This window comes from Astatotilapia calliptera, chromosome 6 (assembly GCF_900246225.1).
Source record: "Astatotilapia calliptera chromosome 6, fAstCal1.2, whole genome shotgun sequence".
NCBI lineage: Eukaryota > Metazoa > Chordata > Actinopteri > Cichliformes > Cichlidae > Astatotilapia > Astatotilapia calliptera.
Genome location: NC_039307.1, coordinates 13,739,969 through 13,884,147, shown reverse-complemented (window position 1 = coordinate 13,884,147; position 144,179 = coordinate 13,739,969). Strand labels below are relative to the sequence as shown.

Below are 144,179 nucleotides of genomic sequence, written 5' to 3'. Positions count from 1 at the left end.
CACACAAGTTTAACAGTGGCAGTCTTATTAACCTACCTTGAAATCAAACCGTTTACAGTTTGTCATAGTCTAACACTTTTTAGAGTTAATCACTGTTTTGTCCCATGCTACACCCACAGAGCCTCACATTGGTCTTAAATGTTGTAACAGAGACTGTAAAGAAATTTTCAGTTGCTGAACTCATGACATTTTGTATCAGTGTGCATTAACCATAAAATGTTTTATTGAATATGGTGTCATCAGCTTAAAAGCTGATAAAACACTGAAGTTCGATACAGAAATTTGATATCAAATTTGAAATCCTTTCCCGTTGCGTTGCTGTAATGAGAACAAACTTGTCTTGCATTTGGAGCCATTATTAGTTAAATCAGTTTTTGTTTTGGGGGTTTTGTTTTTACTGTTTTTACAGATTTGATCTCACTCTCATACCGTATTTTTCCATTATAGCAGAATAATATTTTAATGTACTTAAAACTGGTGTGTATCTCATCTGTAAATAATTGCAAGTTCTTTAAAAAGAAAAGAAAGTATAGCAAGTTACAGTTTTATACCAACACCTGAATGTGCTTTTATTACATCAGTTAGATAAGCCAATATTTGTATGTTAAAAGCCCAGTACAGATCAGCACTGTAACAGTTTCTTTAACAGAGTCCACATTTAGAAAGTTGTGAAACATTTGTTCTACTCTTTGTCTGAATTATATAAAATTCTTCTTTTAAAAAAATAATAATTTTTGAGCGATTTTGACTGCAAATATTGTGTGTTGATTGGATACACGTCTGGCTGTTGACCGTCCCTTCGTATCTGCATGCTGTTGGTAGGCATCATTCATGCACGTGATACATTACGGTAAATGCTGCATGCTAAAAAAGTACGAAACTCCAAAGAATAACAATGTCACAGTAATCAAAATCATGGTTTACAGTAAGTACAGATCCACTTTAATGTTTTTACTGGTTTCTTAAAGAATGGTGACCGTGATTAGCTTAACTACATGCTGGCTAAAAAAAATCCTACTGATAGCACTTCACTCTTAATGGAACAAGTTGTCAAAATGTTAGTAGTAATGTCTCAAACTGCTCCTGCTTGCTCTGATTCTGTATGTGCTGTTTAGTACAAACTGTATTTTTCTTTTTTTTTTTCTTTTTTTACAAAAATGCACTATTTCCATCTCAATTCGCCCACACAGCTCCAAACAAACCCACATTCAGCTTGTTTGTAGGTCTTGCCTTGTGAGTGTTAAACAGTCAAAAGATTAGATAGTAAAAACAACGCGCTCCTTTCTCCTCTCTTACACCTTTTCCTTTACCTCAATCGAAAATGTCATGAAGTCAGGAAAAAAGGTTAAGGATAATCTGTAGGGACTTAGAGAAACAACAGTGGTGCTAGGAGAATGTGACCTCCACTAGCAGTTCATCTTAGAGAGACCACATCTGAAGTATGTAGGCTGTATAAATGTGGATCAACCAGTAAAAGGTGTTACTTCATTACCAAGGTTGGATTTGTTCAATCTTACGAGTTTAACATATTGCTGAAATTTCAAAACACATAATTGTATTAGGAGGTTTATGGACAACACAGCAATGATTTGCAAGTGGTCTGCATCCCTTAGCAGCAATGTTGATTGTTAGCTTTCGAGATTTCTTTAGTAAAGGATTCTCTAGTGTATGATATGCCAAAGTAGAAAAGAAAGGAAGCAAGGAGGCACTGAAAAACCTTTCCTTTGCAGTCAGAGAATTCGACCATCTGTTATCGTGGTTGCTGTTTAAATAACTGGTCAAAAGACAATTTCACCAAAAACCAGATTTAAGGTGGGCCGTTACACATCCCTGCAGATTATTATCACTGCTTAACTGAGAAAACTAGTCAGCTGTCTCAGTCATTCAGTGCAGATAGATTGGTGATTGTGAAAACAAGCTACAAGATCAACAGTGATTTGCCAAAAGAATGCAGATCACAGGATTTGAATGCTATCGAATAGACATTTATTATAGCATAAATGTAAATACATCTAGTAATAGCAGATAGACTTAAATTGCTTTTTAAATTCTTTCATGAGACCTAGTCGCTGTCACAGGGCTTAGATCAGTGCTGTCTTCTGTAGAAGCTTGATATACTGCATATATATTGTATAGATATATATATGCACGCGTATACACTCTATGTCCCCGTGCTCCTTTTGCCTTTACCTAAGAGAATTTGGAACACAGAGTCCAGATCTTTGGTGAGTTTTGGCTTAGACACTCTGATAATTGGTAGATCAGTGGGGGGACCACACGCTCTCTAGTGTCTCATGAATGTTTATTATAATCTTAATGTTGTGTTGTTGTTGCTTTTTTTCCCTTTTTGGTTGTTTCTTTTTTTTTTTTGCTCTCATTTTTTTGTTGTCAGTTTTATTTCTCTAGCATCTGCACAATTCAGGAATGTTTCAAAGGATATATCTCAGTATCATACTGCAAAGCTTATATCTAACTGACATAGATAGGATGGATATTGTTTGAATGTAATTGAACTTAATATTTTGTCAGTATTTTTGTCCGATCTCTCCTAGTTTGTTTCCCATCTTATACGGACATTTGCATGTGCCAAACCTGGAAAACACCGGAATTTGAAAATTGCAGCGTCGCACTAGCTGCGGTCACCAAAACAACTTTGTTTGGCAGCTTCTAAAGGCATACGCTGCTGTACAGTCAGTTGGCCACATTACAGTAGCATGCTAACACGAGTATACAGTGCACATTGTGTCAGTACACTTAACAATGCCAGTCGGTTTGATAATCAACTTATCCTGCACGTTGTTCCCTTTGGGCAGAACATTTCATTTGGTAGAGCATTTGATATTCACAGTGAATTTCAGAGAAATGAGAGAAAATATTCCTTGTACATACTCAGAGTTTGCTCAGCAGCAGTCTTGCCCTTGTCTAAACCTAACTTGCACCTCTGTATGTGACAAGTGCTGACTTAATAGCCTAGCTTCATCCCTTTAATAGAATCTCTGTTGACTTGCTGTGTTTTCAAAATGTCAAGTCACAGTCGGTGTGGGCATAAAGATTATTCCTCCCTTGTGTGCCTTTCCCAGCTTGTACACCTATACTGTACATATTCTTTTTACTCTTTGTCTACCGTGTTCTAACCTGAAGTCTCTTTTCCATTTTTACTTCATATCACAACTCAGCGTCTCAGATCTTAATGTTAAATGTGTTTTCAAACTAGGTAATTAATAAAAATAATAATAATAATTCACACGAATGTAATTTTAAAGTTTTTTTTTGTCACTGTCACAATAACCTTTAACTGTCTAAAGATTTTAAACTGGATTGATTCTTGCGTGTCTCCTACCTTTACCTCCCTGTGCCTATTTATGACTGTACAACATGGCGAATTAATTAATATTCTGTTTCAAAAATATCAAAAGATTACGCTTGTTGATGGATGAGTGAAGAATGAACAGGTGATGAATTGGGTTAAGCCGAAATGAATGACAGGAGAGATGATAATTGCTCGTTTTGAAGAACAACCCCCGTGCCTCATCATATTGAACCGTCCCTCCTTTGTCCTCTCTGAATCAATCTGTAGTTCCTTCCTCAGTGCCTGGGCCATGTAAATCCATTCCTCATTGATAGTGTCCCCCACCTTTTAGATCCTAGGGTAGTGGTTATTGTCTCACTTTGTGAGTCTGCACGTGTCATCAAGACTAAATGTGGTCCTGGGGACACCTACTCTAGTGGGAACTGCCACAAAAGCAGGTGAACACAGTAACATCACAACTTTACAGGTGTGTAGTTGGGATCAAACGCAGTTGTGGTCTAAACCATAAGTTCCCAAAAAAAGATTAGAAGTAGGGGGGCAAGAGGCCCAGTGGCCCTGTCTGTTATCACGCCCCTATCAGTCTTTTGTATTGTATATGTATTTGTAAATCACCATACGAAGAGTCATATTTGGTGTATAAACTCACTACTTTCCTCTATGGGGCTAGTCCTACAACTCCTTGGTGCTGCAGCTGGTTTGATCCCATCACAAGTTGGTCTCTAGTTTCTAGTTCACGCAATTCACTCAACAGACACGACATCAGCCCAAGACTTTTCAGTTCTCTCTGGGTTTGACTAATGCACCGCAGGAAAGAAATTAGCCAAAAGTATTTGTTCTTTTACATTTTTTACATGTCCTCAACTTTTTTAAATTTAGTTAGGGTTAGGTTTAAAGCTATGGTCATACAGCTGTTTCAAGATTTTATTTTAATTTATAGATTTTAATTAGTACTTCTGTCAGTCCTTTTCTGTGGATGAATCTGGTATGACGTCTTCTTTGTAGTTAGTCATCACTCTGCTGTTTCCTGCTCGATTTGAATTAAGAGAGTTTTAAGTAAACTATCCTCTTGGCCAATCAGAGCATAAGATCATGTGCAAGAATGCCTTATATCTTAATCCACAGTGTAACCAGTTCTCCCACTTTCCTCTGTTCAGTTATAATCTCTGCACCCCTGTCCTGTACATAAATGACTTAAATTAGATATCTACATAGACTGTAAAAGAAAGAACATATTGTATTTTGCAAATGGTGTATGTTTGTTATTTTTTTTCCCTTGTCAGCCTGAAACCTTTAAAATGAGTCTGAGCTACTTACCTTGTAATTGATTGTGTCATTTGTACCTAATGTATGATAATGCAAATAAAAAAAGAAAAATGAGGTCCATACTTACACAAGTGAATGTTTTTGTTACTGGCTTCTTTCAGACTTTGCATGAACTGTGTATTATTTCAAAATGCATTGTATTGTTGGGGTTTAGTTTATGTTTCTCCTCAGATGGAACACAAGCATGTTGGTCTATTTTGAGCAATGTGTCATTGGTGTCACATGATGTGTCTCTCTCTCTCTCACACACACACACACACACACACACACACACACACACACACGCATGCACGCACAAAATTGATACTGACCAATTTAGACAAAGTTTGAACTGAGTGTTGTTAGTGAGTCTGTGGCTTAATTTTATTTTTATATTTCCATCTTCTTTGTGTGTGTGTGTGTGAGTTTGTGTGTGTCAACTTCTGCAATGAAAAGCTGTGATTAATTTAATTACAATCTTAATTAATTTAATTTAAATATATATTAAATACATTTATATATTTTATATATATATATATATATATATATATATACACATATACATACACATAAATACACACACACATATACATATATATATATACATATACATATATATATATATATATATATACACACACATATACATATATATATATACATATATATATAAACACCCAGCACGCCCCTGCGGGCGGTTTATCCTTCAAGCTCGGGTCCTCTACCAGAGGCCTGGGAGCTTGAGGGTCCTGCGCAGTATCTTAGCATTAGATGTTGGACTGATTATATATATATATATATACATATATATATATATATATATACATATATATAATCAGTCCAACATCTAATGTGCTGCAATACATATTTCTGAATTTTTACCTGCATTCATCCATTTAGCTTGAAATGTATTAGGATGATTTTATTCTGCACAGATGGAGGACATGTGAATTTATTGAGCTGAAGTCCAGATGAAGGAAGAGGGTTGTTATTGATGGAAGACATAGTGTGGTAGTCACTGCTGTCACGAGTAATCAGTGTTGACTTAGACTGAAGAGCATTACAGACGTGCCACAGCTGAGGGACACCGCACGATCTTTAGATGTGGTGCAGATTAGGTTTTTGGTGCACCTGGGGCTTTACTTTTCTACCAGAAAGGGATTAATGTAGAGCCCATTAGCATGTTTGAGCACTACGCTGACATTTCAGAAGCATAGCATGATTGCCACCTAATCAAATACCTGTCAGAATATCAGATTTTTGTTTTCATGAAACACACCAGCATCCATAGTGCTTACTGTTATAGATTGTGATGTCATATTTGTTGTTTCTCACACACTAGCATATTTTCTCTTTGACATGACAGTATAAGCTTGACATGCCTCTTTAGTGTAGTCTAAACAAAATGTAACATTTGACATGTACCTTGTGCCAATTTAAAGAAGGCAGCAAAACAAAAGACAGTACCATCTCAGTGGTCATTGTGAGCTAATCTTATTAGTCTTAGAAAGAAACAAAGACAAGTGAAAACAGGTTGCAAGCATTTCTTACTGCTGCCTCCATTATAGTATTGATTCCCAAACAGTTTTCCACTAATTTCTTTCAACCTTGACCAAGACAGAGGAGAATCTGTTATCTTGTTAGTCGCAAAACTTGAGCTCATATTATTCTCAACCCACTTGATAGCTTTCATCTATCTTACTGAAATTTTCTTAAATGAGAGCCCATAATTACTATAGCTCGTTGCTGGCAGGCAGCCAATGTCCTAAGTGGTGGCTTAGAGTAATAAGAAGAGGCTTGCCAGGATTTTACAACAAACTGAGCCTGGTTTTATTCAGTTTTCAATCCTTGCTCTATAGCTCTTGAATCTCATTGTTGAGCCCGTCACACTGCAAATTTGACCTAAATATGACAATGTGAGTCTGAAAGGGAATTATTTCCTTTTCTTTAATATGACTTAAAGTCTATTAAATGAATCAAAATTGTATTTATTTATTCTGTTCTGGGCTGTAATAGAGAAAAGGACGATATTGTTTGGGTATACAGGGTTTTGAGACGATGCTTAGCTGCCATCTGATTAGAAAAAGTCCTGCAGTATGTTTAGTGTTGGACCCAGCTGGTGTGTGAACTTTTGTTATGTTTCAGTCTATTGGTTTCTCTCATTCTCTATTTTACACACACACACACACACACACACACACACACACACACACACACACACACACACACACACACACACACACACAGAATAATCATCAGAATAACTTAAGCTGTTGTGAAAGTTCTAGAGCTACTGTAAATGATATACTGTCATAGTTTTTATGAGAATTGCTCTAGCCTTAAGTAGAGCAGATACATTACTATTACTGCCTGATACACATTTGTATCTTTGTGATTAATGACTAAGAAAGAGTGCATTACTGAAGCTGACTGATTTATGTTTGCTTTACATACATAAAAAATGAAGAATGAATGAAAAAGGACGATGCTGAGCTTTTCTGAATTCAGATTCTGTTTGAAAGCAGAAAAAAAAAATTATGCACTGTAATGATGAGACAAGTGAGATGGCCTTATTAAACAAGAAGAAATGGAAAATAGAAAGAGAAGGGGCCTGTCTGGCTTCCAGTAGAGCCAGAGAGTGGTTATGTACAAAGCCGAGTCAGAGCACAGCTGATGACAGCTCATTGTTCACTCCTGTGATCAGTTGTGATTGTTAGTCATCTGGAAGTGATTAGCATGCTTGTATATGACTCTATGAATATCCATGTATAGAAGTGCTAAATTCATTCTTAAAAGAACCCAACAGATTAGTGCTTCGCCACACTATCACATTAAAAATTATTACTGAATAAGCTTCATGAGTACATTGAATAAGTTTCATACTTTTTGAATTCTTTTTTCATCGATTTAAGCAATCACACAAAGCTCCTAATCTCATGTGGAAACACGTGCACAGACTATACAGTGCATCTGTTTCAAGTGCAAGTAGAAACAGAGGTTACATTGATGAATGGAAATGAAAAAGAATTAAAGCCTGTTGAAGGCTCTTTTTTAAGACACAACATGCACAATTTTAAAAAATGTTTGCGTCTTAATGGAAAAGTGAAGGTCAGATATGGGAAAACAACGAGGACACACAAATGTTCCCACTCACTCTCACTCATCTAGTCATTTAGTTCTGAGTACAGCTATTAAAAGCTGGTAGCAAGCTATGCTGAAGGAATATAATTTTGAACTTTGCCTGGTGGTTTGATGAATATGATGGCCATTACAAGCATTGGATATAAACTCAGTTACCCATATGGATGATGTTGTACAGATGTTTTAGTATTCTTCATCAAAATCAAGCAAACATATACACCAAAATATAAATTCTGGTAATATCCTTTGGAAGAGTTTTTTTATATTGTGCAAAAATATAACAAAGTTGGTAAGTTAATATTGTATTGTAAAGACCCTACAGAGAAGTCCCAACAATCAAACGACCCCCTATGAGCAAGCATTTTGGCGAGAGTGGGAAGGAAAAACTCCCGTTTAACAGGAAAAAACCTCCAGTGGGACCAGATTCATCTGCCAGCACTGGTTTGGGTTGACAGGAGGACAAAAGAGGTGCTGTGGATGAGGGTCAGAGATGAATAATAACTCATAATTTAATAATTAAATACAGAGTATTGCACCCTTGATCTCTGGCTCTCTTCCACAGCTTGTCTTTTATCCTGTCTTCCTTGTCTCTCCCAGCCGGTCGCTGCAGATGGCTGCCCTTCCCTGAGCCTGGTTCTGCCGCTCATAGGGGGTTATATGATTGTTGGGTTTTTCTCTGTATGTATTATTGTAAGGTCTACCTTGCAGTATAAAGCGCCTTGAGGCGACTGTTTTTGTGATTTGGCGCTGTATAAATAAAATTGAATTGAATTGAACTAATTTGAACTGAACCCTTATCATTGTTGTAAGTGACTTGTTGGGTGATCCAGAGAGAGCATTCTTCACACGAGGTACAAGCTGTTTGGGGCTTATCCAGATAAAAAAAAAAAGTCTTTTTCAAGAAATGGCCAAGGCGGCAGCAGAATTTGCAACAAATATAACTTAACAGGCTTATAGAGATAGTTTCAGCGGTCAAAGGGGGTTAGATTGATTATAAGGTAGACCACAGAGTCACAAAGATCCTTGCAAAACAGGTCATTTTTTAAATTTTATTTTATGCATAACATTGTGGTAAATCCTATAGCAGAGCTTGATTTTTGTGCTGCTGCTTCATATCAAAACAATATCTGCTGAAATCTTATCGCTGCATGTGGTTTGAACTACAAATTCACTGATCCATATCACGTCACTTCACCTCCCTCCCTCCCGTTCACCTGAAGAGAGGTGGAGTGAGGAGTTGGGGTGCCACGTGCCTCACTCCACGCGGGCAGAAGGTATTGCTGTTTTGGATAGTAGTGGTGCGCGAGCGACGCAGCTGCGGGTCAGGTTCAGTTAACGGGCTTATTTCCAGCCAAAGCCGAGATAACGCGGAGCGACTGAACAGGAAGACAAGAGAGAAGATAACAGAACACCAGGAGAAAGGCGTTTCATCGACGAGTCTTCTTCGCGAAGGTAAATTATTTTTAGCCAACTTTTCCTTGAGTGTCCACTGTAAGCAAGTCGTTACAGAGAATATTTCGAGGAGGAGAAAGCAAAAAAACAAAAAACAACAACAACAAAAAAACCACGGAGTACTTTTCCTGTTGTTGTTGTTTTCTCCCCCATGCTACTAATGTTTTTGCTTAGCTCCAATCAGACTGAGACTTGTTTGAAATATTAACATGTAAAACACATGTTTTCTCTTTGTCTCCATAATTACTGTTGAAGCCTTTACTAAGCTTTGTATGTGACTATCCTTTACTCACATCTGCATGTGAAGACTGGAGTTGCTTTTCTCTGACACATGTTAGCGATATTCAAAAGGATTTGTTGCACGTTGATTAAAACAAAAACTTAGAAGATAAATGTACGCCTTAAGTGGCAGTCGAAGAGAAGCCGATACCTCCCTTATGCCGACTCAAAGTCTGTTCGGTTATTACACCCTTTCAATTGTGTCACAATGCCGCTAATCGACACGTGAAGTGCTGTAACTTGCAGGAAAACTAAAGTATCACATGTGTGACAAAGAATATCGCTCTTAGATTTTTTAGGATTAGAGGGATGGAAACGAATTAAAAAATAGAGTCGTTGAGACTTTTAGGCGAAACCCACGGCTTTAAAACGGAAAACAAGACACATGCAGTATTTACTGTGCGCATTCCAGAGCCTAGGGCGTGTATTAAAAGGACAGTTGAGGTATTCTTGTTTAGCATCAGGTTTGGTTAAGTTTATCACTGATTCAATACGAGAACGTGTGTGAGTGGTTCAGTACCGCGGACAGCGGTTTAAGCCGGAGCCAAAGATTAACTGGTATCAGTAGCCTAACAAACAGCTGGCTGATTGCACTACAAACAACAGTCTCTCTGGCTAAATGACATAATGATTTGTTGAAAACTCCGATCGAGATTGAATATAAGGCTAATATATTTGCTTTATGTCATCTGACATCTAATAATTACTTGATTTGTTGCTTCCATTAATATGATGGTGGCCATTCAGAATGATTATGTGTTATAGTTATGAGGTTTAAAATAGTAGATAGTTTTGTGGTGTTGTGATGGAAAATGATTCTGTAAGATCTGATACATGTGTACATTATAATCTGACCTAATACAAATCATGATTATTCTATAGTAAAGTAATACTAAACTAATCCTTGGCATTTGTATAATTTAAGATTTAAATAGGCAGCTTGTGTCATTGGGTCAGTGTGTCAACCAAACAAACATTGTTAAAACACTCATTCAGTATGGGGATTATTTCTCAACAGTTTCAGACGCATACAGGCTGCATTGTGGATACTTGTGCATTTGCCAGGTGAGAAAGTACTTGTTGCATTGAGGTACATGTAGGTAGTTTACAGTCTATTATTATCTGGACATAACGGTTCAGGCTGTGACTCAAAGACAGAAAATGTGACTTCATGCACTTTCAATTGGGTCTATTAGATTTGCAGAATTAGCCCCTCACATTTTGTAGAGCTTTTAATTTTTCTCCGCTGTAAAAGCCTCTTTAGCCACATAGCTCTTAAAGAAGCTCAAAGATGTATCTAGAGGTTTGGTATTTAATTGAAAGTCAGTCGACCTAAATCTTGGGGGTTTTGTTAAGCACTGATTTTTACTGATCTCATCATTAAACTTCTGCAGGCACTGTTTTCTTTCTGTGCCCATGTCATAAATGCCATAAATTAAATACATGTTTAAACTCTGGCTGGCAGTTTTTATGTTTATCATGGCAGCCTTGTAAAACATTATTATGGGCCACGTTTCAAACATGATAGGATCAGAGACTGTGCTACACAGGGTTATACAGCCCTGTCCCTGTGTCTTGCCATTAAAATAATCAATTCTTTTCTTTTCCCCATCCTTATTTCTTTGTTGTTTACACATAACCAATGCTCACAGTTGTCACTCATGACAAAAGCAAAATGTAGCTCCTTTTTGATAAATGTGAACAATTTCCATGTTCCCCTGTTATCTCTGTGGCAGAAAACATTGCAATCACCTAACACTGACAAAAAATATAAATAACATATCATTAGTAAATAGATCGGTGTAGGTTTAATCCATGATTTAATGAGCATATCTATTCATAAAAGAAACCCACGTACAATATGTCTTTTGTCAGAATTGCAGGATTTATTAAATTAATTCTCTATTCCCAGTGTGGGCACAAAGCACGAGCAATTAAACAAAGTGCATTAAATAAGTGTTCCCCATTGCATCAGTTACTGTCCTGGTAGCAAATCACTTGGGTCAGCGATCGGCCACCCTCTAAAAAGCACCCCGATGGGAATATCCCCAAAATGTAAACACAGTGCTCTCTGCTGATCACAGCTGCCATGTGCCCAGTTTTTTAAACACCTATTCTGAGTAAGACTCTCAAAGTTGCTGTTAAAGTTTTACCGGAGTTTTAAGCATTTCTTTCTGGGTCTGTGGAAAATTAAAGTAAATGTATTGTAGAGTGTAGACAGGATGTACTTTAGGATGCCTGTTCTAGATATATTTTATCTCCAGTTACATTTTGAGATCATTCTGTGCCTATGTGGCTACATGTAGTATGTCTTTTTAATGTTTCCTTCTGTAAACCTTTAAAATGTATTTGCCTCCCCGTGTCTTTCTCCTGTTTCCTTTCTATCCCCTCCCCAGCATGTAAAAGTGCACAGCCAAATAGGAAGCCTTGTTTTGGGACTCACTCATCAGCTCATTCATGCTTAACTAATTTGTGGGCCTCTCTGTATAGCGTTGCCTGGCGACAAGGCCAAGTCAGGCACTTATAAATAAATGGGAGACTTGTTCTTACAACAAACATGAGGAAATGATGTTAGTGCTATTGCTGTGGGTCACTATTTTATTTTGTGCCAGAGTCAATGAAGTGTCTACCCTTTTAGAGATCACAAAAGTGCCATTCACTCGTTTTATTAAATAAAGTGAACCTGTCTGTGCTCTTTGTTATGAATATGTCTAAGAGAAAAAAAGCAGTTCAGATAATTGTCCCGGCTTTACACAAAGTCATGGCAAAGGAAATGGGGTATTTAAATGGTCTTATATATTTAAGGGTATAAGCTATAGCCTTTGTTCAGCCTTTTGCTACTATTTTATATTCTGTTTATTTATTATTCTTAGAAGATATAGAGATCAAGTGGAGAGGCAAGAAATCATGATATTATATGATGGCATCCTCAAGGGCTGATAGTTCAAAGCCAAAATGCTTTGCTAAAAATCATAAGGGAAGCACATTTGGAACAGAATTAAACGCTTGAGCTATATCCAGCTCTGTATCCAGAGCTGCCCTGTCAAATTAAGATGATCTGACATTACAGAAGAGAGATGGACTGCATTTTGATACAGAGTGCTTTAGAGTCCCGAGAGTGGGAGGGAGACACATTAGGTCAGCTGGTTAAACTGCCGTAGCAACATAGTAACACAAATTGGCAAATTTTTTCACCAAACTTTTTTATTTTAAAAATACTAAAACTATCCTCTGTCTTGACAACTTGAACTTGCACCACCATCACCACCTTTCTCTGCTTCGTGCCAGATGAGGCATTGTAAGCTGTCTGGCCTACAGCAGAGATTGGGCTTGGACTATAGTATGAATTTTGTGATTTTAAGTAGGCATGCCTTCAAGCAAGAGTGGAGGCATGTCCAAAATTAGACCACTGAGAAATTATTCCTGCTTGTTAGCTATGTGCTTGAGGCTGGTGTGGATCGAAAATGCTCGCTTATACACAAGAGCATGTAAAGAAATTGTTACAACCTTAACTGTTGTTTATGGTACCTTGCTTAAAAGCCAAGACTATATGCTGATTTGAAGTAGTCTTTAAAATAAGGAAACTAAACTCAGTGACTTATCTAAATGAATCATTTTAATCGAGATAGTAAAGGTAAAATAATTGTGTCATTTATTTGGGTTTGTGTTATTCTATTGTATTTGTATTTCTTAACTCTATCACGGATTGAGGAAACATAGAAAAATAGCACTGCTTGAAACCCCTTTATGACACGTTCCCTCTGTAAGATTTATTATGTGTGAAGTGAGACTAACAGAAACTGGCTGTAGACAACTGGCTCTGCAATGATGTGTTCATTCACAAGTATAATTTGTGAGATATACCGTATGACCCACTTCATGGATATTTGTAGATCTGATGCGTGGCTGAGCTTGTGGATATATACTGTTGACATGTGTTTCCCCTTTAGTATGCCTGCTGAAAATATATAAGCAGTTCCCAGCCACACAGTGATGGGGCTGCCAGCTTCACCCAGCTGTGACTGTGGCTTGATGACATGGCATATCTCCTTTCTGTTGCTTTGGACTGCTATTGTCCTTAGGCTCCCCCAGCCAGCCCTGGCAACATCAGCCAACAGGAACTAACTCACACAGTGTTAGTTGCCTGTCCACATCAGAAGCAACAGAGGGACATGCACTCAGCCACGCTCTTACAGCCACAGTAACTGGGTCAATAAGCATGCCAAAAGAGATCCGCGCTACGACACTGACGAACCCTTGACGCAGAAGAACAAATACACAAATTCAAATGAGGGTGTTCATTGCAAGATTTCATAGATTTCACAACCATTTTGTGGCATTTTGAATTGAATTCCAAATACAACTTCAAACTCAGCTGTGATGGACATCATCTATTCTTCATGGTAACATTGTGACCATTTTAATTTGTGACTGCATATTTTAGTTGACAATCAAAGGTATCAGTCAAAAATCATGAATTTTTTATAGCAATGCTATTTCATGAACCACGAAAGGACTACTGACATATCATAATTATACAGAGATATGTTGATATAAATAATAATTTCATTTGGATAACTTACTACAATTTGTGTTCAAGTTACAATATATTTTTTATTACCAAAAAAATATAGATCAAAATGTGTTTTCTTGCTTTGCCATCGTTTGATGAAAAACCTCTGGATTTTCAGTTTAGGGAAAATGCTGTATTTCTGGCAGTGAGCCATTTAGATTAGGGTTGACAGGAGGGTCGGTGCATATTAAGGAAGTAGGCAGAAAAGGAATTGCCCTACTTTTGGTGATGATGTGCCCTTTACTCTAGCAGTTGTGTACATTTCCTTTACTTCACCTCTGGGCCCCTAGTGGCCTTGTATCATATTAGTGGCAGAAAATGTGAACATTATTTACTTTCATTCAAATTAATTAGCAAATGTTTTTGCATTTTGAGCATTCTGACTTCCATTAACTACATAAACATCCCCAATAAAACTCATTACTGACATTTTAACTTGCTTATTTTTTTAGTGCCATTTCTATGTTTTTGCACGAGCACGCAGCTTTTGAGAAGACGGCAACAAATACAAACCTCGCATTTATTGATGGATGGTTTCTAGTCACAGGTTCAGACATTTTCCTCCAAAGGCAGCTCTGATAAGTATGCAGGAGAAGGGTGTTTTGTGTACTCCTTTGATCCCACAACAAGAGCCAAAGCTTTGGTGCCCGTAGCTTTGAACATTTAAAGAGAAAGCTTTCAAAATGAAAACACATTTTTCTCATCTAAGATCAGTCACAATTACTGTCCTTTCAAGAACAGAACAATGAACAGAATTATTAGTATTAATGAATGACTGGTTATGGTAATTGTGTGTGTGTTGACAAGTGTGTTGGATCTCACTGATTATGATGGACTAAGAACCTTTTTTTTTTTTGGTGCTGTCTTTTCTACTCCTGGTTCCTGCTTTTCATAATAGTAAGAAACACAAGCTAGGACAAACCTACATGTAGTTTATTTTAACAGATTATAGATGATAGATGAAACTGAGTGCTTAAGTCTAAAGATGACATCTGAAACTAGAATACTTGTTATTTAGTTTTTTTTTTTAAGGAATAATGTAAAAGAAAAGAACAAAACATGAAAAATAATACCAGGTCTGTTAGTATGGGACCCCTGAATGAGGGAATTATTATTATTGGTTGCACATTCTATTAACTGGTATATGTTTGCAAATAATTTTATAAAATACTCTTACGGAGTAAAACGTAACACATTTTGCAAACTCTACAAACATTTTTAACACTTGAAGCATAATTCAGCCAGACACTACAGGGACAGTGATGCAGAAGTTCCTCCATTTGCCAGTGCAACAGTTTCCTCATAATAACCATAAACTGTGACAATAGAGACAGGATCATATTATATTTTTATACAATGCAATTTTCACTTCCTGCCTAGCGTAGGGAGAAATGGTTAAAACTGTTTGGAGAGCAGTGGTATTAATTTATGAACTCATCTGTAAAAAACATTGTTAGATTAATACTTAAAACTTGTCTTATGTTCAGTCCCTATGGCGTGCTAAAATGCTTGCTTAAGCAGCTTCTAAAGATCCCAATTTGTAATTTATGCATTTGTGATGTCACTTAATGTAAACTGACAACAAATGACTTGTGATTTCCCCTTTCACAAATGCACAAATGAAGGCTTTGTTGAGGTTAATTAAGTCAGATGAAACATTATTGAGTATTTGGTGGACTAGACCAAACATGAAAATCAGCACTGCTCATTGGTTTTCATTGTTTTTACTTTGTCAGGTAACACAAAGTCAACCATGGTTATTTCTAGTCCGAGACACTGATTTTTATTGAAAACAGCTTGTGATTTTATACTTCTTTTTTCCAGTAAAAAGGCCCCAGAGCTGTGGCTGGTGAGGGAAATGGCTGGCTGATGGAAGTTTAATGGACAGAGCTAGAAGTGAGACAGGTATACTTTACGAAGGCAGAGTGAAGGTGGTGAACAGGGCAAGGCAATTGGCACAGTGGAAATTGGAGAAACTGATCCTGAGGGACAGGAGATAAAGATTACCACATGCGCAAACACACACACACACACACACACACACACACACACACACACACACACACACACACACAAAAATAGATCCAACTTGTAGTGTTAGCACCACGTGGAGGTGACTAAAGGTCTTGCAACAATTGATGTAAAGACCAGAACCTTAAATACTGCTGGAATTTGATGACTGGCTGATTATCAGGTGTGCAGGTTGAGTGACCAGAGAGATGGGAACTTGGTGCACACACAGAAAGGCAAGAAACATTTTGGACATCAATGCAATTGTATTTAGTCAGATATTAGCTGAACTATTTTGTTTGAAACAGCTTCAGCTGTTTATTAATAGAGACTTTTTCTACCAAACACTATTACAATTTGATGCCATGCACACCATGCTGAAAAGTTAACAGCCACATTGGATCTGATACAAGCACAAATTTCTACGAATAAATATCTATATCCACACCATGTGCACACCATGTTTGTCTTGAAATGCTCACTAATTATTAGCCAAACAGTAGTAAAGCTTGGAAAAAGTGCAATGCAAACTAGTTTTCTTATTACATCTTGGAGTATAGCTGGACAGTTGTTGCAGACAAGTCCATCATTTCCATTCAAACCATGACTGTAACAATATGCTACTGACCAAAGCAATGAGTCTTTTGCCAACCAGTTGTGGAATACACATTTTTCTCTAATGATAAGTGGTTTTCAGGGGGTCACTGACTTGGGCCAGCATGACTGGGACTTTAACAATCATTTTCCAACAACTACCATCAACCTCTGGCATCCTGTCACATTGAAACTGGGTGCCAGATGGTCATGAACTATTCTCTTGGCCTGTGTGACTGGGGTCTTAGTTATTTGATTCTACAGTGTCACCATGATTGTCACACCCTTATTTACTGATGGACAGAGGGGGCAGGGGTTGCTCCAGAATTTTTTCATAGGGGCAATATGGGGGCCACTAAAAATAATGGGGTGGCACACCAAAAACAGAATTTCCCAATTTATTTATGCTGTTGTCAAATATAGGTTACTTGAAAAAAAAATGGCAAAAAAGAAAGAAAGAAAAAATCATTTGCCTAGTTAATTCCCTGCTATTAGAGTTGACATCTCTGATAACATGTACATATGAAAACCAAATAAGATTTTGAAATTCATAATAATCTGTTTTAACTGATTGACTGATTAATTTACTGGAGATTCTGGGTGGTGTGCAGTGCCCCCCGGCAGCCAATGTCCCAAGAGAATGTCTGAAAGATCATCAGAAAGCCTGGAGAACTGTTGATTAAAAAATATTTTAAAAAATGAAGGGTTGTTCAAGACTGTATATTTAAGCACAGTCACTACTCCAGTGTGTGGGTTTTGTACTGTACAGCTAAAACAGCCCTTCTGGGTAAGTGAAGTACACAAAAAGGGTTACTGAGTGGAATGCATCCATCTACTTACAGCTCAGTAGCAATTGCCTGAATATACAGCCTTTATGGTCATTGTAAATGAATAGCTGCTGATTGCAACAGAGCCAAGAATAGCTTAGGTTTAGTAATAGTCCTTTTCCATTAATGCTGCTCCTGTGCTTGGTGAATTCTGATTACTTACAGTATGTGCATTTCAATTGCTTACAACTGGCATCACTATATGAACTGTGTGGTTTTGATCTAAAGTTACTATCCCCATCAGACTTTGTTTTTTCTCTCACTGTGTGCTTTAACTGGTTGAGATGCCCACCCTCAGATGACTGATACTTCAGTGGTTAACTTCTGTTAAAAGGGAGTTTTTCCTTCACATTGTTACCAAAAGCTTGCTTAAAGGGAGATGATCGTCTTTCTCTCTACTGTATTACATGGACTTTTCCTCACTATGCAAACTTGTTCCTCACTACATGCTGACGGTTGCATGGAGATCTCACTCTTTTCTTCTAACTTGGGCTTTGTATTAAGTCTTCATATAAGGAATTGTTGGAGGAAAGCGATTTCCAAATGCGACGAATTTTCTGAAAAGTTCAAAATCCTTTCACAAATTCTCTCTCCATCTTCTCAAGCTCACAGTGGGTGCTCAAAGTAGCAGCATGCTGAGATCTCATTATGTGAAATCAATTCCTTTCAACATGTATCTCAGCCTCCCAGCGCTTTAGCTTCCGGCAAAAGTGGGCTTCAGCTAAGAACAGAGCCATCGTTTTGTTTGGCAAGCACTCACATTCATATGCCGTGACATACTGTATGCCAGCTGTAGTACATACATAACAGACAGTTATGTATGTACTACATAACTGCTTTAATAATCATAGACATGATTATTAAAGCAGAAACAAATCAAAACAAACTCAGTTTTGTAATTCTCCTTTGTGTGCAATCAGTGCTGTTAGGTACATTGCAGGAGTGTTCTTTCTGCCTGGAAGCAGTCAAGGGTAGTCAAGTGAAAAACTTTCCTCAAACATGCTCTACTAAATCTTTCGTCCTGCACAGTTTGGTTATTTAAAGATTAATGGGAGATTTGAAAGAAAGAGACTCATTCCCAGATTTAAAATTCAGCAGAGATAAAACTGTCCTATCTGCAGGTGCGTTTGTTACTTTCTGTTTCTACCTGATCTCCATTTTCAGTCGTAAGCCTCAGTTCGAGTGAAATTAAATATTGCAGAACGTCACACATGACAACACCCAAAGGCCCAACCACCACCTCTGAGCACCGAAAAAAGTGGATTTTACAAAAAAAAAAGGAAAAAAATAAAAGTAAAAATGTTTATCTCTCTCTCCCTTTCATAGCTCCATTTTCCGCCACCGGTGCCCCCCTGCTCTTGAGGCTGTGGTATGAGCCTATGTGGCAGGAAGGCGCTAACGTTGCTGAGCAGCGTGTTCGCCGTCTGCGGCCTCGGCCTGTTGGGGATCGCTGTGAGCACCGACTACTGGCTCTACCTGGAAGAGGGCGTCATCCTTCCTCTCAACCAGAGCACCGAGATGCGCATGTCGCTCCACTCTGGTCTGTGGAGGGTTTGCTTTTTGGCTGGTGAGTTAGTTTGAAGTCAGAATACAGTTTGAACACAGTAGAGTAGATTTCCTGTTAGTCTCAAAAGCAGTAACAAAGTGGAAATAAAATCGTGATGCCATCTTTCAGAACTATTTTTATTATACACAGCTAAGTTTGAAGCACACATTCACCAAAATTTTTTGCATTGTCTCGTTTGCAGTATATTGTGCATTGCATTTTTTCCCTCTCATTTCTTTCCTTTTTTTACTTCTCTTTAACCACTAGACTGCTGCAAGTATAGAAGATGTATTTTTGTTTTTGCTTTGCACTTGAATATTTGAGCATGAACTTTGAAACTTTGCCTTCACCTCTGCATAGCTTTATGATCCATCACCTTACCTGTATACTATCTCCAAACTGTTTTCCAGTCCTATGCTGTATCCTTCAAAATCACTTTTCCTGTTGATAGAGAGCTATTCAAGACTGCTTCTCTCATGATTTAACCGATTGCTGATTTACATTCAGTGGTGCCAGATGAAGTTTTGGTTGGTGCAGACACTCCTCTCTGCTCCTTAACTGGACTTTCCTTTTCCTTCTTTTTGACCTGCATTTTTCACTTTACCATTCCACATTAAAAGCAACTGCAGAAGCACAGCACATTGCATGGATAAACACCATCTTAACGTGTTCCTCCACAGTTCTTGATTGGAAAATATTGGAAATACTAACCGTTTTAAATCTTTTCTTTAGAGAAACAACCGTCCAGACAAGTGTTGTCCCAGAGTAAACCAGGTATCCATTCTTGCTCTTACCCTCTCGATTCCTCCAGTAATCACAACAATTTACTGTACTTGCAGTACTATGTTCTGTTATTTTGCTGGATATCTAGATACCAAAGAAAAAAACTCCTTTATGTTTTGTATTGCATCCAATGATATTTGTGCTTAGGTCTTTAAGATGCTTTTATTAGTTATGCTACAGAAGCCAGACGTATATTAACCAATTAAAATAACATGCTTTTTCCTCTTTTGCTTGGTCATTAAATTGATTTTGTCTGATTTTGCTCACAAGTACAGATCAACACAATGTATTTAACCCACCGTAGGAGACATACCAACAGTTATAATCATACTGACTCTTCTTTTTTATTATTGGTTTAACTTTCTTTGATCAACTGTTTATGCATCAGTCAGGACAAGAAGGACATGTGTCTTTCAGGAGTGTTTGAGCTTAGTCATACTCTAAGTCAGACGAGCTGTCTTTAGATTGTTTCAGAGTTCACTTTACTTGGTTAAGTTCTGGGCGCTGCCTGGGAAAACCGTAAAGCAGGTTTTTCCCAGTATTTCTGTAGATCTAATCTGTTCTGGTTTGCCAGCTGCTGGAGTGTTAAAACAGCTGGAGAACACCAGCTTCTTTCTGTCTAGAGTATGAGATATTGCTCACCACCAACCAGTATTTCTTGTTTTTAACTGAATATCCACATCTAGGGAGATTAGCCACACTCCATTTTCTTTGTCTAGCTTTGCATTAAATTATAGTTATTTCTAAACTACTAATACTAATTTGTAAGCCTTTCCAGTCTAGTTTTTAAGAACAGCAAACCTAAAAAAGGTGTTTCAGCAAACCTGATTTTATTGATTGAATTCCATCTTTACAAACTTGTACTGTTTAGCTTAACATTTCACTTTAGCCAGCCTACACTGGGAATGTTTCAATTATTTTGATCAGTATGGTCAGGAAGAATATTTGTGTTTTTCTTAAATGGTAACATAACCTTTAACATCAGTCCACTTACTGTTGATTTAATCTATACGACAATTGAGCTGCTTCGTCCTTTTTCAGGGTTAATGGTTAAGTCTTAGTAAATATGTTGGGATTCCAGTTGTGATTATGTAAGAGATGTTCTGCTGCCATGAAGCAGGCCTTTGGTTAAAACAAACTAATGGTTTAGTGTGTTTTTTAGGGGCAATTGAGTGGCCTTATTGCCCACTTAATTTGACCCAGAAACAACCAGTGCTTACCATCACAGTGTGTAGTTACACCAGTGAATGTGAATGAGGTTGCACGGTGTTGTGGCAGGTGAAGTATATCACGTTTTACAGTTAGTATTTTATTCCAGAATCAGTTATTATAGAGAATAATAAAAAATAAGAGAAAAATTGAAATAATAACATAAGTCTTCATCATGAAAGTTCTGTAATAGTTGTTATTTTCCTTTGTTGGGAATAAAAAGAAAGTGGTGATTAGTAGTAGTACAGAAATGCTGTTGACTGGAGTACAAAATATTTCATGACCAAAGGGAACCTTGGACTTACTGCATAGTGGCTCAAGCTTTTACTTTATGTTAAAAGAAAAGCTGATACAATGAGCAAGTTTGAGGGAGATCTGCAATGACTTACATATGTATACACAATGTGGACCTGAACTAGTCCAATCAGTCTGCGTTTACAAACTTCTCCTCCATCAGTTTCTCCTGCTGCCTGTCTGTCTTATATTCATATGCAGACATATTAATCCTAATGTCTGTTAAATATAACTATGTCATGATATAGTTAGGTAATTAACTAACAAATTACAGACTGTATTTGCGCATATGTGCAAATGTAGACATACTGTATGTGATATCACTAAGAAGTGGGGGCCCGATATTTGCATACACAAAGAAACCCTAGAAATGCACAATAAAAACTGACTTTTCATTAAAGTGAAAACCAGCAAGACTATAAACATGGGGTCAATAACTGGCTAAATCCTTGGAGAACAGTCTCAAGAATCTCCCAGATTTGTTTGATATATTATATTTTTCTTAAATAGCTATGCAAAAACATAACACATCCTTATATGTGTATTCTGTGGAAGCAGTATGAAGGTAATTACATATGCTGAACCCCAGAATATCACCTAATCCAACACCTCATAGTGTGTGGAGTTAATGAAGTGATGAAAAAAATCAGTTGGTGTGTTTTGCTGCCACATTTTGTACTGTATGTGTCAGCGCGATAAGGAGAAAGGTGTTAAAGTCTAATGTTGGGTGTTCCTCAAACAAATACTGACAGCATAAACTGTGTGGAAGCTATAAACTCCCCATTCTCTTTCTAAGTTGACTGATTTTAAGTGATATTTAAATTTAAGAGCCTCACAGAGAAAATAAACTGAGCTTGGTCCTTAGATACCACTTGCAACTCGTCGTTCCAACAACTTGTTTGAAAACATGACATTTGTGACATTTATTCGTTTTTGCCATTATAGGTATTCATCATGTCAAGACATCCATGTATTCTGCATGTGTACTGTATGACCTTCAGGGTTGGATTTAATTAATCGCTTGTGTACAAAAACATATACTGAAATTTCACTTAATATTTTTTTTCCCTGTGTTTCATTCCAGGAGAGGAGAATGGACGGTGTTTTACCATTGAGTATGTGATGCCTACTAATGTGCAGATGACATCTGAGTCCACTGTTAGTGTACTCAGTAAGTAACTGTTCACATGTCATGATTATTTCTGACCATTTTTCAGTCTATTTTCTAAACTGAAAAGATGCCATTTAGTTTAAAATGCTTCACCATAATAGCATTTAGGGGCACAGCGGTTTTAGTCATAGAAAAATGTACCGTACCAAAGCTACTGCACAGAAATGCAGAACCAAGATGATAAAAACATAAATGTTTTATATAGAAGTGTGTGAAAGAACTGTGTTAACTGAAGCCACATACATTTGTCAGAAGTCTTTTTTTTTTTTTTTTTACAAGACAATGATTCACCCCAACCGGTCGCAGCAGATGGCCACCCCTCCCTGAGCCTGGTTCTGCCGGAGGTTTCTTCCTGTTAAAAGGGAGTTTTTCCTTCCCACTGTTGCCAAAGTGCTTGCTCATAGGGGGTCATATGATTGTTGGGTTTTTCTCTGTATCTATGAAGCGCCTTGAGGCGACTTATGTTGTGATTTGGCGCTATATAAATAAAATTGAATTGAATTGAATGATAAGATTATTCTTAACAAACACTCAATTCATATGTAAATCCTGTTTTGATATTGTAAAGTCTAACAGGATAACAGAAAATAACTAAGTTTTACCTGAGTACAACTCACATGAATTAAGTCCACACCTCTTTATTTATTTTATTTATTAACCTTTATTTAACCAGGAAGATCCCATTGAGATTAAAAACCTCTTTTTCAAGGGAGACCTGGCCAAGATAGGCAGCAGCAAGTGTCTCACAGTTACAGAAATTACTCAAACACAGGCAGCAACAACACACATGCAACAATAAGTGAAAGAATACAAATAAAATAAAAAATAAAATTCAATAAAATTCAAATAAAATAAAAAAGTCAGTTAAAATGATAATCAATCTAATTGAAACAGTTGCATGTTATGGACTTGGCCTCAAGGATTCGTAGTTTAGATTTAAAACCACTTAATGAAATGAATTCAGTCATTCATTCATTGCTGTCCTGTCATCTCATACAGTATGTGGGGGTTTTTTTTAGGATGGAGTGATATTGCAATTTGTGGAATAATCCCCAAGGCAAATGCATGCAAGACAAATACTGAGTGTTAATGAAAAATTCAGTGATGCTATTTAAATAACTCTCTACATGGTGAAAATGCATGGGCATACATATACGCATTAGCATTTGGCACTTTAAGTTTAAATCTGTGGAGTCTCACCAAGTCAAGCAAGCAAATTGTAGGAAAATAACATTGCCAAGCTATATAAAAGTCAGTTTTTCCAGAGCCTGCAATTATATAGTTATACTGAGTAGGTGCAGTAACTCAAAGATTAGCACACTCTTTTATGCTGTTATGTGGGGGTTGAAAAAAACTGACACAAATGCAGAAAAGTTGAAAAATAAAATGTAAGGGATTGCATTTTCTGGAAGAAGCAAATAACTAAATGAGAGCCACAGGATGAGTTAAACAAAATTCCAGCAAAGTACAAGCTAACAATAATAATACCTAAAGACATGAGGAAGCAAGCAGGAAGCTGTGAAGAGGGACAAATGGCCAAAAGACAAGGGAAACAACAGGAGAGCATAAACTGACCAGCCATTTAATTAATTAGGACTAGAACTAGGTTGGACTTCCTCTTGTTTACTCAACTGGCTGAATTTTTTGTGCCATAAATTAATCGAGATGCTGTGAACAGTCCTCAAGGATTTGGGTCCAGATCTGGTGACAGTGGATGTTTAAAACAACAGTTTAGGATGACATTGAAAGTAAACCACTGTCCAATGTATCCGCTAGCCAAATGTTTATGTTTTCATTCAGAAAAGATTTTTGAATATTTCTTGTAGATTTCAACTGGCAAGATTGCCACTGAATCCAAAGTTTTACCAGCTAATGAACATTAAAGCCAAATTCCATTAAGATTATGGCCTTAGACATCTGGCCCACTTAGCTAAAAGGCTATATTTTGGGGGTAATGAAGAACACAATGGGGGTTCGGGAAAAAGTACCAGAGACTCTAAGAGGTCTTTTGCCATTTTCTCACAGCGAGCAGGCCCTGCTCCGTCTTAACATAAAAGAATCAAAAGTTAGTCAAGGTAATTAAACACTAAATCCATGAAAGTGAGGCATAAGATAGACCGACTGAATATTTCATGCTGCTACTACAGCAAATTTTAATAAGAAAAATAAATAGATACAGATATTGAAATTTTATATTAGCTAAGATAAGGACCCATAAAACACACTCAAACTCATCAGTTTATTTTCTTTTTGCTTCCCTTCTCTCCTTTTAGAGATGATTCGCTCTTCTACACCCTTTCCTCTGGTCAGCCTCTTCTTCATGTTCATTGGTTTTGTACTCAGTAATATCGGCCACATTCGACCACATCGCACCATCTTGGCCTTTGTTTCTGGAATCTTCTTCATCTTGTCAGGTACTTGATTTATACTTACTGTATCTGCACTAGTTGGACAAAGTGGCGCCATGTGTGCATGCACGTGTGCTTGCTTGGTGGGAGGTTGGAGGACAAGGTTCAACTGTGCTACCATCTGTTGCACGTCATTCATCTTGTCACATTATAATCTGTAAAATGAATTACAGTATGCCAGTGTTGCAGCTACCAGACCCCTGCTGCACACAGCAGGAAAGTAAACAAAACTTTCCAATTTTTTCACAAATTTTGCAAACCCTGGTGTTTGATTTCATACATCTGTGGCAATGGACTGAAAACACATGCATTCACAGATTAAGAGAGACTGTGGCCCAATATATTTGTGCATGTCCATCACTGTCATATGAAAGAATGATTGTTTTCATTAACTCTGTCTTTGGAAAATATTATGCAAACTTATGCAGCTATCAGTGATGTGTACCTTTGCTATATAAAATAAGTTTTAATCATTTCGTCTCTCTGCCTTCCACAGGTCTGTCTTTGGTTGTTGGTCTGGTGTTGTACATCTCCAATATTAATGATGAAATGTTGAACAGGACCAAAACTAATGAGGCTTACTTCAGCTACAAGTATGGATGGTCATTTGCGTTTGCTGCCATCTCCTTCTTGCTCACTGAGGTAACTTCAGAAAGTCAAATAGTATCTCACATTTTACAAGAATGTTTCAAAGCCACAGTAATATTTAACCATTTTCTGTCTAACTAATGGTTTTATGTACATAAACTTAGCACTGGTCTCAGTTTTGTTTGTATAGATTTAATCTCATCACTTGCCTTGTACTTCAGGCATTTAGCAAATCTTGTCCTTATAGCAGCTGAAGATGTACTGTGTCCCAGCCTTAATCTGTTTATTCCCTCCCCAGACGGCAGGTGTGATGTCAGTGTACCTGTTCATGAAGCGTTACACAGCAGAGGAAATGTACAGGCCCCATCAGGGCTTCTACAGACCTCGTCTCAGCAACTGCTCAGATTACTCCGGTCAGTTCCTCCATCCAGACGCTTGGGCCGGACGTGGTCGCAGTCCCTCCTCCATCTCCTCCGAGGCCTCACTCCAGATGAACTCCTCTAACTACCCCGCCCTTCTCAAGTGTCCAGAGTATGAACAAATGTCCTCCTCACCCTGCTGAGGCAGATGAGGCGCGGTTGTTTCACTGATGGGGTCTGTTTGAGCTGCCTGAATTTTGACATAAAATTATTGAATAATTTAATATTATCCAGCTTGATCTTTCCGCTTCAGCTGTTTGAACTATCTTTACCCTCTCTACCATTAAGTTTTTTAAGCAGTTTTTGATTTTGTAGAGAGCAACAGTAAACTGAAAGTCGCAGGTTCACTTTGTTTCTAGGCTGTACAACAAGTGACAGAGGAAATAGTTTTACCTGGTTTTACTTTTATTAGCTTTTTCTCAAGTTTTTGTGTGAAAGCTGGCTGCCACCCTGCTAGCTTTAGACTCTAGGTAAGAACTGGATCATTAGGCTCTGTATATGTAATTATTGTAGAATCTGCAGGTTTTTCCTCAAATGCAAACATTTTACATCGATGTAGTTTCACGTAGAAACAAGCAGCTAATCAGAGGAATCACATAGTGTAGCTGGATGTGCTTCAAACATCCTGGGTTCTTGTTCTGAGAAAATGTTTCCTCACTCTGATTCTCTTATCATGTGATAATTGAGCAAATAGCGTGCACTTGCCATTCATAAAGGTTAACAGGGTTCAGAAAATCAGCTAATAGGGTTCAGAAAATTGCTTCTCATTTATTCTATAAACGTGCATGTGCAACAGCGGTGTTAGTGTGCACAGGCATTACATGCTCACATGCTCAGCTGTTTCTAATTAAAGTAGCCTCAACTGCAAAGCGTTGCACATTTTGTTGCCATGTACATCTTTGTATGCACATCACAGTTGTTTCAGACGTGTTCATGTGAAGGCTCTAAAATTCAGCTTTGAACATTTTCATGTTCAAGTGCAGGCTTAAGGTTATGAAACAGCTGTGAATCACAACTGCTCAGATAATTTTACTGATGTTCCATCTTATAAATAAACAGTTAAAAGATGTATTTGTTGGGTCCAATGCAGTTGGTATTTGACATTTTTATATGACTTTTAGTTGATTTTCTCCATGTCTGTACACCGAATAAGAACCGTTTGTTGTTGTGAAGCCATGAGAGTTTTGTAAACTTTTTAAGCACTATCAGGAATATGTCATTATTTTGTATTTACGCATAATATTACTCATTTTCAAGCTTGTTCGCATTGGTCCATCTAAGAAATGTAAATGTTGACATCAAAGGATGGGTTTGCATTATAAGTTGCTTGTTCACACATATGAGATACATTATTTCAAAGGCCTAAATACAAACACGCTAATGGCTATAGAAACTGTACATAGGAAACAAACTAATGCTTTATATGCACTCATATCTCGTCATGAATTACATACAGGACTGCGTCACACCGGCGAATATAACTATCCGTATATAAACAACCCTTTTACTCAAAGAGGACCTATAATTAATTTGTGCACTTATTAGTTTTGAAACAAATAAAACAAGAAGGAAACAAAAATATCAGAAAGGCAACAGTGTTTGAGTGTTGCTGCTAACTTAGAGTTATAAACTATTAGTTTATAAGAGAATGCCAAAGGGGAGAAGTTGAAGTTTGAAGTTTCTACTTGGATGTAGAACGAGTCAGTCAGGTTGTATTAAATACCATTTTCAGATGGGTTTATTGTGAATGTAAGATGTGCAAAGAAGATGCTGTTAAGTGGGATGTTTCTGCATATAGTGAAATACCTCTCCTATAGAGACACTTCAACCAAGTTCTGTAAGCGTATTTTTTTATTTCTCCCTCAAAAAGAAAGAATATTCTTATATGTTAACAAATGCACCGCAGTCCTGAGTGTGCCAAGGAAGACACTGTATCCAGGTTAAGCACCAGTGTATTGAATATACACATTTCATGCAGTATAAGTGTAAAATAAACATATTACATAGCTGCATTTTGTCTTGTTGCAATAATTTTGTGTTAGTTTGACATATAAATAAAATTTTACTTATTGTCAGTATATGGTGTGAGCTCCACGTGATATTAATGCATGCAACATTTCATCACTGGATCACATTGTTCCACCTGCACAAGTACATAAAACTAACAAACACAAACTGTGCCAAGTTAAACTTTCACTCTTTGAAACTACAGTATACACACCCATTCTATTTTCTTTATTTTAAACACTGTAAATATAAAATCATCTATGTGTATAGATTTTTTTTGTATAGACATCTATTCATGTAAAAACTGGTTGTTTTATTGTTGGGTAGACTTACTTGCAGTATATTTGACAGCTGCTTTGCCTCCTGCTTCACATTGACAGTGTGAGCTTTTTCATATTGTTAAGCTTACATTAATGCAAAGTATCCCAAATGGTGTCATGAAATGTTAATATGTGTATTTTTACATTCAGTCATATTCATGATGTTAGATGTGCAATTGACGGTGTGTTCTCTCAAATAAAATTATTATTTGATAAATACTCACTGCATGAATCTACTAAAGTCTGAGTTTATTGTGCATGCATATCCCTAAAGGGTCCTTCAAAATTCCAAAACTCTGAACCTGAAATCTCTAAAATCCATGACTATTACAGCTAAAAATGACGATAAATCTTAAAAACAGCAAGGCATCCTTAAATTCAATCATGAGTATCATATTCAAGAGGAAACTGTTATTTACATCTGTAATAGCTCATATAATATTTATCTGTTCTGGGATCACATCAGAGTCTTGTTGCTAAGTATCAGTAGCAACAGACATAATGCTGGATGTGGGTCAAAAAGCGGCTTGCAGATGCTCAGCAGCTGTGGGCAGACTGAGAACTGCTGAGAAGACTGAGAACAGCTGCATCGGGGCTGTGGCGCTTGATTTCATAGCTTGCCTAAACTAATACTCAGTTAACTGCACAAAATGAGTCAGGGAAGGAGACTGTGGCTCGATCAATAACACAAAACAACAAACTAATGCAAGGAGATTGACCCTTGTTACTCTCAGGCAGGTAAAGCCATTTGCTGTGGATGTTTATTGCCATTAAAGAAAATGATCTGCTGGTAAACTACAAAGTATAGTAAATGTGTAGTCAAGTACCACCTTCTGTTGGCACAGAGTGGAAATGCATAACAAATAGAAACTGTAGTTACACACCCGTTGGCCACTTTATTAGCCACACCTGTTCAGCCACTAATGCAAATATTTAATCAGCCAATTGCCTGGCAGCATCTCTTTAGGCATGTTCGAGATGACCTGCTGAAGTTCAAACCGAGCAACAGAATAGAGAAGAAAGGTGATTTCACTGATGCTGAACGTGGAATGGTTGTTGGTGCCAGACGACAGTATTTCAGAGGCTGCTTTTCTGCTGGTAGTTTCCTGCACAACAATCTCTAAGGTTTACAGACAACGAGAAAATATTTAATGAGCTATCAGGGTGAAAATTCTTTGTTGATCCCAGAGGTCAGAGAAGAATGGCTTCAACCTGAAAGGAAGGCAAGAGTAACCCAAATAATCATTTGTTGCAATAAACTTATTGATAAGAGCATCTCTGAAGCTACAAAAGTGAACTTTGAAGCGGCAGAAGGACACACTGGGTACCCCTCCTATCAGCAACAACCTCCATAATCAGCAGATCGCTTCCAATTAGAGCTTCTTTGTGATTTGGTGGAAAAGGACATTCTCATCATGGATGTGAACAACTAAGAAATCTGCAGGAAGTGATGCTCTGAGTAAAACCTCTGAGTAATTTCTCCAGTAGCTTGTTGAATCTATGCTAGGAAGAATTAAGGAAGTTCTGAGGACCAAAGGTGGATAAGCAACTACATGTACCTAATAAACAGAAGAATATCAACCACTGATCATTCAATGTCAAATTCTTTTCCCACTATGTGGCATCTAAATAAATCTGTAAATCAACAGCTAGACTAAGAGAAAATACATTGCAATCAGTAATGTCTTTTATGAACTATACGGCCACAGTGAGTCACTCTCTCTGAACCAGGCCTCCCTGTGCGAGCTGGCACCATCTAGGTGGATGAGATTTAATGAGGTTATCAGCAGGATGGAAACAGGCTAATCTGCACCGTGCACTGATGTGCCCACAAACTGAATGAACCGTTTTATATATTGACCTGATGAGATGGCACATTCCCAGACTGATTACCTCTATAACAATGAAACCATTTGTTGCAAATTTAATTACTGTAATAAGTAATTAACACACATTTTGGGACACACGCTCATTTGAACTCGTCAAAGTTCCCTTTCTAGTTTCTGTATAATTAAAGAAGAACATTTCCAGATGAATCAAGTGAATGTGTGTCTGCACTTCTTCAAAATTCTTCTGTCTTGGCTAGAAGGGGACCCAGTGCCTTTTGACAACACCTCCATCTAGTGTTACTTTTGTGAATGTACAACACTACCAGGTCATTTCTTTTCTTTCTCATTCACTTACATCCACATAATGTACACTGACCATGCAAAGATCTTAAGATTAATAAAAAATGCTACAAACAGAACAGCTTTTTGTTTCATTCCCAACAACACTGGAATCCGGTTTGTTCATTATGCAGTGACATTTATAAGTAACCCAAAACCTATTTTCTCAATTTTTATCTGTGTGAAACTTTACAAAAAAAAAAACCCCAAACAAAAAACACAGAGGTGGGAAACATACACAGTTTTGTTTCAGGTAAGAAATGCATTTACAGCTTCACACTGAATCACTAATTCAAGGTGTAAATAGGATGACTAAAGTGATATATACAAGCTGCATATGTGTCTCAAGGAACTGGAGCAAACCGAGACTATTCATTATTGGTTCATGAAGAGGAAATAGCTAAAACACCAAAACTACCACAAGGGAAAAACCAAAACCAAAAAAACTTTATAATTCTCTTTAATCTAATGATAATGAGATTTTTTTAAAAGTTGAAGTTAAATAAGCTCTTATCTCGCTTAGTGTAGGAATAGTAATCTGGATAATTTAGATAGTCTAAGGTAGATTACTGAAATAGTATCATTACACCAGTATTGGGATTCCCTTAAAGAGCTATTAGTTTTGCATAACTTGCCATAACTTGGCATGGTGTGCACTGTGTCTTTGAAAACTTTGAGGAAACTAAGCAAGTTATGGAAAAATGAAAAAGCACATAAACAGGTCTCTGAAAGGAATGTCCTTAAAAAATAGGGGGGAATTGCATCAAAGATCTGATGCAGAACCAAAGAGATGCATCTGACCTTTCAGTTGATCCCTGCCTTTCCCTGAAGCCCCATCAGAAATGGTCTCAGTGGAAGGGTGGCTGTCAAGAAGGAAGGGAAACAATGAGAAAGGAAGAAAAGCCTCTGGCATCGCAAATCACACAAGAAATAGACATACAATTTCTGGAGTGATGACTCCAGATTTAAAATTCTGTGGTTCATCAATATCTACAGAGGGGGTCACCAGAGATGAACAATAGTGAGTGCATACAGTGAGGCTGCATGTCAGCCAGGGGGGTTGGGGATCCAAAATTGATGAAGTTATGAACATAAAAATGGGCCATCAGATTTTGATCCACCATTATGTACCATCTGGAAAGCAGTTGACTGGCAACAGCAGTAAACGTTAGCTGGATGGAAAAACACACAATATTTTTTGAGTAACAAAATCACATCCATATTGAAATCCATCCATCCATTCACTTCCGCTTATCCTTTTCAGGGTCGCGGGGGGCGCTGGAGCCTATCCCAGCTGTCATAGGGCGAGAGGCAGGGTACACCCTGGACAGGTCGCCAGTCTGTCACAGGGCCAACACACAGGGACAAACAACCATTCGCACTCACATTCATACCTAGTGACAATTTGGGTTATCCAATTAACCTACCCCCACAAGCTGCATGTCTTTGGACGGTGGGAGGAAGCCGGAGTACCCGGAGGGAACCCACGCAGACACGGGGAGAACATGCAAACTCCACACAGAAAGACCCCGGGCGGATATAATGTAGACCTAAATCAGGCAAAATATAATTAAAAAATTAAAAATAACGGGGCATCGCCTTGCATTTTAATATCCGAAATGTTTTACTAAACATGTAGGGTACTCAGGACAATTTGGTGTAGCATTGACATCTATGCAAATCAATGTGTGCATCATCTGTTTTCATTAATGTCATGCAAATCTTTTTTTCTTTTTTTTTTGAACATCAGGATCTGGGTGTAGGAAATGATGCTGAACCCTATGTTAACGCCAATGCACAAACTATTAAGGAAACCTGAAATATTAAAGAAAGTAAAATCAAAATCAAGCTGAAACTTTCATAGGCTCTTCCTTTAGCCACATGCCACCAGATGGATTTTCAAAAAGCTGCATAGATAATATATCCAACCAACTTTTTAAATGAATTACACCATATGCTTCTCAATATTTTCTTATAAAGTCTTTTTGTAAAATACTAAACTGGATAAAATATGAAAGCATGAGAAGGAAAACCTGATTTAAAGGTTAGAGTTAGTTTTTAAAGGTCACGGGCAGGCGTGGTTGGGCTAAATGTTGAGGAAAAGAATGTAAGTCGATGTAATGTCCTCTGACTTGATGAAAACAAGACTGTGGCTGTGTGTGTTTTGCATAAAACTAAAGGAACTGATTAGCTCTTTTTCACTCAGTGGTCGTACAATTAGTTTCACTCCAACTGTGAACCCCCTGCTCTTTAAAAAAAAATCGAGCGAAGTTCTTCTCAGATGTAGCAAAGACAAAAAAAGAAAGAGAGTAAGAAAGTTGTTGTATAAAAGAATAAAACAAACTATTAAGCAACATTTTTCTTTGAGCTGAAACAACAGCAGATCCAACAGAGATTAATTCCTCGAGGGATGTCGCTAACAAGCACCAAACACTTGGACCTCTGCACTGCTTCCATTTTTTCAAAAGCTGATTGGAAGTTAAAACACTGGTCCTGAGAATAGGTCAGAATGTGCACGCTGTGGGATAAATCACTGAGGTATGTTTACTCATTAAAACTGGAGACAGAAAAAAAGAGAAAAAATCAAAAAGAGAGGCCTCAGAAACTTCAAATAGAATAACAAAGCTGTTTCTTCTGTGGCTGTGATGAAGGTGTTAGACGACGAGGTGGGGTTTCTTATACATATTGCCATACTTTTGTCTATGTGTAGGCCTGTGTGCACTGTGGGTGCATGTAAAAATAGTTAGCAAGCAAATGATAACAATTATGCTGCGTTGCTGGTTTAAATATTTAGGGTGATGGATTCAAAACTAGAGAATCTCGGTCAAAACATTTTCTTTTTATGGATTTTGATCTATTTATTTTAAACTGCTGGAAACAAAAACAAGATATATGAAATGCAACTAAGGTCGCCAGTCAGTATCAATCAGTGGATGTTGTGGTTCATGGTCGCAGATGTGTCTCACTGTTGCGCTTTAGGCGGTCTAGCCGCACAGAAGTGTGCAAAACAGACTGCTAATAGGAGAGGTAAACCCTTCTGGGTGTTCTTTTTAACAAGCAAAACAAAAATACAACAAAAATAAAGTCTGACTCATCACTTATTAATTAAATGACTCCTTTTAGTTGCTTGTTTTAATACCAAATAACTGTCAAATCAATTAAAGACAAAGCAACTGTTTTTGAAGATGCAACAGCTTTGGCTTCCTGAAATATTCAGAGAGAATGTCACGCCTTTAATCGCAAGTGTCGAAGCCAGATTCAAAGTCTTATTGGAGTCAAGGGAACTGAAAATTAGTCTTTGAAGATCAGACCTCCAGTATGCACCCTCTTCAAAATCCCTAGACCACCCACTGCTTACAGTCTCCAGCCTAAAACATGTAGAGGTTTGAAAAGTCAGCAAGCACAGCGAACACATGTGCACACTGAGGGCCCTTAAAGCTTGGTGCATTGGTGCTGATACAGCAGTTTGCTGAGTGGCTAGCAAAAACAGAGAATGGGGAAAACAATGTCCTTTTATAGCTTGTTTCATATGATGTGACAGTTGAATTCATATCCATCTATTATATGAAAAAGTGATATGTGATTCTAAAAAAATTGCTTTAATTAGATCTGGGTCTTATTTTCATCCTAACATATATTATAATAATAATGTCCAACTGTCCAATTCAGAGGATGAGATTGGGTGGAGCTGTGGTTGGAGTACGAAGTAAGAACAGTACGACTTGGACAAGCTCACAGTCAGCACAGGACTTGATTTTTGCCATAACTGGCTTTATTGTAGCAGGCCTTACATACATAGCAAATGTGTCTAAAACCATTAAGATACAACTTAAGGTGAAATAATCTGTTTTCCTCTTAAGCAAGAGGTAAAAATAGGCAAAAGAGGAAAGATTCCTGGTGTAAAGTACAGCTTGTCACGGCGCAGCCAGCCTCTGGCAGCCTGACGGATAAGTCTGTGTTTGCTTTCTTTTAGCCCAATCTCATATGCTCTTTATCTCTCTCTTCTGCTTCAGGCGCTGTCTGCACACACACAGCTCCTCGTGTGACTGCAGCAGGCGGACTGCATGTGTTTGCTTTGCTTAATGCTAACCATGAACCAATAGACACAGAGCACATTGGTCAGTATCTTTTAACCCTTTTTTGGTGCAGGCTATTTCAGAATAACAGATACTCACGTCCTTTATTTAAGTCACTGGAAATTATAATGTTCAGAGATTCTTATATTTAAGACTGTTGGTGTCCTTTGGCAGTTTTTGAGAACTATCAACAACCTGTTATATTTATTGCTGCCTTTTTGAGATTAACCTTAACATAATGTAGCTATTTATTCAGCACACTTCTCCACTGGTTTAAAGTAGTTATAGCCTACAATAAATGGGCTTCACAAAATAATAGGAAAAAATGGATTTCATTTTGATAACATGTTAACTTTCCAATAGAAGAGAATATATACGACCAAATTTGAGTAGAGGTCATCCCTGTGCTGTGCTGATTGCTACAGTCTCAGTCTGAGATATAAAACAACTCACTTTAAAACATGCAGGCTGCTCTGTTTGGTCTCAGAAGCCTAAGAAAATGTTTCTTTGAATTTAAGCTGATCTTTTACCACATTTCACAGCTGGTGCATTTCTTCTTTGCATAAATAATTTTTTTTCTTGCCTCTGACCTTTTTCCTATCTTACCCAGGCCAACTTTCTCTCATGTGCTTCTAAACATTAAAAAAATAAACAAATCAGAAGGCTTCTGCCTTCGCACTACAGTTTAGCAGAAATCAGTCTAAGATCATTTCTAAGATAATAACAATTTACCTCCTTGATTAGCCTCCACATTCTCTAATTCTGTCCATCAGGCAGCTTCACTGGATCCTCTAATGAAAAGGCCAGCTACTCAACACTACTTGAAAAACAGTCCAATAAAAGCAGTTAAAACACCATACTTCAAAACCTAAATATAGAAGATAATCTCAGAAAGGTCAAAGATAGGTCATAGATGGCAAAGGCCACAATCTGGATGGAAAAATATGAAAAGAAAAAAAGAAAATGAAGGAGGCTGGAAAATGAAAAATCAGTAAAGTGAATAAAATGAAGAGCTGTCCCAGCATCCTCTCAAATAGAGAAAGGAACAAACTGTCAAAATGGAGAGTGGGAAAAGCTCGAGACGTGTTTAATAAAATGGTTAAATTCATTGTCGCTTGCCTTCATCCACTCTTTACTTTGGCCAGGCTGGGCTGAAAAGCTCAAATGTCAGTTGTACTCAGACATCTCTTGTCAGGATGCAAAAATAGCCCGAGGACAATGCGCTTGGAATCCAAACCACAACAAGCATATGCAGGGAAGACTCACACACACCTCCTACAGTACAGTGAGATAGTCTGGCTGGGAAACCAGTCTGCCCCCCCCCGTGTCAAAGTGAAGAAGGTTGCGTCACTGAAAAAGATCTCCACTGGAAACTGCCGAGGGTTTGATAATAAACACTCCTAGTAACAGGAAATTTGAGTTGTTTAGTCGTGACAAAGATTTATGTCTTACTTTTTTATTTTTATGATCTGGGTAATCTTGCAAGCACTCTACTCCAACTTGTACAAGACCTCTAATATAAATTTGACTCATTACACGACTATTTTAAGAGACATGCAGTATTTTACCAGCCTCGTCTCAGCTTACGGTTAATTGGACCAATTTCTCTGACTTGCTTTGAAAGCGACAGCAGACAAGGAAGCATTTGAAACAGTCCAAAATAGATGAAAGGATAGATAGTTGATGATTTTCTATTACATGACGGTACAGAAGATTTCAGAGTCTAGGTTTTCTGTTTAATGATGCAATGTGAAGCATCACATCTCATCTTCTGAACACTCACCTGCTGTGATCGTCTCGTGTTCACCTTTCAGTTCAGTTTCATTTATATAGTTCCAAATCACAACATAAGCTACTTTACACAGTGAGGTCAAGAGCTTGCAATATTATACAATATTACATTCATAATTTTGCATTCTGCTGTTATTTACATAGCATCCTGTGTTTTTGGAAACAAGGCTGTGGGGAGATAGCCAGTCACTGAGCATGCACTTAGGAACTTGGTAAGGGAAAAACTCCCCTTTAACAGGAAAAAGCCTCAGGCAGAACCAGGCTCAGGGAGGAAGACCATCTGCCCTGACCGGTGAAAGTGACGGTAGATTGGAGAGAAAAAAAATGTGCATTCAAAACCAACTGAAAAAAAATCCACTAATCAGTTTGCTTAGCCCAGAAATGTGCAAGTCATGAGCCAGAGATACTTGCCAAAGGTACATCCAAAGTGAAGACACAATAGTATCTTGCAATAGTGGCATAAATGAATTGAAGGTTAAGGAGATGTAAGTATTTCAGAGGTGCTTTGTACATCTCAGGACCTTCCATCTTGGACGTAAGGTCATGGTAACCCAAGTCCACATAAACTTCATTAAAAAGAAACATTTTAAGGATAAAGCCCGACTGAGTAAAGACCAGTGGATGCACTCCAGTCCTATCAGCCATCTGAGGGAGAGCTTAGCCTGTGCTGTGGCATAAGATGCCAAAATGTGGAACAAATACTTCCAACTTGCTTCCCAGTAAATGTATTTATGCAAAATTGTCCTCACATTCTCCGTGTGCTCATTTTTTTTGTCCACCCTCTTTGTTCTCATTTTGCTCCATCTTTCATTCCTGTTTTCATGCTTTTATCTTTTGCTCTCTAATCCTCGTTTTTCTGTCCTACTTCATATTTCCAGGCTTTCCTATACACACACACACACACACACACACACACACACACACACACACACACACACACACACACACACACACACACACACACACACAATTTTTTTAACTCACTCTCTCACTCTGCAGGGACCAGGAAGTGAGTCAGAGTCCGGGATCTTAGAGCTGAATCTATACTAAAGGATGGACCCCTCTCTCTTGTTTAGTGTGAAAAAGACCACGGCAGGGGGGCATGGATCACGCTGGCCTTTATTTTAATACATTTGCAAAAAAATCAAATTAAATAAATATTTAATTTATTTAAATACATGAATACACGTTTATGTTTTGATGAAAATGTGCATCACACTGTATCGCATTATGTGTGATGGGAGGGGTCCGGTGGCATTTTTCAAGATAAAATACGAGAGAGAAAAAAGTCTAAAACTGGCAGAATTCTCTGATAATTTTATAGGATTTTTATCAGTTAGCAGAAACGATACGTGGATTTTTCGTTGTGAAAAGATCTGCTCTTGCTTTTCTACTCTTACGAGCTCAGCGATGTTGCACGCTGACTGCTCCGACTTCAAAGTTGTTTTGATGGATGTTTTCAGAAATATTTCATCACTGGTGATCCTTTCAACTCTAAAGTTCCTGCACAGTCACAAAGCAAATCTCTCTCATCTCCCTCTCTCTCCTAGCAGTGGTGGCGTGTTTTTTAAAGACTTTTCCTTGATTTTAAATATGCATTTAAACACTTGAAGCCCAGTTTTCAGTGCGTGTTTTCAGTGCGTGTGTACGAGTGTTCGTTATTACCGTGTTCGTTTCTGTACACTTGTTGATCATTTCTTCATTTTATGTGCACTCGGTAAAAGCTAGAACCGTTTTCCACCCGCACATGACGACCGCCAGTAGAGTGACGTTTTCTTCATTTAACAGCTGTTACCATCACCGTTTCCAATTGGCTAGATCCGTTATAGGTGTGGTCTGGAAGAGCGATGCTGCGTCCATTGTTAAACCGACCAGTTTTATTTTGAACACTGAGCTGTAAAGAAGCTTGAGCCGTGTGTGATCCGTATGTATGTTGCGGTTATAAACGTCATTTACAAAATGTTGTGGTAAAAAAGAAGTGCACTTGTTCGAGGAATTTTTCTCTTCTTCTTTTTTGTGTGTTTTGAGTTAAATTTCCACCTGTTGCAGGATTGAAGACACCACCAGCTCACTGTAAGGAATTAAACGAAAGCTGTGGTCGATCAATCTCTGCAACTTAGTTTGAAGTCCGATTGAAGTTTGGGAGAAAGTGGAGCATTAATTAAGCAAAACGAGGATCGACACGCAAGTCCTTTCCCCCCAAGCCATGATCACTGGTACCGTGCGCTCCTCACGGTGTGCGTAAGCTGCTGTGGAGAATCTTCACATTATGAGACGCCATGGCATGGTGTGACCGAGGGGTTCAGACTTTGCTGGCTATTGTGGGGGCCTTCGTCGCCTTTAGCCTCATGACCATCGCCATCGGCACCGACTACTGGCTTTATTCCCGAGCCTATATTTGCAATGCAACTAATGCCACAACCGACGAAACCCAGATGCAAACCAAGAAAGTCAAAGGGGACCTGACGCACTCCGGGCTGTGGAGGATTTGCTGCATCGAAGGTAAACAAAGTCTGGTACCTTATGCAGTGACTGTGTAAGTTTCCAAACTTTTTTTTGTTTTATTTCGACTGCTTATGAACGATTTTCTCACTGTTGCGCCACCTGATTTCTTCCGAATGTTTGCTTTAACGTGGGGGAGGTGACGGTGTGCACAGAGATTAATTAAATAATCAACGAGTCTGAACACCTGACCAGACCAGAAACGTTGCTAATTTCTAAAAAAGTTCGCATTTGTTTGGAACCTGCGACAGTTTGTGTGATATTATAACAAACCATTTAACACAATTTCCTTAGGGATTAATAAAGTATGCTGATTCTGAACTTTATTATCAGAGTCAATTCTCCCTTTTTTGATGGAATGACATGAAACATAATTTAATAATTTACACAAGTATTATATTTTCTACGAGAATCTGAGTGAAAGAGCTTCGTGTTGCGCACCAAGGAGGAGTTGTGTGTGCGTAACGAATCTTTTACATCTTTCCCCCCTCTTTAAGGTAAATTATACATTCACTGAAAAGGGAAAGAGCGGAGAGATGATGGATTGAACACGAATACGATTTAATGCTGTGAGTTTGCTTCTATGGCAGAGCATGGAAGAATGATCCCAGTTTTCGCATTCAGAGGGGGCGCAGCGCTTTCCGGTGTATTAGACTTTGTTTTAATCTGTTCCGAGGAGCGTCTGACTTGTTGTTTCAGGGAATTTTGTTGTTTCCCTCAGCTGTTCTGCATCTCGCTCCTGATCGCCTTTCCATGTTGTGAGAAAAGGTCGTTAATGTTTAGGCACACCTATCCACCGTCCATCGGACCGCTTCCTTGAAAAGACTTAAAATAAACGCAAACAATCACCTGATCCGCGGAAGTAGTCACCAATGACGTCTTCGATTGTGGCGCTGTCCATTACCATTGGTTCTGAAATTCTCAGTCTTAATGATTTTTTTTTCCTTTTACCTGAAGAACAATTAAATTCTTCACAACAATAGAAGAATGCTCCGTCAAACAAAGCGCCTTTTTTCGTCAATGACGAAGTACCTTACTGCGTTTCATAATTCACATGTATTTACAAAGCTGCAAAGCAGGCTACCACCAGTAACTTGGAGAACAACTTGGGGTACAGTGCCTTTTCCAAAGAGTTGGGGTGAGGGATCTAAGAGACAAGGCATTTTCCCAGAACCCAGGCGTCTGTCTTGTGTGGAGATGAATACAGCCATTATTGAACTCACACTCCAAGCACCAACCATTACCATTACTACTTTTACTGGAATTTCATGTTTTGTTTTGTTTTTTAAAGCCTGGCTATTTATGGATTTCTTGTAATCCTGTTACTCAAAAGACATGTTCCCTCTCTCAATCTTCCTAAGAGATTCAAGCAGACGTGCACGCTGTTCTAAACATCTTCCCTCTGCACCATCTTCTCATTTCCTGCTTAAAATATTAGAAGGGTGTTACAACCTGCATGGACCTGGAACTGAAAGTAACACAACTTATCTTGCTCTTTTCCTTGTTCTCTCTCATGCATAGAGAACATCAGCACTTTTGCTGCAATACTGTGTAAGTCTACCTAGTGGCACACCTCTATCTGCATACAAACCCAGGCTAAGTCAACATGTCCAGTCAGTTCGGATACAGCCTCTTGAAAACGGTAGTACTAAATGCATTCCTGAAACGTTAAAAAAAAAGTCTCTCAGTTTCTACAACTTAGTGTATAATTCGAAGGAATCTATCCTGTTTTATTAAGTAAATTCAACAGCATAGATGCTGGGTGAGCCTCAGGAGATGTTGACTAATGTTGCAAAGAGTAGCAAACAGACATCTATGAGTGCCTTGTGTTGTAGAACAAGCTGATGGTTAGATGAAGGTGAGCACTGGTGGATAATGAACTCTAATGGAATACAAGTGGAGTCATGCTGAAATAAGTAAAAAACTCACACTTAGGGACTCACCGCTAGATTCAAGCAAACACTTGGTCTGACTTTAAATTTTCAGTTCATGCAGGTCATGAAAGGTTAGTTAACTGTTATGTGGCTTTGTATGTGGTGATGAGGGTTAGGGTTGTTTTTCTTGTGTGTGTGTGTGCGTGTGTGTGTGTGTGTGCGTGTGCGCGCGTGTGTGCGTGCGTGCGCGCGTGTGTGTGTGCGTGTGTGTTGGCTGATGAATGCATTAGTAAGATGTCAAAGGCGTCCTCTGAGAAGAGCTAGAAATGTGATTCTGGGTTGCTGGGGGGAGGTTGCTATGGTGAAGCTATGCTGAGCAATAAAAGATGGGCCCTGCTCTCTCAGACACAGGGGCTCTTGGGAGATACCTCCCCCAGTGAGCTTCCTTTTCTTTTCTTTTCTTTTCTTTTCTTTTCTTTTCTTTTCTTTTCTTTTCTTTTCTTTTCTCCTGACATTCCCTTGATCATTTTGTTACTGCTGCTGCATGAAATATTGATATGGTTATTTTACTTTCACAAATGTTTGATTTATATGCATACAATCAACTATACCATAGCAGTGAATGTACCGTTCTGAACTTGTTAAAAGATTTAAAGTTATATCACTTCTTAATTTTTTTTTTAAGTTGACAAGAAGAGTGCTTCCACCTATGAATAGCCAAAAACGTACTTTAGAAAGAATGCACTAAAATAACAACATGAACCAAATACAGCAAAACTGAATCCACCTGTGAATGCTGACAAGTTAAATTCTGTAATCACTGGGGGGGAAAAGAGTACACTTGTGATTTACTATTAACCTGTGAAAGTGTATGAACATATTTAAAATGGACAAAGAATGGACCAGAGAAAGGAAAAATTCAGACTGAGACAGAAGGAAAGGACAGCGCAAGATCTTTAACCAGCTAATAATTTGTTGATTCACAGTGTCAGGAGTAATCGGGACCCACGTAAAAATACCAAAAATCACACCCACAGCAGCTGTCCTCCTAAAATGACATCAAAGACACTGTGATACTTGCACAGTCTCGCTGTGAAAGACAAATGGGCAAATGTGTTATGGTCAAGAAAAAAAAACTTATTTGGTGCTAAAGAACATAGAAAGATAAATTTACTCTGTTGAGATGAGGTCGAGCATATTTGGAGTAAGTCTAACCTAACTGCCACAGTGAATGTATTGTCCCCACAGTGAACATACAGAGGGGGGAGCTCAGGTTGGATATTGGTAAGATTTTATTGAAGGAAATGTCATTATTGATTGTGTCTGTAGGTCCATTTCCCTTATTGATTCCAGATCAATGTTCTGTCTGGGGGGAAAAAGTTAGCGTACACATTTTTGTCAGCTTTAATGCAAGTGTTTTATATCTGAGCCTCAACAGTTTAAAAAACAGGCAGAAATGTATGCTATCGATTTGGAACTCACAACTCTCTTAAAAAGATGCCAGGATTGATCACAGGATGGATCAAAGCTATGAATAAGCTTGGATGCATAACGTGCAGAGACTGGACACCTTGGAATTAGCTCTAAACTGCACCTGATTCTTGATTTTTGATTTTATTCATGACACCATGACTGTCTGTGGATAGACCAAAATATCAGGTGAAAAGATGACTTTCATTCTCCCAGATGTTTGGCTGAGGAACAATATTATAAAATATGAATATTACACAAAGCACACTAAAAAAACCATTTCTAATGAAGTTAAAACTATGGCCTGAGAAACACAGCCCCTGTAGCTGAACAAAACAATTCCCAAACTGGCTGAACATTTAATAATAATGTATACTTAATTAATCCCCGTGGGGAAATTCCTCTCTGCATTTAACCCATTCACTCTGTGAAGCAGTGGGCAGCCATTGGGCGCCCGGGGAGCAGTGTGTAGGGACGGCACCTTGCTCAGGGGTACCTCAGGGTAGTCGTTCAGTGGATTCAAACCCCCGACCTTCCGATCATGGGGGCCACCACCCTACCTACTGAGCTATCCCTGCCCCATTTCTCCAAAAATGTGTGTTACACAGATATTCCTAGGGTATTTAAAAGTAGAATGGGAGGCAGAGCCTTTGGTTGAGACCTTTTTCTGTGGAACCAGCTCCCAGCTTGGATTCGGGAGACACACATCTCAACTTTTAAGAATAGGCTTAAAACTTTCCTTTTTGATAAAGCATATAGTTAGGGTTGGATTAGGTGACCCGGAATCCTCTGTGTGTCTAGGCTTTTTTTCCCCTGTCTCCCTCCCCTCACCCCTGACTGGTCGTGGCAAATGACCACCCCTCTCTAAGCCTGGTTCTGCCAAAGGTTTCTTCTTGCTAAAAATTAGTTTTTCCTTCCCACTGTTGCCAAAGCACTTGCTCAGAGGTGGTCATCTGATTGTTGTAGTCTTGACCTTACAGTGTAAAGTGCCTTGAGGAAACTGTTTTGGGGCTATTTAAGTAAAATAGAATGGGGAAATTCCCCATGCAATGGAGGATAGGGTAGGTCATCAATTCTTAATGATTCCTAATGGATTAAGCAACACAGTGGAGTAGATTATTTCATTTTTATTATAATACATTTTAGCTGTCAGCTGTGTTGTTATTTTTTTACTCGTATGTTCAGTCTAGAAGCCATATAATCATAGTAATGTTATTGATTTTTGAATTTTCTGACACTGATATAACATTCCTGGGCTATACATCCAACTGTAACCCTACATATGTGTACTTTATATATGAAATTTTAATATTCTACACCTGTTGCTCCTTAGACCTTTTGGATTACACACTCAAAAAACTGATCCAGTGTCACTAAAATAGTATGTTTACAAATATAACAAATATACATTAGAGTAACACAGTAATCTTATTTAACAAGTTTTCTTGGTACAAAAAAATTGAAAAGAAAACTGAGTGGATAAAGAGGTTTTAGAAAATGGAAGTGAAGTGGCTTATTCAGACATGATTGTGGCGAGAGAGAAAAAGACAGAATGGGTGTTCAAAGAGACTGAAAGAGTGAATTTAAGAGCGTGGAGCCAACAGACTGAATCTGGGCTGTTAGGGATGTTTCATCACTTTATCACAGCCTGACTTTAATTTTCTTTCCCAGCTGTCTCAGAAATTAACCCTAAGAATCATAAATTTTGCACATCAAAACCGTGCGCTGGTGGCAACACTGACATAAGCTCTAAATGTGAAACGTAGAAGTTTTCTTTGCACTCATAGTGTCACGTTGTCTAAGTGCATGTCCTGCCTCATAAAACATTTCCATCCCAAAAATGTATGAACCATCTGAATGAGCTGTCAATCATAGAAACGTGATCTAGCTTGAGGATGCGTAAAGCCACTTGGGCATAGAAGAAGCAGCCAGTGATTGCAGCTAATCAGCCAGTGTTCGTGCTGATTTTGATTTTTAACCCTCAACTCACTCCTGACCAAACTAATAACAAATGCTCAAACATTAGTGGAAATCCTGTTCCCAGTATTTGCAACAGTGCATTTGAATGCACTGAATAACAGATTGTAGATGCAGAAAACCGGCTTCAAAGCTACCTGGTGGAGATTTCCATACGCTGGTCTATGATATTGTAAGGTTCAGTAACAGTTAATGAGTGCCTGCAAATCAAAGGCACCTCATTCCAGATTCAAGATTCAAGACTCTTCATCGTCATCATGCAAGTGTAATGAAATTAAGACAATACTCCCTCATATGGTACAAGAAAAAAGGCTTAAATAATATCAATACAATACAATATAAAGACAGGATAGGAATACAAAGTACAATATTTAAACACAATTAACTGATTAACTGATGTATTATAGTAAATTATAGTGAGTTTGGCACTTAATAGTGCATTTATTTAGAGGCTATGTGTATGTCTATGTAACGTAACGAAAAGTGCACCTCACATGAGGTATTTTACATATTATAAAATGCACATAATGATTGCACATAAGGTTTGGAGTGTTACAGTTAGAGGTGGATGCAACTTTCTATGATTATTAGTTATTTAGTTGTTAGTGGTGATACAAATACAAAAACAGATGAGGAAATTCATAAGTATTTGAAGAGGTTTAAAGAGTTAAGACTGATTTTAAAAAAACACCTGAAATGCAAAGAGTTGTCAAAGACATTGATGCCTAGCAATGAGGGGAAAAAAACAGCGATGAAGCTGATGAAAACTAATGAGAAGCTCATAGTGAATTACTTCCTGGTGATTCTGGTCTGTCAGTGGATGTCACTGGGTGTATTCTTGAAAGCTTGTTGTCCCTTTAAGCTGATGTGATCAACAGATCTGACTCCTGAAGCCACGCCGACTTCTTTGCTTACAGTATTTTGACTCGGACTTGGCCAGTGTTCAAGGCAGAAAAGAATTCGTTGCTGAATTCTTAACTACACTCCACGGGCCCAGTGGAAGCCCCTATGCCTACTTCCAGTGACTACAGTGCACATTGAATTGTTGTCAAAAGATGAGACATTCTTGCCTGTAAAACTGAAAAACATCTCATTAAACAATTCTGCCATGGATGCTGGAATAAGACTGTCATAACAAATTTGCAACTTGAAGGGAAGAAAGACAATCCTCCATCCTTTACAGAGCTCTTGGGGATGACGCCATCGCGATCAGATTCATTGGCTATGACAGCAAGCAACTGGCATAGCTGAAGTTTGGAAAAGTCAATAAGATGTGAGTTAACTCACATCTTATTGACTTTGTCGCCCTGCCAGGCAAAGTGAAGGAGAATTGATGTTGAATAGTGACAGACTTTTTGGATTATAAATAGTGATTAGAAACATCTCCCTCTAAAACAGCTGCTCTTCCTTATGGACTGTTTACATGCACCCATGTTCTACAAGGTAGATGTCACTTGATTGCTTATGCCTGAGTTCAAGAATCTACTGCATGTGAACTAGGATAGAATATCAGTACTTCATCTCTTCCCCTTAATTGTAGTGTAATATTGGCATGTTGGACGACTCTTCCACATTTATTCACATTAGCAATTTGAAATCTACAGAATTAAACGGGACAGGGCTGACAATCGACAGGCATGGTTTGATTTCTTGGATTAAGATACTGTGTGTATTTGATTTAAGTTCTAATAAATTCTAATATATAAGTTCAGGCAGGAAATTCAAGAGCCAGACTTTAAATTCAAAGTCTAACCTTTCAATATTCATAATGCTCCAATGTTTTATTCTCTTAAAAGTGGAGGGAAGATTTTCTCAGTGAAGAGCTTGGGTGAATAGAAGGTGCCCGAGGGCTTGGGAACTTCAGAATCTCAGATCCACAGTGGTCTGCCCTCAAATGGTTTTTGACATGGTTATGGGTGAAAACAGGACATGTCTGCTCCCGGTTAGATATACTTTGCCGAGAATAGACTTTAGCTTTCTGCAACATATTTGTCTCAGGTTCATAAAAGTTGCATGCTGATCGAGTGAACGGTCGATGTGTGGCTCCTTTTATCTCTGAGCTTCTCGTGTTAACTTTCAACATGAAGACCCAAATTGCTGTTTTAATTTTTGTAGTTTCGAACCTGCACATGCACATTCACATTCACACTCAGTGTGTTTTTGGCTTTTGCACAGGTATCAACAAAGGAAGCTGTTTTCGGATCAATCATTTTCCAGAGGATAACGACTACGATACAGACAGCTCAGAGTACATCTTACGTAAGTCACTGCAACCGCTTCATCTTCAAACACTCCAACACTTAATCCCTCTCTCCCTGCTCTTTCCTTCTTTTTTTTCTTGAATGTGATAGAGTTATTACCAGGCTACTTAATGTGTTATGGCATGTCTATCCCTTTCCCATAAAAAGCCTGATGTCATGACAGCAATTGGAGCAATGGAGATAATGAAGTGTGTTGTGTGCCGAGTAATAAGGCCCGTCCAAAACAAGCCAGACTTTGGCCACATGAGAGCAGATTTCATATTTGGCCTTGGCCTTTTGCTTAATACCCTTGTTAAAAATAAATAAACAAACAGATGCACTGAAAATTACAGAGCATTTAATCATTTTACTGAATATTTATTTATGTTTCAGGTTTCAGATCAGCTCTGTGCCTCAAGGCAACTGTTACCATTTCGTGTGTTGTCCACAATATGAATTTCAATAAGCTCAAGAAAAATTTATTCTGGAATCACTTGGTTATGTTTTTTTTTTTTTTTAAAGGCAGCTGAATATGCTAGCTGGACTGTGTATCTGTAAAAACCTTTATGCGCTGAACCACTGGACATTATTTCACTTCATTTGTTTCACTCGTGGAAGAGTAATGATGCTTGTTTGGCAGGGCGTGTCACCTACTGCCGTTTATTCAGCTTTTAGGCTGCTCACAAATTCCCTCTAGTGGCATTTAAGTGTTGGACATCAATTCAAGTATTAAACAGTTTTTTATTTTAAACATACCCATCACAATTTTTGCCTATATGCTAACTGAAACCATTTAGAAAGAGAAATTACTATATTTCTATATTTTGCGGGAAAAAGATAAATTGTATCGGTTTAAATTCTGATGATAAAACAAGGCGAATAAACGATTCCAGTTATTTTACTAATGTGTGGTGCTGTACTGCAGTAACTGTAAAAAATAAAAACTTACAGTATAGCTGCCTAGCCTGTGGGTTAGACTTGGATTTGTAGTTTTGGACTAGAAAATGTGTTAAAGGCTTGGGCTTGGGTTGGCAAGTGAGACTGCAATCAACCAAAGGATTGCTGAAGCACAGACAATGTTCTGGTGTTAAGCAGTGAGCATTTAAAGGTAACTTCAGCAGCTACAGTCAGTGGGGCTTTGTTCAGACTCTATGCACCTGTAAGTAATCTTGCACTCACTCAAAGCAGAGAGAGAGAGAGAGAGCCTGCAGACTAAAGAAGACAAGACAAAACAGAGGCCTTGGCAACAACCACTGTTACTGTTAGCAGTTCCGCTAAGTCCTCATGTGGTGCTCACTAAAGCAATAATGAAATGGTGAAATGTAAAAAATTAAAAAATGATTCTAACTGATGAGATGGTGATGGATTAGCTGAACTGTTTTAGTAAGGACCTTGGAAATATGAGTGAATTACTTTTTAGTGGAAAACTAAACTTGTCAGCCACATAAGGTCATTGTCAGTCAATCATTCTTTTCATCACTTTTAGCCTGAACACAGGTTGTATGGACTCTAGAAGATTATTGAACATTTGTTGGAAAGCTGAGTTCATTTTCACTAGCCTTCACCAGTGTTTAATCAAAAATCCCTTTCTCAATTGGAACCTGTCTGACAAAGTGAGGGACGCTAAAAGTTAAAGAAGGTCAACAAAGGATGAGAAACATAGTGATTGACATATTTTAAACAGGAAGTTGTAGAATAGGAGGCAGAGCCTTCGGGCTGCAGGCCCATGTTCTGCACAACCAGCTTCCTGTTTGGATTTGGAAGACAGACACTCTGTACTTTCAAGATTAGGCTTAAAACTTTCCTTTTTCATGAAGTTTATAGTGAGTGCTGTATAACGTGAGCCTTAGTCATGCTGCTTCTATCTAGGCTGCTGGTGGTTCCCATGATGCACTTTCTTTTCCACTCACCTTTTTACTCCCTGTCTTTATGCACCACTCTGCATTTAATCCCTAGTTATTATTCATCTCTGACTCTCTTCCAAAGTGTTTTTTTGTCCTGTCTCCCTCCGCCCACCCCTGAATGATCGCGACAAATGGCTGTCCCTCTCTGAGCCTGGTTCTGCCAGAGGTTTCTTCCTGTTAAAAGGGAGTATTTCCTTACCACTGTCGCCAAAGCACTTGCTCAGAGGGGGTCATCTGATTGCTTGGGTTTTCTCTGTTTTCTCTGTATGATAGTTGGGTCTGTAGTATCTGTAGTCTAGGATCAAACACCTGTGAAACTAATGGTATTTCTTTCAGTAGTAGTTGTCCTTTTTTAGTTAGTTCTCTTACCCATTAGACATAATGTCTGTGTGCCAGTATGTAATATAATCTAATATTGGGGGGTATATATTTTTCACCTGTGCTCCACTTTACAGTGGTTATCTTCTCTTTTTGAAGTAGTTTACATTATATTCTCAATTGTGCTGACAAGACATTTTCACACTCTCTGTCTCTCTCGTCTAAACAGGTATAGTTCGTGCATCAAGCCTGTTTCCAATTCTCAGCACCATCCTGCTGATGTTGGGTGGCCTGTGTGTTGGAATTGGACGCATCTACAGCAGCAAGAACAACATCCTGCTCAGTGCAGGCATCCTGTTTGTAGCTGCAGGTAGGACGAGTCAGACAGCGTACCACAGATAAAGAATCAAAACCAGGGTGACAACAAATAGATCGTGTGTAGTGCAAGAGAGTGAAAGAAGGAAAAGGTCAGGTTTTATTCTGAGATACAGTGCACTTAAAAAATGCCTTAAGTCATTAGAGTGCACCTTTCTCACACTCACAAAAGGACAATGGCAAAAACACTGATTTTCTTTACATGTAGAGTCTCAGTTTTGACCTTTCCTACAACAGCATTCCTTCTCTCATTTATCCTCTCTTCAGGCCTGAGCAATATCATTGGCATCATCGTCTACATCTCCAGCAATGCCGGCGACCCGAGTGACAAGAAAGACGAGGACAAGAAGAACCAGTACAGCTATGGTTGGTCTTTCTACTTCGGTGCCCTCTCCTTCATTGTAGCAGAGTCAGTGGGCGTTCTTGCAGTCAACATTTATATTGAGAAAAACAAAGAGACGCGCTCCCGATCCAAACGTGACTTCATCAAAAGCACCTCATCCTCTTCGCCGTACTCTCGCATACCAAGTTACCGCTACAGGCGGAGGCGATCGCGTTCCAGTTCCAGGTCAAGTGACCCATCCCGTGAGCCCTCCCCAGTGGGAATGAAGATTGGCGGAGGAATTGGGGGGGGACCAGGGCTGGGGCTGAATTTGCCAGTGGGCGGTATATCCCTTTATTCCCTGAGCAGGGACCCTTTGAAGGGTGGAAGTGGTACTGCAAGGCCCTACAGCCCAGAGCGGGACTCCAGGTTTTTACAAGTCCACAACTGCTTCCAGAAAGATGTCAAGGATGGAGGAAACAGGAGAACCACTCCAGTATGAGGTCAGGAGTGTATCCAACAATAAACTTGATGGTACACATTAGATGTTTACAGTTGATGAGAAAAGGGTATTTTCTCGCCAGGACTGTTTTTGGCAGCGGCAGCAATGAAAGGTCCGAATTTAGAGTTGCTTTTCTTACATCCCTCTGTGATAGAAAAACACCAGTATTTCAATGGGTGAGAGAGAAAAATGACTTTTAATGATTGTGGTTGCCACAATTTTGTAGCAATATTTGAAGAGTTTGGTTTTTGAAAAATATAATGCTTAAAATCTGGAAGGAATATTCTGCTCTTACAGAAAGAAATGTGCCCGTCCTTGTATTCTGTAAAGGTAGTCATTTATGACGTTGCCTTGAACCTTTAGTCTCAGAAAAGGAATTCTTTTGATTAAGATGAAAATAACCTGCCAAACTTGTTTGCAAAAGTGATCTATGTAACCGTTTGTTATCAGAATATAATCGTATTGTATTTGTTTGTACCTTAACACAAATGGTGCTAACTCAATCTGTACATCTTTTATAGTTTTAAGCCTTTCAAAGCCCATTTGAATACTTTTATTGCGTCTTAATAACCTTTACCATGTACATGAGTCATGTCATAAATATGTGTTGCCGTATGTGTGTGTGTGTGTGTGTGTGTGTTCCTGTCTAGCTATCTTTGTGAGGACCGAAATCTGCATTCTACTATTCTTGTGAGAACCACAGTCACTTGTGAGGACACAACCCGGTCCACACAAGTTTGAAGGCCTTTTTGAGGCTCAAAATGTTTTAGTGTCAGGGTTACAATTAGGTTATGGTTAGGTTTAGGGTTAGGGTTAGGCATTCATTTTTAATGGTTAGCGTAAGGGGCTGGGGAAAGCATTATGTCAATGAAGGTCCTCACTAAGATCGCTGGACGGGGTTGTGTGTGTGTGTGTGTGTGTGTGTGTGTGTGTGTGTGTGTGTGTGTGTGTGTGTGTGTGTGTGTGTGTGTGTGTGTGTGTGTGTGTGTTATGAATCTCAAACACGCCTACCACACCATGGCGTAATTGTGCTATGAATATGGATCTCTGTATATATACTGTATATTAAAAGTGACAAGGCACATATTAATGTCAGTACATCCAGTATGCTGTGTAATGTGTCAGTGTTTATAGGTACAGACTGCCTGTGTAGTTTGTTCTCCATTCGCTCAGGGACGATGTACAGAACAAATGAGTTCCTTTCCTAAGCCAGACAGACTGTTACAGCTGGCGTGTTTAAAGGCATAGGTTATATCATGCTCTTTGTGTTGCTGTTCTCTAACAGGACTCCTGCTTCTGCCTTTACTTTCTTTGTGTTGGGGAAGGTTTTATGGGAGGGCTGTCTGGTACAGAGTTTTGATCACGCTCCAAAAAATACACTTGCAGACACTTGTAATCTCATATTTAAGTATTTCTGTATTATTACTGATCCATATCAAAATCAGCTGTTGGGGAAGTTATGGTTTTCAAAACAAAAAAACAAAAAACAACAATAAAGATTTTTGTGTGAGGATGTAATAATGTGACTTTGTTTTGTATAGTCTAACTGTATAGATTTGGCATTATTATAGCAATGATGACTACAGTTAACCACAGATCCATTCATGCTCTTAAATGTTTTGGATTAAAGTTATTAATTATGCTCAAAGCAATTTCCCAAAAAAGATTTCTCTTCAAACTAATACCACAATAGACGTTGGTGCTATTGAACTAGCTAGCTAGCGTCTCTCAGTGACTTCCTTATATTTACATGCACTGTGTCTGTGGCATGTCTGATTTGGCAGATTTTTATACCTGATGCAACCAATCCCAGTCTCAATCTGGTGATCTTTCATGTGTTAGGTGAGTGTCTAAACCACTAATGGATAGAGTGGATTACTTTATAACCCACCTGGACCCTAGAGTTTGGGCGTTCTTTGAACCTCTTTCATTGATATCTGTTCCTTCAAAAGCAGCTACAACAATTGTTGTCTGCTAGATTTCACTAGAGTCATTAAAATGTCTGTTTCCACCCAGTTTTTGCTTCTTTTTGGGGTGAAATCCTTTTTTTTATTAGCCATTTAATTACTAATAATAATAATAATAATAATAATAATAATAATAATAATGGATTGGATTTATATAGCGCTTTTCAAGGCACCCAAAGTGCTTTACAATGCCACTATTCATTCACTCTCGCATTCACACACTGGTGGAGGCAAGCTACGGTTGTAGCCACAGCTGCCCTGGGGCAGACTGACAGAAGCGAGGCTGCCATATCGCTGCCATATAATAAGCAAGTATATGCACATCTGCATTAAACTGGACATGAATACAGCTTGCTAAACAAGCTTGCTAGCATTAGATGGTAACATTAGCTAACACAAATATATGGAGAGTTTTTAACACTGCAATCTCCCATTTAAATTGTGACTTCCTTATGGGATAATTTGACTACTATATATGAGCACATTTTGTATGTGTGTGTGTGTCAACGGGATATAATTAACTTAGTAAGCATGGCCACCCCCATGCAAATTTGTCAAGCTCATCCACCAGGGAGACAAATTCTAAAACTCAACTTTCAGCTGTCTTCACATTTGGTTTAATGCAAAATATGAGCTGAGACTCAGTCTGAAGAGACAGCATGCCGTTATTTTTCATAGCCTTTGCTTTTCCTCGTAGAAGTAGGTAATGACGCAGGGCTGATAGGCCTGTTATGTTCTACTATGAAGCTGCATGAAAGACAGGCGGCCAACCACAGGGTGTTAAAGGAAATCGGCATCAGCCAACTTAATGCTTGACTGAACTAACAGGCTCATAAATGCTCATCCAGACTTTGAAAAGCTTGTCCCCCTGTCTCCAAACAAGAGCTGGAGTAAAGTGGGTGTTTTGTATGTGTGTGTGTGTGCGGGAAGGGCTAGTATAAGTTCAAATTACTCATTCTTGGTATAGTACATCATGCTTGTCAGGCTTCCGTGTCATGGTTTGCTTCCCTGTTGGGTATTTTTAGCAGAAGCTGGAATCGGTTTAATTTGGTTGTTGGTTTTCGGAAATCGGTGTCACAGTGGTTGCACTGTGTGTTTAAGGCTACCGATCCATGAGAGGAGAGCCTGTATAGTCGCTGTAAAGTCCCTGCTCTCCCCGCTATCGTTGTCATTCAAGTCACTGAAGTGGACAAGGGTATGCCTTGAATTACAATAGACTTATTTTCCATCCTGCTTGTGTGTGATGTATCTTTATTATGCTGAACTGCTCTGATGACCCGGTTTCCATCCCAGCCCTGAATTTGAGCAATTCATCTTTCACCCCTCTCTCCAGCCATCACCCAAGCTGTTAAGCCCTATGAATGCCATGAGCCCCCACTGATATTTTCATCCATAAAAAAGCTATGCCCCCCTCTCTCTACCCCCACCCCTTCCTGTTGGGCGCCATCAAATTCTTCTCCAGTAATTGAGAGGAAAATGGCAGGGTCACCTCTCCATGCAGTCGCAGGACTAGCCAACATGCTTGTTAGCAGTAGTATCTTGCTGTTCAGGAAGGATAGAATAAGATTTCAGGATTTAAAGTCTGGTCCTGTCTTTGGACAGCAGGGGACAACAGCTCATACTTTATCTATCTTTGTATGAAAAAACACGCACACAAATGCCATAGCAAAGGTTTTACAACAGCAACACTTTATTTTACCAGGTAAACAAGTGTGTGAGCTATAATTGTCCTAATTCCAAATCTAAACTGGATATATAAAGTTAATCAACCGACAATATTTATTGCTTTGACTTAAGGGACTGCACAAAGAAAAATCATTTTTGTGCGCTGTAACATGGTACTGCTACAAGGTCAGCCTCATACACCATGTTGTTGGCTTGAAGATATAAATATCATCTCCTGGGTCTAGGTACGGTTTGCCCCTCTGGGGGCAGGTGTACCTGGACCTGGGATATAGAGTATGTTTGGTGAGTGTGAATGTGTGTACAGTGTCTATTTGTGTCTGTCTCCACGTCGGGTGAGTGCCGAGTATTTGTTTGTGTATATGGGGGTGGGAATGCACGTTTGTGTCTGCGTGCGCCTGTTCGTCTGTGTCTATATGTCAGGTTCGGTCTTAGACTCCACCTCTCTGGGAACATCTCAGGCTCTCCGAGGTATGAAGGCCTACCTCCCCTCACCACACTCCCTGCCGGTGGCTGATGCCCTCAGACGTTGGTGTGTTGGTGGTTCCTGGGAGTCTGGGGATGGGCACTCATGTATGTACCAACTCAATCCTGGTGGCCGATTGGCGGGGCCTGGCGCCTGTGGCCCGGCTGGGCCCCTTCCGGGGGGTGGGGTGCCCTCAGGCCTCTTGCCTCTGGGCCTGAGGCTCGGTCCTCTCTGACACAGCTGGCTGCCGGCAGAGCCCGCGGGCACGTCACTGCAACCCCCTCTGGCCTCTGCTCCGTGGCTGCTGGGTGACCTCTCGTTTGGGGCTCTACTCAGCTCTTCCCAGGAGGGTGGCACGGTTGCCCGTGGTCCTCCTTGGGTCCTCGTACTCTGGGGCCTGGATCTCCTCCATACCTGCTTCATCCCCTGGGGGACGGGGCTATGGCTCCCCACACTCCCTAGCAGATCGTTACTTGGAGAAACCTTTTAAATACAAGCGTGTTGATCCACACAGGTTCACAGACACAAACTACACCTTTCTTGGCTGCTACCTCAAAGCACATTGTGTGCTGCCGATCTTGCGTACTGCACAATAACATTTAATATTTAGTATCTACTGTTATCTACTGTTAGCTAGTTTATTGTGATGGTGTTGTATTTATTATGTTGTTCTTTTTGTTTGTTTTCTCTTCTTTCTTTCTTTTTATCTCCATACAGGTGATCCAGGTTTTTTGTTTGTTTTTCTTTTTTTTTCTTTCCCCCTTTCTCACCATCTCTTCTCTCCTCTATTTTTCTTTCTCTCCCTCTCTTTCTTTCATCCTTTCTCCCTGTCCTATCCTCCAGTCTCATCTGTAACAACCAAAAATCAAATCAAATAAATACATAATTATAATAAAGGTCACTCAAATGGACCAATATGGCAAGGCCATGATGATCCACTTGGTAAAGTAAATCCGCTTGGCATCTTTCTTGGATTTCAGACAACAATTCTGATGCCTAAAGATCCAAATGGGACAGGCAAAATAAATAAATAAATAAATAAATAATACAATTTAAAAATGAAGATATAAATACAAATCCAGGATCAGGTAGGTTAGGCAAACAAAATTTAATGGCAATAAAGCTAAAAAGGCCATGGAGCACAGGGAACATCCGTCCATCCATTTGGAGAATAGCCCAGCTGTCATCGGGCCCCACAGGGGGAACAAACAGAGAAGCAGATGATCTGACAGAGCAAAGGGAAAGACAAGGCTACACTGGAAACGAGGCACAGGTGGACACAGTTAGGAAAGTGTAGAGGCAGACATACAGGAACTCAAACTCAGAGGTGGCCTTCACAAGGAAAACCCATTAACTAAGCATAGGATGTGACTAGTTTTGTAATATGTCATCTTCCTATTGTTTATTAGCACAGAATGTGTTGTGAGGCTACAGAACGAATGTGAAACTCAGATATGATTTCCTCTGCTTGATCACATCTCTCTGGTTCCTCCCGATTTCTTTTTGAAAATTTAAAATGGCTGACATTATTCCTAGCAGGGGGCACGATTCCTCACTCCCTGTGCCACACTGTCAATCCAGGAGCCACGGGCAGCCATTAGGACGGCATCTGTCACTGCACTAAGACCGGATTTAGCCAGCAGCAGTTGGAGTTTAACCCCTTTAAGCAGCTATGACACATCAAAAACCAGATCATAATGGTGTAGCGTAACATATCCAATTATATTACAGTCTGCAGAAAAGCAGCTGACAATAAGCAAGCATTAATGCAACGCTGTTGCTAATACCAAAGTAACCTTTTGATTAAGTCAGACTCTGTGGGAAAGCTATTCACAAGGGAACTGTTATTCAGGCACCAGTTTTAGTGCTGACTTTAAAATTAGAGCACCAAGGGACCATCAGTCATCACAGAGGTGAGAATGAAGCTGGCTGAGGTGGCAACTATTTTCTTTTACGTTATTGTCACAGTTAAGTATCTGTTGTCTAAATACAGCTTTGATGTTGTCCCATTTGAGGCCTTTGAATTTTACTAAAATAAAAATAATGATCTATAATGTACGCTACTGCAAAGCATACACATAAAGAGTGCGTTTTATTAAACTCATGTCAGAAGAGAAAATAAAGTAAAATGCATATAATATATGCGTCTTTGCTTTATATCATTTTCTCAGCTGGATTAAGTTCATTACTGGTGACAAAACCTTTCAGTATGCTTACCCTTTCTTGATTCCATGGCAAGTCGAGCGGGTCTTGGTTGTTTCAGATGCCTTATATCACATGTAACAAGGTAGTCCAGCTCAAGTTTGGTGCAGAAGCCGACAGTGATAGAGCTTCAGGCCTGATTTCATTAACAAAAGAAGATGAGGTTTGATGCATGCAGAGAGAAAAATAAATGGTTTATTGATCCAAGAGTTGCCATAGCGGTAAACCACAAACGGACAGCCCTAACTGCTCCCCAACTGTGTCCCTTCCAGTAAAGAAGAGTTATATTTTTACATATTGTTATAATTATTTTATCATCATTACTTAATAATGTATCTGATTGGTGTAAGCAGTAGTCCCGAGGATCATTTTCTGTGGAAAAAGAGTCACTGATGAGTGAAATATCCATTTATATGTGATTCTGAAAGCAGCAATCCAGGCTTAACACAGAAAATTAATAACTGCTATTGTTATCTTCCACTGGGGTTTTAGGTTTTGTTGAGCCAGCTAAAGCAAAGAAAGTCTGGTCTTGCTGAATTTTCTTTGGTGTATACACAACCACATCAGCGGATTAACAATCTGGCAGCAAGTTGAGGAGACAGCTAGGTTTCAATACAAACTGAAAGACATCTGGTAACTGCAGTTTCTGACTAAATGAGTCTTAGATTTTGGTCTTACAAAATCTTGGCCAGTGTAATTTGCAATGGGTGAAGGAGGGCATTACTAATTATTACAATTTATAACAATAGCCCTCTCACATACAATAATGATTGATAATCATCTTAACCTTTACTCATGATTACACGCTCTGTTCTTTTAATTATGAGATCATCATTTATGCAGTGTTGTTTTTAGTATTATGCCACCAGCTACCCTATCAAATAGTTTAAGCATTCACTTCTTTTTAGACTGGTGGTTGGTCGAAATGAAGAATATAGAAAACCTCCTCAGAAATAAGGTAAGCATGATTTTGTTTCAAATGTGAATGGCTTTTATTTTCTGTTGTCGCTATTCATATTGAGATATAGTCAAGAACTTTATTTTAAAGCCAAGTGAAAAGCCCAACCAGGTGAACTACAACAGGAGAAACCAACAAATGACATGTGAGGAGAGGAACAAAATACATAAGGGAGAGGATTTGAGGTAGCAGGCATTTAGCAAAATGAAGCATCAATCCTTCAAAGCCCTCATTTTAAAAATATGCAAATCAAATATGAATAGCGGTACAGAGATCACAAAAATGGTGGGAAAAAGGTTTGATCATCTGAACTAACTAAAACAACTGAAACAACCAAATCCAAAGGAACACTTATCTTTAGAGTACTTTGCTTGCTATATTCCAGCTGTGTGTCTCGCCTTTGAGTCACAGGGAAAGCACTTCTACAAAAGATATGCCCTTACAGCCTTGATTCCAGCTCCTCTGGTGAGCCTCCTTCTCTCTCTCCTCACTCCTCTCTCCTCCAGATGTGTTTTAGAAAGTGATACATCCTGCAAGATGGTGATTTAAGAAGGATTTCCAGGTTTTGTGAAGGATGGTAAAAGATGCACAAAACAGAGAAATAAAAAAGCTGTCTGTTGCACGTGGATCCTCTTCCTCTGAGAATCATTACAGTGCTTCTCAATTACGACACCACCAGATTATGAATTCCTTGTGGTTTTACACTTGGCTTCACACATTTACAGTGTTCACAAATAAGATCCCACTGGTATTGAAATCTAAACATAGACTGGCTCTATCCAGATATCTCTAACTTGTAAAGACAAACGTGACTGATTTTGGTCAGATGAGAGCAAAGATGACCACAGAGTGATTTAAGCTTTTCCTGAAAATGATCAATGTCTCCTCTGTCCATGACGTCGGGGGTTTATCCCTGCAAATGAGAAGCAGTCACAATAAACCACAATCAATGTCACCTTGTGACCTCTGTGATTACAATCAGTGGGATTTGATGGTTCAAGCTCTGTCCAATTAGTCCACAAAATGAGATGATTTCCCTTGGAAGATATTTGAAGAGCCAGAAAAGTTCCCCTGAGGAATTGGATGTACACCTACAACTCCAGTGGGCTCCCTGAGTTCCAGTCAGGTCAAAGGGTGAAGCAACTAATGTCTTTGAGGTCAGCTGTTGTTCTTCTATAAAGAGTCATTATGTCAGTGCCATCAATCAAAACTATATTAAGGTGTGGGAAAGACTGGACTGGACTGGTTAGGTAAGGTAAGGTAAGGTAACTTTATTTATACCTAAAGGCAAGGTAAATTTGCTTTACAGAAAAATGACAGCATTTGACATCCCTTTAAAAACACACATACCTAGTAAATATATAAAACTCACTGTGACACATACTTTAATATTTCGAATCAAAAACAGTTCTTATTTAATTCAGTGACAGCAACGGGGACAAAGCTATTTTTATAACGCTTTGTCCTGCATCTCGGAAATAGAAACCTCCGTCCTGAGGGAAGAAGCTGAAATTCACCCCTTAGAGGATGGGAACCATTTTTAAGGATTGATAAAGCCATCCTCTGTACCTGCTTAGAGTACAGGGAGGCTAAACAAGACTGTGGCTCACCTATCAGACGACTGGACCATCTCACTATCTGATTTAGAGAGTTTTTCTCTGTGACAGAGGTCTGACCAAACCATGCCACCAAACAAAAGGATAAAACAGACTCAATAAAAGAACGATAAAACAAAGTTAAAATTTTTTGGTCAATGTGGAAATGAACAAGTTTCCTAAGGCAATAAAGGTGCTGGTGACCCTTTTTACAAACTGATTTGCAATTTTGATCAAAGTTCAGTTTTTCATTTATTATGGTCCCAAGATATTTATATGATTGTACTTGCTCTATTTTCTGACCTTTAATTAAAGTGACTGCTTGCCCATTTTGTTGTTTCCTAAAATCAACAACCATGTCTTTTGTTTTAGATATGTTCAGCTGGAGATAAGACTCCTCACACCACTGAACAAAGTCATCAATGACTGGACCGTGGTTAGTTTCACCCTCTTTCAGTAAGCTGACAATAACAGAGTCATCTGCATATTTAATGATGGCCCTGTTTTCATGTCTGCTCTGACACATATTTGTATAGAGAGTGAATAATAAGGGCGATAGGACGCACCCATGAGGAGAACCTGTGGAGGAGAACACTGGGTCAGACAGAACCCCATTTATTCTCACTCTTTGTGACCTGTCAGTTAAAAAATCTAAAAAAAAAACGGTCATCCTGGTTTCCTTATATGGTAAGGCATCCAGACATACATACGTACACGTGTTACACAAGCAAATTTTAAATATCCATCCATCCATCCATCCATCCATCCATCCATCCATCCATTTTCTTCTGTTTTTTCAGTTCAGGGTCACGCGGTGTGCTGAAGCCTAACACAGCTGCCACAGAACAAGACGCAGGGCTGCAGGGCTAACACATAAAGATAAACAACCATTCATGTTCACATTCACACCTACAGTGAATTTTTAAATCACCAATTAACCTAATCCCATGCATGTTTGTTAATGGAAATGGAGAGTCGTCTTTACACACTAAGGTTAATTATGGAGCTCTACAGGGTTCTGTGCTAGGACCAGTTTTGTTTGCATTATACTTGCTTCTCTTAAGCTGTATCATTAGAAGGCCTAGTATACATTTTCACTGCTATGCTGATGACACCCAGCTCTATCTATCTATGAAGCCAGATAACACACACCAATAGTTAAACTGCAGGAATGTCTTAAAGACATAAAGACCTAGATGGCCGCTAACTTTCTTCTAAGCTAAATTGCTTCTTAATTCAGATAAAACTGAGGTTATTGTACTCGGTCCTGAAAATCTTAGAAATATGGTATCTAACCAGATTCTTACTCTGGATGGGATTACCTTGTAATGGTGGGAGGAATCTTGGAGTTGTTTTTCACCAGGATGTCCTTGAATGCACATATTAAACAAATATGTAGGGTGGCTTTCTTCCATTTGCACAATACCTCTAAAATTAGAAACGTCCTGTCTTAAAGTGACACTGAAAAACTAGTTAATGCATTTGCTGCTTCTAGGCTGGACTAATGTAATTCATTATAATCAGGATTCCCTAAAACTCCCTGAAAAGCCTTTAGTTGATCCAAAATGTTTGAGTAAGATTATTGACATTGTCATTTTTCTGAAAGTCTTTGGGAAACATGTAAGGGTGTCGCTGGTCACTGATCTGTCAGCTGGAGGCTTCACTCATATTTGTGTGTGTGTGTGTGTGTGTGTGTGTGTGTGTGTGTGTGTGTGTGTGTGGGAAAGTGTTTCTGCGCAGTGTACCAGGGGCATGGAGAAAAGCTGTCGTACCATATGCACGAGGAGTGTGTGTGTTTGTGTGTGTGTGTGTGCTAGCTTGCAGTGATCTCTCACAATTCTATTCTGCTGCTGTGATGACTTTTTGACTTTCACTGGTGTCTCTGCTCACGCCAGGGAAAAAGTGGGCCACAAGTCTTTTAAAGAGACTTGAAGTGGGCCAACTCTTAAAAACCGTGCCAACATGATTTACAGTCAGAGAGGAATCAACGGGATTAGCACACCTTTTGTCTTTTTTTTTCTCCTCAAGTGTGTCCCTTGTCTCTATTCTTTTTTGCTTTTCTTTTTTTGGTTTAGTTTTTTTTGTTTTTTTGTTTATATCTGGTATGCTGCTAATACTGTAATGATAGAAAATAAGTACATTTTCAGCTATTAAAAGAAAATGAAAAATTATGACAAATTTTATATGAAGTACATAAGACACATTAAGTATCCTTCCTGACAGGAAGACTAAACGTGTTATTGTTCCAGGGGGAAAATGCTTTTCTTGTCAGCTGAAACACAGTTGCTGCTCTTTGTAAACACTTCCACTTTTTCCTTATAAATAGTTTACAGAGACAAATCCACACAGACGCAGTGTTAAGGTGAGGTAGAGTTAAGATACAAACAGTATGATGAATGAAACTGAGAAGCAGGGGAAACTATATTTCCAAGGCTGAGACGTTTACTTTAATAGTTCTTATGTGAATGTGAAGACAAGAGACAAATGTTAGTCCACGTTACACATCTCCGCCCACTGGCGGTGTAACCAGATAAGAAGACAGCCTGACAACTTGACTCACCGATCACATTTATAGCATCCCCCCGCCCCTGAAAAACACTGACCAGCACATGCTGCAACCCCCTCTACGCCCATTACCCACCATGGTAGACACTTTGGTCATCAACTTCCCTGATCTACCTCAACAGCTGTTTATCTAAACTTGCAGCCCCTGAGTTGTGCAGCACCTCACAGTGAGTAGGGGAAAGGAGACTTGAAAGTAGGACAGAGCCGCCTGGCCCCTTTCCTTTCCAACCAGAAGCACAGATTTGTGACTGGAGGAGAGAAGATACTAGTCTTGGGTGGTGAGAGAAAAGGAGAAGAGATTTTTGTGCTGCAGTCACTGAGGAAAGAAGCCCTAAGGACACAGACCAGTGTGTCTACATTGCAGAGCATCCAGTTTTATTAAGGTTTCCTATTTTATCAGGGGAAAAATATTCACTGAACAGAAATCTCACCACCTGCGAACATGCACAAGCGTACAAAGATTAAGATTGCCATCTTTGTGTTGCTGGTGGGCATGGCATGCATGCTCACGGCAGTGGTAACGGACCACTGGGCAGTTCTTAGCCCAAAGGTGGAGAAACTCAATGAGACCTGTGAGGCGGCCCACTTCGGCCTGTGGAGGCTGTGCAAGAAGTACATCTACATCAGCTCAGAACACTACGACGAAGGGCACGGCTGCGGACCCATCAGCCTGCCTGGAGGTAAGAGAAAATCTGAGAGAAAACTTCTTGCAACTGGAGCATGAAAGTGAACCTGAGAGCCAGTTTTTAGTTTTCAGTCTCTGTGGCTGTGCTATCTCTCCAAAGGTTCAGTCTTTTTTGGAAAAATATTGCATGCGAGTAAGATGCTACTTTAAGGTATGAAGCTACTAAGAATAGAGATCCTGATGCAGGATCACTAGACATGTCATATGACTTTCTAAACTTCCCTTTGCAACACAAACACATCCTGTTGTATTCCTCATGTTTTAGTCCTTTCATGCATTCAGCTTGTTTTTTCTTTTTTTTTCTTTTTCCCGTGGATACATATTGTTATGTGCCGACAGCATTTCAGGGCCTGTTTGATTAGACTTCTGAAACATCTTTGAAATGTGTTTTAAAGAAGTAGCCGGTAGTGTAATATAAATATTAGTCGAAGCATTTAGCCTGTGTTTAAACTATCTTGGTGGTCTTGGAATAAACAGCACCCAGAATGACCAACCACTATGACCAACCATAGATGCAAAGTGTTGACATGAGATAACAGTAGATAGATGTGACATCAGCCAGAGAAATCTAAGCATAAGAGTCTCAAGAGACTGGAGACTAACCCTGATGGTTGGCTCCTCTTTTCTGACAGATAATCTTATTAGTAAAGTCAGCTGCCACAGAACCTGCAGACAGCTGATAATAATACCCATATGGATATGGACACTGCATCAGAGCTCCCTGAAATACAGAGAAACTGGATAGAGCAGCCTCCATGAAAAGTGATGAAAAGCCTTTCCTCAAACATCTTACTTGAGGACACTTTTGAGATAGATTTCACACAGTCTAATATTACCACCGCCACAGCCACGGGGAAATTAAAGTTTTTAATTTGGCCATGTTCATTTCAAAAACCCATTCATCTTTTTTTTAACATATTAAGGATCTTTCAGTCTGTACAAGGCAGGTAAGGTGAAAACAGCACAAAATGATCCAATTTAAATGCTGCTTGTGCATCAAATAGAAATAGAAATGTCGGTACATTTAATATAACACGGAGACATCAAATGGAGGCTGGTCTGCTTCTGGATTGTGTTTGCAGTGGTGTATGCTTACACCAGCCTACTCAACATGTCACTTTACACTGGTATTAATACTTTTACTTAACTGAATGGTCTAAATACTTTGCCCACCACAGTTTATAGGTGATGCATTTTCATGCCCTACAAAGGGCTCACCTTGGTGTGCATGTCTTGTCTCCAAATAAACATGATGTGGTACATCGTGCTGTTAAAGGTGCCTGAATAAAATGCAGACTGTAATAAAATTTAAAAAGAAGTGCTGAGCCGTTGTTGGCAAGCAAAGACTCGTGGTGCCAATGATCTGGAGTGAGAGTTACGCTACTGTTGGGGGCAAATGGGTAATTGAACATTATCTGAAAAACTCTGACTGTGTTATCTGAGCCCAAGTTATGTGAGATTTTGGAAGCGTGCCCAGACATCATACCAAATTTATACTACTTACAAATAGAACCTGATTGTGGCAGCCTGCAACTTTTAGGAATCCCAGACACTGTCTGCACTGCAGGGCCATCTCAGGAGCAAGTGAGATGCCTGAGGGGGGCTTGTTGCTGCAGGCATGTGCTGAATATTCCAAATAAGTGTGACCCGCCCAGGCACACAGGGAATTCTTAAGACAGCAACTCCAAGAGACAAATGTTTTTGGGTTGGGTTCTTCATGTGCAGTTTTTGACTTTTAAACAACTACACAGTGAAAGCAGTGATCTGGAATATTTTTGGACAATGCAATATATTACAGTCATTGAAATGAAACAGATCCGTTTCACTTGGCAAATAGCTTTAGAAGAAGTAAATAAAAACAGGCAGAAGTCCCGTGTTTCCAGGGGCTTCCCCAGGCCCACTGTATTTGGACAGGAACAATATTGTTTATCATAACCACTTGTCCTCAGAGAGGTGTCAAACTCTGATCCAACACAGGACTTGAACAGCGTGTGAGATGGTGTTCGCTGAGAGAGACTCAACTGGAAAATATGGGTTGACTTGTTATTTATATCAGCTGTTGATAAAGCACAGACTGTGATATAAAATCAAGTTAAGTGTACAATAAAGATTTACATGTTGTACCAGCTTTGAGAAAAAAGTAACAAATTAACCTAATGAATATTTTAGTTGTTGGCATTATCCTGCTTTATATTTAACTGCATATGTCTTTTGAGTATCGGAGCTGTTAAGTCTTAATGTGCAACATCAGATGTTCTGGCAAGCCGCTTCCAAGTTTTTCACCCTATGTTTAATTTTCAATAGTATTGAAAACAACAATTATGTGACGGCATTTTATTGGCCAAAAGCGTAAGCAATTTTAAAACTGTTCCCAAAAACATGAGATTTAAAAAATATATATATATTACTGTGTAAATTGCTCAGCAAACACCCGCTGTAGGTATAAATATAGGCCACGTAAATACTCAGCTGTGCCGCGTGAGGGTCAAGTGTTCAAGCCAAGTCCTATGAGTGACGGGGCCGCCTGAAAGAGTCAGGCATAGCTCTAAGGCCTGCTCTCCCACCGGCCTGTTCCCTCAAGACCTTCCTGCAGCTACGCATCTCCGTGCAGCCCACCACTCAAATTACTTCACACTCCCCGAGGATGGGATTCACAGCCCAAAAAAGCAATGGAATCAATGGTATTTTGCCTATATAGGCATGCAACATAGCAACCAAGGGATGGGCATTGTATATGGGGAAAGGGTGCTAGTGATGCCTTTCTGACCTAAATAGGCATGCATCCATGTGGTATTTGAGGTTTGTAGTGGGATCAAAGTTTTATGCATTTGCAAAGAGGGTGCTTAGATTAGCAGAGTATTACAGAGAAGGGAAAAGTGCACCTTTCATCTTTAGGACACATTTCCATGCAAAAGCAGCAAAGTAGTAACAAAAGTTTGAAAGAAGCCACTGATCGACCTTTACTGAAAGTAATTTTGTTGACATGTACATTTTTCTTGACCCTGCAACAACACTCCACTTGTCATAGCTGATAAAGCAAAGAATGAGGAAGGCTTTGACAGCCAAATGTAGCCAAAAATGAACTGACACCACAAATCAATGCGAGGAAAGACGCTGCTCTGACATGACAATGTGCAGAGACGCTGCTAATCCTGCATCCTCGCCTTGTCAGTCGAAAGATGGCGGACAGCCCTATTTGGAAAAAGGGAGGCTTTATAGAGCTCGTCAAAACAGCCTGGCAGGACAAGGACTAACAGTAACCCAAAATTGGATTAGTGTGTGTGTGTCTCTGGGTTTGTTGTAGCATGCTTCCACAGATGATAACAGATACGTTTTTATCCAACAGTTCTTCCTCACATTTCTATAAAAACATGCACTCTGAGGTAAGTTTAATTGGGCAGCACACACAGTCACATGTGGGAATAAACCTGCTAAGCTTAAGCTTAATGAACATAATCATGAAACACTTTCGAACATCGAGACCATGTGTTTTTATTTTTTTATTATTATGTTTTGGTGGATGACTGACATTGATCAGCATTATGTATTTAGGCATATGCGTGTGTGTGTGTGGGGGGGGGGGGGAGGGGGAGGGGGGGGGGTTCAAAGGCCAGCATCTGTTTTGAATGCAAGGTTTGACTCAATAAATACATGTAGGTGACAAACCTCTATCACATTCTCCAGTGAAAAACAGCAGCGCTTGTTGCTTAGTAACAACCACTGGTTTTTTTTTCTTCCTTTCTTTGATGGCCAGTCCCTGTCCTCATTCATAAAAAAGGTTTTTATGTATTTATTTTTTGCATGTAGGCCCACACAGTATGACACATGGCTTTAAAAGCTTGCCATTTCAAAGGAGCTTTGTGTGAACATTGCACTGTTGACTTGACTTGGAAAAATATGATTCATAAATACTATTTGCGCCTGTTACACCAAATTACCCTGTTATTTCCTTTTAGGGGCACCTGACATCCCATTTAGCTCAGTTTCTTGAGAAATAGAAGAATGTCAAAGCTATCAAGCTCTTACCATAAAATCATACCATGCAGTACTTCATATTTTCACATGAAAGCATTTCACTTCCCATGATGAGCGCGTGTGGAAACTGGGATAAGGAATGTGCCTGTGTGTTAAGCCCTCATACCGTCGAGATCATGGACATGCACCTGACTGTGCATGAGAGAACTGATGATCTGGTGCTGCATGCATAAATCTTCTCACTATTTGAGCAAATATGATCATTCAAATGTTTTTAATTATTTGAATGATCGTATTTCCCGATGTTTTGGCCAAATATCCCAATGGCCAAAATGTGGTAGATCATCAAATGTAATCAAGTTTTGTATGTACACCAAGCCTGTTTCTAAAAGGGATAACATTTCTACCTGGCACAGCATCAAAGACTTCTTTTTCTTTCAAACAACTATGTGATCACATAATGCATAACGCCTGGCTTTATATCTGCAAATCCCTAAGGCATAACACCTTGTCTGCATGACAGAAACTGAACTCGATGTCTGCAACCAGAGTCAAACCACACAAAGGAGAAAGTTCTGCAGGGAAGCCACTTTTAATTGTAACATTATCTTGGGATGTAAAATCCCTTTTGGACAAAAAATGGAAGCTATAGCTGAGACCATGTGAAGTGTTTAATACAAGTACCATATTCCAAAGGCGTGTGACAAAAGGTGAATGCAGCTAATGGGGCGAACAAATGTGGAGCAAACCTGAGAAAGAAGAAAAACAAACTGTCTTATTAGAAACAGAAATTTTGTCAAATAAAAATGAATCATAAAACATAAATTAGGCATTGACAAATATGACCTTGATCTGAGAGGAATTTAAAAACAACCAAACAACCCAGTCAATGACAAGCAAACACAAGGTAAAAGCACTTTTATGACAATTTGGTGTATTTGCTGGCAGATTATATGGTCAAAACTGAGCATCTAGATTCAAGTCCGGGAAGGTTTTTGGTCATACATAGCAACATATTGAATACCACACTGACTCATCATAGCTGTGTGCAATTGAAGGCTCCCATCAGAGTCCCAACTGAATTAACTAATCATGTCTGTGCTTCACAACCCTCTTGATGCGTCTCTCGCCTTTTATCAGTAGAGCTTTTATTTACATATGAAGACATTTAAGTTTATTGTAATAAAATTTTGCAAGACGAGGCCAACTTTTTAAAAATCTGTAAAATCAAAAGTTTCCCAATAAGAGCATTAGAACTCCAAAAGCACTAAAAATAATCAATTTTAAACTTACCTTTAACATGTGGATGTAATATCTGTATTTTATTGTTGTGGTTTTATCGTAATGTGCTGGTACAAAGCAGAGTACAAATATTCTGTGCAGATTTGAAGAGAAAATTAAACTAAATATGGTTTTGCTTTGTTTTTTTTTCTTTTCACAGACGAAAATTGCACTTACTTCAGGCACTTCACTCCAGGACAGGATGCTGAGATATTTGAATATAAAACACAAAAAGGTATGTTTGTTTGTTTGTTTGTTTTCACTCCCTTTGGCAATTGCTTCGGCCTATTCTGTCTTAAAACACTGAAATAATAAGTTGCTTTCATCTCTGAATTCATGTTCCTTCCTCTGTGTGAAGTGAACATCAGACGAGTCGAAATGTAGCAGTTGCTTCGTGATTTTTCCAAATGATCTCACTTGCTGCTGCTTTTCTCTGTGTGGGTTCAAGTTTTCAGTTATGTTTCACATCTGACCACAGCACAGTCGGCAGTGTCACAGCAGGCAGACTCGACCGTCTATCAATGTCAGAACATCTCACGGGAGAAATCCTATCTGAAATCTGACTTGTTTCTTTTTTTCTTTCTTTCTTTCTCCAGCTGACCAATATCTATTTTCAATTTCTCTGTATAACATGCAATAGTCTGCCTCAGTAGTTTTTCAAGTTCTTGTTGTTTCCCCTGATGGTCAGAAGCTGTGGATCATAAGTCCCGAAATTTTGTGCTTTAGCAAAATATATCTTGTACATACATTTGTTCAGCTGTGTATGTTTTCTCCTCCTTGTACATCAGTCCTCCCATGCAGAGGCCGTTAGTGGTCTGAACATACACGTGTGGTCAGTGAGCTACTTTAGGGCATGTAGGGATGCTCCCAGTAAAAATGTAAATGAAGTGAAAATTTGAAAAGTTGAGAGTAAAAGAGATGATCAGGTTAATGGGCTCAGACAATTGGAGTTTCTTTCTAAACTGTCTCTTTCAGCAGGGTGGTTATTTTGATGCATCCGATACTGTATGTATTAATATGTACTCATACCTAATCTGCTAAATTTGGAGAGTGACATAAAGTGTACGCTCAATAGCAAAAAATAAAAATAAATCCTATTCCAGTACACATTAAAAGAAAGGAACCTTGCCAAAGAGATTAATACATTAGCAACACTGTGAATTTGAACGTGGCTTGACCAGTTCCTCATAATACTGCCCCTTTCTGTGTTGGAGGGTTAAATTTAGCACATGAGAAGTTCATGTTTCTGCAGGCTGAAAAATTTCTGAGCAGTGCAGTGAAGCAAGTGCTGTATGAATAAAATGCAGAAAGCTTTTTGATGTCTATGTTGCTCACGCTATGTGAGAATCCATGGTTTTGCAGACTTGAGTTAGACACCAACCTCTAACACACATGGTTTATGTTAGAGAGCTGTTCAGGGTGCAGCCCATCCTCCCCTGCCAGTAGAAGATGAAGGCTTTTCCCCCCCAAAGGGGTGCCTTTCTCTCCCTAGGGTATGGTTCACAGGCAAACAGGCTACAGATCAAAGGCCTGGGTTCCTATCTACCTGTCTGCTCAGAAACCTAGCCAGCTGCTGTTGTACACTCTAAATGAAAGACCAGAATCCATTTATATTAGTGCACCCAATTTCAAAGACCTTGTATTTATAATAAAAGCAATGGAGAAGTTAGCAGGTGTTTTTCTTTGGGGAACTAATCTAAAGACCCAAAGCATTCATTCATCCATCCACCCCAGGTTGTTAGTCTAGTCACAGGCCCAGATAGCCAAAACCTGACATAGCCTATTTTGCATAGACTTCTATTAGTGTACAAATGGTGAGTTACACAGCATCACCATACAATAATATCACCCTGTTATCATGACCCTGGGCACAATAGTGTACTTTAAATCTGCCCTGCTACTCCTAAAAACTAACCAGAGTACCAAATACCACAAAATAACAATACTTTCAGCTACTAAAGTGTTAATTTCGTTGGCTAAGTAATTTCACCATAGTTTTCATTCACAAAAGTCTTTTTTTGACGAAAACGAGACGATAACTAAATAAAAAACAACCCACAAGGACAAAAAAATATGATGAAATGGGCTCAGACTTATAAGACGAATAAAAACGAGACGGAAATATTCTGGTTACATGAGGAATAAGGTATGTAGAGAGGCGGGACAAGTTTGGAAGCGATCCAATCAGAAATAATCACCTTGTGCAGAGAGGTTAGACATGCAATGTTTGATCTGTTGCCAACAAACAAGGTGGGAAGCACCCACACTCTCTGCTTCTCATGAGAATGCTACAAAATGCGACAAGAGTACACGTATGGACACATTTCGCATTTGATGTCAAGAAAAACCCTTTGTAAACCCGTGGAGAAAATTTCAGCAGAAAAAACGAGACAGATTTTTACACAGTCAACTTCAAAATTAGTGTACGATAATCTCGTGATATCGTACACTAAACCTAACTAAACTAAACCAACTAAAACTAAAAGACTTTAGATGTAAAAGTAAGCAAAGTTTCGAAAAAAAAAGATTATTTTGTCTTTTAATTAAAAAAAATGTTTATTTAATTTTTGAGTAAAGTTTAACTTTCTAGTTGCTTTATAATTATAAATAGAAATTAAAGTATATAGTTCGTTTCTTTAAAAAGCATTATTGTCTTCTGCTGGAGCCCAAAAACCTTCATGGACAACAGAGAGACAAGAAAAGCGAGAAAACCTGAAGAGGCAAAGGCATGGATGACAGGTTAATAATAATTTGTCACAGCAGATTTGGAGCTCTGTTGCCTACAAGTAGAAGAAAAAAACACTTCAGTATTAAAGTATCTACACTTTTTGCCTGTCAGGTCATGTCTTTGTCATTCAGCATTAATGAGACTTTCACAGATGCTTTTTGTCCATTTCCACATGCACTAATCTGCCAGTGGCAGATCCAGGAAATTTTACAACATGACTGTAAAATTGACTGACATTTTTTTGTCTTTCCAGAGTACAACATCTCAGCTGCAGCCATCTCCATCTTCAGTCTGGCCTTCATGATCCTTGGCTCTCTTTGTGTGCTGGGCTCATGTACTGGTACAGGCAAAAAAAGAGACTACCTCCTTAAACCTGCTGGCATGTTTTTTGCATTTGCAGGTGTGTTCAGTTTCTGTTTCACAGTCGTTTTGCTTTTATGTTCAGTGTGTGTTTCATATTTGGTGAGCATGGGAATCTGCGGGTGCCACAGGTGTTACTATAAGCCGTGTCTAATATTTAATCACTCTCTTTCTCAGGTCTCTGTGCATTCATCTCACTGGAGGTGATGCGTCAGTCAGTGAAGCGCATGATCGAGAGCGAGGAGACAATTTGGATCGAATACTACTACGGCTGGTCCTTTGCTTGTGCCTGCACTGGCTTTGTCCTCCTCTTTCTCTGTGGCATTGCACTCTTGTTCCTCTCCATGCCTCAGATGCCCAGGAATCCATGGGAAACCTGCATGGACGCCGAACCGGAACAAGTTGAGTGATAGCAAGACATACGGACAAATGCAGGAAAAGAATGACTTGTCTTTTATTTTGAATACAGATGTTAGATTCAACGACATCAGCTTGTCATCAGAGAAGAAACCACAGTGTAAAGAGCGGCCCTTTGTAATGCCTGCAATTTTGTGTTGTAGGCCACAGTTGCTTAAAACCTGCTCTACTCGTCACTAAGAGCTGACATTTCCCACATGGGATTTAGTAGTATTTTTTAAGATATTCCTTTCCCCCTCCAACTCATGATTTAGTGCTGGCATGTTTTTACTGGTGAAAAGGTATTGTATTATGACCTTGGTCTTACTAGTTCCCCCATGTGTCACTCCTTAGTTAAAAAGACAAACATTTTGAGCATTAATGGCCTGACATCCAGGTCAGGTGATTTTATGTACTGCATTATGTATGATATCGTGTACATAGCCAATGTGCTTCTGTATTTTTTATGGCATCACTCCAAGAAGCCCTCTTATACTGTCAATTAAGTCATTTTTTAGCCTATAGCTTAAACGGTAAATCTCTAATGATAAATAAAAGAAGAAAAAAAAAAACATCATTTAAAGTTAAATAATTGCACATTAAGTCCAGAACTTCCTGAGTAAAGGAAAGCTTTGAGCAAACTACTTGCTCAGAGTCTGGGTGTATGTGTCTGTAGCAAGCGGAATGCTAAACACCCAAAGTCTTCAGCACCAGTCATGTTGGAAAAGGTTCAGTTCTAGCAGGTGCACATACAAGGCCTTGACAGCTTCCATGCCAAACTGATACAAAACATGCCTCTGTTCATTTTCATGTGTTGTTATGACCCGTTTGACCCATGTGGTGAATGTCCATTTGCATCTATACACGCTGTTAGCATAGATAACAGAAAAAAAAGCCACAGATTCATGGTCTTTTACTGAATTGTAACCTTACATGCAGAGTTTCAGAGAGATGAGCGCCAATTGAATTTAATTTCGGTTGTAAATGATGTCACGCTGTGCAATCACACAATATGCAAGTGGCAAACTAATAGAGTGATGGAGCTGCACTATATTTTCAGATTATGAGCACGGACTTTAGCTGATGTTTACTTGCAGTTTATAATTCAGTTGTAACAGCGTAACAGTCCACATTAAGGAGTGAAAGTTGGTCAGTGACCATTCTATTTGGTGGGGGATTTGAACTAAATTAGGTCACCTGGGTTTAAAAAGCAAAAATGTACAGGACATTATTAGAATAAACCTTTTCTGTGTAGCCTGTATTGCGCAACACCAACCAAGGGGATATAAAAGAGAACAAGAAGCATGAAGTTCGCAGCCAGACACTTACAGAACTTCTCCTCTACTGGGCTTTTTTTTTTTTTTTTTTTTTTTTTTTTTAAATACATTATAAAAAGAAGTCAGGTTATATAGCTGCTGACGTTATGTGACACACCGAAAGGCTCTTAAATATTTGTTTTTACTTTTCTCAAAGTCACTCACGAAATGGCTGCTGTTCTGTGCAAACAGACTCGAGCACCAAGGAGTTCATATTTCAGACCGTTTTGTGCTGACATGTGGTGTATCTGAAGAACCACACTGTCATTGTTGTGTCAGCCTTGCATCCATCTTTGCACGGAGGAGGAAAGAATCCAGTTGTTTATTTACTTTTAAAATAAGTTTTCTTTGACTTGACTTTAAAGTTGTATTGTCACTCAAAAAAAAAAAAGATCCAGTGGTTTAAAATAGAGGCAGCTGTTGACGTGAACCTCCTGTACTTCTAGTGTTTTTTTCACTGAATGAGGCATGCAGTAACAACGTTTGGAATGCGTTAGATTTTGAGTGTGTTTGTTATATACTGCTTTATAGGTTTGTAATAAAAATTCAATCTTGAAATGCTGTGGAAAACTTATCTGGGACCGCGTTATTTAATGCAGTAAAGGTCCATCTGGACCCAGGTGGCACAACTACACAACAATTCAGAAGACAGAGAAACAGAACTCAAACAGTTTCAATAAAAACACTTTAATAGAGAAACAAATAAAAAGAAAACAAAAGAAAATAAACCTTTAAAACACAGTCAAAAATCCTTGAATCATAACCACCACCAACTGAAATGAAGAAGAGCAAAACAGATCTATCCATTGTTTTGTACCCACGAGTAAGGAACCAATGGGACTGAGAAGCTGGGAGGACCGGTGAGCCATTGATTCACTGCAGAGGAGAGCCAACAGATAACGGGAAAAGATGGCGCTTATAGAAAGCTGAACACAGTGCTCTCTGCTGGCTGGGCAAAAGGTTGCTCCCATTCAGTGTGACACACACACACACACACACACACACACACACACACACACACACACACACACACACACACACACACACACACACACACACACACACACACACACACACACACACACGATGGTTTCACTTTGTCCCCCCCACTTAAATACACACCTCAGACTGTGATTTCTGGAAGGTGAAATCAAACTGTTAACCACACACACACACACACAAGACAGTGCTTTTATTGTCTCCTTTCAAAAGAAAGACTCCTGACAGGGAGCTGTGAAAAAAGAAAAAAAAGAAGAAATGAGCATTTCTTTAAAAAAAACAAACAAACAAACAAACAAACAAACAAACAAAAAGGCTTGATCTCCTCTGCTTCAAGACCAAAACTGTATCAATAGAAGTGGTGAAATATTAGTATTGCACAACTTCAGAGACCAGCCAGCGACTATTGTGTGGAAAACAGATCACCTAAACACAGTATTTTAAATTTAATACACACGAGGGAGCAACCTCAGCTTCACATCTGCCAACTAACTGCAGAAAGAAAAAAAACAAACTAAACCAAAAAAACCTAACATGACCATTACATATTTGATTCACACATTAGTAAAATAGTATAATAGATTTGTTGATAATGTCACAAGTTATTGTACACATCAAATAATATACCAAAATCTGACTCTGTAGGTTAAACAAAAAGCTTTTTTTTTTTCTCTTCTTTTTTTTCCTCCATCGATAAATCAATACAAACTGGTAAAAACAGGGATAAAAACCAGCCAGATCATCTCAACATGCAAGAAAAGAAAAAGACTTCACATTTAAAAACAAATCCATTTTGATTGTTGTACAGCTTGGGAAGTGGTGAGAAAACAGGGAAGGACTAATCCAGCAACATGTACTTAAAAATACACATTGTACAGTGAAAGAAGTTGTAACAGCTGCAACACAATGTTTCCTCTGCCTAATAAGCCAGACACCATCTTTAAGAGAAAAACAAAAACAAACAAAACAACAACAAAAAAAACCAAACAAACAAAAAAAAAAGTTCCAAGATGTTGCAACTACCAACCGGGTTGTTGTTGTCCATTTCTAGAATTCTTTGTTTTGTGAATTTGCATAATTAAAAAGGGCATACCTCTTCTTTGAACAGCTTCTACAAAATTGAGGCGTTCCCAAAGTTCTTGTTTGTAAATACCTAGAAAATGCATATTTACAAGTATGTGTTCTCTGCAAAGTCAAAAAATCTGGACCTTTGAGCTAGAATGTGACAAAAATGAAACCATGCCGTGTATGAAGCTCTCTGCTGAAAACAAAGTTATTAGCAGTGGGGTTCTGAGGAAGTGACCTTTAGAGAGATTTATGAGGGATTAACTACCATGTGGAAGCCAAGAAACAGCAGGACGATTTATTATTTTTTAGCAAATTGCAGATGGGGCAGTGATGTGTTAACAATTCATGAATTACATGACAGGACTGAGCACTGGACCACTGTTGTCACTATTGCTTTGTCGCTTTTTTTTTTTTTTTTTTTTGTTAAATAAAATAGGCAGATACAGTGTGCGAGCATCTTTTTATACTTCATTTCCACATGTCTCAAATCAGCTGGGTTTCAAGTAAAATTCATGTGCATGTACGTGTGTCTTCCTGTTGTGTGTCAACTCCTTTTGAGTAACTCAGCGGCATGATTCATCCTGTAATTTATTAAGGTGTTACAAATATAGAAAAATGTTGTCGTAGTGAAATGCAAAGCACGAGCAGAGCAATTTCAGTTAGATTAAAGAGAATGAAACGTGTCTACTGCAGTAGCGTTAATATATCTAATCTGAATAAAAAGGTTCTGTGAACCACGAGGAGCAAACCCAATATTTCCGATTCATTCTTTATATTCACACCCTACAAGCAAAACAGTCAAAGGTTTCTGAACAGCGAGTTCTATGTTACTCTTCATTCAGCAGTTTTAAAAGGTTGATATTACATACTCTGAATTTCCAAAATACCCAGCTCATGGAAAAGCTGCTGACTTTGAGCAGGACTGGAAATGATCAATGACCAATGTTTGCGACAAAACAACAAAAGATGTAAGTAATATTTATTCCTAAGGACTTCAAAACCTTTGGACATTCTGGCCTAAAACTAAGTGGCAAGAAACTGGCAAATCATCTGAGATCAGGTTAACATAACGGGTCTATCATCAACTTTGGGCAATTTTCTATTCATTGTTATTATAAAGAAAATAAAGAAGCATATATATATATATATATTTAAAAAAAAGTTGTCACACCTACAACATTTCAGGGTGTTTACTCTTAAGTTCCAACATACGTAAGACCAATAATTTAGTGTGTTCAAAAACATCTGACTGCAATTCTAGATCTTCTCAGTTTGCCTGTTAGACACACTACTCTGACCTCACTGTCCTTTCTTCACTTACACAAGCCTTCAGAGTACTGCAACCTTTTCAAACAAAACAACACAATAAAAACAGAACTCTGCCCAATAGCAAAACACAAACAAACAAACCATTTCACTCCAGTAATTATACTGAAACAATGTCATACTGTTGGACAAGAGTTGCAAAGTAAGTCCACGATGCAATGACGGTCTTAAACAAAGAATAAAATAAAATAAAACCAACAACAACAAAGAATTCATGTAACTGCGTGTCAGCCACAAGCAAAGCAGTCTAGGATAATCTTATCACTGAAAAGGATGGTGTTCTCTGATCTTTAACGCAAAGAGAGGAGGAATGAAACAGTTGTTGCTGCTTTGATGTTGAAGCTGGTAAAAGCTAAAATATGCAATCGATATTTGTAATTTTTCCCCCATAAATAATCACATTTTCTACTAAAAATGACTGAAGATGATTCCCAGGTAAGGATGTCTAAGAATTAAAGATCAGAAGCTAAAAACAGGAAAAACAAAACTTTAAAACTCATATTGCAAATCTAGCATGATGCAGGAATTTAAGGACATGTCTGTGGCATACGATTCAGTCTTTTATTTTTTCTTTATATGTACATATTAGAGCAAAATTTATCTACTTCTATACACTGTTCCATGTAGTTTCTGTGTCAGTTGACCACTTAGCTTATGTCCATTACATCTACAGTAGTATGAAAATCAATAAGTAATGTCCACTCGAAACTGAGGAATAAAAAATAATAAAAACATACTTATTTCGCAAAACAACTTCAATAAGGAAAAATACAAGCGGGAGCTAAGTGGTCAACCAACAGACACCATTGTTTTTGAGCTTTTTTTGTTTTTTTATGTTTGTTTTTTGCTTTTTTTTTTTTTTTTTAGCATTACGTACATATACAAGTGTAGATAATATAAGTATATATTCATATATACATAATGAGTATGTATATATACCAGTAATGCATTCATTATATATACTTATTTTCTTCACAGATATGTGAAATAGGAGGGAAAAAATGACTGTTAAAAATAAAAAGTTTAAATGAAACAAAATGCATAAAACCAACCTACTGATAGAAACAACTTGTAAATGCACTTTGCACAATTTTTGTGTTTTTAGAAATGATTTTACCTTTTTTATAATTTTCTTTTTTATTTGTTTTTTTTTTTGTTTGTTTTTTTAAATTATTACTTATTCACTTATGTGGGAGAAGTGACACTCATTTAAAATAGGAATAGTACCCATTGCTACCATTTGAACTTCCTATACTCAGCTCTTGTAGGAGGGAGAGGGGGTCGCTATTCTTCTTGACCTGTTCAGGCCGAACTGCCCGGGGCTTAGGTGGAGCGCGAAGAGCGCTCGCGTAGGACATGGTAGGCTGTTTGCCTAAATTTGGAGCCCCCTCGCTGGGCTCGGTGGGAGGCTGAGGCTGCTGCTGCTTGTTGTTGGGCATGAGAGGAGGAAACTGATGCTGAAGGGAGTTGAGGGAGTGTGGATGTGTCTGCTGTGTTCCTGTGGCTTCTGCCTTTGCATGCTCCTCTGCCTGACGAAGGGCCTTGGAAGCTGTCATATGGGAAGGCAGCCAAAGGTTATGAGAGGTGAATGAGACACGGACACAGAATTTAGCATATATAATAAACAACTATCTCAAAACAATCCAAATAATCAAGTGAAGAGGAAATTGGGCTTGAAAACAGAAAGATTTACCTAGAAGGTCCCGATGCTGAGCGAGCGTGCCGGCTCCGTTACATGGAATGTTCTGAAACGGACCCGGACCGCCTCCATTACTTGGCCAGAGGTGGTCATGTGAAGGATAGCTGTAGGGGGCGTGTGGGTGTTGATGATGCTGTATGTGAGGATGAGGGTGGTCCTGGGTATCTGATGCACAAGGCTGGGATTGCTGTGACAGGGTATTGTGGGTGTTGGCTGGAGATGATTCATCTGGGTAGGTGGACGAGATACGGCGCTGATAAAGAGGCCGCCCTGGACCTCTGGGTTCATACTGTAAACACAGATACAAAAACAAGGTCAGAAGGTGATATATAGTGACTACAAAGAGTATTCAATTGGTTTAAATTCCCAGTGACTGACAACAAAGTGAATGTATGCTCTCAGTGTTGTAATAAGAGAGAACAACCTTTTCCAGACCTTGCTTAGTTTAGCTACTTCTTGTAGAACAGCATTACAGTAACACATCTTCCATATTGATTTTTATTTAAATTTGTTTGTAAGTTAAAATTTGGGTGACTTAAAAACAAAACTTTAAGCCCACAATTATCCACCATTGTCTGTTGGTGTATTATAATCCGGGGCTGTTTGAAATCCCTACTTTAAGAAAGCAGCGAGCAGTAAGAGTGAAACAGCGTTTCAGTTAATAACTTGATTTGGCTGAATACTGGCTTACCATTAATATGACCATATGGTTAATTAGCATTACATAATGTTCTTACTAATTAATTTCCCAAATAGTATTATTTATGATATTTACACCAAGCAACAACCTCTGGTACTTCAAGTTTGAGTGTATCCTTAAAGACTCCCATGTTAAAATGCTTAGAGCCTGAGGCAATACAATTTTTTTTCTTCTCTAGGCATTAACTCATTCACTGCCATTGACGTCTATAGCCGTCAATTGCAGTGAATGAGTCAATGGGTTTAACTCATTCACTGCCAATGGCTGGCAGTGAATGAGTTAATTTCCAACATTAAAACAACTGCACAGATTTTCGTTTAATAAGTCATCTATCTGGATACTAGAAGTTGGAGTAGGACTGATCTGATGACAAGTGATCTGACAGAAGCAGCTGTAGCCCCACAGCTGTCTGCTGGGCATCACCGCCCATAATTGGAGTAACTGGATGAACGGGATCTTTGTGCCTTCACTTTTAGCTGTGCCCCCTTAACTTTGTTGCTTTGGACGAATAACCTTAGCATAGAGATGCTACTTCAGGCAGTTCAGACTCATTGCTAATTTCACTGAAATATTATTGAATACCACATTAATGAAGAGCCCTTACCTCATCTACATTGTGATGTGCTGTGGCTGCTGATGTTCTGGGGGATAATGGGTGGTAGGGCTCCTGATCTGGACCTTGATTTTGTTGTTGTTGTTGCTGTTGTTGCTGCTGCTGCTGTTGTTGCTGCTGCTGCTGCTGCTGGTGGTGCTGATGGTGAAGCTGCATCAGGTGAACCTGCTCCTGCCTGCTAGGGTGAGCCATGATGGGCAGTCCATAAGGAAGGCCGTGGCCCTGATTCCCCATCAGAGGGTTCTGCTGTGGTGGGCTCACTGATGTAGCTCCACCATGGGGCCACTGGGCCTCTTGCAGAAGGTATTTGACCTGGGCAGGAGGGGGGCTGGCAGATTGAGCTGGTGGCTGATGTGGAAAGCTACCAGTATTGTACAGGGGATTCCCTGGGTGCTGCTGCAGACCTTGGCTGTTAAGAAGGTTTTCATTCAGTAGATCCCGACCTGTGTCATGGGGGTAGAGTCCTGATGGAAAAGGGCCAGCTTGATTGGAAATGGCACCTAAAGAGGATGAAGGGTCACCCGAGCCACGGGGCTGGGACTGGCGATACTGGAGGAGGCGAGACTGAGGTGGGGGCTGCATCTCAACTGCTTCCCTGGGCTCTGGCTGTTCCTGTGGAGCCATCTCTCTCAAGAGACCTGGATACCTAGAAATGAAAATTGTTTACTTTTTTTTTTATTTTTTTGAACTATGTATTTTGTTTTAAAACAAAAGAAAAAAAAAAAACTAATTGTGCTTAACATATGATATAAAAAAAAGTACAAGTCCAATATTTAACCTATAATATTTCTATGAGATCAAGTTAGTAGACCATTACAGATGACTATAAAACATACTAGTGCCCAGTCTAACCTGCTGAAAGTTGGCCCGGTCGAGGCAGAAGGAACAGCTTCATCATCCAGATTGGAACTAAGGCCCCAGTTACCTGCCCGAAGCAGCTGATGGGGAAAGCGAGCCATGTTGGATTGAGCAAGGTGGGCAAGCTGTTGGGGCAGAGGAAAGGCAACACTGGCCTGGATGAAAGGGCTTGCTGCCTCCCCCCACTGGCCCAGCCTAGCTGCCTGCTGCTGCTGCTGGCTAAGGGCCTCTAGAGCCAAGGGTCCCTGAAGATCTGAAAGGGCAATGGTCTGGTTAGTTTTTGGAGTCATTCATGTATTCTGCATAATTATATGAGCTGCAGGGTTAGTATACACAGCATGGTTAAGAATACCTTTAAGTAGATTCTCTATGAATAAATATTCAATATATTAAATGTACTGCAAAATCAAATATTTACCCTTTCATATTTTTAAACATATGAAAGCTGCACATTCTAATCCAAAAAAGGAATGTGAAATTTGACTATTTGACAAACAATCTCCTAACATCTCAACCATGGAGATTGTTGCTTTAAAAGTTCAGAGAAAGTTTTCTTTGAGGAGAACAGAACCAGTCTGATTGAACGTGCAAGCACCTTTCAATCCTGAGCAGGATACTATACAAACTTCAACATCTGCATAAGCAGAACAATCTCTGAATACATGACTACCAAGTTCAGAATCTCTTGAAAAAATGTCTATATGAAAATAAAGAGATGAATTAAATCCCTCAGACTCAAATTAAATGAAAATTCTAAGTAGAAATAATAAGATGCTAATTTTCCATCATCATCAGATTCAGCTCCCTCCTTTGTAACACAATTCATTAGCTAACTAAAATTAAATTACTAGTAAATATAGTGTTTACTCACCCAAACCATCTCCTGGGTTTCCATCCTGTCCCTCATCCCCAAAGCTGCTGACCCTGTTATGCTGTGACAGGCCTGAGTGGTGGCCTCCTGGGTGGCCCATTGGAGTCCTAACAGAGCTACTCATCTCCTCTACTCCTCCAGAGTCTGGCCCATTCAAAGTCGGGGACTGGACAGGTCTGTGAGTTGGTATAGGGCCACTGAAAAAAGACGCATTATGGCTTCCACCAGTGTAGGCAGGACTGAGCTGCTGTTGCTGCTGCTGATTTTGCTGGGCCATCCCTGGGTGTTGAGGCTGGCTAACCCGATAAGGAAGCCTAGTGACTGAATACTGCTGGGGGAAGGTTCTTCCACTGATTGGATTTGAAGGAAAGGGTGTACTAGGTGGCGCAAGTTGGAAATTAAGAGGTCTTTGGGCAGCTGAGGGGTCTTTTCGGTGGAGCAGAGGATTGGGAAATCCAACTAGGCTTTCTGTCTGTGAATCCAGACTTCGACTTTGGCCTGAGTCTAAATCTCCCTAGACAAAAAAAAGGATAAACACTGGTATAAAAACACCATAAGTTGTACAAGGAATTTATCACTGCTTTTGCAAAATATGTTTTGGGTTTGGGTACAAATAAAACGGACAAATTACTTTTAACCCAAAAAAGAAACATTTAAATGTCAACAACTTGCCTGTTTTTCCTTCATGTCTGTGTTTTTTCTTTCTGGTGTCTGAAGATGATTCTGCTCTGACTTTGAACATCCTTCTAATTTACCTAAGACGTCAAAAACAAAACAAATTAAAAAGACTTACACTGCCATTTCCACATTGCTAGATGAAGGCATAAAATTGGATTAGAGTTTTTAACTGATCTCTTGATTTAGAAATAGAAAGTCAAGGCAAACCATTTCTGATGGGGTCAGAAGGCTCTTTGTCTGGGCTCGGCTGGGCTAGTCCTAGAGGAGAGGGGTGTGCTACCCCACTATAAGGAATGGGGGAGCCTCTATTTGGTGGCTGCAGCAGATTAAAGTTGTAAGCCATGGCTGCTGGATGACCCATGATGCGAGGGTCCACAGCAAAGCGATTCTGGTAACCTGGCCAGGGCAACTTAGGGAGAAGAAAAAAAAATACATTTCAATAAAATGTTTTCCTGTGGTACACAGAAATCAGGCAGGGGAGCTATTGTTATTTTTAATACTATCATTGTGATCATAATAACTGATCAACTTATTTGAAATAGTAAGGACATACATTTACAGATATCTGCAGTGCGTTTTTTTGACACTTTTCTAAAAGAAGCAAACAGTTTTATAGGTTCCTTTTTAAAATACAATATTACACACACACACCACACCAGTGAACTTACATGCAGGGGCATGGGCATGACCATGTTTCCACCATATACAGCTGGAACGTAGAGGATACTGGCACCTGTATGCGGATCTATCCTCTGCACAGGACTAGGTGACTTGCCCATACCAGCTGGTGTGCCACCCAAAGGTGGTGTGAATGCCCGAATAGGGTTCCCCATCAACACTGCTGGGTTTGGTTGGACTGCAAAGAAGTAAAATTGGTAAATTACTTTACTCTTATGACATTATTGTTGTCAGATTCAAAAGTAAATCTGTAGTAATAATAATAATATTAAAGTAAATCTGTGGGAGCATTTCTTAAATAAAATTCATTTTCTAGATTCTGGTTCTAAATTATAGCTATTTAGGCTTAAACAAAGACAGTGCTTAACAAGTTTATTATATCACCTGTCACTATAACAGAAAAAATGATTTAGAAAGCTGTCAAATATGGGTTTACAATTCACATTTATATTGTTATTTAGTAGGCAAATAACAAGCATTGTTATACTTAAACTTGTGCCAGCCTTTTTTCTTTTGCGGTCCTTTGTCCCTTCACTAACCACAACTGACACAGTTAGTTTTGTGTTATTGTCTTTCTGTTTCCTTGCTGTTCTGGTAAGATAATATTTAGAAAATCAAGAGCAGAAAGGCTATACTCACCATATCCTTCAGGTGGGAGATGCTCTGTGTGGTTTGCATGTTTACCCTGCAAGACAATCAGTAACAAAGGTTAAGAGTCTGAATGTGCCAAAAGAAAATTATTCTCACATCACATTGGTAGAAAACAAACAGAATGGAGAATGAGAATTATTATTGCTATTAATGTAATCAGTAATGCAACAGAAATAGTAGATGACTGTGGGTTAGCTTACTTAAAGGAGGAAGATGCTAACAGCAATTCAGTGTGATTTGCTATGATGGTCTTAGATAGACATGATATACAAGGGAAATGACTAGTCATCATAATACAAGGAAAACACTAAAGCGAAGCACAAGCAATTTTGACAGTTATAATAAAAATAAATGTATAATTCAGAACATTACAGAAGCTACGCTGAAATAACATTGTGAAAAGAGCAAAAGTGCCAACTGAAATATGGAGTTTAGCGCACACACAGTCTGCCAAAGCCTTTTTCATTCAGTCTTGCTGTGTTAACCACAGCAAAGCCAATGTTTATGGGTATTTATGGATCTCTAAAATATGTCCACACTTGTGTTGTAGCTAGGCTGCCAGCTTGCGCAGAGAAGCAGCTAAACCAAACCATAATAAACTACAGGAGAGATATCTAATATATTTATTCCACTCAAATGGTTTAACGCGGCAATGGAATGTAAAATGCAGACTTGGCAGAACTGAGTCATATTACAACAGCACAGCAAATGTGAAAATTCTGTATAGCGTAAGCAGGATCCCTTTCTTAAAACAGACTAGAGTCTGACATGTGATAGCAAAGCAGCTTCCCCTGTCACGGTTTCATTGTGCAACATCAACTGAGCAATGCCAGACACTGGATTGAAACTGGTGCCTATAGTCTAGCAGGGCAGTTATTTGATCCAATCACAGATTCACTGCTGCAAAATGTTCTCTGGAACTAGGTGTTAAACATGATATCTTGTACAATAATTTTCCCAGATTGCAGGAGTCTGCTGAGAATGAAAAGGGACCACTGATGAACATTTACTGGCTTCATCCAGAAGACTGAAATTAGATCATGTAACCTAATGTTCTCTTAGTTCTGACAAAAGGTAAACAAAAAGTTTGTTAGCTTAAAGCTTCATTAGTGACAATAGCACAATCCATCTGTCAGTACAGGGGCAGTGTGCTGTACTGTGAAATCCTAGGTATACCGGCGGGGCATGCAAGAAAGACTGAAAAGGAGGAATTTTCCAAGAAATGTCCGACATAAACATATTTTTAGTAAGGGAATTAACATGGGGCAAATTTGAGCACAACTATCAGTCTTGCACACTTGCAGAAAAACACCATCTGCATCAGAAAACAGCAATCTGAAGTTCAGTGAAGCATACAGTATGTCTCTGGCAAAATGGATGCCCAACAATGCTTCAGTTTTAAATGATTTTAACCACAATGTACTTTACAGTTTTCTGTGTTCATTGATGCATGCTGATAAACATCAACCAAGAGTGGATTTTTTTCCCCCACACAATAATCAAACTGTGGAAATGTGCTCTGTAGCTTTCAGACTTGAATCCTAACAACACTACAACAGTCAGGAGGTTAAGTTTTAGAAAAATACTGATCATCAGCAACGGATGTTAAAATGATGCACTGAAGCAGTCGAATACAAGCCAACATCAGAATCCACTGCAGGGCATACTGTCATTATGAAATAAATTAGAACGATATGTGTAGCGTCTACACTGTGTACAAAGACACCAGAAAAAAAGATTTGACCTTTTAATGAAACTCAAACTGTGCATAAATACATATAGAATATTTAGCACATTCTGCATAATGGTGTAATTGCAAATGTTTATCTGCATATTTAGCATAGTTGTAAGTATGACTGTGCAAATAGAAGTGTGCGAGTCTGTAAAGCTGGCTGCTACTGCGGAGCTCCAGCTCATTAGGCCCAGTGGGTGATGGCAGCAGGTTGTCAGCAGTGGTGATTTCGTTAACCTTTACCTCAGTGCAGACACAGAGGCGAGGCAGACATTTCATCCTGACCTAAACAATTAACAGATCTTCTGCCAAACAGGTTATGCTAATATTCTGTTTGGAATAAAAGGACTGGTCATAAAATTATTTCCTGTGGTGAAAATTAAACTGAGTCATCTGTTCAGATATTTGATTTGCATCCACATATGGAAAGCTTTTATAAGTTTTATTCTATAAAAGTAGGTAGCACTCAATTTATTTCTGATAATTTGCTTTCTATTTTGATAAACCAGTGTGTTCTTACCTAACATGAATATTGGATTAGCGTTAAAAAAAAAAAATTCTACACCATTTAAGATTCTTCTTACGCAAATGGGTCCTAAAAACCTGTCAACACCCTAGGCCCTCTGAGACAAACAATAACACATATATAGTATAAACAATTAGCTTTCAAATATCACTATACAGTGTATTATTAATATGACAACAAATAACATAATATAAAAAATATAAATAAATAAATAAATGTGACAAAATAATAATTATTTCTGCATGCATATTAGGTTAAAAAATAGTCAGTGGAAGAAAAATCCAACTGAGCCAATTTTTTTTTTTGTAATTTTGTATTTAATTTTGTATGAGTGTTTAACTGTCTTTGTCAAAGGGTAGCTGCTTGTGGGGTCTCGCTTTAGGGCTTCGTAGGTATTGTTGTCACTGAGGAGAGTAGTGATCTTTGTATGGTAATCTGTAGTGTTTAGGACCACGGTGCATCTTCCCTTATCAGCTGGTAAAACAGTGATGTTGTGGTCTTTGCTCAGGGAAGCGACGGCCTTCTTTTCCTGTATTGTGAGGTTGGATGGAGGGACTTTGGCACTGGAGAGCGTGGCTGAGACTTTCATCCTGATTTGCTCTGCTTCTGTCTGTGATAATTTATTAATCCGTATGGCAGATTCTGTGGCTGTGATGAGGTCCACTATGGGCAACTGTTGTGGAGAAATGGCAAAATTGAGTCCTTTGGCTAATACTCTCTTTTCAGGTTCAGTGAGAATCCTGTCTGAAAAGTTCTTAACCCATTTCTCCTGACTGGCATCAGGTGTGTTTTCTTCTCTGGGTTGTGTAGGTTCGGGATGAGGAGTGTGTATTTTTGAAAGCAAGGTGTGAAATTTCCTGCGTTGTCTTTCTTTTCCTTTAGAGTGTTGGGCCCGCTGAGCCTTGTCCACAAACTTGTAAACCTCTTCTAAGATTGGAGAGGGTAGAAGGATTTCCAGTTCCTGCAGGGTCTGGCTGATCTTGATCTGGAGGGCATCTATGGTGAAATGGACTTGTCTTATCCTTTCACTTAAAAGGTGATTTTGTGCTCTCTGTAGAATCAAGTCTGCTCTGTAACAACTCTGCTTTGTCTACATCTTAGGTTGAAACGGAGATGGTTCCTATAATCCGCTAGTTTCCTTGATTCCCTTTCATACTCCCGCACCAGTTGAAGGGTGTTCCTCCCAAAATGTACGGCAATATGTCTGTGAAGGTTCTCAGTCATCCAGGTCATCGTAGTCATTGACTACGATGACCTGGATGACTGAGAACCTTCACAGACATATTTAACTGTCTTTATTGCATTTTTTTTTTAAATCATCTTGAAGCCTACTTATGTTAAAGGTAGAGAGCCATAAATATGACAATGGGAATACACAGCAATATGCAGACAGTGATGGATGTCAATTTTCCACAAGCAAGGAAAAAAAACAAACAAAAAAACCCAAACAAACAAATTATGCTTCTCAGCTCAAATTCAGTCCTCTTAGACTTTGCTCTGTTTACCATGTCAAATGGTCACTGTGTTTCCAATGGTTGAGTTCAAAATCACTTCCAAGCAGGGAAGCGGGTTGTGTTACTATGACAATCAGCAGCTGCAGCACAAAAGTTTTATATCTCACCTCTCATCCAATGAGAGGATGACAGCAGAAACATCTTCAGGAAACTTCACAGACTACCACAGGTTTAGTTAATGTGAATTCTGACTATTTCTTTATTGATAAAGTAACTAAATTATGAACTTATTTAATTGACATGACACATTGGTGAAATTTGATAGGTGTCTGCATTTTCCTAAAGTGTTACCATTTCAGCTCTGTTTATAACAACCATCAGCATTATCATTATTATTCAAACTACTTATGAAAAAAATAGAAATGCAGTATTTTTTCTTTCCATTTTGCCCTCCACACTGAAAAACACCTTACCTTAGGAGGTGACTGTTGCTGCTGCTGGGGGCCCTGCTTGTTGGAGGCTGGCTGTGCATGCTGAGAATGTGGATGATGGTGGGGATGGAGGGCCTGTGAAGACGAATGGTGTCCTTGCATGGGCCTAAGGGCACGAGGGATGAACTCTGGAGCCAATGGGTTGAGGACATAGGTCTTTTTGAGCTCCAGGGCCTCCAGCTGAGCCTTAATCTGCTCGAAGGTGATGCCATGTAGGCTCGAGTTTTCATGGCAAATGGAAATAAAGTGCTCCCAGAATTTTCTGGAAGTGGGCAAAAACAAAAACAAAAAATGTTGAAGATTTTCTTCTAGTCTCTGGTATTGTTTCTTATTTGAATTGAGTGTTTAATGGATTATCATTTGAATTTTTTTGCCTGCCAGTGTTACAAATGACTTGGGGGATAAACATAAAATATCACAACTATTTATAGCAAAGAGGCATGTGCACAGTGCAGAAAAACTAGAGGGAAGAAGGAAAACGAGGAAAAGGAAAAATCTTTCTAAAGCATTGTGTACTTTATTTAGAACACAATGCTTTCCATTGGTATGATTAAAACAAACAACAGCTGTCTATAAAAGATGGCTAACAAACTAATAGAAAAACCCTAAACCCTTGAACTGTGAGGAACCTGGTGGCGCTGTTATACTGTCGTTGGCATTTTGCTGGCACAGCTTGAGGCAACTTCTCACTTAATGTTAAGAGTCATTGTAAACCCCCTAAAAACCTACTAAAAGCATTTTGAGCCGTTTTCTCCTTTAATTTGTCATCTGACTTTAGTTCTCTTCTGTCCTGAAATGTGCAGTCAAAAGAATGTGGCGATATAAGACATTTACATTTCAAAAACAAACTTTTGTGCTGTAGGAGTAGCTGTATCATTAGCAGTCAAGTAGGTGTCAACATTAGGATAAAATGGGAACTGCTATGAGGGAAATGTTGGGCAGGCTATCGATTGTGTCCTAATCTGATTAAATGATGAGTAAGTAACCCTTTAAAAGAAAAAATAGAAAAGGAAAATGGTACTTATTCTGCCAACTGTGCAGACTGTATTTTTTCAGCTCTCATTAGGAAGAAAGAAGTGCAGAGTTTTTGTTGCCGTTTGTGAACTGAGTGGCAATCAGAAAATATTTTTAAAACTACAACACCTTGCAGGTAGAGGCAATCATTTAACCTGTTCAGTTAATAAAAATATATAAATATTGAATAACAGCTTGGCTGGCTACTACACTGACTTAGACATTTTGTTTGCATAATAGCATAAACAAAACATAAGCAAAGACAAACTACAGCTGCTATGGAGACAGCTGCGGAGGTGGGTTAAAAAGATTCAAATCGTACAGAGAGGATCTGGCAGCTAGTAGTGACCCAATTATGGTTTATCAGAGTACGCCATTGCTCTCTCTGTGGTGAAAAATAAGCAGATATTCAAACGTGAACAAACTCGACACTTAACAACTTTTATGCACTTAATTTATCTGACTATCAAACTATCTACCAAATGATCAACTCCTAAACCATTAATATAGTAGTTTTAATTAAACCTGAAACTTTGCATTTCAATCAAACCTTGGCAGTCTGATTTAAAATGCACTGTGCTGGTGTATACAGACAAAATTATTAGTAACCAACAATATGAAAATATTAATTAGGCTATATTTACCTGCAACGCCCAACAGAACATAGCGCGATGGGATCTCCCACAACTGCAACCAAGGACTGGGCTCTGGTGATGGCTGTATTCAACAGCTTGTAGTTGGACAGGAAACCATAGTCAAGGTCCTCTGTTGAGTCCTCAACCAGCTGCTCTTTGCGCTTGATGGCCGTTTGCTTGTGCTTGCAGGTATGCCGTGTACGCACCGTACTAAGGAACAGCACCCGGAACTGTTTGCCTGCAAATATTTTTTTAAATAAAACATTTTTAAGCCCTCTTAAAAAAAAAAAAAATGCTAAACTCAGAAATCTTAAGAACAGAGATCTTTGGAAAATTCTAAAAAGATTTATTTAAAAAGATATGTTAGCAAGACATAACAGTATGACAACAGAAAATATTACAAACAAAAAAAGTAACCCATTTGAAATCAAAATAATTATTAGAAGAAGATTTTAGGAACTTGCTATTCTCCATTTCAATTTAACTTTTCTCTTTCACTATCAAAAAACAAAACAAAAAACCCCAACAAAACACAGAAAAGGAGAAAAAAGGCAAAACTTTATAGCTTACAAGACCTTGCCGAAGACAACCAACTATCAACAATCAACTAAAGTTGTGGCCGAATTAATTTCTCCAGTAGCTTATGTGACATTTATTATATTACTGGAACCTGAATGAATGGTAATTACCGTGTTTATAAATGTTTATTAATAAGTATACCTGTATTTCCTGTTGAAAGAAACTATTGAAAAACATTACGTAAATCTGTTAAATTCAACTACTAACCACTAACTCGAGTTTTTTTCCGTGTCCATGTGTTTCATGTATGATTAATGAGGGAGCTAATGACCTGTGGAAAGCAGCTGAATGTGATACAAATGAAAGCTGCGTGAGACCGACACAGAAAAGAGACTTGGGGAAAAAAAGACTTATTGTACAAATCATATTATGAAATCTTCTTGATTTCATAATGTGAGACACAATATGAATACATTCGAGCTACACCCAAGATTGAAGGCATTTGTTTAGTTTGTCTCCTTCATTTTAAGCAACATTTCAAAGAGAAAAATAGGAGACAACCTTCACAGAATCAAGCATTTCTGCTTAGGGATTTATGCTCTGAACTTCTTTATATTGTTTGTCTTTTCGAATGCCTTACCATAGATATCTTTAATTACGATGATGTTTTAACACTTGCTAACATAGAATACTACCAAAGCCATCGTAAAATATCAGCTCATTAATTTAAGATATTTTCTTTTTACTCATAGAGATGTATCACCTTAACGCATGACACACAAAGCACAGGATGTGCTAGTAAATATTTGTTCCTCACCTTGGACATTGAGCACTCTTTCCACGCTGACCTCAGGCATTCTCTTCTTCCGTAGCTCAGCACGAATGCGGAACACCTGGTCAGCATATGGTGACACCACCCCAATGCTGCCTTCATCCAGCTTCCCCCAGGCCACTGGCCACTTTTTGCGCAACTCCTCCACCCGTTCCACGATCTCAAATACCTTTGGAGAGACAATCAAGACATTTGGATTTAGGGTCTTCTTTAAACAACTTTTTAAATAAAAATGTATCCCACTTACAAAATAAACATACATAAGTGTTATAACATAGCTGTAACTGTAAAAACTAAACACAGGCTTGCAAAACAATTAATATTCATTTAAAAATACAATTTTAACATGAAGCATCAGTCCTGACAAATAAATAAATAATAAAAAGTAAAATGTTAAATAACTGGACTGAGCTATATTCTCCAACACCTTCACGACTGATCTTTTCTACAACCACTCTAAGGTGATGCTACCTGACAATACTGATCTGGACTCATGCCTAATGAAATGCTTAAAAATCTCCTTTTTTAAGTTAGCCCAACTACCATGGCTGAGGTGTGCCTTCTTGGTAAAACTGTGATTCAGTTATATACAATCCAAACTTAAATTTTAAGGAAATGAGACTCCAAAGCAACAGAAAAGAAACCAAACATTCACGATAAAACCATAACTGTGACAGTTTGCTGTGTCTGCAGCATTTTGAAGACCCCATGAAATGTGTATTTAAAAATGTTGTTTAAAAAAAATAAACTATTGGATAGATATTGCCACATCTTTAAGTTTAAAAATTCCTACAACTGGCAAACTTTGATGGAAATAATTTTCAAGTTACAATTTTAGAATTAAGAATTCTGTTATTAAAGTTGAAGTGGTTGCTTTTTCAATTTTCACTGAGCTTAGCCCTAAGGGTAGAGGCTTTGAACAGACTCTTGCACAACAGACATAAGATGTATGAGCGTGTTTTACTCAATGTATACTATTTCACCATGGGTACTATATCAAACAAACAGGAGGTAATTAATGTGGCATTGAGAACAAGAACAATCATTGCTTTAATTGCTTGGAGCATGACAATAAAGGCTTAGGGTCCACTGAAAACCTAAATAAGAACCCATCCAAAATTCGGACTCAGTAATTTATGCTTCATGTGTTTTAATGTAGGTCTAAGTTGGTATCACATTTGAGTTTATGGGTTTCATCTCAGGAATAAAAGGCAATGTGCGTGACAAATTGCAATGATTTGCCAAGGCAAAGACTGGTAACAACTTTAATTTCTATGTAATTCAAATACAGAATGTTGAGTGTATAGGTCCACATCTAACAATCATGCATAATTATGTCTCTGTAAAAATCAGACACTAGGCTAAAGTGCATTTTTTACTGCCAAAGATTACTCGACTTTTAGTTATTTTTGTATTGTATTATATTACTCTAACCAGCTAATGTGTGAAGTTGGCAACTATACTGGTAAGAAACCATTTCTTGATCTTTTATTTTAACTAATTTTTTTTTTTATCTCTGAATCTTAGAGTTTTTACAAAGCATCCTTTTTTGTAAACATGCTTTTGCACAAAGCTCAGTTACGGCACTCTGAGTTTAAATAGGTGGAGTTCAGGGGCCATAGTGAGTAGCAGTTTATATGTTTTAGAAGTGCATAGAGGCCAATACACAGCGAGTATAATTATACACATAAAACACAGGAAACTGGTTTAAATATGCTTTGGGTTGCATTTAGTACCAGTCCAGAGGGGGTCATTATGCAACTTATTTAACACCTTGAATTATTTAAACTGAACCACATTATTTCCATAAGATGTTAATAAGACCAAAAATATTTCTTGAAGGCTTTAGATGTACAAGTGCCCCGGCCATACCTCAGCATTGTTGTAGTAGGCAGTGCTATTCTTCTCCTGGACATCTTCTCCTCTTGCTGTGAAGAAGGTCAGAGGGTAGAAGTCCTTATGGGAGGGCTGCTTCCCACTTGCCATTAGCTTCCCATCATAAAACAATTCTGAAGTGTAGCTTTACGAAGGGAAGAAGAAAAGGAAAAATAAAAGAGTGACATGAATTTGGAGGACAATTGCTTGATCTTGGTAATTGTTTTTAATTTTTCAAATATATGTTCACAAAAACTGATATTAACGTGAACCACATGTCCCGCATATATGATTCATGCATTCCTTGAAATTAAGCTTTATTATAAGGATGGGTATTTGTTCACTTTTGTCATGATCGTCAAAACGTGTTTGGATCAAAATGGAGCAGTATTGAAACTCTACTGTGCCCAATGACAATACAAACTTGCCTTATGTACAGAGTATGCATGTTCATGGGTACAATGTGTATACTACCAGTACTAGTGACAACTTAAAGTATAAGTACCCTGAGGTACCCCTGAGCAAGGTACCGTCCCTACACACTGCTCCCCGGGCGCCTGCTTAGTTGGCTGCCCACTGCTTCACTGAGTGAATGGGTCAAATGCAGAGAAAAACAAGTAATTTCCCCATGGGGATCAATAAAGTATCCATTATTATTATTATTATTATTATTATTATAAAAATTAAACAAACATTTTGATGAGAGGTGATCCTTTAAGCTTCAAAGATGTACAATGAAGACAACTTTGTACTTGCTCTCTAATTGTCTGCCACTAGTATTGATTTCTAAAGTGATCCAGGGAGCATGAAGTTGGCATGAGGCTGTTTGTGATTTTATAGCAGCAACAGAGTTAAGCCCAATAGAAAGATGCCACTGCAGTGGAAACCCAAGCTCTCTATGATCAAAGAAGGATCACTGGCAGGCAAACCGTGGTTAAACCAAGATTAAATTTATGTAAATGTGATCATCTACACATGTAGCTGTTTATGAGGTCCAATTTGAACAGTGAAGGAAAGCCATAATGGATGAAGACTGCTAGACCAAAGATCTGTAACTGAAAAAGGGTGGTAAAATGGACCAGGCCCAGAACATGGGAACGTGTAACTATGCTGCCCAAAATTGAGTCTCAAAAAGTGCAGGTGCAGTCTCTGTCAGTAGTTATGACTGTGTTGTAGAGCAGAAACTGACCAGTAGATCAGCTAACATAAATCTTAAGTTAAACTATTTTGGGATAATAAACAAGTACAACAAGAAGAAGTAAAGAGCTAAGTGGTCTGAAACCCAGATACACATATGTGGGCACAAGTTGGTCCTAGAATTCTTTCTACTGAATCGCTTTCAGATAAATGACGCTACCCCACTGTGCACCTGTGGAGTGATGTGACTGTGTATAGACACAGCCAAAGGGCATGGCTTAGACAGTTATTCCTTTTTTCCTTCAAACTATAATATCATGGATATCATGCTGTATTATGCTTAATAAGATGAATGAGGCACTATTCTGGCAACATACAACACTAAGCAGCAGACTTACCAATGGTAGCAAATGGTAGCAGAGCAGGTTTATTTTTCTGTAATGATGTCAGGCAGCAAGCCAATAATAAATAAATAACTGTGTACCTGTGTTGAGATGGGGGGTAGCAGTTCATTTTTAAGGTGTTACAGTAACACAACAGCAAGAAAAGACTGCAAGAATTTTGGTTATGGAGTTCCAGAAATGAGTTATTTTTCCATTTTGATGGCAGCCAAGAGTAATTAAAGTTGCAAAGGACAAATCCTTTTTACTGCAAGATGGAGCCACAGCAGGAGGACACAGCAATGGAGACAGATCACCAGCATGGCTGTGGAGAGCTTAACACTGAGCCAGCTAGCAGGTGAGTTGGTTCCCTGAGCAGCAACACAGTTAACTGTCTAGTTATCCACCTGCTGTCTAACATGGTCCCTTTGGATTGAGGAACAAACTTTTCGACTGGCCAAAGCCTTAATGTCTCAGTAATTAGCAAAAATCACCAGGTCAGTTTAACTGAGAAATTGCAGCACAAGTCAGCTTGTGTCTGACATATATTCACTCAGTAAAGCTTAAGACCCCATCCCTCTCAGCCTCTTCAGACAGTACTCAAGACAAGGTAGCAAGGGAAAGCAGGCACTTACTTGATGATAGCTTCATGGGAGCGGTAGTTCTCACAAAGGAGAATACGACAGGGGAATTCAGGGGGGTAGTGCTCATACAGTCGATCCAGCAGGGACACGTGCAGGTTGCGCTCCCGTGCAAACTCGCTGTACACAAATGGACTGAGCTGGAAATTGAAGGAGAGGACAAAAAGGAAAAAAAAAAAAGATGTAGTAGTAGTGAAGGAAAGCTATGGTAGTTATAAAATTACACCCAAGATATTTCACACTTCCCCTTCATTATTTTTCCTCTTTAATGAAGTCCATCAAAGCTTTTCCGTGTTGACCAAATATCTAAATAAATCTTTTGTTATTGGCAAGTGACATTTTACTGCTGACAGTCAGTGAAATTGTATACAGTGTTTGATTGTAATGTAAATTAATGATGATGATAACTTTCTGTAGTGATCTATACAGGACAGGAAAGTCGACAGAAGAAAGCTGAGTGTGACTGGGAAAGAAACATATGGATGCATTGGTGGACACTGCGTCTTAATACTGTTTTTCTTTCCTCCAAGAAATAGAGAGATCAAGTAATTTAAGCACAACTCATGCTGCATCTTCATCCACTTCACTACCGGTAATCCTGTGCACCGTCTTAAAACCAGCAGACGAGGAAATTAGGTTTTAATTCCTTGTGTTGGCTTAGAAAGCTTGACTGACATGAGTTTATATTTTGTTTTTTGTGGTTGAAGTGGTCTCTAAAACCACAGAGCCACAGTAGCTGCTGCCTGTTCCTTTGTTTTCTGAAGTAGGTCAGATAAGAACCTAATAATAAGCAAAGTGCAAAATGGTATTACTATTCCTTGATGTCCCAGCTACCATCTGTAGTTTGTTCCATCTCCTTAAGTGTTTTGACTTTGGGCTAAAGAAAAACCTCTTCAAGCATTTGAGACCCCAAGACACTATAATGTAGTTGTTGTTATTATATAGCAATTCACAAAGCAGTATAGATACAGTTAGTCTTTAAAAAGGGCCACTTTTGAGGCTTCTACAAGCTCAAAGTTGAATTCTTACTGTCTTTGTTTACCTGCATGTGGTCTCCGGCCAGCACGATGCGGGTTGTCTTGCTAGCTAGAGCAAAAGGCATGATGGTTTCACACTCCATGGCCTGGGCCGCTTCATCCAATAGGATATGAGTGAACAAACCTATCAAAACAGACAAGACACAAATATCTATTCACCTGTACATATATTACAATTTCACTGCTTCAAAATTGCTCTTTATTCCCACTTATTACGATATACTTTTCTAATAAGAGCATAAAGGTGAAGAACTTGCAGCATTGACCTTTCTCGTTGAGTGGAAAAGTGGACACACATCAAGTCAACACTGTCAACAGTTCTAGGCTAATGTTGATCTTAAATAAAATGTCTATCTTTGGTTTTCTGTTGTTTGTAATGTTGACTCCATTACTTATTAATTTAAAAAAATCTTACATCAATAAAATCTTACAAATTTGTCACACAGAAACAACAAACATTCATGCTCTACGACCAAACAGTTTTTTTGTTTGTTTTTTAAATCTCTCTCACACACTCTTCATTGGTGTCCTTTATATTTTTTTTCTCCCATTGTTTTAACCAGTCTTACAACTTAAAGGCAGGGTTCCGTGCACATACAAATGACTGAACTTTTAGTCTAACCCTGCCTTAAAAAGCTCTAACAGAGGTCGGCAGAATGAGGGGAGAGGGATAAAACAGCATGGCAAATGAGTGCTAGAACAAGGAGCAAGGAAGAGAGGCTGAAAAACAACCAGCAAACATCCTCTAAAGCTACACTATTTCCACAGAAAAGGACATGCAGATATGAAATTTGACAGTGGGAAATAAAAAAAACTGACAAAAAAGTAAACAAACAACAACAAAGAAAAAGGGCCTGGCAAGAAAAGAGGTGGAGCAGTTTAATTTGAAGCAACATTCAATCCTTAGTATCAGCCTTTGAAAATGCAAAAAGCCTGCAAAATATTTTTTGCAGGCTTTTTTCCCCCCCCAACTACAAAGCCTGAAACCAGTGTTATCGCCTTTAACGCTGTATGCACTTCACTGAAGCATAGGCTGGCACTGTTCCCTGCAGTGATCCTGATAAAATGGTAAACATTTTGATACAACAGTCCATGCACTGCACACAGAATGTGAATAAGTAGGTTTATACAAAGTATAACTGAGAAATGTCCCATCAGAATTATAAAGTCTATATCTTGTAATGTTTCCCTTATTTTCAGTTAATAAAGGAAAAAATGCTTGTTGCAGAGGTTACAAATATTCTAAATAACTACATGTAACTGTGCGTTAAACAATACACATAAATAGTCTCTGGCTTGGCTTTTCAATAATTAATTTAAAATATGAATTTGGATGCATGATAGCAAAGTTTCAGTGTTTCACTATGCAGAGAGCAAAATGTTAGTGAAAACAACTTTAGAAAGTGTTGCTAAATTTTCATTTTTCCTCGAAATTTTCCTCTTATTTGCTATAAACTGACCGTGCGAGTCCTACAACATCATCTGTACATGCACTTAGAGTTTATTAAGCAGTGGAGGGAAATTTAATTATCATGGAGTGCTGATTACCATAACATGTGAAATTAAAAGCATGTATAAGACAAAAAACATTGGCTGTTTGTCCCGTTATAAAACCAAAAAAGGGACGAAAAGGCCTTAAGATGAATAATTTCCTTATTATACACTCAATATTTTGCTATGCAAAGAGCAAACATGTTAGAATAACAAATATAAAGTTATGTGCATGTCAATTGACTTATAATACTCAAAAATGAGAACATTTTCTCAGGCAGATGAGTAGAGATTAGTTGCGGTGTGAGAGGGAAGAAAAGATAGTCTTTATGAGCATCAGATGGTCAGAAGCACAAATGAATTTATATGGTGCTTACCACTGCACTTTGGAAATGCCTCAGAGAAATTATTCACAAATTCATTTGTTGCAGCCATCAGTCTCTGGGCTAATAATTGAAGTTTTTGAATTTGCACAAAACCGTAGTAAGGGAAAGAAGGAGAGTAGGGTAATAAGGAGAGGTGAAAGAGATCAGAGGCACAGAACTGCAGAAATTATTTGGTAGAGAGATTACTCTTCAATAATAAATGACAATTTCTTCTACTCACACGCCCAGTCTCGCACATTCTCCCTTTTAGTCTTTTTTTTTTTTTTTGGCTCTTTTCACACTGTAAAAGTGATTTGAAAAGTGTGCAAGTGTGAAAGGGTCTTGGAGTGCGTAACTAAACCTACAACACAAGCTTTGTAACGAAGCTCTGAAAGCTGTGTGGAACTCCTCCATCAGAAGGACAGTTTCTGATCATCTACTTGAATGTGTTGTGGCATAGTGTGATCTCAAGGAAGGGGAAACAGCATTTCCTGACATCCATGAACTTCAGTCAGTCATTGACTGCAAAGGCTTTTGCCACCAATTACTAAAATACCCCCTATATTTAAAATTATGCTAGATTGTCCATCGTTTCTTTGCATCTGAAACTTGAGGAGTGTGTATAAATAATAGTTGTAATTGCTGAATGGTTAATGCAATACTTTTGTTGAATGTCTGCCCTTCAAGCACATCAGTGGTTTGATTTACAATCCACTTGGGTGGTGGATTTTAAATCACAGAAGGAAAGTTGCAAGAAAAAGAAATACAAATCCAACTTCAGTTAGTTATGGGCCTAACTGTATATAGAACTTTGCACAGTAGAGAAAAGTAATGCATCCAGGCAAAAACATGCTGTGAGGGCTGCACAAATTAGTAGAAGCAAAGAATGTCTGTTTTCGCTGGGAATGGGATTTTTGCATATCATAATAACAAAAATTTGTTAAGATATATAAAGGCATGCTAAACAATACATGCACAATGTCTACATGCCAAATCCCATACCTAGACCATGGAAAAAAAAAGCAAAGTCATCAAGCCAAACATAAAAGCCTAAACATCATCTTTCGGGGGACCTGTGTTTTGGGTGCGAGATTTGTTATCGCTACTTAGAAGACTTGCTGGCTCCCAAGTGTCTCGTTTCCTGGAGATTTTCATCACCATCAACCAACAGGAGAACAGGACAGATGAAACGTGGGGAGGAGGGCTAATGATGTAAAGTACATTAGAAACAGGCAGATGGTGTTTCCAAGCAACCGACAAAGCCCCCTCCGCTGACACATTAGTGTCGGTTATTAGCCTGCACTGACAAATTGGTTTGTTTTCCATGTCTTTTACATAACTTAAATGAGTTCCAACCCTCTATAAATGGTGGGCCCCTACCAGCAATGGTTGTCAGAGTCAGTGGGGATGACCAAAGAACAGGAAATGAGAGTGACTGTGTTCTGTTTGCATACATTTACAAGCCTTTAAAAAAAGTGTGCACACGCATGCTCACGTGCTGCAAGACATTTTAGAACATACTAGAAAACTCATTTATTAAATTGCTGAAATTATGGTTTAACCATTCTGGGAATTCGAGCAATTTTTTGTTGTTGTCGTTTTTTACCATTTCTCAATGATGGGTTTGTATCTTGAACCCATCCGCTGGAACGTTAAGACAATATAATTACACTGCAAGCAAGACGCAAGTAGGCAAACTTCTTCATGGTACTTGTGCACGGGAGAGAACCGGACAAACGCCGTTCCTTCGCTTGGCCCCAGTTGCTCTCGTCCGTTCTCCCGATACAAATCTAACACTCAGCCTCAATTATTTAATCAGCAATGCAAAAAACAAGAACAATCCTGAGTTAAATTAAGCCCCATCTCACACACAAACCACACTTCAGCATTCATTCAGCATGTATGTCTGATATATAATGTGTCAGCTACTCTGGCTGGCAAGTTTAATCCAAGTGCAAATACTGGTATGCCAAATAAAAGCTGCTGAGAACAATGGCTGCCTCAACCAATAGGTCAGCGTGACTTAATGGTTTTTTTTGTTTGTTTGTTTTCATACGACTTACCAGGCTCCAAGTCAAGCTGGCAGAGGTACTGGGAGGTGCTGAGGGTGACCACCACCACGCGGTGCCTGAGGATGTCCTCCCTTGTGGGCATCTGGAAAGTGATGTGTGTGCTGGAGATGAGACAGTACTGCTGGACCACTGGGTGGACCGTCTTCACCCAGCGGTTCCTGAAGTATACCCTGGAGTGAGCAAAGAAAGCAGAAAGATCAAGAGTTACAATCACAAAAAGCAAATACTCAAGTCTCAGTGTGAATGAAACTGTTAATTTTCATTTAATTTTATATGTTTTGTCTCACTTAAAAGCAGATAGACTGGAAATGCTTGTAAAAATGCATGACTGCACATGATATCTGATGTGCACCTCAGACTGAGCGCAATCTTATCCACACAGAAGGCTGCCAAGAGCAGACCCTTTGGACATACTTTCTGCAGTGGTGCACTTTCAACTCTGCCCCTAAATATTCAAATAACTTCTGTATTGACTGAGTTCACTCAAAGCAGACAAGTGGACCCAAGAGGAGGCGGCTCCAATGCTTATGGAGGAATTACACTGGAAGCTCTAGAAATCAGACCGACTGCTCATGTGAAACAAGTCATTTGATTGCCCATATGGTCTCCAGGCTTGTGTGTGAAAACACAAACACACAGCCTAACCCCAGCCTGGTCAAGGAACACACTGATTCCATGTCTTTGGTGACTTCTGGCACTGCTGAAATGTGATTAGAAGTCAATGATGCAGTATAAGGAAGCTGTCAGTATCTTTGAGTGTATATCTGCTGTCTTAAGGAGTAGTTCGAAAAGCCGGAATGTTCATGAGGTCAAATCCCTCAAGTCAACAAACGTCTGCTTGTTACCACTGCAGGGCAGAAAAAAACAAAACAACCCACGTACATGGATGTATAACTCTGACTATGTGCCCAATAACATTCATCTAGTTAATGTCTAGTTGAGTTTTTGATATTGATGCTATCCAGCTAGAATGGTCTTTGCTGACATATAGGGCAAAAGGTAGAAATACCAGTCATTTTAGAAACACTTATCACTTCTGTAAAAAACACCCAACCCAAAGTATGTAAACTACAGAGATGTGTAATACATTACTAAAACTGTTTTTATTTATTTACCAAGAAGATGAACACCTGTACCTGACAGGTTTTTCTCAGCATCTACAAACACTAGCTTATGTGGTATTATTTTACAACATAAAATTGCAAAGAGACTTAAACACTTTAAAATCCAATATATAATGCTCCCCCCGGGGCACTACAGCACGTTTTATCTACTGTACATACTACATGCTACAAAACAAAACGAGAAGCTTGTTTTGCCCCTCAGCCATCTCTTGTTCCGTAGGCGTGTTTCTTTACCTGAGAGGTCTGGCATGCTGATTGCCTGCTTCAAAATAAGGATGAAGGTAGTCCTTAATGTAAAGGTCAGCCGCACTGTTGGAGTGGGTGCAGATCAGGACCCTGTAGAGACAAAAGACAAACAACTGTAGGCATGAATCATCATACGCAGTTGCTGAAACACTGTATCGATATCTTCCAAAACCAGCAGCAAGAATAAATTATTACCAGAGTACAGTGGCACATAAACTACCTTAAGAAATGGTTTCACTTCATAAGTTTTTTAATAAAAAGTTTATAATGAAGTTGCATGGGTTTTTTTTTTTTTTAAATAACAAAACAGTGGTTGTGAATCCTATCAGTTCATTTTGATTAATAGCACTTGGCTTTCCCAAAAACATAGTATAACATTATTTTTGTATATCTATACCTTATCTATAATATTTCATGATTAAACTGCATTCACTAATGCTATACAAATACAGAAATATAAGGAATAAAGAAAAGGGATTTATTTCATCTCTATACCATTCTATTTTCAGTAGAAACCTTAAAAAGTAAACTGATATTAGTATCCGGGACAGCAAACCCAGAGCTGTTCACCCTGACAGCAGTAACAACTCCTGTTCATAATTACACTTTTAAACATTCATGCAGCATCACAGCTAAAGATGTACAGAGAAAGCTTCCAATATTAAATACGGTAATTCACATCTTGAGCACACCTGACCAGGGTCGATATACGGTCTTGTTAACGTTTTTAAAAATATGGTGAGCCAGAAGCACTAATCCATGGGCTCACCTCCCCTTGTCATAGCTTTTAAAATATCTATAATTCATCTTAACCACAGAATATTAAATGTATTCAGAGTGAATTGAGGAATGAATATTATATTGCTACACATTTTCCAAGGCTGTTTTCTCTCTTGCATTACACATACACATCCTGGTCTTTCTTATTAAAAACCAAAATGGTAACTTTTGTTAGGGGACACTGTCCGAGATATTACATTCATTTTTTATAAAGACCAGGGAACCATTTATGTGCTTGTGCTACATCGGTTTGCTTCTAACACGGGAAATTGCAAAGTTTCCTGTGGGTATCTACACAGGGAGGGAGCTTACTAATGATGAAAAATGCCAATGGAAGAAAATCATACACTGTTTTGTTGTTATACAACACTGTGTGGGCCACTGAAGTGACATAGCTTGATTGATCACAATATAGTTGGCACGCACTTCCATTCTGGCCCTGAAAATGTGTTGCAATCAGACTAACCATGTGCATCAACCACACATTGACACAAATTCGTCCAAATGACCAGCAGAGTTTGTCTTCAAGTGATATGGCCTAGACAATACAAACCATAGACAACTACACAGCACAACACAGGCTCCAACACACGCACAGACACACACCACAGTTTGACACTTTATAGCACTGTGATTTCTCAACTTTAAAAAGGTCAAACCCAAGGCAGTGACTGCCACTGAAACGAAAACGGCGGCCACTGCACAGCCCAGCCCCAGGATACATCTGTCATTTCTTTTGACTGAGCTCCCCTACTGCATTTATAAGTGATATTAACTTGATTCACATCCACATTTCCCTTTCAAATTTCCCTACAAATACCCCATTGACACTTTATGATACATAGCAGGGAGTATCAGTAATCTGCAAAAACGATTGCTTGTGAGATCAAGGTTGCTGACTATATTTATATGATGGTGATTGAAACCATTTATTTGTAATATTTCACTAATGTTTATCAAGTTTGTCTTTTAACCAGTGATGAAGCAGAGGAAACTTACTCAATGACAAAAAAACAAAACAAAGATTAAACGTAAGATGTAGGGAAAAAAAGTTCTCATATTTCATTGTTAAAACATCATTTAGTTTGCAATTTTGTAAATTACACCAGTGCCTGCTTTTATAAATCGCTCTGCTGTACCGAATACAAAAAAAGATATTTTATTCATTTGTATATTCATTTAGCTGTGCCTTTAATTATGCACCATTCGTCTTAGGTTAATTTTACTGACAGATGTGATAGTATTTCTATAATTTCACAGTGAAAGTGGAGTAAAAATACAGTCCTGCTGTGTTATTCAAATTATAGCCTCCTTATCTTAGCTTTAAGTATTACAAAACTTGACTTTATATGTAAAATGCAGTACTTGGGCTTTTTACAGTTTACTACTCAATCATCAGGCGGTTACTGCTGGTATGGCAACCAATGTAATACCTTATGTTATTAGTTATGAATCATTTAGTTAATGTAAGTCAAATGTTATTGAAAACTAGCGACTATCTACTTGGCACTTCACAACTACAGTTTGAAACAAAAAAAAGTGCTCCATCTATCATTGTAAACATTACATTTAGAACTTCATAAACATTCATTCACAAATACAAAAGAAGCTGAGAGTATATCAGGGATCTGGGGTGGGCGGAATCCTATCTGTTAAAAATAATTCAATGTATCTTAAAAAATTAACATGCAAACAAACAGAGAAGAAGATCAAACGATCACAAACCACAAACAGAAAAGAAAAGAAAATGATCGCAAACCTGCTGTGGTCTTGGCGGAGGATGTGCTTTACAGCCTGTGCCAGGGTGAAGGTCTTGCCGGTACCATAGGGCCCAATGATAAGAATGGGGGGCAAAGGGATAGAGATGGGTGTGGTGATGGCCAGGATGGCCTCTTTCTGTTTGGCATTCAGACGAGGATCCAACTGCTCATCCCACTGCCTGAGGGCGGAAAGAGGATGGAGGCATTTTTTGATGACCAAATCAACTGTTATTATAAAACATTTCAAACTCAAGCATTCAAGTAAAATACTGCACTATAAACAAAGATTACTTTTGAATATAAAAAGGCAGTATGCCCATGTAATTATTTTGTCTATGTCCCACTAAAAATAATATAAAAAGATCGAATGGAAGATGAGGGGCAGATGAGAAAGGGGGTAAGAAATGTGGGTTTAAATGTTTTCAGTCTCACTGCTACAGCTGTGTCAAAACAAAAAATGAAACACCAGGCCTGCCTTTACAAACATTTGGGAAAGTATGGGTCATTCCAAAGAGCACAATGAATTTTGAGTGTGGTATTGTAATTGGATACCAGAACCTTCATGATATTTTCATGGACAAGCAGCTGCATTCAAGTCTTACATCACCAAGAACAGTACAAAGCACCAAAAAGTGTAAAGCACTCCATCGCAACTTCAGCTAGCAGTCTGGGACTGTTATCTCCACATCACCTTCACCAAACTATAAAGTTTGGCAGAGAGGGGATAATTCTATGTGGTTATGTTTTGTTTTTGGGGGGGGGGGGGGGGGGGGGGTGGCCTGGGCCCATCAGTTCCATTGAAGGGAATTGATAATGATTCATTTTATTGAAGGGTCTTTTACGTTTCATCATGACTGTGCCCTAGTGCACAAATTAAGGTCCATAAGGCACGGCTAGACCAGTCTGGTGTGAAGGAGCTTGACTGACTTGTGCAAAAAGTGCAGAACTCAACCCTACCAAACACTGTTAGGGTAAACTAGGAACAAAATTGTGAGCCTGGGCTTCTTGTCAAGCATTAGTGTCTGACTTCACAAAGGGGTTTCTGGATGAATGGTCAATAATTCACACAGACAAATTCCAAAATTTTGAGAGCCAACTCAGAAGCAGTTATTGCTGCAAATGGAGATAAATTCCATGCTAATATCTATGGATTAAGAATGGGATATCATAAAACCTCATCTAGTTGTTATGTGCAGGTGACCCAATGTTTGCCCATATCCTACTGAGAATGGAGGGAGAAAAAAAAAGTAGTATCTTTCAGTTTAACTGTTTTTGTCCACTACAGACGACATAATGAATAGGCTGGATCTCAGGAGGACAGTTACAAGTTTAAAAAGGAAAAACTAAACACCCTGCACATTTCTCTTTTTGATCAATTTGTGTTGTGTTATGAAGTTGACTCATTAGACAAACTAAGACATGCCAATGTGTCTGATGGCCAGGTCAAATTAAGTCATATATCATGCAAGTTTCACAACTGCATGAAACTAGCTCTCCAGAGGAAACATGGTACGGAACGTGTCTGAATGCATTTCTATGAATGTGCAACAAACATAACTTTTCAAATTCCATGTAGTTTTAGGATGACCAGTAAATATTCACAACTAAGCAGTTGTAATTTGTGTGCTAAACAAGACAGAAAGGTAGGAGAAAATGATTCACATCTGATTTGATACTTGTGAATTACTGTAAATGTAGCATGCGTGCATGTCTCCATGCATCACTATCATCATTATGGTGACTGCATCGTCAAAAGCTGTGAATCCCCCAGAGTCAATTGATTGAACTCCAGCTGAGAGATGCTGTAATTGGGGGAATGAGAGAAATCTCAGCATTTGCACAAGTGTGTGTGCGTAACAAAAAGGGATGCATAACATTAAGGAATATTCTACAAGTTACAAACAGCTTCAACTCTTGAATCCCAACAAGACTTTCTATACAAGCATTTTGTTTTGTTTCCTTCATACCTTACCTTGATATAAATAATTAGGACATGCCAATCGCTGACAGTCAAAGCAGACCATTTATTATAAACCAAAACATCTGACTTATTAAAGGTAAGCAATTTGTAATGGAAAGAAATTTTAAGACCAAGTCAAGGCTCTTTCACTGAAATTCTTTGATTTGGTTCTTAAGCTCAACTGTGCAGAGAGCTTCATGGAATGGCTGATGAGCAGCGACCCTAAAATAATCAAGCACAAAGCAAAGTTTTGATGTGGTTTTATAAAACACAGCGCCATTGGACTCTAGAGAAGTGAAGACATTTTCTGGAGTGAAGAATCACACTCAACGTCTGGTAATCTAGTAAACGGGTCTGGGTTTGGCGGTTGCCAGAAGAACAGTACTTGTCTGATCGCACTTTGCCAAGTGTAAAATATGGTGTAGGGCGGTTTATGGTGTGGAGTTGTTATCAGGAATCGGGCTTAACCCCAATAGTTCCAGTAAAAGAAAGTCCTTATGCTTCAAGAATACAAAGACATTTTGGATAATTTCATGCTTCCAACTTTGTGGGATTAGTTCTAGGATGGCCCTTTCCTAGGGCTGTGCGATATGACCAAAATCTCATATCCCGATATAAGACATCTATCGATATAAATAACGATATAAATCACAAAAATTTAACATTTTCTGTAAATTCTGTGAATTTCGGGCAGCTCGACTTGCGTGAAGTGTTTCCAGCTGGGCGTCATGTACCTGGAGTCGAATGTTTTAACCGATGCATGACACTATACATTTTTAGACATAAGTTGTAGCGTTTTCTTTGAGTATTTATTACACGGCGTGCTGCGGGGAAAAGCCTGTCCTAACGTTTTAGTCTAAGGTTTAATTTTAGCTCCTGACGGCTCTTTTTGCTTCACATCCGTAAACTTATTGCCTATCATCATTTATTGGACTGATGAATGTCGGTTGGAAAAATTTTAGATATCACCCAACCTTTACTACACACCAAAGTCTGCATTTAGTCCTATAAACTCTTACCAAAACTAACTAAAGTTAGCAAGAGGTTAGGGTAAGATGCACAAACAAAAAACAAACAAACAAACAAAAAAAACAACAACAAAAAAATCAGGTTTAAATGCACTACTAATACACTATTATGGGTTTATTGACACTTTGAGTTAAAAGATAAGAATCAGAACCACTTTACTTGAATGAATTTCTGAACAGATTATGCATAAAATGTCTAAGTTTCTATGAATTTTTTTTTTTAAAAAACCCCCCAAAAAACCAATTTGTCTAAACTGATAATACACAGTTGTATGTATCAAAATCTAAAATGAATACACCAAGTAATCCCTGTAAGTAACTGACTGAGTGAAGCCTTAAACTATCTGACTTGCAGAACCTTCTCTAGCACCTCCATTAGATGTTTTTAATAACTACTCAGAAATAAACTGTTATAGTTTCATCTTGATTGAACAGTTTGATCATGCTATAGCATCCTGTGAAGTTTCATTGAAAGTTGTTTTTCTTGAAGGCATGGCTCACACCAATAAATCTTTTTGAATATAGTAGACTTCACCAAAATTCATACGATGCCTTCCTTAAATAAGGAAAGAGCTGCCACATCAACACATCAACGTCTAATATGAGCTCGTTAACTTAAATGCCTGGCTGCAAGTAGTGCTTAATGAACTCATTAGTACAGAGACTTCTAAATTACTGTTAGTTATTAGTTAAGCCAGATTGTGACTGTCTATAACGGGACTCACATAAACGTCAGGCCATACGTTTGAGTAATCAATGCAAAAATCCCGGTAATTCCACAGTTTAGGCAAATGTTTAAAACACAAATACCTACCATAAAGAAAGTGTGCTTTTAAACTAAAGCCAAATTCACCTCTTGCTCCTTCTTTAATCAAAAACCCACGTTTATCCAAATTCCAATTAAAACAAAAATCCACACGAATCCTATTATGGAGCTCAGATAAAGCAGCAGCTATGACAACCACAGGGATTATATTTGACTTTTGCTCTTGTCAATAAAGATTACTGTCTCACTTCCCTCACCTGTCACCAGAGAAATTTAAAGCTTAGGCAGCTGTGAGCATTTCCAAATTGCTAAAAGTAGGAGAAGTCTTCATTTAACTTTTGATTTGGTGTGGTGACCCCTCTGTGAGAGTATCTGTCAAACTATAAGGATGTGGACGTATTAAAAGAGTTATAATAAATGTGTTTAGGATTAGTTGCATCTGAAAGCAAAAGCTGCATGCAAATATCTTCCCTCACTTTTAAACGTAAACGTTTAAACATCTACTTTTAAAAGTAGATGCAGCCTTTACTAGATCAAATATCTGCCAGTCATATCCTCAGTATAAAAGCAACATAAAGCAGCATGCCATGTGTACAAAGTAAAATTTCCTTTGATCCCAATTATTTATTATTTATATGTAACTTTTGTGTCTCTGAGTTCCCACTGATTTAATTTTAGTGCCCTAACAATCAATGCATTATCATAAAAATGAATGCATCAAGTGTGTTCTTATGTGTGTGACATTGTGTACATGGTGGAGTACACACCTGTTGGGACTCCAGGGGATAGTAGGGACAAGGCTAACATCAGGGAAAAGGATAGTATTATCTTTGATGCGATCCAGGGCATAATGCATCTCACAGAGTGGCAGTCTGTTCAGCTGGAACTGGAGCTCCACCTGGCAGACACAACACAGAGAGCTTGTTTATCAACACAATTGTCTATATCCATCCATGCCAAGAAATCATACAAAATTTTAAAACAAAAATAAAGATAATTCCATTCAATTCATTCATTCATTAAGGTATTTGTGTGCATCTTTTGGTTTAAAGCTTGTGCTCATGATTCTCTTTCATGATGTGAATTTACTTTTTTTTTTACTAAAATAATTTATTTTATGCAAGCAATGAATTGCATCACATTGCAAAGTCTGCATCTGTGAGAACATTTTAAATATTAATATACACAAGTGCTCAGATAAAATGACCATCTAAACCAACAAATCAAGCCCACAAGCTGTGCAGTTGCTATGGAGCTGGATATTCTTGTCCATTCAAAACTAAGATTTAACTAAAATTCGCTGTATCCCATTCTCTTAATCCTCTCAAAAATTGCTAAACCTTGGAAGAAAGCCACCTGCAACACTTATGACTGAGCAAGTCTAATTAACAGTCTGAAAAGACATGCTTGCGCTGCACTATATATCCACTTTTTATTAGCCAAATGAAAACATCTAAAACCATTTACAAAAAAACCAACAACCAAAAAACCCCCAAAAAACATGAAAGCTTAAGCATGAAATAAACAATGAGTACAAGAGTACAGAAAGTCAGAGACATTCAAGAGCTCAAAGGCTGTGTGGAATAAGAACCCACAGAGGAGACAGGGTAATAGAATTTTAGCACATAAGAAGGCAGGAGAAGCATATGCAGAAGAAAAGAAGATTATGCTCCCACAGTGATAGAATGAGGAGTTGTTTTGATAACCATTAACACAGTGTCTTGTTTCCCCTGACTACATTCAGGCTTGGGGGGAACAAGCAAAATAACAAGCTGAGGCTGGTGAAGATAGCATTATTGCAAAAATAAATTTCCAAAACAATTCCATCAGTGTTGACATGGATGCACAACACAGACACATTTTTCCTTGAAACCTCTGCAATCATTTGCGAAAACTATAATTAAGCAGTGAACCTTTCATTCAAATTTTCAAGGTTAGAAAATCCACATGACAAGAATGATGTTCTCAGGCTGCATGTGGGAAAAAAGTATGCTTTATAAGAGAGCATTTACCAGCCCTCACCAAACCTTATTTAATGTAGGTGATGCCACATGTCTAAGCACATGAAGTGTGGTTCACCATACCTGTAGTTCTCTGTCAGGCTGCAGCCCGAGTTCCTCACAGCAGTGCTTGCAGATCCTTAGGAAGATGTAATCCTTAGTCTTCTCCTCAATCACAGCCTCATAAACACGCTCTTTAACTCCAGGAGGCGGCTGGCTGTTGATCGCTTCACGGCCCAAAGGTAGCAGCAGAACTGAATTTACCTTGGTCATCACTAGCCGCCCAGCCAGTGTGTCCTGGTGTTCAAAACAGAAATCACTGTTCAAGATAGCTAGCTTACAGATGTTCTTGGTATATAGTGCCACTAAGTAGTACTCTGAGTGAAACGGCAAAAAAACAAGGTGGAAAGCAGTATGGTAGCTGAAATTAGAGTTAGACAACTTACCTCAGAAAGTGTTTCGTTGAGTTTGAAACGTGCAAAAAGCTGTCCATTCTGAGCATACTTTGCTCCAACAGAAATGCCAGTCAGCATAAAGCTAGTGACGAGCTGCAGGTTCACCTTGATGTTAAACCTGTGGGACAAACATAGACATGGGTTGCACACTTTTATCCTGAATAGTCCATTTAAAAAGCAAAAACAAAAGCCATTATACTGAAAAACATATTAATCAAATATATCATTGTCATAATGAATGCTGTGGTGAATTTAACATTTAGAGAAAACAAAACTGGAACTGTTTTGTTTCACCCGTTTTGTTTTATGAATATACAATTTTGCAATATATTCACATAATTATGTGATGTTTAAAACCATCTAAACATCAGAGTACAAGGCCAACTAAATACATCACCAAAAAACATTCAAGAAGGTTCTTGAACGAAAAACATTGGCACAAAATGTATCCATGCACATGTTTATTGAAATTCAAGGTCTTTTGGGAAAAAGAAAAAAGGAAAAGAAAAAAAGTTCAGTTCTGGATTGTTTATGAGTGACTCTGACATGATGAAACAAGAACTAATATTATGTGATGAACTTGTGACAGATAATTGACACATAGTGTATTAGCAAAACAGTGATGTTACACAACCAAACGGAGTCTTAGAAGGTTATTTTTATGATTTTACATTAGTTATTTTGCTGGATAATCAAACAGGGCAAAAACTCTGCACTGGTTCTATTTGCTCAATTTTTATTTCTAGATAATCAGCTGATGTCTTTTGCCTCCCAGGTACAAGGAATGTGCCTCTCTCAAAACTGAAGAAATGTCTCCAGATAAAACTGAATGACCCAAGCATGTGAACCTGGCAAAAAAACCCAGATTACTTCAAAGAGATTATTCATATGGAGTTTGAAAATACTGGAGATTAAAAGCCCTTTGAATATGAGCCATAACAACAGAAAGGCACCCACTATTCAAACGACACAGTCTTGAAACTCAGTGTTTTAAATGGCTATTATGTCCTGTGTGCTATGGATGGTCTACTGTACTTGTTTCACTGAATGAGGGTTTACACTGCGTTTCAACTTACCAGCAGTGTGCTTATTTCAGCTGGCAAACAAAGGGTAAACCAGTTTCTTTTCAGCTACCTCAAAGCCGTTATTAAACGGCACTAGCACTTTTAGTAAAGCTGTCTGTGAGAAACACACCCTCCCTCTCACACATGCATAGAGCAAGCATATAGTAAAGGTTAAGTCTGACACCTTGTGGTGGTTTGCCATTTAATAGCAAAAGACTTGATAGTGCCCAGAATTTAGAAAAAAGAATCTATATTGGTATATACATTTCTTTTTAATATATTTTGTACATTTAGGCAGTGCATGTGTAATATATATGGGAACATTAGTGCATAATATGGTATAAAACTTGCTGTTCTGTACTTTTAGATACTGTGTCGCATTTGATTTTATTCATGTGTAAAATAAACTTTCCAATCAAAGTTTTATGTTCAAATTTCATATAAATGTTTTTTTATTTGCACTGTACAGCAGAATTAAGAAACCTTCAATATGTATGTACTCACTTGCTAACTTCTTTGTACTGTGCAATCTCTTCTATGTAGAGCAGATCGTGCAGTCGGGCCTGGTAGTTGTCTTTGGTCAGAGTCTTGTCAAGGACTGACTGGGTGAAGAGCTGGTCAGCTGATAGAGGTATCTGATAGCGGGAAAGGAGGCTGCGCTCCAGTTCAGCCATCGTCTCATTGGGACTGAATTCAACAATGGTTTTACAGGATGAGTCCCAGCGTTTCGCAGTCATCAAGAGTTGCTGTCTGGCTGCCAACAGGTGCTCCAAGTCTAGAGAACAAAGAACAGCAAAATGGGTCAAAGCATTAATTGCTACTTTTTTGCGACTTAAAAAAAAAAAAATCTGGAAATTTTTATCCAGGTATCATCTTTAAACACAAAACTATCTGAAGTAAAACTTTATCAGATATACACACTAATAAGAGGCAACAGACTTTTCTATGCATTGATGCTCGTTTTAAAGCATACCTTCAATAGAGGCAGCATCCACCATGATCCGCTGCATTAGCACAGGTTCTGAACCAAAGTCAAAAACAATGGTCTGTCGGAAGGTACCAAAGATCTCTGTGCTGAAACCCACTGCAACCTTGTAGACACAGTGGTCCAGGCCATTGTCTGCTGCCACTGTGAGAAGAGGAAACGTTTAAGTACATTTGAACTAGCACTCCACTGTGCTGTAAAAAGAAAGAGCTAACCACATAAATTTAATATATACATTTAACACGAGGAATACATATTATGCACCACTGATATATAGTCTCTACCAATGTTTTAAAATATAGATATTTTTGGAGGTCAAAGCCCCCACAACAACTACATAAGTAGAACAGCATGGTAAAAGTTGCCTAAGGAGGCAGACTGAGAATCCAAGGAGTACACAAACACAGCAAAGTGATCACGCTAACAAGAACAACCAGACTTTTTGAATATTTGAATCTTCACTGTCAGAGATATCCCCCACACAATACACACAATTTTACCCGAGGTTGTCAGCTAGCAAGCCTCTGGTCTATGAAAAAAAACAACAACAAGCAAACACAAAAAACAACTCAGAGCCATACAGACCTAGGGGTGCAACCTGGCTAGTCAGCTAATGGAATTTAGCAATGCTGGGAACTTTGTTTACAATTTCTTTTACATGTACTCTTCTGATTAAGAACTTCACTATTTGTCCATTTGCACTGTTACTAAACCACAATAATTAAAAGAACAGACAGTTTGGCATATTCAAGTTTAGAAGTCAATAAAAATAAACAAAGATAAATGAAATGATTTTTGCTTGTTAATTTAGAAGTTTTGAAATATTAGAAAATCTAAATAAACTTTTTGGACTTCTCCATGTTTAAGCTTGTCAATACCTATAAAAGGACTAATAGTTTATATAATATGGAAATCTTGTGGTAGCTCTGTCACACAAGGCATTGACTAATGTATGTACAGTGCTAGTATTTGCCCCCTTCCGTATCCTTCTATTTTTGCATATTTGTCAGAGGTTTCAGACTAAACAAATTTTGTATTGCATCCAAAAAAAAAAAAAAAAAAAAAAAAAAAAAAATGCAATTAATGACTATGTGGAAAAGTAATTGGGATCTAAAGCTAATAACTGGCTGTTGGCAATCAAGCTCTTGCGGTAACTGCAAATGAGTCTTTTATATCACACTGGAGGAATTCTGGCCCACTCAAAGATCCTTCATTAATCCTTTACAAGAAATTACATTGCCATGGCAGCTTCAACACAGCCATAAGACCACAAATCACAAACAGCAAAACAATAGTAATAATTCCTATAAGTTGACATTATACAAATAAATAAAACAGCCAATAAGTAATGTGCAAATATGCAAACGTGGATAAAAATCATATCATCATTATGCATCAAACTGCTTCATAGCAGCTGGTATAAAGGACCTCCTGAGGTGCTCAGACTTGCACTTAGGTACAGTCAGTTTTTGAAGGTTCTACTATTGATAACCTGCAGGGCATGGAGTAAGTATGCAGGCTTGATCTTAACTGATTCCAACTTCAAAAGTCTTTTTCTCTCCACCACCTGCTGGACTGCCTAAAGTTTACACCCAACTATAGAGTCACCCTTCTTTACAGGTTTGTCAACTCTGCTCCCCAGCAGACCGCATCAAAAAAAAACAGAGCACTGGCCACCACTGTAGAGTAGACACGGCGCAAGAAGGGCTGGCAGATGTTGAATGCCCTTAGCATCTTTAGGGAATAAAGCCATCTTTGTCCCTGATTACTGTACACTGCCTCCATGTAGCTCTTCCAGTCCAACTTACTGTTGAGCTGCACACCACGGTATCTGTAGCTGCACACCACTGGAGACACTGTTCTGCAGACGCATAAATTATAGTCTTCAAGACAGATAGTCCAATCACCATAAAACCACTAAGGGATTCCCCTGCACTACCTTCTCCTTCTCACCTAATAGCCAAGATTGGATTTATCCAAGACAATCCAAAAATGTGATGTCAAAAGTCTGCATGCCACTGAATGGCTGGTCGGTGTTGTCACTTGGCGACTCATGAGACTGCATCGTTCACAAAAATTACAAGCAGCATTTTTGAAACATGTCAATGAGGAAAATATATTTTTTTAAAACAACAACAGGAAAAAAAACCCCAAAAAACCCACAACATCGTTTTTTGGTTTTTTTTTGCCCTTTTCCCTGGATTCAGTCGACATGACTCGAGACTGTTGGAAAGTCATAGATGGAGCAACTGGTAGAAGAGGAGGGGGAAGAGGCAACTGAGGAAATTATATTGGTGGTTTGGTGAGAGGAGGGAGTGGGGGGGAAAAAAAACAAAAACAAAAAAAAAAACGCAACGGGGGGGTTTGGTCAGCAGTGATTTTCGCCTTGGAACTTTTCCACACAGGACCAGGTGAGTTTGGTTGGCCATTTTTACCTTAATAATTGAAACCATCATTTAAAATAATTAAAATCATCATTTAAAAAGAAAAGAGAAAAAAAAAATCAGCATTTTGTATTTACTTGGGTTATCCTTGTCTAACATTAACATTTTTTGATTATATGAAAACATACAAGTTTGACACATATAATTTATACAGACAAAATGGAATCAGAAACCTTATGAAGCTGGAAAAATACATTTGAAAATAAAAATCCCCTGATAGCTCATGTTTGACCATAACACAACACAACACAACACAACATAACATAACATAACATAACATAACATAACATAAAATTTATGACCCACCTGCTGTCTCCTCCCCTGGAGTCCACTCTTGGCAGCCTTTGGGAACACCTTGGAGCCGCTCTCCAGCTGACACGCCTGTGATGAAGAAGTGTGGTCGGTGGGCATCATAGAGGAGAGCAATCCGGTACAGCTTTCTAGGCGGCTGTACAGAGCAATGGGAAGATAATCAGGACTTTCACAAAATTAACAGATGGTTAATATACCAAGTATCCAAGGAGCACAGACTATGGGTTTTGGGATAATTGTAACAACACAATGTGATTCTTTTGTCCTTTTAAACACACACAGAGTGAAAAAAAGAGCAGAGAGTAACCAGTGCAACTGTTAATGACATCAAATGGTGGAAGAACTGTCACATTCAACTGAAAATGAATTAATGTTGATAAATAAACAAAATGTAACTTAACATTGTGCTTAACACATCACCACATACGGCCCTCATGTTCCTCCTCCACAATGACAAATGATCAAACACTCAATGCTTCATCCTACCTTGCACAACAAGGAGAAGACCCAGGAGTGGGAGGATTTTTTGGTGGTGACGGTGACAGACAGGCTAGAGGTGGTCTCTACATTCACTCCTTCTAAACAGTCACTTAGCTAGAAGAAATAAAATACCATGGTTAGTTACATACCATCACAGCTTATTTATTCATAAACCATTTACAGGTCAACGGTTAGCCAATATTTTTGCAAGCCAAGTTAATTTACGCATCAAATATTAATGAAAGCAAAAGTTAGGTATCCCTGACTGTAAGCACACATTAATTAAGAGCTAGATACAGAGTGCCAAATAATATTAAAGGCTTGTGAGTATGTGCTCAACACTGACACTCCTAAAGAAAACATAATCTTTGATGCATTGTTCTTCTAAAATATCTTAAATGTAGTGGAGGTATTTGAGTGTTTTCCGTAATAAAACAGACTTAAGAAGTGAACTAGAGGGTCACATATCTGTTAATAGCTGTGTTTATACCCAATGGGGGCAAAAAAAAAAAAAACCAAAAAAAAAAAACCAAACAAACCAAAAAAAACAACCCTCCATTAGGATATTCAAAGCTTTTGTGTGGATGCATATGTAAATAAGGACCTATGCTGGAAATGTGTAGTAAATTTGAGAGATTTATATTTATATTTGAGAGATTTATATAGTAGATATATATAGAAATTGCAGAGGCTTTTAATCAGAACACATGTTAGAATGGTTTCAAATAGCAGTGAACACATTCATGTTCGCACAGTGTTTTCACTTTTATCTCACTGTGCCACTTTTGAGTTTGCATGAACTACAATGTCACTTACCACTTTCTCTGGAGAAAGGGAGTTCATCCACTTCTCTATTAAGGTCTCCATGTAGTTTTCGGTGAAGTGTTTACTCTCCTGCTGTTGTTTGAGGCGGATGAGGCGTGAAGCATAGCGCTTCTGCCACTCCATAAGCTCCTCCTGCGAATGAGCTGATGTACACTGGGCCCCATACCGACACAGGCCCTGCTCCAAGTACCTAAAGGGAAATAAAAAGTATGCTCAGGTGGGTCCATGTTAGTTCAAGCAACTGTTTTACTTCATAAAATGTTTCAGAATACTCAACGGTTCTTGTTCCCAATTTATATTATGCTTTCTCGGTGTGTTTTGTGATGCTGGTTGTTTAAAAGTATAACATTTAAAAATAGTTGGTACATTGACTGTGACACAATGTAGTTAAAAATTTCATGTGCCCATCTCCTCTACCTTTTAAGTTGTGCAGACTCAAAAAGGCACATCCCATCTCATCCCACCCCTCCTGTACTTCAATGTACAATTTTGGTTAATTTTATACAAACCATTATCAACCACAAAAATCTAAAATATATTATTGTTTGTAAAGGAGACCCCTTTGGTGTAAAGAGTTCAAAAATGAAAATTCACAGAACTAACTACAATCACAAATTCTGAAGTCTCAGTGTGATGACAGCAAATGCCCGTTAGTTGCATAAACATAAGCGTAAGTCATGGCATATTTTTCCTTGCAACATTTAGTGTGAGATACATTTGTATTTGTACTGTATCTTTATTTTGAACATGTTAAAAATAGTATAACACTAAAGAGAAAAAAGAAAGCAAAATAAAATTAGAACAAAACAGTAATAATTATAAATAACTTACAACTGACGCTCAAAAAGGAGTAGGAAGAAGCATATATAATCTTATATAATCCCACCTCATTTCCACTATTTAGTAACTAATAGTCAGTACTTTTTCTTCCCATTTATGCCCTACCAATCATAAATTCTTCCTTACAATTTGTTACATGCATTTGCTTTTATAACCCCAGTAACACATCAAAAGATATACAAATTTACAGATATTCCTCACTTCTTACAAATAACCATACAATTTGCATTACCTTTTACAAAGGGTGTACTCCTCACTGCTCGTGACTCCTCTTGGAGGTGGTCGGAACCGCCAGCCATCTTGGACCTCTGTCAATATATGAGCAGGGTGGTCAATGTAAGACTGAGAAAAGTGTAACCATTAATGCTAACTAGATTATACAATTTCTAGAGAAATGATGCTGGGATTGTTGCTACTGCTGGATGTCGCCTTGTTGGCTGTTGCAGTTTAGCTTTTAAAATTTTCAATTTTTAAAAACAAGCTGGTCTTCTATTAAGAGACATTTATGTTTAATTTTAAACACTGCCAGTTCTTTTTATTTTTAAGTTTGTCTGTTGTCCTTCAGTATGTATGAGAGAGACGGACAGCTACAAATCACAGCCTACATACTTAAAACTGTGAAGAAGATCTGCCTTTAAACTCAAGCATAATCGGAGCTGGAATTTCATAATCTAAATGAAGATGTGCGTTCATATTTTCCATACAGTATTTTCATCCTTAAAAACACACTCAGGCATTTACAGTGCCACACAGGTCCATTTCAGCCAGAAGCTTATAATCATATTGCACCACCAGTCAAGATAAGCAGAGGGGAAAAAACAAAACAACATTAATGTGATTTTTTTTTGTCATGGTACACATTTGCTTACCTTCATCCTGGTCATCTGTGTATTCTGGTGCCATCTCTCCTTTTACAGCCTGACAGAGAGGGGGGCAGAATGAGGAGCTTGGAGGTGGTGCGTAGATTATTTCTAATATGTCAACTAGTAACTTGAGATACATGCATGCCCTTAACTTTTCCAGGCATTACCCAATGGAGGTGCACATTTGCATGCAAATGTCACAGATTGTTGGATCCATCATTAAATGTGAGAAAGGGCAACTTTGGACAATGTTCCGATCTGACTTTCCTGAGGTTATCCTCTGTTCATGTGTAAAAACAGCTCGAGCTCCATGCAATCAGCTTAGGCATTAAACATATTGCACGGGAACAAATAAACAACAGATACTTTGGCTATAACCAAATCTTAATTATTTCCATCTACAAGCATTGAAGAATTCCCTGTAAAACCAAACACCACATGACTGGAACAAAGGAGCATGACGAACAATAGGCACGTACCTCTATTTCAGAGAAGAGCATTTTTAATCTGCTCAGGTCTTTTGCAACAATACCATTCTGTTGAGAAAGAAAACAACTACTTTAGTCCTTTTTATTAGTAGTCATTTTTTAACAATAACATGCAAAATTGATCTTCATCATCATTACAGTATGCACTACAAAGGTTTCCATATTAGATCAGTGGAATGTGAAATGTATGTGCGATGTAACCTGGAGTTTGCTGGCAACAAGTCACAAATTATAGTATCGAAAAGCGCAAATAAGCCTTTGGCTCATGCATTTATGGCTTCCTTACAGCTAGGGTACTTAGCAATTCACTTTCTTAGTGAATTATTTGCCAAATAAAACTCTTGTTTGATTCATCGCTTATTTGCACTTCCTGGTAGTGACTTTATCCACCGCTATATGAAGATTTTCCTGAATGTTTAAGGTCTCAGAAAATTTTACAGTTTAACTGCCTTTCTGCTTAACACTGCTCTATATAGACCATGAACCCCTCACAATTTCATTACACATAGAAAGTGCCTATTACATTCCTAATCCAAAATATACGGTAACATTTAAAATCCCACATCATATCTAAATGAATATTCAAGTTTAAAATCTGTACTAACATACATGTAATTTGTTGAGAAAAAAAAATTAAACAATGTATGATCTAACAATGGCCAGTGGAAACCAAAACCATCTAACTTTTGACAGCTGCTTCAAAAACCACAATAAAAACATTGCCTGTATTATTATTATTATTATTATTATTATTATTATTATTATTATTATTATTCTAAAACTGTAGAACATTGGCAATGTTAGACACTGCACTTTAAATACCCTTCTAGCTACCAATGTGTAGTCTGACAGTACTTTTGAATGCGATTTATAGATACATTAATCATACCATTGGCTCTCCATACAAGGCTTTAGACAGGATGCTGGCCACCTCCTGCAGGCTGCCATCCAACAGCATGGAGCGCAAGTTCACCTGTAGTGAACCATCTCCCCTGGCAATTTCTTCTGCCAGGACTATCACAAGATGAAGAGGAAAGAGGAGTGGGTATGGAAAGAATAAATTCAGTTCAGTCAGTTAGATATTTTTCAATGTTCTGTATGTGATAAGTCTGCATGCCTGCTCTCTAGAAAAAGAGTGAAAGGGACTGATTTGATTTTCTGAAAAGTTCAATGAAAACATGACATTTTAGGATTATCAGGGCTTGTATTTTCATACAGGCTGAAAGAGGCTACATTGTACCATATACTTTTCTATGCCGCAAGCTTCAGCAATGCCCCAGGTTTACTGCAGTAAACGACTCACTTGACAACACTGGGACACTATCTTTGACCCCAGGCATCACCTGAGTGCAGACCTAAACATTTATTTTCTTCTGTTTTTCAGCTATAACACTTACAGTAGATGCAAAATTAACATGTCAGGACATGGTGAAACTTCTACCACAGGTACAAAATTACCTATTACACTACACGAACTTACAGTATCAGTACTGTTTACAATTTGAGTTGCCACTCACCATGTTTGCAGTCTTCATCTGCTTCATCATAATTTTTCTGTTGGCAGAAATGGGGGAGAAAATTTATGACCTTTACAAATGAGAATACTTGGTGATACTTCCTCACATTATCAGACTTATAAGACTTAAGTAGTTTCCATAATCTTCAGCCTCAAGCAACAGGTCTAATTTTAGTCTTCAGCAAAGATGACCTAACAGTACCCTGGAAGAAACTTCTGTTTCCTCATTTTTAATCTTCTCTTCATTTCACAAAGGTTGATTCAAAGGACAATGGTCAGTTATTTCAATGTAATGTAATAATTTCAAGATGAGTATTAGATGATAATTTTATATTTCACATTATTATTGTTAATGAGTTCTGTCTCTACATTGTGATTTTGGGGGATGTTAAATAGTTGTAAAAATCAGCCGTGTCCTCACCAGCTGCAAGAAGGCAGCAATTCGGTAGAGCAGGGCACGGCTGCGGAGGGGTCCGGCGGCGACGACAAGAGATGGAGGGCTCAGCGGGATGGGGTTGCTGGAGGATGGGGGTTGGGGTGCAAGGACCACCAGGGCATCCGTGCTATGGCTGACTGCCGCCTCGTACTCCCGCCTGGCTAACGATCTACTGGCTTCTTCACATGACTTCTCCGCTCTCCTGTCCGCCATGACTTAGGGACAAACCGTCTACAAATAAAACACAAACGGCACAAAAATAAGAACACTTAAAAAAAAGAAAAAAACAAAACAAAAAAAAAACAGGGCTAGACAAAAGATAACAATTTTCTTTTTCTCCAACCTCTCGGAAATTGTCATCCTGATTATTGTCAAACAATATGTAAAACGCAGCCAACATCAGCTGCCTAACTTTCCACTGAAAACTGAATTCAGCTATTTGGGTAAGATATAGTCTGTTGCTTCCAATGAACTCCCGATTTGATAGGTCATTTTTATTTGCTTTTACTTGTACATGTAGTTGACACAGAACATTATTTTTAAATAAAGTAAATGTTTTTTTTCCCCTCCACATAACGTCACAGTCATAAATTATTAAATTATGTTCACTTTAATAATAAATTATATATTGTGGCTTTTGATTTGGAACAAGTTTGTTTTTGTTTTGTTTTTTAAAAAGGTTTTCTACAGTAAAATGTAATTTTACAGTGGCAACAAGCAAGAGTCAAGTTCTCATGTAACTGATGTTTGCCATAAATCAACAAGAACAGAGGATAAGACTCCTTGGAGTGTTTCTAACATACCTCAACCTCTGCCTGTGCTTACACAGTGTAAATTGAAATACATGTGCAAAGAGCAGAGAAAGATGTAGTCATGTGAGATGTCTTAAGCAATATAAGAGACATTCTTCTTTATGATCAAGCTCTGAAGTCAGTAGTAGAGTCAGCTGTCTGGTGTCAACTGACTCATAATGGGCATAACTGATCATCCAGAATAAAGGGGCATTGCTGAGACAAGATAGTGGACATGCTGGACAGTATGCAGAGGAAAAGTCAATATAACCTTTATGTTGAATTTCTAGCAGTACTTTTATTTTTACAATGTTTCAGATAAAACCTCATCACAATCTGTCCTGATGAGACTTGCGTATTTTGGGACTAGGAGTGTAATGGTACTTGCCCTCAACCCATCAGTACACAGCGTTCAGTTCGATATTGCCCCGTGACAAAAAAACAGTACTGTGAGAAGTTTGCACTTATGTCTACACACTTGGATTCCCGGAACAAAAATTCCAGGCTGGGAGCCACTGGGAAAAGCACAGCAGTGCACCTTGAAAGCAGGTAAGGCATTATACGTGTACTTTATCTGACAACTCATACAATCCGTTGAGTTTTTAAATTTAACTTACTCTACCGCTGGAATTTACAACTTCCCTGCTCACATTGTGGGGTTCACTAAGGATGGATCTTGATAAAATTACAATATCACTGCCAATACAGGTTCTGGTTAGGGGTACGATCATTTCACTTTGTATATTCCTAATCAACTTTTGGAGAGAAAAAAAAAAATAGGAATAGGAAGTTTTCTACATTTTCTAAATCAATGTGGATTTATTATCAATAAATATAAACATAGTATAGAATAAGGAGTTCAAAAAGCCTCATATGTGATTCCGAAGTACAAAGGCCCCTGTGTTAACTGTGAGAAAACATAATAGCACAGATAACGGAAATTCATAGGTTCGGAGACACATGATTGATATGATCTAGACAATTTGGTAACCATCCAAAACCAATTATCAATTCCAAATCCTAAAGGTCACACTGAATGTAAAGACCAACATTGCTTTTATCTAGTGGTAATCACTGTTTCCTCAGTGTGGACAAAAAGACCAACTGTGCTTTGTACAAATATTCAAACTCAAGTGGCACCACTAGCGTTTAATTTTTAACACGATATTTTTACAAACATACATAAAAATATGTTGCAATCATATTAGCTTCATTTACTAAACCTTTTTTCACAGTATGCAAAACTTGAACAAAAGGTTAAAGTTTCAAAGTATATCTTTTGTTTAGTTTCATCTGCTGTAATGAAAATGTACTGAGCCATGAATGTACTCGTGTTCTGGGTGTTGTTTTTTTTTTGTCTTTTGGAGTGGGGGGGGGGGCTGTTACCAGTAGCTTTTCTAGCAACTTCTAATTAATATCTTATACAACAACATGTAAGAAACAAGAAAGTGGCTTTTTTTTTCCAGGATAGGGAGGGTACACTGTGAACTCCTGTCAAACGCCAAAACCTCAAATGCTTAGCCTTGGATAACAGCCTAGCAACTTCTGGCCCGGTTTCCAACCACGCTGGTTTCAACACCAGAACTGCAACTTATCTCAGGAAGGCAGATAAAGAGCTTTTGTCACAAAAATACTACACTAAAAGCCCCTATTATAGCTATGTGCAAAGCAAACGGAGTTTCAACAGTTAGCTGATGCTCAATTTCAATCCAAGCACTCACCACAGTATGGAATTTAGATTTTGATTCTGACTACCTCAGAGGAACAGGGAAGCTGTCACCTACAGCACAGTAATTTTAGGCATATTTGGAACAGGGTGTCCTTGAAAGAGAGAGAGGAGGTACCAAATTACTATATGCTAGCTGTGAAATTGCAATTTATACCTGCATCGCATGATGAAGACATTAAACAAAAGGATTTGACATTTCACACATTGTTAAAAAAATATTTTCAAAATCAATCATGCAAGAGGCGGTGGGTGCAGTGGGGGAGTCTGTTAACCCTGTAACAGTGTTTGAGACACTTCTTCAACATCTACTAACATACAGCTACGTTAGTAATAGCTGCTCTGGCTCAACATGTCTCTTAGGACCATAGAGAGACAAGTCTTTCAGCTTATGTGCAGTACATGGTAATACACATGACACACAATAATGTATTTGAAGGATTTTTTTCACTGTCGCAAAAAGCACATGTGAAGCAAATAATGCAGTCATTGCACTTATATTAATTTTAACGCTAAAAATACCACAATCGTCACCATTGGCCTGGACAGATATTCCATGAGTCAGAAAAAAATAAGCTAACCAAGCAGGGAGGGGACCATAAGCAGCTAATTCTTTGCTTTTTCATTTAGGAATATGACACATTATAGGTCTGCTGATCTTCAAAAAGTGAACTCGTGGTGTGAACGCTTCCTTTAAAAATAAAATAAAATAAAAAAATACAGATGCATTTTTGATTAGTATAACTAGTTTTTTGTCATCATGCAGACATGAAACTAACCAATTTTGCCACACCTCGTCATCACACATTGTCTGGAGCATTTTGCATAAAAATGGTTCATCCACGATGTCAGAAAATCTTAAAATAACTTCTAGGATTTGAATTTAAAGTAGCTGTTTGTATTTGTAAAACAATTTTCTGCAAATATAATAATTAAAATAGTCTTAAGACTAAGGAAAAAACATGTAATCATCCAAAAGTAGTTGAGAGTTAAAAGTTGCTTGACCAGAGAATGATGGCTTATGGGAAGATGAACAACAGAATTGTAGACAAAAAAACAAAAGAGATGCACGACTGATATTAACACAGTGCTTGCTACGATCAAGTAGGGTTAGTTTAAAACCAATGTAGCGATTCACAGCCCTATTTGTTACTGTGGGGATAGCCGTTACCTAATATTAGTGCTTGGCACTTCACTGGTGCAACGAAAAATAGTTTGGCGGGATGCAGCGGGTGGGCAGCTGTCTTATTTTTCGTGTTCAGTCGTGGGACTCCACGATTACAATATACAGTGGAAGAAAACGCTAATATTTATAACGGAAAATAGTTGTAGAGCAACCGCGACTGTCTCCGTTGTCCTCAGATAACGTTATTTGGCTTGACAGTATCGTCAGCAGCAACGTGTGCAAAATACGGCTGTAAAAACTTATTTCCCTGAGCTTAACTGGCAGGAGGCAGCAAGAGTGCATACACTAAATACCAAATACACTGGAGTGGACATGATCTGCCTTTCAGTAGTTAGTTATAGCTATTGTTTGTCCAGCAAACTTGTCATGACTGCTGCAAGTAAGAGCGATGACGGCAGCGTCACAAAGCCTTGCAAAAAAACAAAAAAACAAAAAAAAATGTCCCCACTCAAAGTGTTGGTCAACTTATCGCTCGCCTTTGCACAGGGCACACAGTGTTGCCACTAAATAGAGTATGCGTAGCTAGCAGTTAGCCTGCTAGCCAAAACACGGCCTTTCTTGGAACCAAACTGGGAAGCTCACAACAAGAATGGCTGTCTGGTTTGTTAATGTTAGCGGGCTAGCTAGCTAGGTTCGCCGAAACAAAACGGGTTCGGGCCTGTGATTTTGCCACGGTGTTTGGACGCATATAACTGGTATGACATCGTGTTGTTATTCGTGCATAAACTCAAAGCATTCGCCATTATCCTAATGATTTATGGTGGGGTTTCGTGGCAGTGCCTTTGAGATGAAAAAGACAACTGAAAGGGCTGAAAATGGGAAGTCAACACTTACCTAGCTTTACTTTCTACGCCATCTTGGATCCACTTGTCAGACCGTCATCGCAAAGCATAGTGGGATGTACAAATCTGAAGGTTGAGGGGACCGAAACGTGTGTTTGCGTGCGCGTCTATATGGCCCGTGATGACAAGCATCCTTTTTGTCATAGTAGTTCGTTTTATTCCTTGTAAGCACACACGTGGGACTAAAATTCAAGTAAAGTTAGTCTACGGGTCATTCTGCAGTTAGAGCACAATTTAGGAATCGTTTTTTAAAACTGGTCTTTTATTTCATAATTCTCTGTTATGTTTCTAAGAAAAACACATTAAAAAAAAACATCAAAAATATAGATTTGTCCACCTCAGGTATCAAAAGTACACTTTTATGTGACATTTAAGTTGCTGTGTGCTATGCTTGGTACAGCTCACACCAATACTCTGGAATATGAAAAAGCATATTTTATAGCATATAATATACATTCTTAAGACTTAATTTATATTCATTTAAGCAACTTTTGAAATCTACGTTCCCCAACGTTTTCATTTAATTTCAGTATTTATCTCAAATACACTGTTCACACATTTAATAATAATAATAATGAGAATATTTTATATACTTTTAATATATTTAGAAAGTTTATTACACACACACACACACACACATATATATAGAGATATATCTCTATATATATTGAGTATATATTGAATTGAGTAACATAATGGACTGCAACAGTCATGAATGATTGTGAATATATATATTTAAAAAAGGAAGGAAACACCAAAATTAATTTATCTTCTTTTTGTAATACAGGTAACAGTGCTGCATTGGTTAGAGTGACACAGTCTAGTCAGAAAAGATTGGAAAAATACAAAATTTGCCAAAGAGAACTGACCTTTGGACTATCCATAATATTATCACAGGACTTGTTCATATTACTTTATTACTTCTTTTTTGTCGCCTTCTAACTACTTTATCTTTTCCTTTTCCAGGCTAAATGGGCATAGTTGAACAAATGACCTGGGATACAATCACTCTTCTTTAAAGTATGTTGGTGTTTTAAAAAGTTGTTTAACAATTGTAACACACATGCCAACAAAATGAAAACAAAAAAGTGCGTTTATAACATTTTAATTGTTGTATTTGACATGCAATTCGGATATTAAGAAGTTGTGATAAGAGAAAAATGCCATTTTCTTTTGGGGGAGGGGTTTCTCAAGAGTTATTTTATATTTTAAATAATAATTTTGGAACCACTTTATCAACAACTAGGTTTACATTTTGTCCCAGGACAGATATAATTAACCCCCAAATGCATGTTTTAATATCTTATAGATATTTTCAAATTCATGAGTGGGACAGACAATGTTCTACAACTGTAGGATTGACTCCTATATGTCTGAAAATAGCTGGGATAGGCTCCAGCGCCCCCCGCGACCCTGAAAAGGATAAGCGGAAGCGAATGGATGGATGGATGGATGGATGTCTGAAAATATAAAATCTGAAATGTAGCATTACGGTTTAAAAAAGAAATCTGCATCAAATTATGTTTATTAAACTAAAAAATTTAGTATAAAACTAAAAAGCATTTTGAGTTTATGACATTTTAGGAACGTCACTTATCTTCCCTTAACCTAAAGGTATTTTTCCTCATCCATCCAGTCAAGCCTTTTATAACTCTCAGGGATGTACAATGATATGAGCCGATTTTGTGACACAGATGAGGTGTTTCTAATAAATCCAATCAAGTCCTCGAGGTGACCAAAATTAATCCATTTGCTTCATAGAACATATTTAAAAAACCCGAAATGACCACACACACAACAATAAGTGGTGTGTGTAAGATTAAACTGTGATGTATTGAAAATATCCACAATAATAACATTTGAATCTTTATGTTGACTTGCCACATTACATTGTGGACATAAAAAAAGAGGGAAAATATAATTGAGCTAGTTAAAATTGTATTTTCCGCACTCATAAGCCAAGAAATGAGGGCACATACACATAGTAAGTAAAGCACAGAGGTAATTGCTATGATTAAAAGCAGTTTTCCATTCAAATAAGAAGTTCCAGTATTCTGCTATTATGCATGCTAGCTCATTGTTATGGCACCCCTGACATTTTATTATCCCGAGCCACATTTAATGTCATTAGTTCTACCTGTGCTTTTGTGCTATTACCACTCAAAATGCCTACTGTGGTGTTTACTGGTGCACAACTGGATGCCAACAATTTCTTTGTCAATATATCTGCTGGTGGAAAAAATCTTTTTATGTGGTGTATGAATGTGTCAAACATTTCATTTTGGGCCCCGTGGAGATTAAAATCAAAGTGAAGAGAGGGATCTGCAATCTGGATAACCCATTGTAATTAAAGCATCGGCACATATTATTCATTGAACTTTGTGCGCTGTACGCCCTTGGTGTTTTTCACATTAATCCTTTTATCACCTACTATGCACTCATGTTTTCATGGTTTGTCATAATAGAATCAATGTAAGTCAGGCTACAATAACACCTACATATATAACTGTTAACCAAATGTCAGAAGTTTATTGTTTACATTGCTAGATGTACATTGAAAACCAGGTTTTTATAAAGAAACAGAGGCTAAACTACTGTATATATTACATCAAATGGCAATGTGTAACACTTTGAATATCCAGTCCAGAGTGAGATGCAAAGGATAAGTGTTTGCATGTTCATGTGTGTTGAAGACTTTTTTTTGCTAATTCTATCACATTGGAATTAGATTGCTTTCACAGGCTGCCATTATACTGTGTAGTCAAAAACATTTCCACAGAGGGAAAAACAAAATATGAATCAAAACATAAACATTTCACTGCAGATTATGAATCATTTCCTCCTTGGCAATGAGATGTGTGGTCTTGTTGACCAGAGACATAAGTGAGTTGAGTTTGTGTGACCAGTCGTTGAGCAGGTCATTGGGGTCTTTGGGCCGCTGAAAGTTGATGATGCCAGCCAGCCGGTCAACCTTGGCGTAGATGGTCTTGTTTACAACTAGGCTGGAGAGGAACTCCTCCGACTCCTGATAAAGTATTTAACGAGAGAGAGAGACCTGGGTTAGTGCCTCTTATTTATAGTTTTTGAGTGTAACTCGGAACTGCCGAGTTACACTCAAAAACTACATTTAAATGAGTTATTTAGCTATATTGTTTTACTTACATCAACAGAGAGGTCAAGAAGGTTAGCCATCCTTTTCATTGTGATTCTCGTGTAATATTTGGCCATTATTCGGATGTTCTGGGGACAGCAGAAAACACGTGAAAATCATATCACGGTTATCAGTGCACATACAATGTACCTAAATATAAGAGCCAGACAGTTTATCCACTCAATCTGCATAAAGCTTCAGAGTCATCTTTATCTCAGTTGCCTCCATCGTATTTCTATTGTATGTCCAATTGTGTTCCATTTAGTCCTATTACATATTAATGATCAAGGAACTGACCTCACAGCCCATTGTTCATTCAGTGGGTTAAATTCAGTCATTGTGCAAATGTAGTGTTTATAAGGCTGGGGAAACCTGCAGTCAGCTGAGACTGAAGAAGTCACTTGGATGACTGACAAAATGTTTCTCCCACTGAAAACGCTACGTCCAGATGAAGAGAATCAACCTTCTGGGATTAGTCCTTGTATCTATTTAAATTGAACTCAGTCTCTTGCTCATTATAAGAAAAAAAGGTTTTGAATGGTCCTGCCAACTACTTTACTTTAGTAAAAAACGAGGGGAAAACATGTCACCCACTGACAAGTTTAAAACTAAGAAAGCACTCAGAAAACCGTCAAAACTAAAACAAGTCTAACAAAGTGTCACAGTTGTGTGTTCAAACTCCAAGTGAGAAGCCCCTGCTCTCGACAATAGGACTTACATGCTCGACCACTCTATTCTTCAGGTCCTTCCACCTTTTCTCCCCTTCCTCTGTATAAGAGAAGACATCTGTTGCAGGGCTGTTGGGTGATCCGTCTCTCAGCTCTTTCCCATAATCCTCCACCAAGGAGGCCCAGCGCATTAACTCCATGGTAGTGAACTGTTTCAGAAGGTCCCTGGGACAAGAAGAATATTTATTAACAACCCCTCCCAATAAAACTTGTATCTACACCTTGCTACGGAGAGTACACACCCAGTATCAACATATGTGAACATTGCTGTGGTTAGCTCTCCCAAGTAGCTTAGGAAAAAGTACTGCCTTGAATTGTTTTGTTGATTTGTTTGGATTGTTTGATTACGTAATTATGTAGGAAAACAACGGCAAAAGAAGAAAAATGAAGCAAAACACAGTACAATACTGCTCCTCTTTTTTTGACTCAGTTTACTTATCTGAAATAAGTGGGAAGAAGTGCACACTTATTTAATCACATTCTTCCTTCATAAGATACTATTTAACCAACTTAATTATTGTTATAAACCTCAACAACAACAACAACAACAACAACAACAACAACAACAACAACAACAACAACATTATAAACACTTCCAATAACACAGAATATAAACAAAATGAAATACACAAAATAATAATCTGATCATCTTATATTTACAACTCCATAAGTTCACATCTGCACATGAAAGCCAAGTAACTCCACTTAGGGAATGTTAATTACAAAATCCAAATAAGCACAAAGTAACAACCAGAGACATTCACTGAAATTCAACATTGTCCCCTTCTTTACATCTCTTGAGGACCATATCCATACCATACCTCTCTTTTTGACCTGCTTCATGTTTGGACACTGATTCAACCTTTAACTGTCTGACTCCACACACTCAAACTAGAACTTTTCCTGGTAGTATACACCTTCCGTTTTGAAGTTGCAAAAACCCCTTAAATTATAACTTCATTCTCTCAGAAAAAAATGCTTTGAATATTTCCTGGTAGCTGATTATGTTTTGCTCTTAAAAAAAAAAAAAGTGCTGTCCAGAATTTCACAAGATCTACAAATTTTAATCATTTAATCTTTAAAAATAGTCAATTTATAAAGTCCTTGTAACCTGAATTGTAAATGATCATTACTGCCTTTAAAATAAATAAATAAATAAACAATAACAGTGGATGTGATGTACTTTTGTAGTTATTGCCCCAGACCTCTGCACAATAGCTTAAATAAGGTGAAGCCAGCAAATCATCACCAGAGCAGAAAATATTACCATCATCAGCAAACAGCAACATTTTTAAATAGTTTTTAGCATTTTCTTGAGATAAAAACATTTAGCAACTTCGCTAAAATAGCAAATACCCACTGTGTGTGGGACTGTCCACAAAGATTCATATAGTAATTGAGAAAAGGTAGCAAGCTACATTATACTGTAACATATATTGTGTTTTCTTTGTATTTTTCTATTATCTAGCCACAACACATTTGTAGCTTACTTTTTTAGAGTACAGCAGCACCAAAAGAAGCAAAAATTATTTCTCACTTGTATTTCGGGATTTCTTCCAGTTTCTTGTCTCCACTGATTCTGTGCACAAGGTCTGACTGCTCGTTCTCATAGGGTGAAAGAATCACATAGAGCACCACACTCTTCAGGGCCTGAAAGACAAAAAAGTAGCTGCAGCACTCAACAAGCAACGAGCAAACTAGACATACAGGAAGAAAAAAAAAAAAAAAAAAAAAAGGAAAAACAAAAAAAGACCTAATTAACTGTTACACATAAATACAGATTTCAGTAACAGGACTAAGAGAACGTCTCCCTCCAATACTTTAGGACACATTTAGTCAGGTTAATCAAATACACTTGATTAACTGATCATCAGCAAGCACGATCACCTCTTTAATGGTGGATGGTTTGCTGGACAATGATTCCAAGGACACCAGCAAATCTATAACAGATTGACGCTTTTTTTTTTTCAGCCAAAGTGTTGCAATGGCCCAGTCAAAGTCCAGTCCAGATTAAAATGCTGCAGGGTGACCTTAAGAGAGCTGTGTATAAACAAATGCCCACAAAGCTTAGTGATCTGAAGCAGTTTTGGGGGCTGAGATTCCTCCACAACACTGTGAGAGACTGAGTTATACAGAAACTATTACTTCAAGTTATTCCTGTCAAAAGTAGTTCTACTACCCATTGAATCTTAGGGCGTACTGGGGTGCGTGTACTGGGTTTTGTGCCCCCTCCCCAGACACACACACACTAACTTTTGTTAAATAATTACATGATGCAATACGTCATCTGTTATTGCTCATCTGAGGTTGTATTTATCTCACTTTAAGACCTGCAAATATTACAAAAAACAACAAAACCACAAAAAAACCCAGTATCATTTTCTACAGGAAACCCCTGTCATTATTTGTAAACAAGTCAGCAAGCTGAATTTGCTAATCACAAAGTTAAACATCCGTTAAAACAACCTTTATACTCTTGTCAGTAAAAAAAAAAAAAAATAAATATATATATATATATATATATATATATATATATATATATATACACACACATACACACACACACACACCTGTTGCCACTTGCTGCTGTCCTCCAAGATGCAAGGGGTATCATAAATGGCCCTGTAGTGTTTGCAGATGGACAGGTAGGAGCCCTCATGCTGGTCCACCTGAATCATCAGGTTGTAGTACTTCAACTTCTGCTCCTGAGTTGTTCATGAGAAAAAAGTTTGATTAGGTCAGCCCTTGAAGCTAAAACCTACCAAACTGATACAAGAGGGTACAGATGCCACCCATGAAAATACATTAAAATATATTTCATTGCCATCTTTAATTAATTAATTCCCAGTTCCTGGTCTGTTTCATACCTCTGTGCCCTCCTCTTGGAAAAACTTGGTGTTTATCTTCTTGCTGATGATCTGGGTACGAATGTAATCCTTGACAGCAATGCAAAGCCTCATCTGTTCCAATATAAACTCCACCTTCTCCTTTTTCTCCATTGAGCCATATGTCTCCACCTGATCAGAACATGCGTGAGTAATGAATGGGAATATTTATTTAATCTTAATCTATGTATTTTTAAACTATAGTCATACAAATTATAAAATCTCCCCCATACACCCAACAGCAATAAGGAAACAACAACTGCTGCACAGACCTCGTCATCTTGAAGGTATAAAATTGAAACCATCTGTTCCTTACCTGTAATTCTTGAAGAATGGCAGCTGCCTCTTTGACCTCTCCATTTTGCTCCTTGATATTAGCTAAGGTCTTTGTTAGCCTGGCACGCTCGATCTCCACATAGATCTGTGACGTGGACAAATTTAGAGTGTTAGTTAAGCAAATAGTTACTATGACCTGCCTTCAACAGACAACAGACATTTGCAAAATAGTTGTGTGTAAACCAGACCACATTAATTTGTGATTGGAAGTTTAGGCATGTGAAAAAAAAAAAAAAGAATTTTTCATTCCGTTTTTCACTGAACTGAATTTTTCAAGAATTTCATTGATTACAAAAAAAATTCACCTTTCAGATTTTAGGTAACTGTGACCGTATTCAACCTGCAATGCTTAAGCTAGCCTAATCTCTCATTATTTAGCTGTAACTTCTTTGATAGCTTTCCAAATCTATACAAATTTTCAGATATCAACATTAAATCACATATATTCCAGACCTTTCCAGCTGTCACAGTGCGAAGTGTGTCGATTAGCCTCAGCTTGATGGTGAGATCAGTCACAGCATCCACATACTTGTAGCATTCTTGGACCATTTTGGCAACAGCCTAATAGAGGAAAAACAAACAAATAAACAAAAACAACTAACAGATTCAGGTTGTATTAACTTTCAAAGAATGGTTGTGGGTTATTAAGTTAAGCTTATTAAAAGAGCTCTGAATTTAAGGACTTGTCTTGACTAAATTTTGTCGGAGTGGTACTTTCCAAAAAAGTGTATTTAGCATTTTACCCCTCAGAGGAAATCATTTCAAAACAGATCCTGATCTTACACTATAGATAACATTGCAGCATGTTTTCATTAAAAACAGTTACATGACCAGTAATTATGATTGCTCATGTAACTGAGCAATATATTTATACATTGTAATACAATTTGAAAAAAGGCTTTAGAAGCATGATAAAATGTTTCTGTATTAAGACTGTAGATTCAGAAGAATGTTTTAGGACAGAATTGATACAAAACAGGAATCAAGACAAAAGAGGTATGTAACCTGTTTGAGCTGACTCCTCCGTTTGGTGAGTAGCATGATGTTTTCATTGAGTGCATCCCAGTCCTTGGCTTCATAACACATCTGAACCACAGCCACAAGGATTCTGGAGGTTGATACCATGTCTGATGCCTGCACAAAGGTTAAAGGCAGATTAAAAAACAAACAAACAAGCAAACAAACCAAAAACAACAACAATAAAAAAAATACATGTTAACCAATATACATTGCAATCATGAAAAATTAATTTCTTATTTCATCAACACATCTTTCAGTTTTACTGTTTTACAAAAAAGACTTTGCAAAGAGAATTATGCGACACTGTTCTCTGGTTAACCGTGTCCATTCGTTTACACTCCTATGATCAGCTGCACCTATTAAAGACTGGGTCTGAATCTGACATCTACAAATAGTTTGAGAATGGAAAAACAACTTTAACTTAAGAATGTGTTTTAATCTCAATTTATATTATTTATGTTACTGTCACATCGGACCCGAGTTCTTAGATGTATTTCTGCAGCTAAATGGTCAAGAACACAAATTGCAACAGTGTACATCGACTTACTGTTCTGGTTTGCTTCTCCAATGATAACAAGCTCTCGATAGCTTCCTGCAACTTGCCCTCCTGCGACAGAAGAATGCACAAATACAGTGTCAGATATATTTATTGCTGTAAGCTGACAACAGGTAAGTCCTGCTTTTGTACCAGCAAAATGTTTAAGTCACTTTTCCAGGTTGGCAAACTAGCTAAAGGTTTAGCTAACGCTAAGAATACTAGCATGCTAGCGAGTATAATAACAAATAAATACCTGCGTGTGTGTGTAAACAGAGTACACTGGAAGTTTATGGAAGTAAAAAAATCCTCAAATTACAAAGTAAAGTATATTTACTGTATATTTGGTCATAAGAGCTATCCAGACAAAGCCAGTAACGCTAGATGCTAGTCTGAATGCTAACACTGATCTCGCTGCACCATGACTCAGCCGGCGCTGGCCTCTTTTACAACCCGCTTACTTTAGCCATTTTTTCACATTCCGGGAGACGCTGGTCTACAGTTGAACTGTAGTCGATCTCCATCTTGACAATCCTCCCATCGGATCTTTCAGATCGCTCCTCAGACATCTTTGCAGTGTACAAATGAAGATAGCGCACGGAGCTTTCTTTTCCTGCGGACCACTGTTTTACTTGTTAAACGAACGATGCTGCGAAAGCGACCAATCAAAGTCGAGAACTAAACTTCTGTCCGAGGCGCCTGAAGGACCGACTATGGACCCCGGTATTTGTCAGGCAGACCTGGTAAAATCCTGATTTTCCCTGATCGTTGGTCAGTAAGTTTATAGTTAAATAATTTAAAGAGTCTGACGTTGAGTGGAATCTTTTAGTCTTTGACTAAAGTTCAGAAGAATGGATACGAATCTATTTATGTTAGTTACAGAGACAGAATACAATAAATAAATGAATAAAAGTTTCCTTAATAATAGATTTTAGGGACTCGTGGACAGGTGACCAGTCTGCCCCAGTGTTAATATTATATATAGAGCCAGACATTAACACCTATGGTCAAATTAGAGTCAACAATTAGCTTAAACCCATGCCTGAAGGAGGAGGACAGAGTACCCAGAAAAAACATGTAAACACTACACAGAAAGGTACCAGATTAGATTTAGACCAACGACCTTCTCGGAATAATATTAATAATACAATTTAAATTCAAATACGTTTACTCAGACGGTCATTTTAATCTGTCTAAGCTGTTCTTTTGACATTAAAAAAGACGATATAACCATGCATCACCAGCAGGATGTGCTGATTCACCATTTTATAGCTCAATTCATTACTCAAAGCAAACCGCAAAATAACATCTTGAGTGAGTTCGAGTTTATTACATTAATGATGAAGCCAAACGTGCTTAAATTGGGACATAAGTGTTTGTATGGTGTAGTTGGGTGTAGGCGACCTGTCGCTGCACTAATTACTTATTCCGGACACTCCATTAAAACCTTATTGTTACCGTTTAAATATTTGGCTTCATGTGATTGAATAGTTCCTTATGATGAGCTGCTTGCTGTTGCTTTAACTGAAGAACATACTCACATATTGGCATACATACTAGTAAAACTAATCAGTCTTTATTTCATAGATATTGCAAAAAGCCTGCTCATATATGTTTGACATGCTCAGTATATTTGTTATGTGGCCGACTGAAAGAGACTGCCATATCTGTCCGCCGCTGGCATCAAGTGAAAAAAGTATAGTGGTAATGAACTGCCTGGTATGGCTTTCCCTCCACAGTAAAAACAAAACAAAACAAAACAATCAATCAAACAAAAAAACAAACAAAAAAACACTCCTGTGGCAGTAAGACTATGCTGTTTTACATTGCTGTTCATATATTTTACTTAATTTGCTCTTAGACACGAGGACTATAATGGTGACAAGGCTAAGAGTAATGGTTGAGCGTTTTGGTGGAATCACCACTGACCACATAGCTTAGAGGAAATAAGAAGCCATACTTTAAAGAATAATAGTGGAAATCATGTCGGTGGTGAAGACTGAAATGGAACAGACACATTATTTTACCATTCACAGAATAAACGTGCCTCACGTGCTTGGCAATCATCAATCAAATGGTCAAGGTGAGTGAAGAACTTTGTGAATGGACAGGATTTGATTGAATGAACACATCGTGTAATTGCAGCAGTCCACCAGGAGGTGTCCTTTTAATGTGTGCGTTGATGTGTGCTTTGAAAGGCTCCCAGTAAATAGAGCCAATGTGGGTCAGTGATTTTCTTCCTCCTGGCAGAGAAAGCCCCTAAGCCCTGAACTAGAATCAGTTTGATCCCAGGGCAGGCTCAGTCAGCATAGACCTCAGAGGCCTGGTAAACTGAACATGACTCGGCTCTGTTGAGAGAAAGATCAAATATGGAACAAGAACTCTGATTGCGAAGGCATAAAAACAATCTCAGCATACTTTCCAGACTTCAAAACCATCAGGAAGAGCTCAGCGTGAGATTGAGCTTCAGATGGTCTCATCATTATTGTGATCATCAGTACAGTCAGCAACAAAAATGTCGTAAATGTCATTATTTTAGCCAGACATTTGACGATTTTAACATAGCATACTGTTGTACAAGTGCAAAATATTTTTGTGGATCAGAGTTCATCGTTATCTACCGAGAAGGATTTTAGATCCAACAGTGTGGGTCAAATCAAGGAAAATTGTATTTTTAAGGAATCTTGAAACTGTGAAACTTTAGACGGTATGCCTGTGTATAATTTTTATAGGACAGTGATTACGGAGTTCAGTGGGTACCTTGACACTGTAATGAGAACTGTATTCCCACCATACTTGCCCACGATCCCACAGAGACAGGCATCTGCTGGTCTTTAAAGGATCGTGGGAGATTCTCTAAACACTGTAACAGTAAAACAGCAGAAGTGATCATATGTGGTGCACATGAAGAACAGAGCCCATACAGAGGCCAGAGGGTGCATTGACAAAGGTACTGAAAGGCTCTGAAATGGGGTGGCATGCTCCAGTGTACTTCAAGTGGGTGTCCTGTGGTTACTCTGGCTTCCTACTAAAGACCAAAGACATACACGTAAGGCTAATTGGTGATTCTAAACTGGCTGTGGATGTGAGGTTCTTGAATTGTGTAATTAAAGTGTAACTTGCAGTCGGAAGCCTTTTAAGTGGTCAGTAAAACTATTCTGTTGTTGTGAACCTGCAGGCACAAATACCCACAATATAAGAAAACCTGTAAAAGTAAGCAAATTCAAAACAACCTGAACTGAGATTAAAACAGAGATCAAAAGAGAGTTTTAGAGGGATCATAAGATTATAAAAGCACCTTTTCTGCCATTTAAATGTCTTGGAAACGTCCAAATCCCACACACGCCACTGCTTTGAATGCACAGACTAGTTTGCAGTGAGTAAAATTTGTGCTTTTTTCCAAGCTCACATTTTTATTTATTTATTTTTGTGTTAATAATGCAGCGCCTGATGTCATCTGTAGATCAGATGACATCGGGCGCTAATCTCTTTTCTAATCAACACAGACGTTATTGAAATTTTTGGGCCGTCTTTAGGTCAAGTAGTTACGCGAAAGACCATCACTGTTCGACAGCCGGGGGGGTTTAAGATAAACACAGACTGTCAGAAATTAAATACAGGCTTTGGATTTTAAGAAGCTCTTCCTTGTTTTATGTGTCACTGACTAATGAATTAAACCTTTGTGTGACTGTGCTTCATGCAAGGAATGAGTTTTGTGATATCTTAGGACCTGTCTTAAGACATGTCTTATCATATGGTTTTGAGGCATTTAAAAGAATGTCATATTTACCCAGGACATGGCTATAAAACAGTTACACAGTTGTATCTTAGGCTTCTTTTTAATGGAGGCATGAAGCACATTTTTGGTATTCCCCTTTGAAATCCATAAAAAAAAAAAACAATACCACCCATGCATCTCTGGAGTGGTAACAGAATTCGAATACAGCAATGATTAAATTCAATTTAGTGTACTATAGTACTGTGGACCGTGGTTCAGGGGGTTGGGAAGCTCATCTTGTAACTGGAAGGTTGCCGGTTCGATCCCCAGCACTGTTTGACTGTTTGTCTTGGTCATTGTGTCCTCGGGCAAGACACTTCACCTACCACCTACTAGTGATGGCCAGAGGGGCCGATGGCGTGACATAGCAGCCTCGCTTCTGTCAGTCTGCCCCAGGCCAGCTATGCCTACCACCAGTGTGTGAGAGTGAATGAATAGTGGAGTTGTAAAGCGCTTTGAGGGTCTCGAAATACACTATGTCAATGCAATCCATTATTAATATAGCAGCCGTGGATGTGTTTCTGTGCTTTGGGTTTAATAATCCTTTACCTTACTGGGCTGTTTGAAAGCCAAATATGTGAACACAGTTACATTGAATCACGGTGTATTTTATAAGACGTTCTTTTCAGTGCAAGCTCAGGTAAATTTAGCACTTAAATTAATATTTGCAGCTTCCCGAGGTTCACAAAGAAGTGGCACATGCTTTATTGCTGTGCCAGCGGGGTTAATTTTCTTGAGTGCTGTATTATGCAAGTTCTTTCTTTGAAAATGTGACTCATTTTGTTCATAAGGCCCAAGTAAAATGGTGCTACTTAATGTTAGACCATTAACTAGAACACAACAAGGAAAACTGTAAACATTTCTCTCAAAAAAGTGTTTTGAATCAATGTTAATCACTTGAATCTTCATTCAGTTAAGTTTATTAAGAAAGATGAGTTGAGTTGATGAGGAGCTCAAGCTTTGTGTTAAAGTTATCTTTTGTTATTCCCAATATATGGTGTAAAAACTTACATTGCTGTGAGGAAACTCACATTACATGATGCTTGTTTTCATATAGCTCTTCTGTAGCAACTGTGCCACCAGATATTTTGAGTTAATGTTAACTGATCACTTAATAATGCATCCCTGTAAGCAATGCCTTTAAGAGCATTAAATGTTTTAGCTATTAGGTGTGTGATCTGTACTTTAACATTAACGAGGCCACAGTCATGCACAAACTGGTCACATTTGCAATTTTTTTATATTCTTACAATGCTGTAACATTTTTTTTTAAAATAATGTACGACATCTATTTGAATTTATTCTCTGTGTTAAAGTATGGCGGATTCTAGCAGGCGTAGCTGACACTAATGGACAGCAGCATTACTGTCACTGACAAAATGTCTTGTTTTCAAAAGGAACTCACAAACTACAGAAATCCAATTACAAATACAGAGTGTTATACAAGTACCAGAAGGTACTTACTGAACTCTACTGGAGTCAGAAATATTAGCACCAATATTCTGAAGGTCTTGCAAAGTTTTTCCCTTCAACCCTTACTTAGGATGAGACAAAGATCTGTGCGTGTGTTAAAAGAGGGCACTGGCTGTCAATGTTAAAATAATAAATGAAGGTTATGGAACAGTATAATAATAGTTCCCAGATCCTTTAGGCCAAATGTTTGGTCAAGTGAGTTAACAATCCTGACTTCCTCTCTTCAGATATGTTGTGAAACCTGTGTGTTTTTAATGGGTGAATTGTGCAAACTGTACAGTTTGTTTACATCCCACTGAAAGGCCAACATTAGTAGCTGCAGTTTATAAGACACATGTTTGCTGTCTTGGCTCTCAGGTATCGTGATGGTCCTACTGAAAACAACAAATGAACCATAACCCTTGTATTTAGCTTCTCCTTAGTTCCTCTCCAGCTATCTGAAGCCATCTGGACTAAGAACGCAGTACACAGCATAACCCCTAACTCATTTTAAAATGCTGTAGTGTCTGATCCTCTCAAAATGTTTCCATCATACTCACCCTGCTGAAACTATCTAAAACTCTTTATAGCTCACTCTCAGTGGTCTGTGTGCATATGTGCTAAATGCGTCTTTGATCGAGAAGCAAAAGAACTATGTAGACGTGTGAGAGGAGGTTGGGGGGAGTGCAGCAGTGAGCTGATGTTTCCTGTGCTGTGGTTGAGCAGACCGATGTTTCCAGCAAGCCGCTTCGTATTTCAACCGGCCAAGCAGAGGAAAGAAGGGGGGCCTAGACTGCTGCTAAGTGCTTACATTTTCCGATACCCCTGCGAGCTGTTTTTACAAGTGTGAGTGTTTGTGTCCGGGGGGCGGAGGGGGTTGCAGAGGGCCTCGTTCTCATCTGACTGAAGGACTCGTTTAAACCGCAGTTTTACTGCCTACAAGCTGAAGGCTGCTTAACAAACGCTGCTTTAAGAAGCCTTCAGCTTTACTCGTCAGCAGTTTAGCTTTTTACTTCTTGTGGCATCCCCAACAGAAAGCTGTGCAGCCAGCATGCAAAAGGCAATGCCACATCCGGTGAATTAGCTTTTTCAAAATAATAGCTTAAATAATCGCACCCTAAACTTTAAAGCAGGTTTTTATTTAATGGAAATAAAATGTAATCCACTAAATCTTGAATAATCACTTTTTTCTTTTTCTTTAAAAATATAAATTAAAGATCTTTTGTTTTTAGTGCAAATAAGAAATTTGCTTTTGCATCTTTGTACTTAGTCATTTACAAATTAACTGAAAGTTAAGTTCGACCAGTGTTTGATGCCCACAGATATAATTAGTTTTGGCAGTTTGATGATGAACAGAATTATTAAACAACTCGCATAATATAAACACATTCAGACTAAAAATTAAAGGCATTAAGGAGGAAGGAGTTGCACTATGTTTTAATGGATCTAGAAAAAAAAGCACGATAGGGTGCAAGGAGAGGAACTGTGGTACTGTATGAGGAAGCCGGGAGTGGCAGAGAAAGATGTAAGGGTTGGTGAAGCATACATATGAGCACGGTGAGACAGTGGTGAGTGTGCAGTAGGAGTGACAGTGGGGGTGGCATTACATCAGGCATCAGATACAGAATACATGTGTGTGATTGAGAGGAAGACGGGTGAAACAGTGAAGATGCAAGGAGCAGAGGTAGTGAAGGTAGATGCTAGTGACAGGGTGAGATGGAGGCAGATGGTCTACTGTGGTGAGTGGTGACCCATAAAAGGAGCAGCCTGAAGAAGAAGAAGAAGCCACACACAGGGCAACATTTTCATGTAACACCATAGTGATGCAAGTTCTTAAAAAATTGTTATTCTTAATAAAATATCCTCCTCTGTGAAACCAACATCAACTCTTCACTACTTGCATCTTCTCTGTGGACTCCCCCCCCCTCTCCTGCCTGACAGCCCCATGGTTAACATCCGTGGTCCAGTATATCCACGGTCCCTCCTCTGCACATGCCCAAGCCACCTTTCCTAATGTTGTCCTCAAACTCACTTCCAATTGAAACTTGCAAAAAAAGTAACCTGTGCCTTTTGACCCTTTGGAATATGGCGTTCCACTTTCTGGCAATACAAAATAGAATAAAGTATAAATAGTTAAGTGAAAAATATGTCGCCAAACAACAACAATGATGTGTATGTGTAGAAAACGGGATCAATTCAAATTGCAGTCGCACACTTCTGCTCTTATTTTAATGGTCCATATGCTCACTTCCGGTTGTGTCCAGCGTCATTTGCTTCAACTTGACGCGTCATCAGTGTGTTGGGAGGGAACAACCCAGAACCGAGTTCACTTCTCCTCTCACGTTCAGCGCCTAAGACTGCGTCCTCTGGTTCTGATGAAAGTAGTGAGCCGGAACTCCGGGAGCGTTTTATAACTCGGGCTACGCGTCCCCTCACATGCTCTGACACGTCTCCAGACTGTACACACATCCCGTCGGTCGGCGGAGGGAACCTTTACTCGGCTGGTTTGACACATTGTGAATAAACAGAAAAGAGGAGGGAAGATGCTGATGAAGGAGTACAGGATATGCATGCCCCTCACAGTAGAGGAGGTAAGTTCTCCACCACTTGTTTCTTTTGTTATTTTTTAAATCACGAGCGGGGTTCAGTGCTGTTCGGACGACCTTAGCGGCTAACGCCATGGGTTTGCTTGTCCCAGACATGTGGCAGGAGGTCATATGAAGTGAGAAATGCGTTCAGGTTAACTTCACTGGAGACTAATCTATTATCTGCGCTTTATGCACACTTCTCCGCCTTTATCGGCACTTTTCTACTCGCACTTTAAATCACTACTTTTTGTCTGATAACGCATAGCAACACAAAGAACTCCCAATACAAGCAGGTGCCTTTGCACAGCTCGTAAAACGCTTCCATCAAATATAAAACCAATCATAGATCCGATTGTTTGATCAGCTGGTGGTAGAATTGCGTACAGTGGCAGTGTGCTCTCACTCTTCCTCTTACGGCCGCACACTCTAACTTGCTCACATGCAGGCAATTACATGCATATTACATTGCATTGATGTAATGCTGCACACGATGACACTAACACAATGCAGAGCAGGGGTCGGCACACTGATACCTGCATGCACTTGTGCCGCACGCGGCGATGTCAGAAAGAATTGTCCATTGTCTGTATTCAACCTATTTGTCTGTTTGGTCCCGTGACACAGTCTAAAATTAGAAGGTGAAGACGATCGCTGCTCTCTTGTCCTGGCATGCTTGCTGTACAGCACAACAGCATGTTTATCAATTGTCACCCAGGCCTTTGTTTTTCTCATTCATCTCCATCCCTCTTGTCGTTGTGATGTGTGGGTATAGGGGGTGGTGTTCTTATGGCTGGGGGCTGGTATAGTCACGTGGAACAATGCTTTCCAGTGGCATCTCCTCAACCCCAGACTTTAAGAGTAAAATCCACATGAGACTTGGTCATCTCTGAGGAAAGAAACAAGTATTGTAAAGCGTGAGCAGATAATGAGACCATTTTTTTGTCAGGCCTTTTACGGGGAACTTATTCATTCATATTTTCCTCATTTTTGCTCTCTGATTCATACATGGATGTGGTGATTGAGTTCTCCAACAGCAAATGTGTGTAACCCTCATTATATTCTTGTTTTCTGACACCTTCAGGATTTGAGGAAATCATGATTAGAGATGCAGGAAGAGAGGATTTTTGCACTGAAGTGCAGTTACACGCATCTCCCGTTTACATGTACAGCCTTACACAGTAATTTTAGATTCACTGGGAAAATCTTGCCGCATGTAATAAGTTCACTTTTCTTGCCATGGTCAGCAGCAGTTTTCTCAACACAGAGACTACGCAAAGTTTCACACCAACAATTCATGTAGAGACCTGCGGTTAAAAGGGAGAAGTCATTTTCTTGCACAAGGGTGTTACAGGGACAGTGTGCTCATGCCTGTGTTCTTAAACACCTTTGTGGTGGTGTGTGTGTGTGCGGTGATAATGCGTCTTAGCGTTCACACATGCTTTTTTTTCCATTCAGTAAAGCAGCCTTTCCTGTGAACATTTTATAAGCTTAGAGGAATAGCGAGCACTTTCTTGTCACGTCGGTTTAACTTGTGAACAGATGGTAGTTATGAGAAGCAAGAACAGTGTAATCAAAGGCTCAATCTGCAATCGCGTTTTCAACAAGAGGGTCACCCTAGCACGAAAAATTCAAAGCACCACATTGGATGCTGCTGTTTTTTCCTTTATTTACAAGTCTGCTGATACGTGGGAGCACCTGACAACCGCTTATGTGTATATTTATGAGAATATGCTGAGCCAATGACACTTTAATTTACCAGTTCGTACTTTCAAAAATGCTGTTACAGTGAGGCTTGACTTTTTGGCACCTGCTGTTTTAACTTCCTGTTGCTATTTTTTCCTTCCTCTGCAGTCGGGCTAGACCCAAACTATGAAAAGCACACGTAAACTCAGAGTGAACTTAAAAAACCCCAAACCCTGCTATTTATGGTTATTGTCAAGCTTTAAAACCCTTATTGAGGTTTGTATGATGAGGTGCAATGAAGCTAAACAAAATACTTAAATATACTCTTAGAAATACAGTAAAATTGGAAGTATAAGGAGTGTAGCGTGTATGTAGTTAAAGGTGAAGAAAAAAATAATATGGACCAAAATGCTCAAAAACACTGATGCTTTTGTACTGTACTCAGAATCTGATAGTTAAAAAGAAAACAGGGATGGAGACATTACTCTTACTTTTCAGCAAACAAGGAGGAGAGTGGTCATCCACTACTGCTCACACAGGCCCCGCGCTTTGCTTCTTTTTTTATTTGTGAAGATAAATCCATGTTTGGATGAAACACAGGAAGCAGGGCACCATTGTTTGCTGACAGTCCTGTTACAGAAAGGAACCTCCTTAATGATCTGGGGGAAAAACATATTAGGCTGTAGTTTGGCCTGTTTGTTCTTACTATTCTTATCAAGCCTGCACACATTGAGCTGAGTGTCGTCCCCTCGCTCCTGAAAATCCAGTTTCCTGCCAGTCCAAAGGGATAGGAAGGATGGATTAAGATAATGAAAGACGGAAGGGTAGAGTAGACAGATGAGGCATAAGGACAAACCGCGTTGTGCTGCCGGTTGATGTGCTGAGCAGAAGGGAAAGGATGGCAGAGAGGACAAGAAGAGTGGAGTGGAGTGGAGTGGGGGTAATGGGGGAAGTTCTGGGAGATCTTTTTTCCCCTTATAAGCTCCCTTGTGTCATAAACCGATACTGCGTACGTACGTGCACTTAGATTCTTAGAGTCGTGGGGACATGTAAGGTCACATCTTTCTGTGTGTCGTCTCTGGGAAGAGATCACTGTCTGCTGCTTGCTGTGTTGCGTCATTCGAGCCCTACTACTGAGGTTGGACTGGTTATCCGTGCTGTGTTTATACAAGTTTAACAAACATCATGCGCACTGAAGGAATCATTTAGCAATACCAGAGTGTATGAGCTGCTCTGTGAGGCTCAGTTCTCTTTCCTCTTAATCATCTCTGGGTGATGATTAAGATGCCTGTCTGGATGTGTTCCTGACGTATTACTGCTGCAGCATTTTTCCATCCATATTCTGCCTTTCTCATTCTTTTTTCCAACTTTAAACAGAGGAAAGTGGTCTTCCCAATTTCTTTGGACATGAAACTAGAAAAAAAGAAACCACACAGAGAACACCTTATTATGTTCACGCGAACATTTTCCTGTGCTTAGCTTAAAGATTAGAGAGAAAGGAAAGAAATCCAGTTTGCACAGAACCTTTAAAGCTCACTAATTTCCAATCTTTACCATTTTTTAAAATCTCAAATATGAAGTGTAAACACAGCACATCGTGGTCTTATAGGAGATTATTTTCTCTGTTCAAATCTAATCTTTTGACCACACATTTGAGTGGCAGGCAGCAGATGATGTCACAACTCTCAGCCAAGAAATAGACATTACCAGACGGCGGGTTGGCTATACTAGCTGAACTTTAACTAGACATTTCAGTATTTATGATCAGTCACACTAGCTGCTGCTTCTCATCTAGATGTTAACACCCAAGGCCTGTACTATGAAGCTTTGTTAGTGGAAGGTTTTTGCATGGGGTTTTCAGTCTTGGTGAGATAAGATAAGATAAGATAAGATAACCTTTATTAGTCCCACACGTGGGAAATTTGTTTTGTCACAGCAGGAAGTGGACAGTGCAAAAGTTATGACGCAAAAATTAGAATACAATAAGAATAAATACAGTACACAGCTGTACAGAATAGAATAAAATAATATACTATATACAGTAGAATAAAATAGAATAAAAATATACAATAAGATAAAAATAGAATACGAATGCTATATACAACTGAGTAAAAATACAACGATGCCAGAAAGGATTATTGCACTTAGTGTTATTGCACATGTGTGGATGTGTGTGTTTGTTCAGTTAAAGTCTTTGTTGTGGAGTCTGACAGCAGTGGGGAGGAAAGACCTGCGAAATCTCTCCGTCCCACACCGTGGGTGCCGCAGTCTCCCACTGAAGGAGCTGCTCAGTGCTGTTAGAGTTTCCTGCATGGGGTGGGAGACGTTGTCCAACAGGGATGACAGCTTAGCCGCCATTCTCCTGTCACTCACCACCTCCACTGGGTCCAGAGGGCATCCTAGAACAGAGCTGGCCCTTCGGATCACCCTGTTCAGTCTCTTCCTGTCCCCGGCAGAGATGCTGCCGCCCCAGCAGACCACACCATAAAAGATAGCAGAAGCCACCACAGAGTCATAGAAGGTCTTCAGGAGTGGGCCCTCCACCCCAAACGACCTGAGTCTCCGCAGCAGGTACAACCTGCTCTGCCCTTTCCTGTAGAGGGCGTCTGAGTTATGAGTCCAGTCCAGTCTGTTGTTCAGATGAACACCAAGGTACCTGTAGCTGTCCACAGCCTCAATGTCCATACCCTGGATGTTCAGTGGTTGCAGTGGAGAATGCTTGTGCCTGCGGAAGTCTACCACCAGTTCCTTGGTTTTACTGGCGTTGATCTGGAGGTAGTTCAGCTGGCACCAGTCCACAAAGTCTTGAGTCAGTCCTCTGTACTCCTTGTCGTC

General features: G+C 38.6%; 7 protein-coding genes across 14 annotated transcripts in view; 5 read left to right on the top strand and 2 right to left on the bottom strand.

The window, feature by feature from the left end:
- prkcaa (protein kinase C, alpha, a) overlaps positions 1 to 4,704 on the top strand; it is a 144,155-nt gene extending 139,451 nt beyond the window's left edge. For all 4 annotated transcript variants that reach the window (XM_026170432.1, XM_026170434.1, XM_026170433.1 and 1 more), the window contains one exon: positions 1 to 4,704. This exon is cut by the window's left edge and continues 869 nt beyond it. The gene's annotated coding sequence lies outside the window, so the exon portion shown is untranslated.
- Positions 4,705 to 8,971: 4,267 nt separating this feature from the next.
- Positions 8,972 to 28,454, top strand: cacng5a (calcium channel, voltage-dependent, gamma subunit 5a). 2 transcript variants are annotated; one of them, XM_026170429.1, is made up of 7 exons: positions 8,972 to 9,205; positions 18,815 to 19,055; positions 19,767 to 19,808; positions 22,405 to 22,491; positions 24,765 to 24,905; positions 25,396 to 25,541; positions 25,786 to 28,454. In XM_026170429.1, the coding sequence occupies exons 2-7, from the start codon at positions 18,860 to 18,862 to the stop codon at positions 26,047 to 26,049; spliced, it is 876 nt and encodes a 291-aa protein (XP_026026214.1). In that variant the 5' UTR covers positions 8,972 to 9,205; positions 18,815 to 18,859; the 3' UTR covers positions 26,050 to 28,454. The 2 variants fall into 2 exon arrangements, with proteins under 2 accessions (XP_026026214.1, XP_026026215.1); XM_026170430.1 differs by lacking the exon at positions 19,767 to 19,808 and having other exon boundaries at positions 8,973 to 9,205.
- Positions 28,455 to 38,110: 9,656 nt separating this feature from the next.
- On the top strand, positions 38,111 to 50,416 carry LOC113023941 (voltage-dependent calcium channel gamma-4 subunit). 2 transcript variants are annotated; one of them, XM_026170428.1, is made up of 5 exons: positions 38,111 to 38,192; positions 38,318 to 38,770; positions 46,267 to 46,350; positions 48,783 to 48,923; positions 49,196 to 50,416. In XM_026170428.1, the coding sequence occupies exons 2-5, from the start codon at positions 38,548 to 38,550 to the stop codon at positions 49,750 to 49,752; spliced, it is 1,005 nt and encodes a 334-aa protein (XP_026026213.1). In that variant the 5' UTR covers positions 38,111 to 38,192; positions 38,318 to 38,547; the 3' UTR covers positions 49,753 to 50,416. The 2 variants fall into 2 exon arrangements, with proteins under 2 accessions (XP_026026213.1, XP_026026212.1); XM_026170427.1 differs by having other exon boundaries at positions 38,112 to 38,196.
- A 10,820-nt stretch (positions 50,417 to 61,236) lies between these two features.
- Positions 61,237 to 71,977, top strand: LOC113023940 (voltage-dependent calcium channel gamma-1 subunit). The gene is made up of 4 exons (XM_026170426.1): positions 61,237 to 61,868; positions 67,290 to 67,364; positions 70,111 to 70,257; positions 70,395 to 71,977. The coding sequence occupies exons 1-4, from the start codon at positions 61,631 to 61,633 to the stop codon at positions 70,625 to 70,627; spliced, it is 693 nt and encodes a 230-aa protein (XP_026026211.1). The 5' UTR covers positions 61,237 to 61,630; the 3' UTR covers positions 70,628 to 71,977.
- A 4,475-nt stretch (positions 71,978 to 76,452) lies between these two features.
- Positions 76,453 to 123,392, bottom strand: helz (helicase with zinc finger). Its single transcript, XM_026170425.1, has 33 exons — positions 123,181 to 123,392; positions 118,629 to 118,874; positions 118,209 to 118,245; positions 117,581 to 117,705; positions 116,683 to 116,739; positions 116,210 to 116,258; positions 115,573 to 115,648; positions 114,492 to 114,690; positions 113,682 to 113,789; positions 113,190 to 113,331; positions 110,428 to 110,583; positions 109,959 to 110,229; positions 108,382 to 108,508; positions 108,020 to 108,232; positions 106,703 to 106,833; positions 102,181 to 102,360; positions 99,630 to 99,731; positions 98,263 to 98,441; positions 94,349 to 94,467; positions 93,301 to 93,446; positions 91,146 to 91,293; positions 89,259 to 89,442; positions 87,932 to 88,160; positions 86,256 to 86,535; positions 82,059 to 82,104; positions 81,410 to 81,597; positions 80,949 to 81,150; positions 80,736 to 80,818; positions 80,064 to 80,577; positions 79,187 to 79,445; positions 78,326 to 78,980; positions 77,016 to 77,310; positions 76,453 to 76,871 (listed from the first exon to the last, which is right to left on the bottom strand). The coding sequence occupies exons 2-33, from the start codon at positions 118,854 to 118,856 to the stop codon at positions 76,528 to 76,530; spliced, it is 6,072 nt and encodes a 2,023-aa protein (XP_026026210.1). The 5' UTR covers positions 118,857 to 118,874; positions 123,181 to 123,392; the 3' UTR covers positions 76,453 to 76,527.
- A 2,299-nt stretch (positions 123,393 to 125,691) lies between these two features.
- On the bottom strand, positions 125,692 to 132,561 carry psmd12 (proteasome 26S subunit, non-ATPase 12). Its single transcript, XM_026170424.1, has 11 exons — positions 132,305 to 132,561; positions 131,856 to 131,915; positions 131,294 to 131,422; positions 130,742 to 130,849; positions 130,269 to 130,373; positions 129,935 to 130,084; positions 129,638 to 129,772; positions 128,605 to 128,717; positions 127,058 to 127,232; positions 126,351 to 126,428; positions 125,692 to 126,213 (listed from the first exon to the last, which is right to left on the bottom strand). The coding sequence occupies exons 1-11, from the start codon at positions 132,410 to 132,412 to the stop codon at positions 126,004 to 126,006; spliced, it is 1,371 nt and encodes a 456-aa protein (XP_026026209.1). The 5' UTR covers positions 132,413 to 132,561; the 3' UTR covers positions 125,692 to 126,003.
- A 6,783-nt stretch (positions 132,562 to 139,344) lies between these two features.
- LOC113023937 (cytoplasmic phosphatidylinositol transfer protein 1) overlaps positions 139,345 to 144,179 on the top strand; it is a 76,307-nt gene continuing 71,472 nt past the window's right edge. Inside the window, exon 1 of one of the 3 annotated variants that reach the window (XM_026170422.1) lies at positions 139,345 to 139,664. In XM_026170422.1, coding sequence (XP_026026207.1) covers positions 139,617 to 139,664 — 48 coding nt within the window. In that variant the 5' untranslated portion in view covers positions 139,345 to 139,616. The remainder of the gene's footprint in view (positions 139,665 to 144,179) is intronic. The other 2 variants (XM_026170423.1, XM_026170420.1) reach the window with 2 other exon arrangements.

Excerpts from the sequence above, each read along its gene's own strand:
- cacng5a (XM_026170429.1), top strand. The coding sequence starts at position 18,860 with ATGAGCCTATGTGGCAGGAAGGCGCTAACGTTGCTGAGCAGCGTGTTC. Across the intron at positions 19,056-19,766 it reads GAGGGTTTGCTTTTTGGCTG|AGAAACAACCGTCCAGACAA; the intron begins GTGAGTTAGTTT and ends TCTTTTCTTTAG. Across the intron at positions 24,906-25,395 it reads AATCTTCTTCATCTTGTCAG|GTCTGTCTTTGGTTGTTGGT; the intron begins GTACTTGATTTA and ends TGCCTTCCACAG.
- LOC113023941 (XM_026170428.1), top strand. The coding sequence starts at position 38,548 with ATGGCATGGTGTGACCGAGGGGTTCAGACTTTGCTGGCTATTGTGGGG. Across the intron at positions 38,771-46,266 it reads GAGGATTTGCTGCATCGAAG|GTATCAACAAAGGAAGCTGT; the intron begins GTAAACAAAGTC and ends GCTTTTGCACAG. Across the intron at positions 46,351-48,782 it reads CAGCTCAGAGTACATCTTAC|GTATAGTTCGTGCATCAAGC; the intron begins GTAAGTCACTGC and ends TCGTCTAAACAG.
- LOC113023940 (XM_026170426.1), top strand. The coding sequence starts at position 61,631 with ATGCACAAGCGTACAAAGATTAAGATTGCCATCTTTGTGTTGCTGGTG. Across the intron at positions 61,869-67,289 it reads ACCCATCAGCCTGCCTGGAG|ACGAAAATTGCACTTACTTC; the intron begins GTAAGAGAAAAT and ends TTCTTTTCACAG. Across the intron at positions 70,258-70,394 it reads CATGTTTTTTGCATTTGCAG|GTCTCTGTGCATTCATCTCA; the intron begins GTGTGTTCAGTT and ends TCTCTTTCTCAG.
- helz (XM_026170425.1), bottom strand. The coding sequence starts at position 118,856 with ATGGCGGACAGGAGAGCGGAGAAGTCATGTGAAGAAGCCAGTAGATCG. Across the intron at positions 113,790-114,491 it reads CCCTTTCTCCAGAGAAAGTG|CTAAGTGACTGTTTAGAAGG; the intron begins GTAAGTGACATT and ends TATTTCTTCTAG. Across the intron at positions 76,872-77,015 it reads TCAGCATCGGGACCTTCTAG|CTTCCAAGGCCCTTCGTCAG; the intron begins GTAAATCTTTCT and ends CCCATATGACAG.
- psmd12 (XM_026170424.1), bottom strand. The coding sequence starts at position 132,412 with ATGTCTGAGGAGCGATCTGAAAGATCCGATGGGAGGATTGTCAAGATG. Across the intron at positions 128,718-129,637 it reads ACAGCAGCAAGTGGCAACAG|GCCCTGAAGAGTGTGGTGCT; the intron begins GTGTGTGTGTGT and ends TTTGTCTTTCAG. Across the intron at positions 126,214-126,350 it reads TTCTTGACCTCTCTGTTGAT|GAGTCGGAGGAGTTCCTCTC; the intron begins GTAAGTAAAACA and ends ATACTTTATCAG.